The sequence below is a fragment of the Coturnix japonica genome, chromosome 3, assembly GCF_054131305.1.
Source record: "Coturnix japonica strain WE chromosome 3, WE-NBRP24, whole genome shotgun sequence".
NCBI classification, from domain to species: Eukaryota; Metazoa; Chordata; class Aves; order Galliformes; family Phasianidae; genus Coturnix; species Coturnix japonica.
Window position 1 is genome coordinate 46,168,270 of NC_140665.1, and position 109,303 is coordinate 46,277,572.

At 42.5% G+C, this 109,303-nt stretch overlaps 6 protein-coding genes and 1 non-coding gene across 35 annotated transcripts; 1 reads left to right on the forward strand and 6 right to left on the reverse strand.

Moving 5' to 3' along the window:
- Positions 1–8,310: 8,310 nt before the first annotated feature.
- ZC3H12D (zinc finger CCCH-type containing 12D) lies at positions 8,311–19,830 on the reverse strand. Of its 5 annotated transcripts, none has more exons than XM_015858184.3 (6): positions 19,691–19,830; positions 16,601–17,047; positions 12,666–12,805; positions 12,076–12,310; positions 11,114–11,220; positions 8,311–10,646 (listed from the first exon to the last, which is right to left on the reverse strand). In XM_015858184.3, the coding sequence occupies exons 2-6, from the start codon at positions 16,981–16,983 to the stop codon at positions 9,664–9,666; spliced, it is 1,848 nt and encodes a 615-aa protein (XP_015713670.2). In that variant the 5' UTR covers positions 16,984–17,047; positions 19,691–19,830; the 3' UTR covers positions 8,311–9,663. The 5 variants fall into 5 exon arrangements, with proteins under 5 accessions (XP_015713670.2, XP_015713672.2, XP_085399584.1 ...); XM_015858186.3 differs by having other exon boundaries at positions 19,681–19,811; XM_085543458.1 differs by lacking the exon at positions 19,691–19,830 and adding an exon at positions 17,574–17,694.
- A 4,835-nt stretch (positions 19,831–24,665) lies between these two features.
- On the reverse strand, positions 24,666–40,507 carry PPIL4 (peptidylprolyl isomerase like 4). 3 transcript variants are annotated; one of them, XR_001554147.2, is made up of 14 exons: positions 40,404–40,507; positions 39,708–39,775; positions 39,552–39,616; positions 38,016–38,133; positions 37,347–37,489; positions 36,520–36,616; positions 35,588–35,704; positions 34,715–34,839; positions 33,185–33,251; positions 31,944–32,055; positions 30,605–30,701; positions 29,857–29,995; positions 27,408–27,533; positions 24,666–25,090 (listed from the first exon to the last, which is right to left on the reverse strand). XR_001554147.2 is itself a non-coding variant. In XM_015858169.2 (13 exons), the coding sequence occupies exons 1-13, from the start codon at positions 40,471–40,473 to the stop codon at positions 24,872–24,874; spliced, it is 1,437 nt and encodes a 478-aa protein (XP_015713655.1). In that variant the 5' UTR covers positions 40,474–40,507; the 3' UTR covers positions 24,666–24,871. The 3 variants fall into 3 exon arrangements, 1 of the variants encoding a protein (XP_015713655.1); XR_014944781.1 differs by lacking the exon at positions 27,408–27,533 and having other exon boundaries at positions 30,585–30,701; XM_015858169.2 differs by lacking the exon at positions 27,408–27,533.
- Positions 40,508–42,193: 1,686 nt separating this feature from the next.
- On the forward strand, positions 42,194–57,230 carry GINM1 (glycosylated integral membrane protein 1). Its single transcript, XM_015858098.3, has 8 exons — positions 42,194–42,317; positions 48,713–48,772; positions 48,949–49,045; positions 50,881–51,032; positions 52,614–52,770; positions 53,501–53,631; positions 54,800–54,963; positions 56,331–57,230. Exons 1-8 carry the CDS (start codon positions 42,204–42,206, stop codon positions 56,437–56,439), a joined length of 984 nt encoding a protein of 327 aa, XP_015713584.2. The 5' UTR covers positions 42,194–42,203; the 3' UTR covers positions 56,440–57,230.
- A 1,436-nt stretch (positions 57,231–58,666) lies between these two features.
- On the reverse strand, positions 58,667–77,277 carry KATNA1 (katanin catalytic subunit A1). Of its 17 annotated transcripts, none has more exons than XR_014944782.1 (14): positions 77,105–77,277; positions 72,958–73,132; positions 72,114–72,271; positions 69,038–69,221; positions 68,025–68,146; positions 66,867–66,972; positions 66,377–66,535; positions 65,108–65,234; positions 63,949–64,083; positions 63,542–63,668; positions 60,063–60,318; positions 59,547–59,642; positions 59,047–59,131; positions 58,667–58,957 (listed from the first exon to the last, which is right to left on the reverse strand). XR_014944782.1 is itself a non-coding variant. In XM_085543462.1 (12 exons), the coding sequence occupies exons 2-12, from the start codon at positions 73,126–73,128 to the stop codon at positions 60,241–60,243; spliced, it is 1,395 nt and encodes a 464-aa protein (XP_085399588.1). In that variant the 5' UTR covers positions 73,129–73,132; positions 77,105–77,277; the 3' UTR covers positions 59,982–60,240. The 17 variants fall into 17 exon arrangements, 13 of the variants coding, with proteins under 13 accessions (XP_085399588.1, XP_085399590.1, XP_032299112.2 ...); XR_001554133.3 differs by having other exon boundaries at positions 58,828–58,957; positions 59,557–59,642; XR_014944784.1 differs by lacking the exons at positions 58,667–58,957; positions 59,047–59,131; positions 59,547–59,642 and adding an exon at positions 75,174–75,339 and having other exon boundaries at positions 59,982–60,318; positions 66,794–66,972.
- Positions 77,278–77,468: 191 nt separating this feature from the next.
- On the reverse strand, positions 77,469–77,539 carry TRNAG-GCC (transfer RNA glycine (anticodon GCC)). Its single transcript has one exon. It is a non-coding gene; the product is annotated as a tRNA-Gly (tRNA).
- A 924-nt stretch (positions 77,540–78,463) lies between these two features.
- Positions 78,464–98,909, reverse strand: LATS1 (large tumor suppressor kinase 1). 7 transcript variants are annotated; one of them, XR_014944780.1, is made up of 9 exons: positions 98,727–98,865; positions 95,866–96,375; positions 92,887–93,022; positions 90,450–91,975; positions 89,350–89,416; positions 85,232–85,814; positions 84,060–84,242; positions 83,743–83,849; positions 82,249–82,797 (listed from the first exon to the last, which is right to left on the reverse strand). XR_014944780.1 is itself a non-coding variant. In XM_015858091.3 (8 exons), exons 2-8 carry the CDS (start codon positions 96,214–96,216, stop codon positions 82,291–82,293), a joined length of 3,408 nt encoding a protein of 1,135 aa, XP_015713577.2. In that variant the 5' UTR covers positions 96,217–96,375; positions 98,727–98,909; the 3' UTR covers positions 78,464–82,290. The 7 variants fall into 7 exon arrangements, 4 of the variants coding, with proteins under 4 accessions (XP_015713577.2, XP_015713576.2, XP_015713579.2 ...); XM_015858091.3 differs by lacking the exon at positions 89,350–89,416 and having other exon boundaries at positions 78,464–82,797; positions 92,872–93,022; positions 98,727–98,909; XM_015858090.3 differs by lacking the exon at positions 89,350–89,416 and having other exon boundaries at positions 78,464–82,797; positions 90,450–91,978; positions 92,872–93,022; positions 98,727–98,909.
- A 689-nt stretch (positions 98,910–99,598) lies between these two features.
- NUP43 (nucleoporin 43) lies at positions 99,599–108,010 on the reverse strand. Its single transcript, XM_015858197.3, has 8 exons — positions 107,865–108,010; positions 107,624–107,746; positions 107,271–107,348; positions 106,339–106,516; positions 103,939–104,074; positions 102,933–103,084; positions 101,593–101,715; positions 99,599–100,698 (listed from the first exon to the last, which is right to left on the reverse strand). The coding sequence occupies exons 1-8, from the start codon at positions 107,982–107,984 to the stop codon at positions 100,484–100,486; spliced, it is 1,125 nt and encodes a 374-aa protein (XP_015713683.2). The 5' UTR covers positions 107,985–108,010; the 3' UTR covers positions 99,599–100,483.
- Between the last annotated feature and the right edge of the window lie 1,293 nt (positions 108,011–109,303).

The window sequence follows — 109,303 nt, forward strand, 5'->3', positions numbered from 1 at the left end:
GACTGAAATATTCATCGTTTGGGTCAAACTTCAGTGTTGGAATAACTTCAGGAATGCTGGCAGTGAAACTGAGTTGGGCTTCTCCTGTGTTGGTTCTGTAGGAGTGATTTCAGTTCGTGTTGTTGTGTCTTTCTAGGTAAGTCTGATGTTTCTGCAGTCACTAGTGAGTCCTGTTGCTTAGGAGTATGTTTATGTCTCGGATGAATTGTGAGATTTGATAATTTCTGTCCCACCTAATGATTTTAAAATTGATCAGTATTGCCACCCATCTGTTTGTTTTATCCCTGTGAATTTAGGAACCAGTTATATAGTCTTGAGATGTGCATCTTCACTGTAAATTGCAGGCGCCCAGGGTGAACTCATTTGCCATGTTAAGAGAAGCATCCTTGTAAGTGTTACATTTCTTGAATCATATCCCTCTACCTTTATGTATGTTGGAGCCCAGACACAGGGACGTGGCCCTGGACACGCTGCTCTGGGTGTCTGCTCGAGCAGGGGTTGGACCAGATGGATCCTGAGGTCTTCATCCACCTCAGCCCATCTGTGGTTCTGTTCACAGTGCATATCACGTGCAAGCTTATTTAAAACAATAACTCACTGTCATATTGAATGTGAGTGCAATTTTAGGAGCAAATATCAGTTTGTGTATGATTATTGTACTACATGGATGAGCAATTGGAGGTGATTGTATAAACCTAATTCTGTATTTTTTTTATGGATGCGTTGTGTAATAGTTTTAAACTGCCATGCTATCTTTCCTACGCTGTTTACAAGAGCACAGTGCCAATGCAATTTTGAGGTAGCTAAATTGGTAACAAGTTGAAGCATTTTAATGTGTTCTTTTTTGTTGTTTGTTCAGTAAGCGCATCCAGCTTGGGACTGGTAGGCTTTGCCTGAATTCGAGTTCCTCTTATTATTCAGACCCAGGGTTGAGAAAAGAGGTGGTGGCAATGTGGAAGAGATGTAATGAGGAATGCCATCCCTTTTGTTCTTGATATGCAAAGGCAGGTGGTGGTTGCACCCCACTGATTCACAGACTCTGATGTAGTGAGCATAAATCTACAACCTCAGAGTTGGAAATGATGTAAATAAGCACCTTAATATGTGTGACCGGGAAGACTTTCTTGTGTTCTTGGTCTGAAGTGGTGACCTTAGAAGTCCATTGGTACCAGTAAGTGGTTTTATCACATAGTGGAGCCAGTCATGTGTTGTTTCCGTGGTGGTTGATTGAATTGATAAGTGCGTTATGTTCCTTGGCAGTATGTGTCTGATAGAAACATAAAATAATTCTATTTCTTTGCAGACTCGTACAATGCAGCGTTAAATAAGGATAGTAGTATGGATAGGGAAAAGCAGCATCAGAATGCTTTGTGTTTTTATGATTTTTACGTGAGAAGCAATGGAAGCTTGAGCTGGTTGGGAGACACCCAAAACCTTTTTAATGCTGAACTCCTTTCCTGTTACCTAACAGATGTGCAGATGTCACTGTTACCTGTGTACACAAGGCATTTGGCCAAAGCAGTTTGTCTAAGGGGCTTGAAGAGGAGGCGGAAGCAAACAGTGCTGTAAGAAGAGCCTTCTTTTGGAGCAACTGAAGCAGTAACAGGTCCAGAGCTTCATTGTGCTGCAAGATTTATGACACCATTGTAAAGCCTGTGCCTCCACTGTAATCTGTGAAGACAACCTAAAAATAACGTGCTTTCTCATTATTTCTTTTTTGTCTTTATGTTACAGTGGCTTTTTCCTGCTGCCAGTCAAAGTGAAAACTTGCAGAAACAGTGAAACAGTCACAATAGGTGCTTAACAAAGATTGTGGGGATCCCTCAGGTAGCAGTGCCACCACAGCAGTCTGTGGCCAGGCATTTATCTCAGCAATATTAAGTCACTGGTCCCCTTCCTAGAAGATGCTCCTCTGCTGACAGGATGGCTTTGTTCTTCTCTGTTCCCCATCTTTGCCTCTCTTGTCTTCTCACCTTTCTCCCTGTTTAATTGGAAACTAGAATAGCCCCACAGGTAAGTACACTGTGTTTTGTTACCCAGGGCTCCCAGTGGGACTAAAGCTGCTATGTGTGTTCTGTTATCTCTCATGAGTATTTACCTTCCTTCTCGTTTAGGGCCAGAAGTCAGTAAATAAGACCTGAGGTTAGAAAATGCGGTCTTCTGACAGCTGCCTGACGCAGTTACAAAGTGATTGTCCTGTGCAGTGCTTTCTGTCTGCAACAATTATTTGTTGGTAGCCAGGCTCTACACATGACAGTTTATGACCGAGAGGCTGTTGGAATACCATCATCGGGGAGTGGGGCTGGAACTTGAAGCTTGGATGCGGTTCAGGGCAGTGCTGCAAACTTGGCGGTGTGCCTGGGGGAGGTTACCCAAGCTGCCTACTTCAGCTCCCAGTCCGACTGGTCAGCAGCCATAGGCTCACCTTCCTCATTTTTGCAGTTTCCAAAGGCCATTCCCCTATGACTGGGGAAGCATTTGGAGCCACATACCTCTTTCTCTGTCTTTCATGTTAATCACATCTGTAAGGATGTCATCCCTGTGCCTGAATTTTGAGGTTTGCAAGGACTGGGGCTGTGTGTTCCAGGTTTGTGCTGTGCCACTGTAACTAAGATGCTGCTGTACTTAATACACAAAAATAAAAGCCACAGCTTAGCGGTTGGCTTCAGGAACATTTCCTAATCCTTTGGCACAGATGTCATGTTGAGCATTTTTTTGCGATGGAGGACATGACAAATGCTTTCCTTCTTTAATAATGATTACTAACTTTTTTTCCTACTGAGCTTGGTATTTATAAATTGGATTGCTTTAGGCTGTTTGAACCTTCTAGGAAGCCAAGTGCTGCAGGGCACAGCGAGTTCTGTCTTCCCCCCACACACTCAAGTTCCACTTTCAGCCATGGGAGTTTGGGCTACGTGAAGCAGAGTTGTCAGCTACCCAGGGCTGACTTGAGATCGGCCCCCCTCAAGTGCAGCACCTTGCACTTGGCCTTGTTAAACCTCACTAGGTTCACATAGGCCCGCTTCTGAAAAACCTGTCCTGGTGTTGCCAAATGTTGTGTAAATAGATGAAAATCACATGAATTATTTTTATGATGGTTTCATTCGTTCAAGACAAATGCTTATATGTTATCTCCTGCATTTTGATTGTATGCATGGAGCCAGATGTCAGAATGGTGATGTAGCTCACTTTATGGTGCAGTTGGATTCTGCTGTTGCTACTGCAGCCTATTCCTTCTTTTGTTTCCTCCCTCCCTCCTTCATTCCTTCCCTCCCTCCTTTCTTAGCCAGTGCGTAAAACATACCACTATGGGAAGATGCTGTAGATAAAAATCTAGTAGGTGGTGTTAATCTGATGGCTCATTGTTCTGCCCATCATCAGTCAGCATCTTCTGTAGGGTCCTCTGAACCATCAGCTACCACTTGTGTTTAAAGGAAATTGTTTTTTCCTTCCCTTCCTTCCACTTGTTCTCACAGAATTGTTGTTCCCTGGGCAGTCAGGAGGCTTCGAAAGCTCCCTGCTGGATCTGAAGTTTAGGATTAAATGAATACCTCTATAGTTCTTGTGGCCAAGGCAAGATATTGGGCTGAAGGCCCAAGCTGCCAGCAGGGTTCAGGCAGAGCCTGTGCTGTGCTCCAGCCCCTGCTCAGCTGCTCCAGAGCTGACGTTTCAGTTATACAGAGACATGGGTGCTCAGCCAGCTTACCTAGTGTGCTCATGGAGCTGAGTAACCCTGGTTCTCAAGTATGCAGAAGGAATGCAGTAGAGAAATGCAATGGAAAATAGTGACGTTTTGAGCTGCTTTGGAAGAAGCAGGGTTTTTTGTGCCTCTACCCCACCCCCACCAAATGCTGCCTTACAGTTGCATACCTGGAATGCTTGTCAAATCCTTCTTAGCTCTTGATTCACATATGTGTAAGATGATAAGCCCAATTAGTTAAGATTCTCTGTACTCAAGCTGACCTGCAATGTCCCATGTCCACCTGGACAGGATTTGGAGGTACTGTTTGTAAGGTAATGCCCTCTGAACTCGAGTAGAAAATGTTTTCCTATTTAATTTCTAGGGGTTGGCCATGATACATTCCCTACTGGCAAACCTGGTCTCAAATTTCAGCTTTTAAAATATAATTGGCAGCTCAGCAAATTCATAAAATTGATCCCCATTCACACTTATTTTTGGCTTGCGTTAAGAATGTGCCAACCTGGAACTCTAAACTTAACCCGGCGTGACTCTCCCAGTGCTGCCCTAAGAGGGAAGCCTGGCAGCGGCACCTGGGTGCCCGCCAAGACAAACCCAACCCACGCAGTGGATGTCAGCGGGACAGCCAGCAGGGCCAGAGCAAAGCAGAGGGTGGATCGTGTGCCATACCCCGTTCCAGGGATGACCCCAAGTTTGGCTCTCTTCGTCGCAGCCCTACAGCAACCCTTCTGTGATTTCTAGCACTTGCCTGGAGTTAAAGGCAGTTAAGTATATGGGTCACTGAATTTAGTCTTGCCTATTGCAGGCTGACAATAAAGAACGGGTCTGTCAGTGGGACGGGTGCATGGATGAGGAGAACTGGTGGCAGTCGGCCCTGCAGCACAGACTCTGCTTTTCTGGTGCTTCCACATCGACACCTGGTGGTGGAGCCGTCTGTCGTGCTCTCAGAGCTGGTTTTATTGCAGGCTGGTTGGTGTGAGCCTTTCAGATGTCGGTTTCTAGAGGCATCCCCCTCCTGTTTGTGCTCTCAGCTCTGCAGGAGTTCCGTTGGACAAATACGAACACCAGAACATCCAACATGCTGCCCTAAGCAGCACATCTCGCAGATAGCACCCCCAGCTGTGTTTGCAACAGCATGAAAGGCAAACAGATGTAATCACTGCAGCATACTGCTCCCTTCTTTTAGTTAAACTCATGTAGAATGTTGATTCTCTGCCCTCTTTGTATTCTGTCCTATTACTTTGACTTTGGTTAAAACTGATGACCACAACTTTTTCCCTCCTCTACAAGGCTTAAATGTGCCCCTTCTAATTTAAGAAAGATGCTCCCAAGGCTGAAAGATCTTCCATCTGCTTTTTTAAATGAAGACAGGGCTCCAAACCCACCACGTGTCATGTATTACAGAGCCAGTCTTTATGAGCAAAGGGATGTTCAGATGCTGAAGTTCTTATCCGAGAATGTTTCCCTGCTGGAAATAACATTTTTACAAGCTTCTGTATTCCCTTCAGCCTCTTCCTAACAGGACCTCCTGCGGGGAGAACTTAGTATTTCTCATTCCGATGATAGTTTTAAGTAACATTTATAATTGTCTGCCAATGGCTGTGTATTTTTTGGCAGTAACGAATCACATTCAAGCTTGTTTCCCTGCTAAAAATCCCTTTAGCGCTGCTTTTGGAGCAGTGGTGGGATGGGCTGCAGCTTCTGCCCAGCTATCATGGCGCTTATGTGTTTGGTTTCCATGAGGTTGCAGAATGTGGTATTAGTTATGAAGTACATCTTGCCATTTACAATTTAAAGTGGTAAAAGCCTCTGCATTCCCCCTGCATTTCTCCTCAAAGCAAATGTTGGTTGGTCCTTAGTTCTCCTAAGCTGTTCTTATCTATCTGCAGGCAAAGGATAGGTGGGTTTGGGGATTTATTGTAGCTAAATGTAGGATGGCTGAGGTTCTGCTACCACCCCATTCGTCCTCAGAGAAAGCTGTGTAAGGTCAGCATAAGCAAATGTGGGTTGAATGGGGCCTCTGTCTCTATGCATGAGAAGTTTTTTGCTGATAGGATTGTTGTAAGGCAGGATGGGAAAACAGCTTGAGCACATTGTGCCTCTGCCAGGGTGAAGATATCCACGCCAAGTTTAATGAAGAAAACAAAAAAGCCAAACTCTATATAAACTAGGGGGAGAAAGATGAAAATCTGGTGAAGGTACAGCAGTGGTGAGGTCTCACTTTGAATACTATGGAGGCCCTAGAGTGTGTCCAGAGAAGGGCAATGAAGCTCTCAAGCACCTGGAGCACAACTGTTATGGGGAGCAGCTGAGGGAACTGGGATTGTTCTGCAGCTGCCTGAAAGGAGGCTGTGGCAAGGTGGGAGTCGGCCTCTTCTCCCACATAACAACTGGTGATAGAACTAGAGGAAACAGCCTGAAGTTGCACCAGGGGATGTTCAGATTGGATTTGGGGGGAAAAAAATGTTCCCTAAAGACTGGTCAGGCACCTCCCAGGGAGGTGGGAGAGTTACCATCCCTGGAGGTGTATAAGGAAAAGGTAAACGTAGCACTGAGGGATGTGGTTTAGAAGGTGGTATTGGTGGTAAGTGGATGGTTGGACTAGATGATCTTTTTAATTCTACGAGTCAGCCGTGGTAGGTGTCTATTTGTCAAAGGCTTTCACCACAAATCATTTTTCTAGCTTGCAGAGGTGGTCTGTTGCACTCAGATACAGGACTTGCCCTTTCCTTCCCAGCAGTCCAGTGTAGTCAAGTAGGAGAGAAGATATGACTCACATAATCCTCTATTTATATGCTTATGAACCTTTTTAGTGTTTGCTTACGAATTGTGCCAGTTTTTACGAGGAGCTAAAATTGTTATAAAACTCTTCAGAATATCTTCGTATGACAGGAATTGTTTTGGCACCCAGCTCACCAGTTTGTTAGTAAACTCACTTTCCATGTGCCACAAGGGAAGAACACTGTGCAAAGGGGATGCTGAGGGAGGAACAGCAGCACTGGGCAGGACTGTGTCTCATTCCTTTTCATACTGTGGACGTGCCCACAGTTCTTCAGGGGGACACTCATAACCAGTTAACCTGGCCACTCTCAGAGGGGTGTGTCCATGGCTTCCCAGCTGTTTAGAAAGGGGTGAGGGTAAAGAAGGGAAGAGTCTTCCCTTCTATGTTGTTGGGTTGTTGGTGGTTTTTTTTTGTTTTTTTTAATAGTCTTAAAATAAATTCAGCAACTTTGTAAATGTTTCTTAGGAAAGCAGCCCATCTCCTGGAGGATCGCTCCCACTGCTTCAGTCCTTTTTGTCTTGACAACAGAAAAGCCAAGGACTTAGAGGCTCTCAGCCTCTGGGGGTTTATGGATTCATTCTCAACTTGGCAGTGAGGGCCGCCCTCGAATGCATCTCAACAAGGACACCAAATGGCAACAGCTGTCCATAACGTCTGTGCAAGAGCTACCTATTCCTTCCTGTTAGCAGTTCCTTCCCTTAACTCTCAAGCCAGAAAGCAATCCTACCGTCTTGGAGAGTATAAAAGGCTGCAGCAGAAGGCCCCTCGTCCCAGATCTTACTCAGTGGTGAAATAATAAAATGGTTTGTGCTTGCCGTGGGCCTTTTGCCAAGGGCAGAGTTTCTCTACAGCACTCAATGACATAACGCTGCTGCTGCGCTGCCCTTGAAACAAAAACTTCATGAGAAAAATCTCTCTGAGCAGATGAGCCAAGAGAAGTCAAGTTCTGTTTAGCACCAAGGTCTGATTTATTTTCTCAGACTCTTTCTTAACAGAATGCGTGTTCTGGGTGTTTTACTGAGAGACTTCACAGTAAATAAGGCAGAAATGAAAGCAAAAGAAAAGTTATTAAACATGAGAGAGTGTTGAATGAGCACTAAATTCCTGAGTGTTCCTGAGGAAAAAGGAGAGAAATCTTAAGCACTTGTAGCCAGCAAGCCCAGGGCATGGTGTAAAGGCACCGTGCCATTTTTCCTATGTCTTAAATGTTCTCCTTATTGAAATATGTAACCTACATTCCAGACATACAGCTACTAAATGATGACATGTATGGCTATAGCCTGTTCTACTGCTTTGTGTGTATTTTCTGAACGCTGTCCTTTGGGTCTTGCTGTTTGTACAGGGAAGGAGCTTTTCCACTCCACAGGGCACTCTGAGTGTGCAGATGTGCACGGGCACAATGGAAAGCTCTGGTGCAGGATGTTGGACTGTCCAGTGAGCCCGTCCTTGAGTGGTCACAATGCCCACATTTGATCCATGAAACATCTCTGTTTAATTTATTGTGCTAAAGGGGAGTGTGATGTATTTCAGGGGAACTAACACTGGCTATGGAACTCAAATTACTTTCCAAAGCAATTCACATATCCTGTGATTTTAGTTTAATCTAATCTTTGTGTATTTTCTAGTGGATATTGCAAACTGTTCTGATGAGCCAAAATGTAGCGGTCTGAATGAGGTGATATATGTAAAAAACAAAAATACGGAACCTTACAACAGCTACAAACAATGGGAAAGTCATGAAATATGGAAAAAGTTGTCATTTTTGTGGTCACGCTTCCGCCTTCTTTCAGAACACCTTCTTAGTCAGCCACCACATGACTAACAGAGATTCAGCTGATACGGTTTATTTCCTGAAGAATCTTCATACAAATACAAAAACGCATCATGTGATGGTGACACTAAAGGTAAATTACCTCTGCTTGGTCGCCTTTCCAAACCAAGAGCATTCAGTGCGAGCTAGGTTTAGTTATTGCCTGACTGTACTTCTGAGAAGAACCCAGTAGAGGTTCTCTGATGCATGTGAGACTTTGTAAAGGCCACCTGAGTGCTGGACTTAATTCATTATCCACCAGTGCTAAAAGGAATAGAATAAAATAACAGAAAATATTCAAAGCAAAGTGTTGTAGGTGATTGTTTTATAACATGCTGAATAATTCCTAAGAAGATCTGTCATACTGACATACTCGAACTTTGGTAAAATGCCAAAAACGTTCAGGATCAACCTCAATATTTGAATTTTAACTCAAAAATAAAACCCAACAAAGTTCAGTGGAATGGCACAAAGATTTACAGCTTTACAGCTTACTGAAAATCAAACGTGTCCCAGCAGAATAGAGCTCAAATGTTTGTAATCATAATCATCATCTGGCATTATGGGACCACATTTGGTAATTAAGGGTTAATTCAACAATGTTTTTTCTTGTTTACTAGGACAGAAGCAGTTCAGAGCTACTATTATTATCATTTTCCTTTGCAATCAGCTGTGTTAACTCAAATAAGAACATCCTGAGCTTTCAGTCTGCAATAGGAGTGATTTCATTTACTTATATTACAGAGGGCTTCCCTCACTTGACTTATATTGTACATGAGCTCTGAGAAACGTACCTGCAATTGTTTCCAAGTGCTCTGGGCTCTTTCTCTGCTGCCTCCACTAGTAATCTTGTGGGTTCACAGCATTGGTTCATAAACACTAGTTGAGTCTTTTAAAAGTCTGGGACATGGTTGCCTTGTGATTAAAGCCATCGTGTAATTACATGGGCCCAAAGACACCTTCCAGCAGTAAGTACAGCTAAGTGTTAGGGGGAAATATGCCAAATTATTTTCTGCTAGCTCAGCAGGCTAGTCATGATAAGTCTTATGAGGAGAGCTCTCTCATGGGGCCCGTGGAGAACGGCTCCTTGGTGGTATTTAAACAGCACATTAGGACATTAAAAACACGTGAGGTTCACATGCTGGCAGCTCATTAATTAAACCCAAGCCCTCCTACTTACTCCCAAGTAAAGTAGACAAGATTCTACTGCTGTGAACCACAACTTAATGCCCCACGCACCATAATTGGTTGATGCTTAGACGCATGCTACTTGAACAGCTGTAACTCAGCTCCTAAAGCCCTTTAATAACACTCAGATAAACCTGAGAATAGCAGCTCTGCACTTGGTGGGAAAGGTTTAACCTTGAGGCATCACAAGTTTCTATGTCTTTGAATCAGTAAGGTCAAGCTAGTGATATCCTTGATCTCTGGGTACAGCGCCATGACTCGATTCACTTCGGCACAGGGGAAAATAGTGCACAGCTCCCTGTGGGCGCTTGCTTGCTGGACAGAAGGAGGTGTTGCAGCATGGGGTGGCCAGTAATCACAGTAAGCAGCACTGGGCTGAACAGTGGCTTTCTGGAAGAAATCAGGCCTGCTGCTGGCATCCAGCAGAAAGGGCTGGCTGGAGAAACAGCACTGGGGCCGCTCTCTGTACACTTGCAGTGGCTCAGCCAGAGGCATCACAGAGGATGGAGGGAGGTGCTGCTGCTGCTGTGCTTCCAGGGCTGGGCTGGGCTGGACCCTGTCAGACCAGCACTTCTGGGGCCAGTGGTGTTCCAGGTGCCTGCCTGGAGCAGGTGGGAGCACTGAGTGCTGGAAGGGGCTCCCTGATAAGCAGGTGCAGTCCAAGCAGTGGTGATGGTGCAGCAGAAAGGGGTTGTGCCTCAGGCTACAACAGCAATGAGGGCTGTCAGACAGCTCTCTGTCCTGTGAGGTGCAGGTCATTCTGGTTCCAGAGTACACCTTGTCACTTATGGAGAGTGCTGCCATGTCTCCCACAAGGGGTTGATCTCTGAGGGCTTCTGGTGGTTTTCGGTCCAGCTCCAGGCCAGAGTTGGTGCTGATGGCCCAGGCATCAGCTGGCTGTGGATGGAAGCTGCCTGAGGACCATGCTGCATAGCAAGGGTCCCTCATGCCCCTGCTGGCTCCCTGTGGCATTTCTGTGACAGTGTCATGAGGGATGGACTCTCTGCCAGTCCAATATGGAGAGCAGTTGCACGTCTCTTCCTCCCTCCCCAGGCTCATGGGTACTTTTGTTCTGGCTCTGAGCTCATCAGCAACTGACAGCTGAGCTTGATGCAGCCTCTCTGGGTGGTAAAACTTGCATTTGTTACCGTAAGTGCATTTTTTACCTGAAAGAATAAAAAAACATCCAACAGGAGGTCATCCCTCAGGACCATGCAGCCAGGAGCATCTGATGAGCACAAACAACACTGCTTCCCCCCTAGCACTTTCGACCTCATATTTACATGTTGCTAACTGAAATAGCAGGGTGCAACCACAGCAGAGGGAAACTTCTACGTAAAGATTTAGGTCTTTTTTGGCAATGTCTGAAGTTCACATGTCTTCTGGTTACAGTGCTCAATGGACCGGGAAACCCGCTGCTGAAAAGGGTGGCTTTCAAACATGGGGCAGATGTTCATCTCTGAATTACATTAAAGCTATTTTGGGATGGGAGCACCACATGGTTGAGCAGCCCTGGCCCCATCCTCTACCACACCAAATGTGAAGGAGGATGGCATGCGGGACCAGGGCTGTCCCCCCACTGAAGACTACACAGCAAGGAAGTGAGGACCAGGAGGGACAGAGAGGAACCCACCGTAGGGGCAAGGCTGCCATGTTGATTCGGGAAGCGCTGGCTTTTTGCTGAGGAAATTATTAAGAGTGGGTCCATGCCGGCCTAGTGGATCATCAGGAGGCATAAACCTGAAAAAGGAGAAGTGGCAGGAGTAGCAGAAGTACTCTGAGCATTGCCACAACTTGCTGCACAGGCTTAGAGCAGGGAAGATGTGTGATGTCCTCGCAGCCTGGCTTCTGGAAGCTGCGTTATCCCTCCTGCTCACCAAGCCAACTGTGTTTCGTGTTCATGTAGCTGTCCTTCTCCCTTCCTAAAAGCTTCAACCAACTGGAAAGGTGCTAAGGCTTGGCACAGCCCTGGTCTGTCAGCACCCCTGTTATCGCAGTATCACTTCCTTTTTCCCCGAAGCAGCAGGAAATACCTCTGTGGTCCCTGCACTCATCTGCTCCCTTGCACACCAATCTCACTTTCCACCTGTTTTTAGGAAAACATGGTCTAAAGCCACCACTTAGTTCAGAGCTGATCACCTCCCTGGTGCAATGAAGTGGCCTAGCTTTTTCAAGTGGATAGTCAAGGGGCCAGAGAGATCAACATCTCCTTTCTCCTCTTCTATATGGTCACAATAATAAATGCACAGGAAAAAGTGCTGTTCTGCCTTGTAGGGGAATTAGGAATTAACTCAGCCAGCATCCCCTCGCTAATTTAATTCAGTTACACCACTACAGAATAGAACAGAATACATGCTAGGTATTGGGCAAACGTCCCAGTTTGGAATGGTAAGAAGGAAAATTGCGCACCACTGTTACCATTCAAACAGAGCAGTTCATTGAGGAGTGGAATGGGGCTTGAAGACCAAAGCTGAATAAGAAAGAACTACAGAAATGAGATAGGAAAATTGTGGCAGCCAGAGGTATACTCATGACTGAGCTGTCTTAACCCATATACTTCAAGTTACAGATTGCTCACCAGCCAAGTTCTCTTACCTATTACTGACAAAAGAGTACATGAGTAGTCGCTGCTCTATAAACCATTTCCACTCAGGATTTTCATTCTGGAGATCTCGGTAATGGTCATTGGAAACAATGACCCCATCTTTTTCATAAGCGACCTTCACAATATAGCGATCGTCGTAGCAAACTACTCTCTTGCCTTTCACCTTCCGAGATGGGGTGTACACAAGAATTGATTGCTTTTCAAGCTCTTCAAGAATGTGCTGATCTGGTGAGGTGGTTGGCAGAAATAGAGGGGAAAAAATATGCAAAGGAAGAATCAGTTAATGATGACCTGATCACCGTGCTACAAACTTCAGGCAACTTAAATGCAGCTTGTTCTTTTTTAATAAGGCAGAAACTAGTGCTTTTGAAACAGAGTGATCCTAAGCACAGTAATAAAGCCTTATTTGCAATTTTCCTTGCTAGCCTGCATGTGGAAATGAATTAATGACTAATTTAAGCAACAGAGAGCTTATACACAGTTTGCATCTTAGAGGACAAAATCAAACTGTACTCTTCATGCCCCCTGCCTGCAATCTGCACCTAATGGCTGCCAAATTATGCCCAGGATGGTGACCTACCCGCAATGGGACTGTCTTGTCGGGGGGGCTCCTTCCTCCAGAGGGGGACAAAAACCTTGATGTAGGTGTGCCCCCTTTTTTGGAACCAGTCCACTGCCAGGCGGATCCCCCAGCAGGAGAAGACTTCTTTGTTTCCATGGCTATGAAAGAAATAGGAAGAGGAAGCTGAGGCAGTTTTCAGGAAGCATGTAGAGCATATGATCTAACTGGATCAGTAATGGAAAGGCAGAACATAGTGCTTGCGTATCATTTATCACTTTCCATGGAAACAACGCTCCAATCCTGAGCAAAGTGTCCTGGTTGGTTAGATTCAAATACCTCTTCCAGCAGAACCAGGCACTCACCATTTGAAGAAGTTTGGATAGCCAAAGTCAGATGTATTCTGTCTCCAATTCCTACAACCTGTTTGCTACCCAAGAGTGTTGTTTCCATCTATGTCTAGTTGGACACAGGTCCAAAAGTGTCAGCAAAACCCTAGGCTGTGTCTGATCCTTTGCCTTCTGATAATGATTTGAGGATGGAGGGTTTCTTCCAGCACATGCAGAAACTCCTGAGGCTCTGCTGTTTAAAATAAACCACGGGGATTTTCTTTCTGTGCTAACAGTGACATGGATTTTGATGTCTGAAATGGCTGTAAATGCAACTGCAGGTCAGTTTGGTGCTGACCTCCTCTGGAAATAGCTGTCAAATAAAAGGGGGAAAAGGACTGCAAAAGTAAGGAAGGGAATTATGGAGAATCTAACCCAGGTCACCAGAAAAGGGACAAGACCTCTGTGAGAGGGACACAGATGCTCCAGGCCCATGATTACCTTGCCCAGGTTTATGGATTTCATCTTTGTTGCACAGAGAGGTAGGAAAACCTCAAGATGTGCACTGTAACACATGCACACAAGGTGAATTCTGGATAATTATCAGTACTTAGAACAAAACACTGAAAATATCCCCAGAGGAAACAATTAAAGTGAACAAACGCTTTGACAATGACTATTCATCCATATGTATATAGCCCTGACAGCTTTAGAGAAGTACTTTTGTATGTACTTCCAGTGTGAGAAGTAAAACACTCACTCAGGCACAAACACTTGATCAAAAGGGCAGGCAGAACAAGCAAGAGGCACCTGGCACTGATTCTCAGTGTTATCACTGAATCTGTTTGGCATATCACCACAGACAAAGCTGGGGAATGCATAGCCACAGTAATAGATATAAATATGGTGCACTGCCATGTCAGGCATCACTGAACACCAGCACCTGCCATTCAATACCACAGGGTCCTTAAAATGCCTCGTCTCCTGTGTGTTGAATTAATCTTGACCAACAGAACCTTTTTAACCCACCCCATGCCCATGGACCTTAACTGATCTGTCACAGCTCTCTCCTTCCTGCCAGCAGTGCAGTGCATCACTTGGTTACAGGTCACCAAGACCCAAAAGAATCCTCTGACCAGGGCACAGAGAACAAGGCAACCATTCCAGAAATTACTCCATCATTAGCAGGAAGTGGTTCCTTTTTCAGTTGTGCAATTCCAAACTCTTTGAGATGAACTTTAGTTAAAACAGCTCCTTCAAGAGCATTTATTCACGAAAAGCAATGGTTCACAGGACACTGGCCCAAGAGGACTCTTGGGCTATATCCTAATTTTGTTAAAATAAGAAATTGCACCCTTACTTCCTCTATCTCTAGTTTTATTGTTCCACCTTCATAGATGTTTTAGGCCTGTTGGCTAGGAAACATCAAGTTCCAACACTAATTCCCTCTGATAACCCTGCATTGCCAATGTAAGGAAACTTAAGAGCAAGAAGCAGGGCTCAGCTGGCCCAGGAAAAGGCTCCTATATGCGTCACAGCTTAAAAACAGGACTTAAAAGTGCAAGCTCTAGAGTAGATAGTCCCTTCAGTGTTACCAGGTTACACCTGTTCCTCTTTCACAATACCAATACTTGATTGATTTCCCCCACTGGCCTAGTTAAACTGTTGTGTGTACCTCCCATAGGCTGGCAGCTGGCTTCTAACTACACCTGATGGAAATGCAAAGCATACTGCGGTGCTGGTTAGTGGAACTGGCTGAAGGCAAGGGTGTTTGCCATTCAGTCTCAGTGGATGGGCTTGGGGCATAGGATTTGTTTCAAAACCTTGCACCATGCAATAGGCCCTCAGTGCTAACAGTGAAGTGATCCAGAAGCACCGGTCCCAAGACAGAAATACAAATGCCTGAGATATTTTTTCCCTCCAAAGCATCTCTCTAAGCTTCAAGATTTTGACAGCTCTGCCCTAAACTGTTGCATCTCCTAAACTTTTGTAGCTGAACATGTTGATGATGTGTTGTTTTTTTCCTATCAAGAAAATCCAAAAAACAACTCTATTCCCTGATTATGCTGCAAACAGCTCTTTTCCACCTGACAGTAACAAATCAGAAAAATTAAAAGGAGGATCCCATCCCATTAGCCAAAGGGCAAATGTCAGCCAGCACCACTTAGGCTAGATATCCTGGACTGGAAAGAAGCTCCTTCCAGGCTGCTTTGGGTCTATATACCCTGACAGGATCAGTAGTCTCCTCCATTGTGCCAAGCAGCCCTTAACTTATCAAGGCAGATGGAGATGTCTGAGTGGAGCTGTAAAACCTTTGTCTTTTTGAAGCTGGAAATCACATTCTTCTAATTCTACTTAGGTAAAACAAGGAATCCACAGCAAAACACTTGCATTCAAGAATCACCTCTCTGCTTTCCATATGGAGAAGTAGAAGAACACTCTGAGGAGGTTCTAGGGTGGAAGTACAGGAGACCCTAGCAGCCAACTACCCAGCCAATGGCTTGACTAAGGCTAACTCTGCTCCGCTGTGCTTTTCTTACTAGTTGTGAGCTTCCCTGAGGATCCCCTCACTTTTAGGAGGAATTTCTTCCTTCTTCCAGAAGATGGCACAACTTGCTTAGTCTCCAGGATCACCTGCTCTGTATGCACTAACCTCTTTTGCCCTCTAACCAGAAGGGATGTGGTATTATCTCACCTCATACCAAAGGAGGAAACCCTTCTCCACTCTATTCCAAAGTGCAAAGATGGGCCTGGCCCTGCAGAAGAAAGCAGGAATCCTAGGGAGAAATGGTGGATACAAAGGGTGCCCTGGACTCTGGCGGAGCCTTTGACAGTTCTCATTGCTCAGTGGAATGGAGGCCAAGCTGGTGCTGCTCTTGGATTTCTCATCTGCATGAGAATGCCAGGCTCTGCATCCCAGAGTGCTTTTACAGTGTCAGGACACTGCTTAGGAAGTATAATTGGTCAAGATGAGTTGCTATAACATTTCCCAGAATCAGAAGTAATAAAGAAAGAAATGAGAATATCGAAGATAAATTCCAACGACCAATTTCCTGATGTTTCTATAAAATAAACCAACAAACAGCCGTCAGCTCCCAGTGCACTACATGATGTTATGATGTGGAATACCAACAACCAAAAATCATAAAACCATGACAAAAACATACAAGCCAAGAACCGCAGTGGGATTTACTTGCAAGTCAAGACAACACAGCTGTGATTTTCTTAGGAACCACAGGCACCTGTCTTTATTTTCCCTCTCCTTCTTGTGTTAGCGGGGCTTTCCTGCTCAATTGGGATTCCTAGGTAACTACATGAAAAGGCAGCGAGACATCAGTGGTGAGCAAAAAGAGAAAGGGCTGCTGAATCATCCTACCATAAACAGTGCACGTTAACTGCTATGAGCTTGTAAAAGGTCAAATGCAGAGCAAGGTAGTGACTGTGTTTGGTGTATGTATTTCTGGGCATAGACACAAAAGGTCCCCAGCCAAATAACAGGCATAAGCAGTGTTTCATCTACCATACGTCAGATAGACATCTCACCTGGAGAAAAGCACAATTCAACCCATCATCTTTAAAATTCAAAAACAACCGAGAAAGAGAAATGGCTTAAAAAGCAAAGCTTACCTCATTGCTACGTTGCTGCCGTCAATCACAATGGCTCTCAAGTGACTGGAGGAATCACCTTCCTCTTCTGCAAGCCATTTTGGCACTGGTGAAGTGCTGCACGTCCCACGGGCAACAAGTTTTAGTGGGGGAGGCTGAGCCTGATTCTCCAGAGCTTGAGGTTTTCTCCCCATCCGAATCAGCTCTTTGAGCACGTCGTCCTCCAGGGCCTCCTGGCCCAGGCTTTCCAGCACTTTGCAGATGTCCTGCTTCCCATAGCCTAGCTTGCAGAAAAAATCCAGCTTGCTCTGGTGCACTTCTCTCCCTGCTGTAGAAACTCCTCCAGAGCCTGGTTGTACCGGCTTGCTGGAAAATGAACTGGTCAGGGCCATCCTAGCGGGCATCTGTCTCCCTTTCAAATGCGGTGCTTCTGTCTTCCTGCCCTTGTCCAGCTGGCATCAGCTTTAGCTGAGGGAAAGATTAGACATAACAGAATGCAAGTGTTAGGGCAGAATGTGCAAGCTCAGTTAGTCGCCTTGTGCACTGTCCCAGTCTTCTCTTACCATTCAAGTGTTTTCCTGATCCCCTCTTATTTATGAAAGCAGCCAAGTGGACCAGGTGACGTTTGTCTGGGCGTTATGTCAGACAGGTGTCATCCTACTTCACGAGCTATGCAAGCCTGTCTTCACCCAGGTTCGCTGTATGCGTAAGTTTGTTCTTCGGACTTATCTCACAGGAAATGATATAAAAGGCGGTGTAACCGGGGATTTTCAGTTTGCTCAGTGTGGTTAATGAGGCACAGATAATATCTGTTGAATGCTGTTGGATGATCTCAGATGCCGTAGCAACTTAACATGTACAACGAATCTCACCAAGTAATTTAGGGAAACATCATTTAGCGGTGAACTCTGAACTCTTCTTAATAGAGTTGTGTTTCCGAGTATGTGCCTGTGTGTGTATGTACAGGCACATCTTATGAAATTCTACCACTCACCTGTTCCACTGATGCCTGAGTTAATATTTTCCTGCTGTTTTTGTATTCAGAGAAGCAGGTTGTTTTCTGAAGGCTGTCATGGGTAGTGGTTGGAAGCAAACAATCTGAAAAGTGGTTTCAGTTTCACTTAGATTCATTGTCAAAAGACACTGGTAATTCAGAAATGACTGTGCTGAAGTAGCAGGACGCTACCTCAAGTTTCTCCATAATATGACTATTTACATTTCTGGGCTACCTAGTAACTGACTGTGATGGACAGTGTAAGGTTCAGAATTGCTTCACTCTACCAAGCATGGCAGCAGAAGGACATAAGCAGTGACTACTCAACATTCAAGCCACATTTCTTCAGATATGTTTGGCATACTTGCACTGACGCTTACCTCACTAGATCTCTGCAGTTATTGATAACACCAGTATTAGAGCTATGGCTGCATCACCTACTCATGTATAAGAAACAAGTCTGGCTGTCTTCCCTTCCCTGTAAATCTCTCATCACCCTCAGTGACTGGAGACCACACTGCAAACCACTCAGGGAAGATGCTACAAGCCCTGGACCTCTGCTAGACTGAGACATTCAGCCCTAAATCTCGATGTTCCTTTGCCTATAAGACTTGAGATCATATAAAAAGACACCTTGCAGACAGCTCCCTGGGAAGAAGAGGGCTGTTGGGGCCACTGTAGCCCATCCATTGGCAGGTGACTTCATGGGGGCTGCTCTTCTGCAATGCTGCTGGCCAGATCTGTTTTTCTGTGAAGTTATCCACTGGGTAACTTCGGTTATCCAGTAGCTACTGTACAGTACCCATTAGCTACTGTTTGGCCAGGCAGTAGCAATGGGTAACGAGGCAACTGCAGGGCTTTCACCACAGAAAGAGCACGTGTGGAACCCTGAGATGGAAAGCATGCTCACAGCTAGCACTGAGGTGACTCTTAAGAAGGGAAACTTGAAGAGTGATCATAGAATCATAGAACATCCCAAGTTAGAATGAACTCACAGGGATCATTGAGTCCAAGCCCTGGCTCCACACAGCAGCAGCCAAAATCAAACCCTATGTCTGAAAGCATTGTCCAGACATTCCATGAACTCCAGCACATGGGGCTGTGCCCACTGCCATGTGTAGCCCATTCCATGCCCACCGCCCTGTGGTGCAGCCCCTTTCCCTGACCCCCAGCTGCCCCTCCCCTGACACAGCTCCATGCTGTTCCCTCGGGTCCTGTCGCTGTCACACAGAGCAGAGCTCAGCGCTGCCCCTCTGCTCCCTGCGAGGAGCTGCAGCTGCCATGAGGCCTCCCCTCAGCTCCTCTGCTCTGGGCTGAACAAACATAGGGAGTGACAGTCACCGGCTAATACTTTGATGAGCGATCAGCAGCATGCCCAAGTCCAACAGGTCAGCTGGTTGCTACAATCAGTGCAAAAACACAACAAAAGCAGCAGTGCACCACAGAGTCCACCTTTTGCTATCAGACACAAGCAGGTTGTAAAATCCAACTTATAAAATTTACAACCTTCATATGCAAACTACTTGGATTTCCTCCTGCCTCTTCCCCTGCCCTCACAGACTCGTTGGGCAGCCACTCTGGCTTTGTGCTCCACCAGCACTCAGCCTTTTCCCCAAGCCCACAAAGCCTTGGTGTTCTGCCCCCTTCCATGCACCCACACAGCTGGAAGGAACAATTTCAGTGTCGTTTCAAAATTATTTTATAATCTTCATGTTTTAGCCAGAAATAAGGAAAATAAAATGCGTTTGGCCACACATGCAGGCACAGCAGCAACTTCACACCACGGCAGCACTCCCCCTACCCAGTCTTGGTTACCTTTTCCTCCTCCCCTGACCCTAAGAACTACCCTATAATTCACTCATCCTGCACCAGGCAGCACTCCTGGGCCCTTCCAGGAGCTCTTTATTCTCAGAAAGAATATGGGCTGCTGCACTTCCAGATAGATCAGAGTGCTTTAGATTCCCCAATGAAGGATGCACATAAACCCCTATAACAAGACTACAGAATGATCTGCATCTTTCCTCCTCGACCCTCTGCGACGCACTCCCCAGAAGCCCCAGCAATAAGCAGCGCCAGGAGCCGTGCCCACCAGCAGCCCCCCACTCACCCCGTGTTACCTGCCCGATCCACACGGTGCCATCCCCGTGGGCAGCTGGGAGCCGCTCGGGGCAGGCACAAGGAAGCTGCCTGTTATGGAGAGCCTTAAGGCAGGGCTGGAGTCAGCAGAGAGCAAACAAGTGCTTTGAGCAGGTTAGAGCTCATTCTAAAGGAAGGGTTTACTTCCTCATTTGGCTCGCTGGTGTTTCATTTAACTGTACAGGTTGATAAACTTTCACTTCATTTTTCAAAAGGGGAAAAAAAAAGAAAGAAAAGAAGGTTCCCAATACATCTCTCTTCTGAGTCATGGCAAAGATGAGTCAAATGCTTGTGGGCAGGGATCCACAGCACTCAGCAGTCAGAGCCGGGCACATGAATTTGGGGATGAATGGGCAACTTTCCACCAGGGACACTTCACCAAGTTATTCTCTCCTCCTTGCATGTGGCAAATCCCTGACTTCCAGGGACATAAAAAAAAAATAGGTAATTACAATTAAAGAAGCACAGAAAGAAGGGCAGCGTGCAACCGACCTGCATGCAGTACAGATCCCTCTGGGAGCTGGGTGGGACTGACAGGGTAGGTCAGCCACTTTCTAAGGCCACAACCACACCAACTTGCCAGCTTTGTGCTACCCAGAATACCCGTAACACAGCCAAACACACAGAGATCAGCAGAACATCCAGAGCCTGAGACCCCACAGCCTGGGAAAGGAGACGGGCAGAGCTCCTCACAAGGGCATCCTCATAACAGCACCACTACAAAGTGCTACCACAGAGGAACAAGAAAGCTGCCAAGCTGCTAACAACAAAGGGATGCAATGGAGTGGAGCATATGACATCACAGAGTTATCATTTTAACTCCCGCTCCTCAGCAAAGCACTCTGCTAATATGGGAATAAGGCTGTGGAGAGCGTCCATAGAACAGTAACAAACCTAGTGAGGATACTGGAGCACAAGTCTTATGAGGAGAAGCTGAGGGAACTGGGATTGTTCAGACCTTATTGCTCACTGCAACTACCCAAAAGGAGGTTGTGTCAAGGTGGGGGTTGGCCTCTCCTCCAGAGTGATTGCGATAGAATGAGAAGGAATTGCTTTAAATTTCACCAGGGGAGGTTCAGGTAGGACATTAGGAAAAATTCAGTCTCCAGAAAGTGGTTAGGTGCTGGCACAGACCCTTACCTTCCTTGCTAAAGCTGGGCAGAGCACACTGAGGCAATTGCTGGTGTGTGGCAGCAGACCACACAAAGTAGATGATTGTACAGAACTTTAGAATGGTCTCAAGCCCTTTTGTTCATCAGAACAGATAAATGCTTGCCAGCCCAGGGCCGTGGTTTCATAGACACTTCCTCTTTCTGCTTCTTCCTTGTGCCGATAAACACATTGGGTGCTCCCAGTGCAATCTGTCTTTTCTCCATGGTGTTGTGGAAATTAAGGAAATAGATACAGTGGGTGAGGCCTTCTCTGGGGAACAACCCGAACTCATGGATGTTCCCATGCTGAGCTGAAGTCTGAGAGCTTGCTGCACTGTGAAACAACCAGGCTGCCACTGGAAAGAATTATATCAACCTCCAAGCAGAACAGCCTTGCTGCAGCAGCTCCTGGAGACCAGGCCTGCCATGTCAGTAGCATCTGTGCAGCCCCACCTTCCTGATGGTGATGGTTAAGAAGTTGTGCCAAGCACAGGAAAACAATCTCTTGAACCTGTAGTAGGGAATGCTGCAGGTGCTCTGGTCTACACACCCCAGTGAGTTATTTGCTTTGTTAAAGGAAACATTCATTTGTTGCATCAGGAACACAGAAAAGCATTATTACCATCTTCCTCGTGTGAAAAAGTTCACCTGCTGGGAAAACCAAACAAACATGTGTGGTCACAGTATCACAGTGAGAGTTCTCCAGCCCATGACCAGAGCTGGGATAAGGCACACAGATAAATGCAATCCTATCACAGAATCACAGAATGACCCCGGTTGGAAGGGACCTCAAGGATCATGTAGTTCCAACCCCCCTGCCTGGCAGGGCCACCAAACATACACCTTTACTAGATCAGGTTGCCCAGGGCCCCGTCCAACCTGGTCTTGAACACCTCCAAGGACGGGGCATCCACAACCTCCCTGGGCAGCCTGTTCCAGGGTCTAACCACTCTCCTAGTAAAGAACTTCCCCCAAACATCCAACCTAAATCTTCCCTCTTTTAACTTAAAACCATTTCCCCTAGTCCCCTATCGGCAGGAGCACCTTAATCCACATGGGCAGGGACTTCTCCCTGCTGCCTCACACCGTGAAACCAAAACCTGGGCTCTTGGTCAACCCTCACCAAGATGTCATTGTTACACAGTACAAGGTGAGCTCTCCATTTTAAATCCTGTTGGAGTGCTGCATGAAGCTGTTGAAAGGCAACCTCGTGTTCAGGCTGATAAACAGCCAGTGTCTTTAGAACAGATATTTTCATCTGCTTGCCAAACCTTCCCCCCAACAGAACAGGCAGCAGTAGTGAGGTCTGTGTCTGACCACAGAGCAGGGACAGGCATTTATTCCAACACAACAGGCAATGGACAACTTCTTTTACTTCTTGGAAAATTACAATCCCATTTTAAGATCTGACACAGCAGGAACCCGACTTGTTTTTGCCATCAAAAATAACTATTTTTGGTCTCTCTTTTACTTAAAAACAATAAAATTTAAAAAAAAAAAATCCTGCTATTAGTCAAGTGTTTTCCACTGAGCTTATATAAAAAGTACCTTTAAAAACCAGAAAGCCCCAAACAAGTTTCAAGTTCAAGAGTCTACCACTCTTTAGCTTAAGATTTCAACTTCTGAAAGCTCCTAGCACAGCCTTCCTTGTTTCAGTGATTTAGTAAATGCTTGGTAGACCTAAGCCCTCATACAGCTCACTGAAGCCTTTTAAGATCCACACCACCTTGAACACGGCCATTGGCTCGTTGACTGACTAAAAGCATATCTTCATAGCAGCCAGACACCAAGCAACACAGAAATGCTAACATAAACTTACATAACACACAGATAAACTTGACCATTTGTATATTATTTATAGTATTCTTACATATGTAACAGGTGATTGGCAGAAGGGATGTTACAGGAAAGGGATTCTTGGGTGTCCAGCAAGAATCCGGCTTTTTCCTCAGAGTGGAAACTCTCTTTTCTATGACTGTCCCTTCCAGATAACAGCAAGATCCTCACTGTTCAGCACTTCCACCTCCCTGTCAACCTTGGTCACTGTTTTACATATATTGAAAATGTGCCACCGAAAAGAAGAACCAAGGACAACATGCCAGCACACACGTCATTTCTTTAACAAAGCAGGAAGAACATGAGAAAAACAGCACCTCAGCAGCACTACTGCAAATGCATCACGTCTTGGCCTTGTGGGGTGCTCTGCAAACCTTATTTTGAAGGCAGAAATCTCAATGAGAACAGTGTGCAGCTCTCAGCCCCAAGCTCCAACACTCCCAAGAGCGGGCTTCCTTGCAAGCCCCCAGTAACTTAGACGCAGCAATGGAAACTGAATTTCTAGTTCTGTGCTTTGGAATATATACAAGCTAGAAAGGAGAGACTGAGTAAAGGCAGCCTCTTAGCCAAATACACTCCATCTTTACAAACCAAAGAGAATGCAGCTGTTTTTGGAAAGCACATTCCTATCTGTACATGATACCCTTCAGTATCCTTGCTCAGTTTGGGTCTGGGTAGGCATCTAGCCCGGCCTGCTTAGTCCGAATCTTCTGCCATGGAGTAATTTTCTTCCTTCAGCGACAGCCTTCCCTTCCCATAGGGGTTTGCTGGTTTGAAGTCCACTTTCTGCATGCAGTGCATTCAAACGTACTCACCAAGCAGAGCAGAACTGCTCTCGGCCCTCCAGGGCAGAGCAACATGTTGCAATTCTTCATGGCCACCAAGTATTTTAGATCTTGGTTTTGTACTTCAGATCAAGTTCCAATGAGAGGTACCTATAAAAACTTTACACGCCTACTACAGAATCAGACTCTACAGCAAAACCACAACCACAAAGTTAAACTTATTCACCAGACCAGACTCCTCCGAGTCATCACATTTCATGGAGGAAGAAATGATGAACGCTGCACCCATAGCCGCTCTTTCCCTCTTATCAGCACAAGATCTTTCTCTGGAAAGAAAGAGGCGAACACTCATGTTCTTAAACTGTATGCAAATTGAATAACACTATTTAAACGTCCAGGTCTTATATATCAGAGCAAACTGGAAATTTAAGAGCCTGTTGACTTTCAGTAAGACCCAGACTCTGATAACATTACCTGCATTCCTTTGTAAATGAAGATTTATTAACAGACCCACTTCTGCCACCAGACCTGAAAATCCCATCTTGGCTTTGGCAAGTGCAGTGCAAGTTACAGATTCTGCCTTCCTGCCAATGACCACTTTCTTCTTTCTTATCCCTTCAGCACAACTTGCCTGATGTCACAACAGCTGGATGTCCTGACACTACAGAGCTCAAGATCTTCAACAGTGACTGCAGCTGTGTCAAGTAGCAAGTGAAGCTGACATTTTGAGAGGCATCCTCTAGTAATGCTACACAGGCAAGGGATCTATGCAACAACTGAGCAACTTAGTGCAAACGATTTAGTACAGCGTAGCACTTCCAATAGCCTTGCAAGCAGCAGTGCAGCACTTCAATGCCTTTAAGCACCGCTGCACAGTTCTCAGCAAATGAGAGCTGTCAGGACTAAAGCAACCTGTAGCTCATTTTAAAAGAAGGAAATAGCCCTCTGAGTGCTCACACAAATGGTATCAGGTCACTTTTTAAAGGGAGAGTGCACATAACATTTCTGACTCCCAGGCCCTCTATCATTCTCCTCTACCACAGCATCTGAGAGTGCAGAAAGACAAATACATTCTCCTTGCAGAAAGGAAGTACATCCTGCAGTCCTTTCAGTAGGCAATTCACTTGATAGCACGTTTACATTTCCAACAAGCTTTAGACAACATTCCTTATTGGAGACTCAAATCATTCCACGAATGTTAAACATTTTATTAAAAAAACCTTCTGGGAATCAAGCCTTACTGCATGTCATACACCAGGAATTCAAAGAATTGTAAAGTCAAACAGCTGACAGAACGTAGCTGCTTTGAATTTGCACGGTTGTATGACAGCATGTTGTAAATGCAGGAAGAAAACACTACTTTAGCTCCCTCACATCTCCTGCTCCTCCATCATCTGTACTTGGACCTCTCTTTGTCTTTTGATTTCTTAGGACTTCTGCTTCTGTCTCTCTTTTTATCCCAGTCCCTTACTCGGACATCTTCTCTGTATTTGTCTTTATGTTTGCTGTAACTTCTCTCTTGAGATCGGCTGCGACTCCGATGCCTGTCTTTCTTCTCACTCTTCGTCTTTTCTCTACAGCGTTCTCCTTCATGTTTTCGATCGGAATCCTGTTAAAGACATTGGATGGACATTCTGTTACAGACAGAAGTGGAAAACAATGCAAAGGCACGAGAAGAACTTGAAAGAGTCAAGAATGGTTGGTTCCGTAACTGTATAAAACTGAGTCCCACCTGACACAGATTCACACATACACACGCCTGCTTTGCTTGCAGCAGTAGGTGGATGGTACAGAATCACTGACACAGCATATTAAACGAAGGAGAAACAGACTGTCAGATTGTGAAATGCCACACTAAGAGATTTATGACACAGAACATGCTGGAATGACTATGTGGTAACACCAACACCCACATGGGCCCCAACCTCACAGCAGTTTAAAACAACAAGATCCTTCTGAAAGTTACCATTTCACCTGGAAAGTGACAGAACTCAAAACAATTTCTTAATAAAAACACTGAGTTTTAACATGTGAATGCCTGACATTTTTAAGTACTGCTAGAAACTATTTTGTTCTTACTATTCAATTAAGATAAGCCTCCTCGAAGCAGGCTTTTATCCAGAAAGGTGGCGACCAGCACCATCCCCAGAGCACACTCCCAAGAGCAAACACTGCCTCCAGGATTATGCAGATAATGCTGAAATTCTACAGTCGCAATAAGAAATACAAAACCCCAGGAACCAACACACACGCAGTCACAGATCTGATCTTTATCTACATAACCAAAAATTTCTGCCGCTGCTGAATACAGTGATCTCACTGGCAGCGAAATGCTTATTCTACATCTTCACTGTTAAGCTCTATTGCAGTACAGATTTTAGAATCTGAACCAAAAAACTAGATGTTGCTTCCAGTTACTTATAAGAGATTTGCCCATTCATCTTCAGAATTACATATCACTTCTCTTTAATTATTTTACCCAATACTGATGAACCCCAAGCCCTTGGTTTCCATGTTTGAACAGAAAATGGGGTTCCATGCCTCCTTGTGTCAGGGACTGAGTGAACATCAGAAGGTGAACCCCGCAGCTGTGGAACGGAGTGGAACAAGACAAAAATACTGGCCAGTAAAGCCAGTGGGGGGCACGGTGCTCTACCATCTTCAGGGTGCTTTGTTGCTGAGGAAGAACACAAGGGGAAGTCAAGGAAATAAACCAGAACAACTCTCCGTACAGAATCTAGAAAGCCAGCACCAGAGAGAGGTTGCTGGCCCAGCTAGAAGCAGAAGTCCTCATTTACAAGGGGAAAGGCTAGTGTAGACTTGAATGTAATGACAAATAGCCTGCCTAGAATGTCATGGAAAAGGGCAACTTGCTGAAAGGATTAAAGAAGTCACGTGAGCATGGAGCCAGATAAGCACAACGATCTTTAAAAAAACATTTAAGGCAAAGGTGTACAGGGCATGTCTGAAGCTGCAAGTGCCACAAAAAGGTTGGCATGGCAGATAATACCACCACAGACTAAAGAACCCATATAGAAATTTGAATTAACAGGGTGAATTGCATCTTAGTTCTCAAATAAAATAAATAAATAAATAAATAAATAAAGTTCTACTTCTTCTTAAGTAAGATTCTACCTTTTTCAATTCTTCGGCACAGAAAAATGTTAAAGTTTCAAAACACAACACAACCAGAAGTAATAATAATATTTGAAATCAAACCCTTTATGCACGATCCAAGTCAGAAAAATGTTGTTTTCCTGTTAAAGGAGAAGACTACTACTTAGATTCTTTTCTTACTGCTGAAATCCAGATTTCCCAGCACAGCATCACTGCCTCTGATCAGCCAACAAATAAGCCATGATCCTGTGCTGTGTCAGCGAACGCATGAGGAAGGGGTTATTAAAAGAGGGGAAGAAACTTCCCTGGAAGTCATGACTGACTTTGCCAGCAGTAGTAATGTGCCAAACAACTGTTGAAAGTAAACCAGTCTTAAATACCATGACTATGAGCACAGAATAAAACTACGCTGCCTCTGTGTACATAAAGCACACTAATTAAAGGTTAAAAGGATCAAACAAATAGAGACGGCCTTTTGGTAAGGAGATTATGATCAAACCTAATCAAACACTGTCCAATAAGCAGTAAGAGCAGGAGATTAAAAACAGAAAGATCAATATATTTTTTGCTAAAATGACAAGCTGCAATAATCTGAAATTCAGAGCCTATGTCAAACAGAAATCCAGCAGATACACTATCCTCCTCCACAGACCCAGAAAGCTGCTAAGGGTGCACAGTCATAATGTGGATCTCAAGCAGAAGCAATCAAAATACTCTGCCCAATCCTATTCTCAAACCCACACACTGATGCAGCCTCTTGCTCCAGACCCACATCCTGTTGCCTACTAAAAGCAGCCACAAGACCCTACCTCTTCAGCCCTCTGGAATCCAATCAAACAGCACAAGGTTCAAAAATATCTTCTTAACATTCACCTACGAGGCTGAAGATTCAGGAAACTGGTGTCAAACTAAGAAAAGGGATGAGTCAAAATACACTACAGAAAAAAAGAAAAAAAAAAAAAAGAAAAGCAAGAGAACAGAAAAACAATTCAACATCATGGAAACTATTCAGAAAACAAAAGTCCCTTTTCTTCAGTCATAGCTGGAGCTGGTAGCGCCAACTTCAATTTCAGTTGCCAGAACTTTCTATTACTGGACTCTGTTCTGTGTCATCTAAAATCTCTGCCATACCAGGGATTAAGGATAGAAGTTTGTATGTGATGCACAGTCATTGTGATCTTTGGCAATTGACTGTGCTAGGTTAGCTGCTGCTTTGTTTCCAAGTTTTTACCTCAAATGTTTCCCCTGCTTCTAAGACAGGCTGAAGGGAAAACTGCTTGCTTATACTAAACATGCCACCATTGATCCAAAAAGTTCTGTACTGTTTTGTGCTAAGCTGCCAGCAAAGTTTATCTGGAAAGGGCCACATTCAAATCGCTCATAGATATTCTATGTGGAACTAAGTACACCGTGCCCATCTGAGGGATGAAGTACAAGAAGAGTAAAATTTCATCCCAAACCTCTGATGAACACCTTGAGACCTCACTTACTGAATGTTTGTAGAGACAAACAGGGAACGTGAGCACAGTGAAGAGACATCTGAATGACTTTTAGGATCACAGAATCACTCCGGTTGGAAAAGACCTTAAAGATCATTGAGTCCATCCATGACCTAACCATCCTACCCTAACTAACTCTAACTAACAACCCTTCGCTAAACCATGTTCCTGAGCACCACACCCACATTTTTAAGTGCCCTCTGCTGATAACGCATGACCAGTCAGTTCTATATGTGTATTTTCTGAACTTCAAGTGCAGCTTTTACATCAAGAAATGTCTGTTGAAAGAATGTTGAATACATACTGTCAATCAGCCAAAAGGAATGGAGGAAGTCCAAACAAACATGAAGGCAGACCCCTTGCAAACATTCTATGTTCCAGACATATCTGACCAGATCCTTCCCTCCATCCAAAGGATCCCAGTCCAGTTAGTACACAAGCAGTAATTAGAAGACTGGCATCACCACTGAGCAACAGACCAAAAGAGCGGCAACAAAAAATGACAAAACATTGCCAGTGTTTGTGAGAAAGGTTATTTTTAGAATGACAGCAAGAAGTGATGCAACAATAGAATGACATATGCCCCATGCACACAGCACTTACTCAAAATACATGCCAGGATGATTCTATTTACTGTAGCTGGAACCTTATCACTTTCTGCAAAGCTGCTTGAAAACACCTTTGTTCTCACTCAAAACTTGCACTGTTAAAATACTGGATGCTTATAATTTCTCCTTAGCTTACCTCTTCCTAGTGCTCAGACTTCAAGAGTAGTTGACCCTCCGCTTAACCATTGCAAGCATTCAGTTCCCATGAAACATCAGCATCTTGACTATGTCAGGTTCAGAAAAATGTGAAAATGCTAACCCCATAGAGACTGCAGTGAAATGAATGAACGGCAGAACCACTGCCTTCTCATAGCCTTCCCCACAGCCTGCCTTACAGCACAGAATCATACACACAGAATCACAGAATGACCCGGGTTGGAAGGGACCTCAAGGATCATGTAGTTCCAACCCCCCTGCCTGGCAGGGCCACCAAACATACACATTTACTAGATCAGGTTGCCCAGGGCCCCGTCCAACCTGGTCTTGAACACCTCCAAGGACGGGGCATCCACAACCTCCCTGGGCAGCCTGTTCCAGGGCCTAACCACTCTCCTAGTCAAGAACTTCCCCCTAACATCCGACCTAAATCTTCCCTCTTTCAACTTGGATCATTTTCCCCTAGTCCTGTTATTGTCAGTCTTATTTATGCCAGCACAATCTGGATCGAAGCAAACAGGCACACACATTTTATACAAACACTTCCAAAACAACTTAAAAAAATAAATAAATAAGCAGGCAATGCAAAGAGACTGTGTTTCTGATTCCACACGGGAGAAAGCCAACACACAAAGCCTTGGCAAGAACATCGGAAACAGTTTGCATTCATGAAATGTCATGAACTTCTGGTTTATGACTGGGAATGGCAGGTTCAAAATGCTGAAGATCTTCTACCCTATGGGAGGCTACACTGCCTCTTAGGATGCTTTGTCAAAATCAGACATGCCTCACTTCCGAAGTCCAGAAAGACCCAGGAAACCTCCTTCATAACTGTACACTGACATTAGCCTTCAGTACATTTACAGCTGCTGTACTTCATGGGACTTTGCACAAAGGGTCTTCAGTTGAAAATCAGACTACTTCTTCCTGGATCCTCTTACTAGAGCAACAGACTGATATAAGGTTAAATCATTAATTCAACAGGAGCTAAGTACCTTGTATTTTTTGGTCCTCTTGTCATCTTCTTCATCTTCAGAGTGGTAGTGCTTTTTCTTCTTCTGTTTTTTAGCCAAGTGTGACTGACTTGATTGAGATTCTTCTTCTTCCTCATCTAGCACAAGGTCATACTTGGCACTGATAGTTTTGGTTAAGAATGGATTTGTTACTTAATAAATATAGGAACAGAGAAGTTCAAACAGGAAACAAACCCCAGTTTACCAGACAGGGTTAACCAAGACATACAGGTATTGAAAAACTCACCTGTTCCAAAACAACTGAATCTTATCCTGACAAACTGTACAGCCTGATCTCATTCTTTAATTTTTTTCCTATCTGTGGATCTCTGAACAAGTTACAGTTTTCTGTTTTCTGTTTCCACCACAAGGAAAACAGGATCGCAAAACATTGTCTAGTTATTACTGTTCTTTCATTGTGGATACAGTAGGTCCCATGCAAAACCAAAAAACTCTGTTATGCCTTTTGCCACTCAATGGCTCTAAATAGGAAACAATAATTACTTGAATAAAACACAAAAGTGAAACAGCATATTCTGATGTCATTAAATTCACAGAAGACATCATAAGAATTAAGCATTTTGCCTTTTTCAATCTCAAACATGAGAAGGTTATACAAAGTGGTAGCAAAAACATCCACTTGGCAAGCTTTAATAATATGAAATCTTTCCCAGTCGGCTTTCATAAGCTCTCCTTGGCACAAAAAGTACCTTTGATTGAAAAAGGATACTCCTGCTTTGGTTTCACCTTCTCTTTTAGAGCAAATTTTGAAGTTTTATCACGTCCCTTTTCATACTCTTTGAAATCATCCTTGGTGTACTGCCCACCTGTTGGTAGAAAAAAAAACAGTTGGCAGAACTAAAACAAAGCATAAACAAGAGCCACATGTACCACTGTGTTCCGTTTATGAGTTAGAGGTCTCTCCCTAGCCCTGTACAGATTCATAGTTCCAGAAGCAATACTGACACCTGGATGACAGAGTACAAGTGTGTAGTACAAGTAATGACTCCATGCTTCTCTTGCTTGCAGATCTCATTAAAAAGCATATGGCTTTCTCCACACTCACGTGCAGTGGAGATTAATATGAACATTATCACTAAGCAGGATTTAAAAACTGCTTCAGTCCCTTCTTCTCTACAGGACCTACGTTACACTACTTAGAATTCTGTTTTCTAAAGACTACCCTCATTATTAAATGACTTTCTACTCTCAGGTGCAAAAGGGAAATGTCTGAGACAGCTGCAGGTCTCCATCTGAATTTACAAGCTGTCCAAAAAGTGTTATGACTTCATTTAAGAGGGACAGTACAGACTGCAGTTTCTGTCCATTCACTTGGCAATAGCAGCTCACAAGACACTATTTCATAGCAATGTACTGCCATCTCCCGGTCACACCTGAAACCACACTACTGCCCGGCTAGGTCAGAAACAGCAACCGAAGGGAAATGAGAGAACTTTACCTAGGTCATTCTATGGGTACCAGATAAGCCTAAGAAAGTGACAGCATAGTTAGATCTCCGATATTTAGGAAAATTTAGATCTACGATGCCACACATAAAGAAAAAAATTCCATGTCATTCAGTTAATACAGGCTAACACAAACTAAACAATAGAGTTGGCCTACGGAGGTGATAATCCTAGCCTAAATATTCACTTTTTGTCCTGTACCTTCAATTGATACACACTGAATAATGAAAAGTACCCAGAAAACAATATACTGCTATACTATGTTGCTAGAAAGTATCTCCAAAGGCATCACTTTCCAAGTTTGAGACCAGGTGCTCATAATTTACTGGCAAAAATCCATCTGGTAAAAGACAATCTATGGTACCATAATTTTTACTTTCAGACCTACCCAGTTAATGTAACACTAGGAAACCCTTCTACTCTTCCTTTTGGAAGAAGTAAAGTGCTAGAAATTTTGTTGCTCTATTCCTATGCTGCCGGGAAATCCATGTCCCACCAAATGAGATGATTTAAGCTCTTAATTGCTTCTCCTTACATCATTATTTATAATTCAGAAGTCACAGCTTATTAAATTATGAGTCAAAGAATCACGAGTGCACCTACCTTTTCCTTTCCACTTAATCTTTGCAACAGACTGGCTAAAATCCACATGTATCCGTCTGTCATCTATCAGCACATTGTCCATTTTGAAGTAGGCTTTCTCACAGTCTTCCTCCTGATATTAACAGTTCCAGAAAACACGCACTCGTGACTATTTCATAAGAGTATTCACTGGAGAGCTCCAACACAAACTCAACTGCTCACTGGCACCCATTTCCCAAACAACATTCCACAGAGCACTTTGCCCAAACCACAGCAGTTTTTGCATTGTGCCATTTCAAAGGAAATAATTATGCTTCGTCCCAATGTAAGCATTCCAAATAACATCTTTCTTTTTTTAATTTTATTTCAGCACTTTAAAAAGTACAGGTAACACTTAGAAAAAAAACAGGCAAAAAAGGACAACAACAACATAGGTAATGGAAGTTCTATTTAAAGCACACAGGCTAAAAAGTCTTCTGACTTCTCCAGTGTTGTCTAGTTTTCCTCAAAGATTAGAGACTATCAGAAAGCCTCTGTAAATAAGTTATACACCAATAATCACTGTAAAAGCAGCTTAAAGCTGACACAATTTACAAATTGAATATAGGGTAGAGCACTGCAGACATTCATCTACCATCTTCAATTATTTCTCCTTTATGCAGCACTCCTCCATTTTCTCCTAGAATTCCCTTCTTTTACTCCTCAAAACTGTTAGAAAGTGTGCTCTGGGAAATAATAGGACCTACTCCAAACCCACTGGCTTCAAGATAGGCTAAGTACATACTGGTATTGCTAGGCTGAATCAAGACTTCACAGTGTGGTTTAGGGCCTACAATGTCTGTAACTAAGCCAGTAAGAGAAAATATTAACTACCCCACACTTGAAGATTTTACTGTTCTTCTTTAATGGAAGTATACTGAAAATGAACTTTCATAAGCAAAATCTACACACAGCACAATGAAAAACTGGTAATCACAGCCTGAACCTCTGATTAATCAGCTGAGGCAAGTGTCGGGTCAGCTGTGGGAGCACAGGTGAAGGTGATTCAGTTGTGCTCCCAGAAGGGGTGGAGCTTGACTCCACCTCCTCTAGACCTCATTTAAGGGCTGACCAGCATTAAGGTAGCATCTCTTGGAGACTGCTCCTTGGTGGAGACTGCCTCAGCATTTCCCAGTGAAGGCATCCATATTGGTGGATTTTTCCCTATAAATAAGCTTTTGAATATCTGCTACCATCTTTGTATTATTCCACCTTACACATACCTTTTCAAACTCAATGAAAGCATAACAAAGAGATTCACCAGTCTTCCAGTCTCGAATCACTTCGCAGCTGAAAAAGTGACATGAAATTAAAACATCAGTGCTTCTGGAGCAAGAAGCGTAGGACAAGCAAGCATTGATTAAAAGGAAGAGTAACATTTAAAATATAAAAGAAAAAAAAAAAAAGCCAATTTCTCACATACATTCTACAGTGTCTAGTGAAGGATCTGGTAGTCTGCAGGTCTGTATACCTGCTGCCAGTCCTGCACAAACAAGCAGAAAAAGAACTCAAGACTTAGTGAGCATCTGAATAAACAGAACCTACTCAAAGCCACCTCAAGACACCCAACTAAAGCTCCTTAAAGGCATAGTGATACACTTCTGAAATGCATCTGGAAATTCTAATAAATTCCCGCATTTGGGGGAAACTAAGCAATAACAGTATATGAGATCATTGTACTAATAAACAAGTGCAAGGCATAGTAAATACTCATTCTCTCTTAGGGAAAGTAAGGTCATTCATGGAGTTTGCTGATAGTATTAAATAGTTAAAGACTGAAAAAAATCGCAGAGTTCTAGGAGTCTAATGAACAACTAAGTAGAACATGACAATCAGTGCAGATAAATACAGTCAGATGAGCATGGGGGAAAAAATCCTAATCGTGCCTTGTGAAAAAAGATAAAATCTGAGCTGGCAATTACCATTAAAGAGAAAGACACTATAATTTGTGTGATTTTTGTGTGTGTGTGTGAAATCAACACTGTGAAAACAGCCCTGGTTTTAAAGCATTCACAGCCCCAGGAGTAATTAGAAAAGGTACTGGAAGCAAAGTGGAGAACATCCCTGTGCTGCTATAACTGCAATTTCTTTAGTGCCATAAGCAGCACGTCCTTTCATCTTGAGGTGAAAACAGAAGGATTGAAAAAAGCTGTGAAAAAGGAAAACAAGGTAAGGAAAACTCCTCTACAAAGTACATAGAGCTGTACACTTAACCAGAAAACAACAGATGATTTGGGATTATATACGTAAGAGAGCCGCAAGGTTTCACTGCCCATCTTTTAACTCCAACTTAAGAGGGAATCAACTGCAATTACTAGGAGCCAAGCTCAGAACTGAAAAGGACAACAGGTATAGGGAACACCTCAACAAACAACATAGTGGTTACTACAAATGTGTACTGCTTTATGCAAAACCCTACAAATTCTCACAAAAAAAAATACAACAACCCACCCAGAGACTGTTTCTGGCTTATGTAATAGATGAGATGTAAACTACTGAAAGGAGGGAGAGGGTGGGGGACTGGGGAAAGTACCATATCTGTCTCACTTGCTCCTGTATTTCCCCTTAAAGCTACTGTAGGGACAGGATGTTCAGCTGGTGAGATGTGACTTTGTATCACCATTGCTGTGGTCTGACAGAGGGTACATTACTAGACACATCAGAACAACTACTTAACAGCTAGACCTAAATAAGACTGATGTGTATCATGCTCAGTTTTAAGAAAGCTATCTGTTTCACATTACAATCATTACCTTTTAATCGGACCAAATCGGGAAAATATTATCTCTAGGTCTTCATCTGTGGTCACGGGATTCAGTTTACAAACAAACAGCACATTTTCTGGTGGCTTGACTTCTGCATCTGGTAAATCTCCCACCTGTGGGGTTAAGGAATAGACTTTTATCATTTCTGCCCATAAATTTTAGTTCACCCTACCTTAGTTAGGATGAGAAACTAAAATCATACAACTTTACTCAGAAAGACAGAAGTGCACACTACCCAACAGTACCCATTATCACACCAGTTCACACCCCCCTTGTCTTTTCATTGTAATTGTTTATTTTAAGACAGCTTTATCCAGAAAACAGATCAGTGGCCCGATGCTGATGCAAAACAAGAACACACAGCTGTACATCTTCTGCAACACTGTGGCTAATGTTAAAATTCAGATAATCCCACAGAAAGAAGCCAGCTATCACACACAGGATTAATGTAAACTCAGTGCTACTGCTGTGAAGGGCTTATTTCAAGATTGCTCAGCTCTCTTCCATGCAGGCTAAACCTTTTTGGGGGATTAAAAGACATTCAGCAGCCCATTATGTATGTTAAGTTTCAAAATTGGATGTATTCCTCATGAGTTATTATAAAGCCTCCTCCTGGCCTTGAAAATGACACAGCGCTGGTTTTACCAGAAAACCACTTCCTACAAGTCACAAAGATCAAGTGCTCATCCTTACTTCTTTTCATTGTACCACAGACAGGTAATAGCACAGATTCTGAGCCATGGCATCATATCAGCTATCTCAAGATAAATTGTACACATCTTTCTAGACATAATACAACAAGCACATGCAAATACAGAAGCAGAAGTAACACCAGAAAGGTAAACAGAAAATTATGCTCACCATTTCCAGAAGAATGGCACGAGTTTTTGCCTCTTTTTCTGCCTGAACTTCTTCTATTTCATCTGCAGACCGTCCTTTCATGTCATCAATTTCTTCATCTGCTCCAATTCTTCCACTCTGAAAAAATTAAGGAAAAAAAACTTAATTAAACTCCTGGCCAAAAATTCTCAATTTCCAAATATTACATGGATAACATTATTTCCCCTCAAGACAAGAGAAATGCTCCAGCGATCTATCTCTGTAGAAATGGTCTTTCCTTCTGTTCCCTCCACTCAGGTTAAAAAAGAAAAGGTGCTATCCTCATGAGCTTCAGGCACCATAAACTATATATGAACTTTTAGGCCCAATTTGAACTGAACACAGTTTGGTCTTCTGAACTCTTTTACACCCCCATCTCATACTCAACAACTCACCACAAGTATCAGCTCATTTCTAATCTAGATAGATATAACTCAAAAGAATGACCAAGAATGCTTACACTGAAATATAAACAGAACATTTATCATACAAAAGAGAACCAACAACAAGCAATTTCGTATGAAAAACCTTTAGTAATATTTGTGTTCTACCAGAGGTGAACATTCTGAATGTTGTGCTTCAATAGTCTTTAATTAGAAGTCTGAAATACGGCTTTCCAAACTTGTTCCCACCACAGGACAACAAGTCACCCAAGTCAATTCCTTTTATCATTTTCTTGATAGATTAAACAGGCATTTGATTAAGCCCAGCAATATCCCCAAACAGAAGACAAGTATTTGAGGTATCGGAACTCAAGCTGGCAGAGAAGAGCATCTCTTATCCTCCTACGCCAAATAATTTACAAAGTATTAAAGCTAAAGATTTTGACAAAGTCTGTGTTGGTGTCTAACAGGGATCTATTCAGTAAGTTTTTTCTCCCAACTTTTCTCCAAGAAGCCATCATAAGGACTCACATCTAGCTGCTCCTTAGTAGGCTCTGGTGAGCGATCAGGAATAGGCAAGTCAGGTGGATCATCAAATGGATCATCCAGAATAACTGTATGATTTATCCTAAAAGGAAGCAACATCAAGATCAGCACAGTCACAAGCAAATAAAAGTATCTTTAAAAATAAACCAGGCCTGGTGATTCCCAGCTATCTCTCAAAAAGTCAAACATACTATATGCTTGAAAATACTAAAACTGATGCTTCTGTAAAGGCAACGGATGCACATTTTCATATATGTCTTCTTATTTCAGTACCTGTTTGTTTTCTTAGAGAGCTACTTCCAGTCTATAGTCTAGCACAGTCCAATATCAAGGAATATTTTAACCTTTTGCTGCTTCTGAATTCCTTGAACTACACAAAGAATTCACAAAAGAATCAAAAGGAACAATACTGCTTAGAACGACCACCAATTATTCTGGTGTCCACCACCAGTTCAGTGTCTTACAGTTTAGTCTGGACACTTTCCATGCCTGTTCTGCAAGTTCACAGAGGTCTTAAACAACTCTATATAAATTGCAAAGTCCACATGAGAACACGTCTACTCTAATATACATATTTATGGCTCACAACTCATATTAACTCATGACGTACTTCCATAATAAATACTAAGTTCCTTTTAGAAGAAATTCCTATTAAGACGTGATTATGAAGCATTTTACCAATAATACAAAGATAAAAGAATATTTTAGATACCACAAACAAGTCACTTTCTATTGCCATATTCATTTCCAAAAAGATTAATTTCTTAGATTATAACACATTCCTCAAAAAGTGAGCTTGAATGCAATCACACCTGATATCTTGATACGGGATAAAGTCCTTATCCACAAAGGTCTCATTAATTGTCTTCAATACATCCATGCCTTCAGTCACTTCTCCAAATACTGTATGCACACCATCCAGATAATCCAGGTTTTCCCCTGTCGTAATAAGAAACTACAAGGAAAAAAAAAAAAAGATACAAAATCATCCACAGCTAAATAATATAACATTATTAACAAAAGTGAATAAATAGAAGGGGAAAAAAAAATAAAGGACTGAATTCTAACATCATTTATCAAATCTTTCTAGGACAGGATTTGAGTCTGAGCATTTCAACCTCTTCTCAGTAATCAAACAACTATTGGTACCTGGAACACAATGAAAAATACTCATCTATGATCTTCTGATGTACAGGCCTTTTGACCACATTATGTCCCTGCCCTGGAAGTATTCAAGGCCAGGCTGGATGAGGCTTTGAGCAACCTGGTCTAGAGGGAGGTGTCCCTGCCTGTAGCAGGGGGTTGGAACCAGGTGATCTTAAAGGACCCTTCTGACCCAAACCATCCCATGATCCTGTGATTCTATGATAATATGATGCTGCTGAGATGACAATGTTGTAGGCAATGTTGCAAATTCAATGCATTTTCATTTTTCTTACTTAGATGTGTACCAAGACTTACTCCCAGCCCTGTATGCTGACCTGTGATCCATGCAGATCGCTGCCATTGTTCACCATTGACACTGTTCCTTTTTTCTTGTGCTTAATTCTTGGCACTTTTTCTGCCTCAAAAAATCTAGCTTGATCACCATACAGTTTACTGAAAATATAGAATAAACATGTTACAAAGATTATTAATTTTTAAAAGTCAGATAAACAAACATTGTAAAACAAAAAATAAAGCTTTTTTGATGTTGTTTTTAATACTGACCTTTGCAGTAACGGAGATTTAGGTTGGACATTAGGAAATACTTCTCTACGAGATTGGTCAGACACTGGAACAGGCTGCTCAGGGAGATGGAGGAATCACCATCCCTGGAGCTGCTCATGAAACACTTAGTTGTTGTAAGATGGTTTAGTGGGGAAATAGTGGTGAAAGGTGGATGGTTGAACTGGATGAACTTGGAGGTCTTTTCCAACCCTGTATCCACCACTGCGTTATCACACAGTCCTTTCCCACCTGCTGTACTAATGGCCCCAAACCAACCTTCTTTGAACAACATCACAACAAACTTCATCTACCCACAGGCAGAACTGAAACAGCTTATGTCTAGTAAGCATACACACCCAGACTTGCATTGGCTTAGCACAATTAAACTGCTTCCAAGCTCATGACAGATTCACAAACTCAAAGTTTTCTATTTAAAAGCTCTGACAGGTCAGACAGAGAAGCCAACACTAATCTAGCAACACCAGCTGTGTTCAAACAGAGCTATTTATCTCAGCACACTGTGTTCTCCACCGCTTTAGGTTTTTAGTTCAGCTCTGCAATTTTCATTCTATTTTTAACAGCAATTTCAAATGAATCCTTTAAAATCCTGAAGGAATCCTTGGTAACTCTGCCTACAGCAGAGGATTGGAGCTCAATGATCTTTAATGTCCCTATCAACCTAAGATATTCTATGATTCTAGGATGAAACATACAGAACACACATGTTTTGCCAAGTTCCACCATAGCTCTGCAAACTTCTTCAGCCTTTACATTCATGACCACTAACGTTTTTAACAAGGAAACTGACTTCCCAGGACACATTCAGCATGATTAAAGTGAACTCAGGTAGGTTTTCAGGATAGCAGGATTGCTTAGGGTGTAAGAACGCACAGTGGAAATGAAGCACAGCCTCTGTGTTCTCCTCCTGCCCAGCTAAATACAATTTGTTATGAAAAAATACATATATATAAACAAGCTGACAATGATTATGCCTTCTATAGAGCATCTAGTTATGGTACTCATCTTACAAAACCAAACCTACTTATCTGCTCACTCAGAAATGAATAGAAATGTATATACAGCCTGTTGTAACTTCGTTTCTAAGGTTGGAGATAGAACGCTGCCCATAAAACATTTCTGAATGGTCCAAAGCAGTGTAGGAACTAAAGAAGCACTCAGCTATAACAGCCAAAGGAGCTTATGCATCAGCAATTTTACTTCCAAGCAACAGTTCCACTGAAAACAAAGCGCAACCCTTTGCTCCCTCATGACTTCTCTGCTGATTAAACACCAGACGTTTTACTTACCAAAATATGGATTCACCTCCACGGCCAGTTCCCATGGGGTCGCCCGTCTGTATGATAAAGTCTCTCTGTCACAAAGCAGAATACATAAGACACCATCACGTTTGTGAATTTAAACAAACAAACAAAACACCACACAATAAAACTGAGAATACTCACCTGCACATTGTAAATAAGGCAGTAGTTGTAGTACTTGATTTTGCAGAGCTTCAGAAAATTCAGGCAAGCTGCAAGAAATGATACTCACATTTAGTGAAGAAAACCGTGGGTCTAAGAAGAACAGATGCAATAGATTTATGACTCGGTGTGTATAAAACTGCTTTTGGGACAGGTGTGTGAAGACGTGGCAGCACAGGCCTTACAAGCACTATCAGAGACGTTGTAAGGTCCCCTTAATAGAGCTGCACACGCAGGAATGCATTTCCCGTCCCTAGTTCCTTCAGAGCAGCCAGGAAAGAAGGCCGCTGCTGCTTTTCAGTGCCAAACATTGTCACTGATGGATATTTTCAGTGCGTGTTACACGTATAAACACACCGTTACAGGGACAAACAAGCTTTCCACCAGCAGTCGGTGTTTGTGAATGCTTCAGAGACCCACGGACACCACAGAACCTCTGACCCTCCAAAGCACCTGGTTCCAGGACCAGGTCTAGAGCCCGGTCTGGGCACACTAGAAGAAGCCACCAGGCCCCGGCCCCTTCCCCACAGGGAATACACCCAGCCGATGAGCGGCTACAGCCTCGGGCTCCAAACGGCGCCGTCCCACGCCCCGTCCCACGCCCCGTCCCGGCCCCACAACCCGCCCCGCCGCCACCCAACGCCCGGCTCCCCCCGGCCCGGCCCTCCGCGCCCCTACCGCGGGGCCGCTCCTCCGTGTAGAGGTCGATGACCATGTCTCCCAGCGTGGTTTCCAGCAGCACGGCCATGGCCGCCTCCCGTTCCGCCGGCCCGGCCCGATCCGGCCCTACCCGCTGCGGGGGCTCCCCCTGGCGGCGCGGAGGAGGCCGCGCTCCGCGGGCTGTGCAGGGAGACTGGGGCAGGCGGCGAGCTGGGCCCCGAGGCGGTACTGCGGCACTGGGCACCGAGCGAGCTTTGATGGCTGCTTTTGAGACACCCTGTACGGCACTTAGGGAGCACTTATCACCCTGAGGCCATAAGTGCATGTCTAATCTAAACCTCCTCTGGTACAACTTGCGCCCATTTCCTCGGGTCCTGTTTGTTGCCTGGGAGAGGAGGCCAAACCCCTCCTCATCACAGCCTCCCTTCAGGAAGTTATAGAGAGCAATAAGGTCTCCCCTGAGCCTCCTCTTCTCCAGGCTGAACATTCCCAGCTCCTTCAGCCTCTCCTCATAAGGCCTGTGCTCCAGACCCCTCACCAGCTTCGTTGTCCTCTGGACACATTCCAGGGCCTCAGTGTCTTTCTTGCAGTGAGGGGCCCAAAACTGAACACAGTACTTGAGATGCAGCCTCACCAGTGCTGAGTACAGGGGATGATCACCTCCCTGCTCCTACTGGCAACACTGTTTCCAATGCAGTCCAGGAGAGGACAGAAGGAGGTGCAGAAGACTGGAAGAAACTGGAGTCCCCCACAGACTCCTACACTGCTCAATGTCTGGCTGATGAGTTGTATCATGGGGATTTCTGCCAGGAGCCTGAACACAAAACAAATCCTTTGCCTGTTGGCTTTACACAAAACACAATAGACTCAAATGAGCAAACTGAAATCTAGATCTCAGGGCAGATTCAGGCTGGACATCAGGAAGTATTACTTCTCATAAAGGGTAGTCAGGCATTGGAATGCACTGCCCAGGGAGGTGGTGGAGTCACCGACCATGGGAGTGTTCAAGAAACGTTTGGATGTTGTGTTGATGAATATGATTTAGCTGGGAAGTATTGATGATGGTTTGACTGGATGATCTTCTAGGTCTTTTCCAACCTTGATAATTCTGTGATTCTGTGATCTGAGAGAAACTGAACAATGATGAATAGAGGCTGTGGAAATTACAACATCAGTGCTTCTATTCCTTCACCCAGTGCTGACTTGTGTGTTGATGGGAGTCAGTTAATCAGCTTTGTGTTTTCTAATCCCTGAAACAGTACAAGCTGTTTATAATAAACATATTTTGGAATTAAATATCTAAGGTTTTCATTTAGCGTGTATTTCTTAATCAAGATATTAATCAGGATATTCAAGACACTCAAGGCCAGGCTGGATGTGGCAGCCTGGTCTACTGGTTGGCTACCCTGCACATAGCAGGGGGGTTGAAACTACATCATTATTGTGGTTCTTTTCAACCCAAGCCGTTCTATGACTCCATGACCTCCCTGCTCACCGAGTACCCGCAGATCTCGGCCGTTTCCCTTCTCTTTGCCTGAGACACCTGCACTGTTGCTCTGTTACAAAGTTTCCGCCCGCTTCCACACCCGGTGCTGCCGCAGCCCCGCGCTGCCGGATGGCTGCAGGCGCCCTCGGGGTGCGGGCGGATGGCGTTAGCGGGCACCCGTCATCTCGGGCGGGGCGGCCAAGCCCCTGCGTAACCCGCAGCCGTTTCCGAGCAGCGGGACGGCCCTTCTGCATCCCGGCCCCGCCTCCGCCGCCCGGCCCCGCCCCGCCGCTTGTTGATGTTTCACTTTGTTTTAATTCCCGGGTCGCAAGATGGAGGCGGCGCTGGGACGGCGCGGGCGGCGGCGGTGGCCGCTGCTGCCGCTGCTATTGCTGCTGCTGGCCGCGCTGCTGCTGGGTCCGTCCGTGGCGCTGCCGCTGGGACAGGTACCGGGAGGGAGGGGGGCATCGCTGGGAGCCGCGGGTGGAGGAGGAGGGAGAGGCCGGCGGGGCGGTGCGGGCTGCGGGGGCTGCGGGCTCTGCCAGTGCTGCCAGTGCTACCAGCCCGAGGGCTCAGGTGCCGGTGTGTGGGAATAGGAGCAGAAGGCGTGACGCGTCTGCCGCTAACTTGGTCACTGCGTGCCCGCTGCTTCCTGCCGCCCTGCTGTGATGTGTCCCTATAGCGTTTGGTGGCTGAAAAATATCTGGCAGGCGGAGGGCGAAGAATGTTATGGCTATCAGTATTGCTGGGCACAGCCACCTCGTGCTGTGTGTGTGTGTGCATCGCACTGTGACAGGCTGGTGCTGCACACATAGATGGTGTGTTATGGCCATGTCTCCTCCTGGTGATGTCTGTGCTTCTGAACTGAACTCATGGCAGGTTCCCAATGCAGCAGCGTGTTCATAGAATCATAGAATGGCCTGGGTTGAAAAGGACCACAATAATCATGTAGTTTCAACCCCTCTGCTATGTGCAGGGTCACCAACTACCAGACCAGGTTGCCCAGAACCACATCCAGCCTGGCCTTGAATGCCTCCAGGGATGGGGCACCCACAACCTCCTTGGGCAACCTGTTCCAGTACAGGGCATTGTGCTGTCTGCTTCCACTGCCTGCGCAGTCCATTGTATAGTCACTTTCCCATGGAAGGATTCGTTAGGGCCCCTTTTCCCCATGGTACTGGTTGAATTAGAGCTCTCTTGAGGGCCTGGCACTGGCCCTGCACTGGAACATCCTGAGCTTGCTTCCTTGTCTCCACTTCCCTTTGCAACCATTAGAAGCGAGTTGAGCTTAGCTATTCAGGGTGGAGATCTAGATCTTCAGACATCAGTGCTCCACGTCAGGTGCAGAAAAGTGTGGAAGCACAGAGATAGCTCCGTCAGTCCTCCACTTTGCTTTGTGTATAGGGTACATTTCAGAGCCCTCATAAAAGCCTGACAGTGTGAGCAGGAGCTGGTGGGAGAAGAAGGGCCTGGGCAGGATGGGATTTCGGTGCTGTAAGTTTGGCAGCAGCAGCCAGGAGCTGAGCAACACATGGCGTGTGTTCAGAAGGCTCTTTCCTCAGGAGGGTTTGGGCTGCAGGCTGGCTGCAGCTTCCCTTTGGCTGCACACTCCAGCATCCTGAAAGCACGGTGGCAGAGTGCTACTGATAGCTTCACGTTTTGTCAGTCCTGTACATGGCAGTAAGTTCACCTCCAAGATATTACGGGACCCGTAACGGAAGCGCTGAGGAAAGACCTGAGAATGTCGGAGAACGTCGGTGCAATTTCATTTTCTAAGTTGGAAATGCTTTTGTTCAGCTCAGGAATGTGAACGCCTCCATTGTTGTGCAACACTTGTCGTTTCTTAAATAAGCTGTTTTGAAATCTGGGCCGGTTTTTAGTTGTTGTTGGGTTTTGTTTTGTTGTTTTTAAAGAACGTTAGCATGTGTGCTTTAGTTTTGCTTTCTCCTCCTGAAATTTGGACAAGCAAATGTGGATTACAGACTGGGAAGGAAAAAAAAAACAAACAAACCCAAACAAACAGGGGCAAGGAGTGCTGCAACAACAGCATCACTCATCTTTGCATCAAAGCAACGTGTTTTTCTAGTGCTAGGTCAAGAATTAGATTTAATGCCTTGGAGTATTTTTGATGTGCTGTCAGATCTCAGTGTGGGATGAATGCTCTGATGTTTGTTTACTCCATTTGCCACTGAACGTTTAGATTGAACTGTTCTCTTTCCAAAAGGCTCACTTGCCCACCAGACCTTACGTTCATGCAGTTGTTTGACAAATATTTTTCAGGCTATTTGTTGGCTGCCTCTATGAAGACAGATTGTTTCGTAACAGGAAAAAGTGATCTTCACTACGTCAGCCACCAGTACATGTGCAGTGGGTGTCATGGATTTTAATCAAAGAAACTTGTTTCTAGTGGCACACTGGCATCTTTCTTTCTTAGCTTCATGCCAATTTCTCTATTAACATCTTGGCATACGTTCTGAGTTTTATACTTACAATATACCGCAGCATCTTTCCGTATGTATATGATGAAATGAAAGCAGTGTGATGCAGCTGTGTAGATGTGAGATGAAGTGTTCAGCTCCAAAGTTCTGGATGAAGTATTTGTATTGTGAGTTGATTTAACAGGGAGAGAGCAAAGGCAACACACATAGGGCAGCAGAAAGGATGAGCAATGTTATTCCATGAACAGCACAAAGCAAGGAAGGAATATGTGTGGTTATTCAGAAAAGTAAAGCAAAGCAAATGCATCACCGTGTTAGATTTATATGTTAACATGGTAGTTGAGTTGTAGTTACCTAAGCAAGTACTGGATTTCATTGTCTTATCCTTAGTATTATCATGCTGTTTAACAACACCAGGCCTTCTTTGAGAAGATTTTGTACTGAAGTTTGGTGAGATATGAGGGGCTAAACATAGTCCTTCAGTCTTGCCAGGGACTGTACCAAGACTGTTTCTTACCTCAGCTGTTCCTGGTGGCCAGCTATAGCCCTACAGCATAGCTTTGTTTTGAGTCTGATGAAGGAATAAGAACGGAACCTGAGACCCTGTGGGGCCAGTTTTCCATGTGAGAGCCAGGACTCAGAAGCGGTGAAGTTGGACGGCTGGTACTTTTTGGCTTGTTTGAACATTCTTTCCCACCATCTCCGTTCAGATTTAGAAACAGATACTATTTCTGTCCATTTCTTACCTGCATGGCAACTTGTGTTGATTTCCCATTTCCATACTATACAGAAGATATCCCTGCACAGCTGCTACAGGGGCTGCCTGTCCCCCTGCTGCCCATGCAGCTGCCTGTGCTGCCAGGAGCTGCACCATCTGCTCCCTGCAGCAGCAGGAGCCTTGTTTGGGAGCATGGGGAGAGGCATGGGACTGTGTGAGCCTTGGAGGCACTTGGGTGCCACTGAGTGCCTCTCAGGGCAGGGTAACTGTGTCAGGCACGTGCCAAAGAGGTTCTTCAGTAATTCTGCAATCAGATCTGATAGAAGTCCCTGCCTTATTAGACCTACAGCTTTGTCTTGCGTGGCATTTTTCATAAACGGCTACAGGTGGGTGAAGGTGTGTGCAGAACCAGTGTGGGGGCTCTTTAAGAAGTAACAAATATTCCCTTTCAAGTGATGTCGGATGCTTTTTGCACTGTCCCAATTGAGCTCTCCTGGGTTCCATTGCAGCACATGCTGAAAGGATTAGAATATAATCACTGTCTGCTTATTGCTGTTGTTTCAGGTTTATCAAAATTCACTAGTTTACATAAAACCTGTCGTGCACCTTTCCACACTATTACTGCCCCAGCCCTGCTTTCCTCTAACAGAAAAGCATGAATCTGTGGTGGAGGTGCTATACTCTTAGCAGGTACTATGGCCATTACTGCTGTGAGTATCGCTGCCAGAGTGCTAAAACAGTGATAAGAAGTTTTAGGAAAACTCAGGAGATGCATCTGCACCCGATAGCAGCATTGAGCTGTACAAACTAGACTTACACTCATGGTTCAGGCTTCTCCAGAAAGTAACAGGACAAGATTGAGGATTGCTGTGCATGGCCTATGTTCTGGATTCAGTAGGTTCACTGCCACAGGACTGGCTTGTTTTCCCTTCCTCCCAGCACAGCAAACATTAACATATCACTCTCAAGCACTTACTCTTGATCAGATATCAATGGGATATAGTAACAGGGGGAATCTTGTGCACCACACGCTTCTGTCCTGCTCCTTGTTGTGGTGCATGTGTGTCTTCTGGCTCCTCGTGTAGACTGGTGTGGAGTGTGTAGAGTCAGGGAGATTGGCCACAGCAGTTGGGTTACAGAGGGGCCCTATTGGATTTTGGGTGCAGTACTTCAGAAAGGACCAGTGGGAAGACAGCTGTGAGGAACTGATCTCCAAGGAAGGATGAAGTGAGCTGGGAGCATCAATATAAAATCAGGAAAGCTGAACTGGAGAGCTGTTGTTTTCCCTGGGAAGGTGCTGTCAAGAGTAATGAATGACCTGCTCCTAAGGTGCAGCAAGGAAGTTTCAGGTAGGGCATCAGAAAAGCTTTTAACATTAAAGATAGAAGAAGAGAGCACTAAAGTAAATAGTTGAGGACAGCGTTTGTTCTTTTGGACATCACCAGAAAGCTTTAAGAATTGGTTAAATGAACACCTGTTGTCAGTATGAGTTAATTCTTACTCTGGAAAAGGTGGCCTTGACATGTTTCTGTATCAGTTTGGGAACACTGGAACAAGAGCAGTTGATACCTGCCTATTTGCTCACACCAAAACTTGGAGATCTACTTGCAGTGTTTCATAGCAAGTCCGGCACTGACACTGGTTAAGACTGCTTAGGCAAAACAAGAACATACAAGAGGTCAGGAAATATTCAGATACAAGCGAGTCCCGCACCTCTCCCAGCTGTCAGCCCGTGTCTCCACTGCTTGTCTGCCTCTTGCTTATGGAGAGGGAAATAAGCTGGCATCAAAGTGGCCATTCTCCTGCCAGCTTAATGAGCTGCTCACTGACTTGGCAGAAATGGGAGGGAAGGAAGATGTGCCAGGGAGAGAGCTGCAGTCAGTCAGTCAGTGGCAGAGGCAGCAAGCTGTTAGAGCAGCTCAGCTGTCTTACTTGCCTGATTGCAACCATCAATTGTAATTTTGACAGCAGGGATGTGTTCACCTAAATATTTTAATTTCTTAAGTGCATAATGTGCTCTTCAAGTGCAAGATCTATGTATGCAACAGAATTCATGACTGTGCCTTTGGGTACCAAGTCAACAGAACCGACAACATGAAGATGCACGTTTCACTTGGTGCATACATTGCTTGTTTGCTGAGCACATTTATTTTGCCTTAGGCCCTTCGTTTTCAATTACAGCATTTGATTAAAAGAGGAGGTGGGGACTTTCCCTCTTCCTAGCAGTATCTGGCTGTCCCTTTTCTTTTCCTGGCAATCTCTCCACGTCATCTCATAGATGTTGGCAAAAGATTGCAAAATACTTTCTGCACATAGGAGCTCAGGCTTGGTTCTGAAGCTTAAAACTGAAGTGTTACTAAGACTGCTTGGAAGATCCATCCTCCAGGCCCTTTGAATTCCCATAAGAGAGAAAATACTAGGAAGTGAGGACACAAAATCTCAGTCATCAAGGGCAGGGAAAAAGAGTTTTCTTTTTGATCTTGGTGGCCAGAGAATTTTGCTATTGACAAACGCCTCTGAAACATCAAGGACAAGGAATTTCCGACCAAAAGGGAATTACCTTCCTTTCAAAATACTGTACTTAGTGAAATAATGAGTGTAAATCTGTGTTGGATTTTAAACCACACTTCCCCTATGAAGCCAGATTTCTGCTGAATCATACTGGGATGCTGTTTTTCAGTCCATGGTAGTTCTGGCTACTTATGCATACCCGCTGTTTTAAGGGAATTTTTATCTTACAGTTGTACTCAGGAAAGTTTCTGCTCATGAACCGGGATGACACATTGTAGTAGGTAAAAACACAGCAAAAAAAAAGTTAAAACATCATTTGTGCTCCATGTACTTCCCACCTATAAGAGCTTCTATTCATTTGTTCCTTCATTCATTCTGAATTCTGAGTTCTCCTTTCTTTGGAGACGTGCCTCACTTCTCAGTTGTTTGAGGTGAAACTGTCTCAAACACAACAGTATAAAGATGCTGAAGGGCAGAGAAGAGTATTCCAGGGGGAAGTGAAACACAATTTAAGGCTCCCAAAAGGCAAATAGAGAATCTAACATTATTTGTGAGGAGATGACTCAGGAAAGTACATGCGGTGATATACAAAAAACATCCTCTCTTGGACATGGGCCTCGTCACAGGGCAGTTAGGAGATCTCAGGTCCCATCTGCCAAAGAACCCTTCAGATTACAAGGATGAAATGAGAGGACAGAATGAAGGAATCAAGAAATCACAGCAACTGAGGTTTGAAAGAAGGAAATAAATCCCCGGGTCTTGGAGGAAGCTTGTGTAGCATAACTCGGAAATGATAACCAGAGAAAAACAAAACAGGATCATTGCTGGTGCTGATAAAGCCAGGTGTTCTTTATCACAACGGGCTGACAGCTTGAAGGCTTAATGGAGCTCTTAGCAAACTCAGCAGAGATGGAGAATCTGATTGTATCATGCATTGTCTGTTCTGTTTCAGTGAATGCGAGTGTCTTCTGTTCCATTTACATCCACGTGTAATGAATTATTCCAATAATTTTGATGATTATTTTGTCTGTATTTAAGAAATAAACCTGAGAATGTGCTTTAGGACCTGCATGGGGCTGTTCTGCAGCAGAGCGTGTGAAAGTCACTTATGGCCTGTAGGGCTTTGCATGTTTTCTCACAGAAACGTACATCTCTTTTCTTTGTTGTTTTCCAGGAAACAATCAGAGTCGATGTGATGATGATGAAAAGCAATGGAGAATTTCACAGAGGACAGGTTTGTCAGGTTTTTCTATTTATTCAGTGAATTAATATGCAACAAAACAAAGCCAGCATGTGGATAAGAATATATAGTTTGGTCTGACTTCAGACAGCGTTAATTGTGTTCCTCTGAGAACAGAACTGCAGCACAGGGGCAGGACTGCACATTCATTCCGTCTGTCTGTCTTTCAGGTTGTGTTTAACATCACCTATGTTAACGGGCAGGTGTATCTAAATGATTTTCCTATGAGAAGCGGAGTTGCCCACATAACGTGTCAAACAGTAATACGTGAGTATTCTCTCTTTAGTTTTTGTCCTGCAGTATTTTCTTTTCCCGTTATCTAGTAACAAAAGCTTACAGTCTGTGCGTGTACTCTGCAAACTTCAGCACAGCAGAAGCAAATTACCCAAATCAGGAAAGTTTTCCTGCTGAAGTACGTGGAAAAAATCTTGATGCCTTGTACTCAAGTCACATTGATACACTTGGATCTAAATGGTTGAATCCGGACTCAAGACCCTGCCTGTCTTTCCAGAAGAATGTTTTGCAGGACAAGCGAGACAATGTAAACAGAAGGATGCAGCTCCACCCTGCTAGTGGCCACGGCCCTTGGCTCGCTGGAAGGTGTCCAAGCAGAGGCTCAACAGCAAAAAATATGATGATCTTTTGGGAAGATCTCTTTAATTATCTCATTTCTGTCTTCAGTAGACAAAGAATGTTCTCATGGACAGGATATCAAGGCACTAGTACTGCAGTTTTGCTGTGTTTTGTAGTAGTTAATGTTTTCAATTGGTCTTGAAAATGCTGTTGGTTTTTTTTTTCCACCAGTTCAATGCAACACCTTTGTGGAAATCAGAAAGCTCTGTGATTTTTGAGATGCTCAGAGACCACTGTAATAATTGAGGCCCACCGTATTACTTACTTTAAGCTTCTGCTGTTTTCAGAACAATCTCTCAATGGATCAGGTGCAGTCATTCTGCTGCTTCATTTCTGAGGTCATCCCCCCCTTACATCCAGTCGTTTACTTAGAAAATACTAATGCTTTTCTAAATGGCTTCTCTGAGCCATGACCTTGTCTCTTGAACCCTTCCTTCTTAACTATTATCAATTATTAATTTGACATTAGTTCTTCTCTGAAGTGGAAGAGCAGTAATTTACTTCTCTGTCTCTGGGGTAGCTACATTCCTATTGCTTCTGTGCTTTTTATCCTAGGATAGAAAAGTGTGGCAAGATGTCATTTACCTACAAGATAACTGACTGGAAAAACAGATACGATTTTATTGACTAATTTTAAGAGAAGCTGAGCACTCTACTGTAGCGGTTCCTAGGAATTTCTAAAACCATAGCTGTATAGCTTGCAGTGGCTACAGGACATCTGAAACAAGGAGAAAAATACTGATTTGAGCTGGGAACCTGGAATTGTCCATTCCCACACTTGGGTCTGGGTCCTCAATGTTCACAATCTTGAATATTAGAGACTAAGAGCAGTGCTGACTTGACATTACTGTTACATTATTCCTGGACCTATTTACCCACTTCAAGTTTCCACAAAGTCTCTTTCAGTTCAGTGAACATCTTTAGCCCCAGCCCGACATGTGAAAGGGTGGGACTGCAGAGAGTTTCATTATCTTGGCATCTTTGGTCTTTTAATATCTGCCTGCTGCTGTAGTTCAGAAAGTATTCAGCAAGCACATTACTGCTTACACCCATGGGGAACAGTCCCTCTTTCTTTCCTTCTTCCACTTATTTTCCCAAAGGAAGACACTCCTAGATGGTTCTAGAAAGGTTTTTTTTCCTATATTTAAAAGTGCTAAATAGCTTTATGAGGAAAATGGTTGCAGATGGAGTTGTGTAACTGAGGGACACAAGTGGAGCATTCTCCCTGGGTGCCTCTTAAGCAAGCACTGCAGCTGACACACAGTGCTGGGGGCTTAGAAACTGGGGCAGCTCAGCTCCTGCACTGTGTGGTAGATAAATCTCCCTGATTTCCATTACTGGCCTCCAGCTCCAGTATGGCCTCACCTGCAGGGATACCACACTGTTCACATCTGTGTGCTCCATGGAGAATTCCATCATACCATTTGGGATGGTTTCTCTTTGAAAACTATGCCATTATGTTTTAACAGTGGAGAATGGAAGCGTGGATGACACAGTAGAGCAGCAGCGCCTGGGAACTGTCAGCGTTCGCATCATGGTTCACGAGTGGCCTTTGGCATCCAGTTCTGATTTGCAGCTGATCGTCATTCAGGAAGAAGTGACAGAAATTGATGGAAGACAGGTAAGGAAAAATAACACTCTGCTTGTTCTGAGTTCAGGAGAGGCAAATAGGAACTACAAGCTAAAAGGTTTACACGTGTGTGGATGGTGGTCAAGGTCCAAAGTATATAATCTAATGCTGGCTAGCACGGTGCTGAGGGAGATAAAACCAACCTGGGTCAGCAGAGGTGTTTCACGAGGAGAATTTAAGCTTTAACGTTTACATTCTTATCTCAGTAGTTAGCAGTTGGATGACTTTCCATTAAGCTTGTTAGAATATCATGAACTTTTCCAAAACGCAAGGAAAGTCAAACTCACCAGCAATATTTCATTATCAAAGTAATGCCCATTTATTAATTTTGTACACGTGCTCATTCTGAGGCTCGAGATTTTGACCATTATTTATTCCAAGCTAATAAAACATTTCAACCACACAGTTTGCAGCAGCATTCTCTTAAGAGGGCTCACTAAGGGAAGATCATCTGAGGGCTTAGCCTTAGGCTGTTTTGTATTCAAGCTAATTATCTGAATAATAATATTTGTTTATTTCTTTTGAGATGAACCGCAAAATAAAAACTAGAAAACTTCTAACTGTATTTGCACACACAGCAGTGAGTGTGAGGGGCTACAACTGAACTGAGATCAAAATGTGCTGTCATATTCACCTATAGGTCATAATTTTCCAACCAGACAGGTTACAGTTAGAAGACAGAGCTACTGTCCTATATTAATAGTGTTGTAGCAGTTTAGATCTTAAACTAGACATCAAAATGCATATTGGGTTTGCACAGACACCTGGTAAGAACACATAGAAACCTCATTCTGTTTCCCAAATTGTTCTTCTAAGTCAGAAGCTTTCAATCTTTCTAATTTGATATCAGCTGACAGTAAGTCATCTTTTTAGTTGTATTGTTCTGCACATGTTAAAAGCAAAAGGATAATGGCTCTGAAAGCATGAGTGAAACCACATCATCTCCTGCATTCCTTTTTGAAGACATGTATCTGCTGACAAACTGCTTTACATCAACCTGTAGTAGGAGAGTTGAATACGTGAGCACATAGTTAATCCATACTTCATTTTTGTCTGCTCTGAATGAAATCATTTTACCTTATATTTCTTTTAAAGCTAAACAAAAGCAGCAATGAGTATCTCAGCAGGATTTTTTCCACTTGTTAGGGAAACAAAAAAATAAAAGCAATGACTACAAAAGCATCAGTGTCAGTCTCATCTGAGCAACACACTAAATGTTTCCACGTGCCCTTTAATATATATTTGAGTTTTTCATGCTTTAAAGTGCTTTCCTGACAAGAGGAGCTCTGTAAGACCTTGATGAAAGCCCGCAGATTGACTGTGATGTGTTATTGCAGGGAGAGGAAGATGTGGTCTATTCAGCACACATACAAATACAGCATTATTATTATATTATTATTATAATCCAGCTGTGGAAGTGTGTTAAGTAAAGCTAAGAGTAATGATTCACGTTACAACATCCATCTAAATCTTACTGGCTTGGAGTTTACAAGCACATACTGGTTCTCTTTGCCAGCCTACTTTGTCTTCACTTTAAACTCAACATTATCAATCTGTTTGCATCTCTTGCAGGTTCAGCAGGAAGAAGTAACAGAAATAGATATCTTAGTGAAGGACCTGAGGGTACTGAGACATTCAAACTACACTGTCCCTTTGAAAGAGAGCATGCTGTATTCCATCCCGAGGGACAACGACGTGCTATTTACACTTCCCAACCTCTCAGGAAAAGGTATCTTAGCTGTTGCATAATATTTTTGAGCATAAATTTACATGCTGATTTACAAGGACAAAATAACTGTTATTGCTATTCCAGTGTCATTGTGCACAGCTAAACAGTTGTCAGATTAACCATTAAGTTTTTTGTGTTTTCTTTTAATATATTTACACCTGAATTCCACTTTTCTATATTCTAGTTATTTCTTTTGTTTTGTTTCCAAATCTGTTCTCCTTTGAATTATTTGGTGCTTGTAAAATCATAGCCCAGACATTTACATGAATTTCTCTCGTGCTGTCACAGAGATTTCCCTAAAGCTCCCCCTTTTTCCTGAGATCAAAAGGGAAAACTGTGGAGGAAATACCTGTCTGGGTCACTTCCAAATCAGAGACAGTTATTAAACTTGAATATCTTTAAAGACAGAGAAGTTATTGGATACTTTAATCTTATTTCAATTTAGTTCAATCAAAAATTCGCAGATTTCTTAGGAGATAAATATTTTTATCTAGTTTATCACTTTTAAAACCTGCTGACAGCTGAAATTCATAGCTAAGGGCTGCATGGTAATAAGAATACTAAGAATACTGCTGCTTCTTATCAAGTGGAAAAAAATTGTTGGCTTTCTTTGACCTTAATGAAATGCAACATGATTTTGCTTCCTAGCTTAGAGTATAATAATAATAATAATAATAATACCCACCCCTCCGCAACAACCCTCCCACTACATCCACTTTTTCTTCTTTAGATATTCAAGATCCACTGCAAACTACCAGTCAGTATCTGATCTGGCAGGTAGAAACCACAGTGGATGAAGAGACATTACCTGGCAAGTTACCAGAAACACCTCTTAGGATAGAACCTCAGTCCTCCTACAAGGTACGGTCCCATTGTTGTTTTTCCTTTGTTGGTTTTTTTCCCCTCCTCTTTTTTTCTCCTCTGTCTCCAGAGAAATGGGAAGATGACTTGGTGACATTCCTAGGAAGACAAATGTAGCAACATGTTGCTGATAAAGCAAAATGTTACAGTTCAAGAGAATGAGACAAATAGACTTCCTCTGTGTTTTTAGTGTTGACTATAGAAACATGTGCAAATACAGGGTTACTTCCTTCCTGAATGGTTACAGAAGGAATCAAATAAAAGCACTGTTAGGATTCAGATGGTGCGTTTTCCTTGTTTGGCCAGAACATTATTTAAAGATGGTAAGAAAGTATGTACCATCCTAGACCTTTCTTTGGTTCTCTGTTTTTTATTTGAGTCAAACAAATAGCGTATAATAGATTTCTCAAGAGAGAACTGCTATCCCACTTACTTGTGTAAAGTACGTGACATCATGAAATCATGGAAATCCCCACAGCCAACCACTGTGAATGTAAGATTGTGTGTAAATCCTGCAATGCTGTGTCACAGATACGCCATGAAAATGAGCTGTGATAGTTACATTACAACTGACTAAGTATTTACAGCAGCTCTACCTTTTTTTTAAGCTTTAAATTACACTTTTTTTGTTTTCCCTGACATTGCTTAGAGGCAGGTGCTGGCTACTGGTTGATGAGCCATGAGTTTCACCAGCTGTAAGAAACACAGCAGCAGCTTGAAAAGCTTCAGTCCCAGATGAGTTTTAGGGATAGGCTTCCACAGCCTACTTTGTGGTGGAGAGAGGATGGCAAGAACGGTATGTGGCAAGTTATAGATAGGTTAGAGAACATGCTATCCCTCTCCTGCATTTCAGTGACCCTTCCCTGCTGTATTCAGCAATGCAATCATTGCTACTCCGAGTATAGGTCAAGAAGCCCACCCTTCTCCTGCTCTGTTGGAGTGTTCTTTGTTTTCCCAAGTGGCCTTTCCTTTCAGGGAACTCTTTGAGGATGAGTCACTTCTGCACAAATTAAACCTTTACATAGGAATAGTTCAGTTAAAAGGTTCCAAACATTAGAAAAGAAACAAGTCTGAGTCACCAATCGATTACATCCTGCTTCTACCAGCAGCTACAAAACTACACCTGCTGTGTTTTGCAACCAGATTATTTCTACCTGTTTGATTGCAGGTGATGTGCCAGTGGGTGGAAGACTTGAGGAAATGGCTCTGCAGATTCTGGTTTAAATCTTTACCCATTTTCTTTAATTTGATGGAAGTCATTGTGGTTGGAGTCATCGGAGCAGCACTCATCCTAAAAGTCCTAAAGGTGATTTTCCCTTCCTGTGAGCCCAAGTAAGTAACTTGTGCTTTTTTCTTTTCTTCTTTTCCCATGAAGACAAAGCATTACTGAAAAATCTTTCAAGTCAGAAGCAGCTCTGTTCTTTAGGCAGATGGTGGCAATAATTTAGTAAGAAGGATGTGGCAAATTATCACTTCAAGTGACCTTTTGATGTATAGGCAAGTCTTTCATTAGAAGCATCTTTAGCTTTGCTGTGATAATACCAAATTGATGAAGTCTTACACTGGCTACATTCTGAGACACCATTAACACACCTCCAACAGAGGAGGGCAGAAGCTAGAGCTAAGCTGTTCCAGCAATTCCACATCTTTTCATAGCATTGCAGTCACTACTGCAGTTATGGAAGGCCTCAAATTTGGCTTTGCAAATTCAAATGGAATTTCTTTAAAGGGTTACCTATCTAGGCAGCTTGTAAGCTGCAGGGAGTGTGGAAGTATGAAATGGCAACTGCAGATAAGATTCAGAGCCGAAATAGGAAAGCATGAATGTTTTTATGGAACCCAAGTCAACTCAGGAAGCCTTAACCCTTGGAACCAATTGGTTTTTTTTAGGAGAAATGACTGACAGCAAATCATGCTTCCTCACTTGGAGCAAGCACAGCTGATGTTCTCAAATACTGCAGACCAGCTGTGCTTCTGAAAGCATGGCTGATTCATGCATTCACCCAGGGATAAGAGCTGGCCACAGTGCTTCTGACAGAGCTAGGAAAATGGAAGGCTGGTAAACTGAGAAGGCTGGAAACTGCAGTGACGGAAGATGCCAATGCTTCCCCCCGACACTCCACAAAGCTTGGCAGAGTACTGAGAACTTTTTGGAACTAGCTTGTTAGAGTAGGAAAAGTGAAGAAATGGTTTGTAACAGCTGCTCTTCCACAACCCTAAGGAGCTTAATGCTGTGAAGCTTTGAAATAAGCAGAACTAGGGAAAAATATATCTTACCATCATAAACCATTCAGCAAAGTGATGAGCAATCCATGGCAGATGTCAGTACAGAACAAAGGATCCAGACTGCAGTAACTTCTTGTCCAACTAGAGAACATAGAACTTGTGTGCGTCTTGTCAGAGCATTCTGAGGAACTGAAAGGCTCAACAGCTTTAAGCTGTGTTGAAACGGAGCCCACTCTGCTGATAGTTCAGATGTACAAACTGAACTGGGGGCCTTCTCTGAAACAAGAGCCACTACATTTTGGAACCAGTTTTTTCTTAAGATGTCTATTTTACTTTCAAAGAGGTATTGTTAGGATAACACTTGACGCTTTAACTTCAATGATAGTTTAGGGTGCTTTTAAGAATGTCTTATTTTTAGAACACAGGATTGTTTCGAGTATTATTTTCTAATGCCAGCTCATCTTACCTTTCAGAGGCATCCTTCTCCTGGATCAAGTGAGCTTTTTACCTGTGGTTACCATCAGCTTGCCTTCAGATGTTCCAGACAGGAAAAATAATTTAGATGAGAGAACATGTACTTAACATTGTATTTACTTCAGAGTTGCTCTTTTTTGTTGTTGTTGTTTGTTTGATTTTAATGAATTTTTAGTTGACTTGAAATTTGGCACTTGATCTTAATATTTTGTTTCCTACTGAGAAAACTAAGTGAGTTGATTAACTGGTAATGCGATAGTCAGGATGAGGCTCAAAGCTGACTTCCCCGTACCCCTTCATAAACATGCAGCCTTTTTCAGAAGCTTCAAAATACAACAGCTACCATTGGTTTTAACTTCTGTGAAGTCACTTCTCTGCAGCTCAGACAGGATGCTGGCTGCCTGCACACCTACAGACAAACCATCTCTCCTGAGTAGCCAGCTGATGAAATTCAGGGTGTCCTGAAGTCCCTAAATGCCTCTTTACAGAAAAGGACAAAGGAGTATCACAAACATTACGTGTGCCTGCAAGCCAAAACAGAGCAGCCCAACCTGGGTTCAGGTCTCTTAGGGCTGAGTGTGCCTTGCAAGGAAAGCATCACTACCAAACATTTGTATTGCTCAAGTAATTTGACATATATGCAAAACAGAAATCAAAAAGGTGGATTTGTATTTCAAGCACTTTATACGTCTATGACCCCTAATGCTCATAAAAAACTGCTAGCACTTGTAACTTGGCTTGTTCACAAGGTTCTTTTTGTATTTGTGACAGTGCTACGCAACATTTCAAAATAAAGGAAAAAAAAACATCTACTATATGGGCTTACTAAGTAGGCCCAGTCTTCCCATGCTGATTTGTACTGTTCATGTTTTTCAAATAAACATTTAAATTGTTTATTAGACTGTGTTGAAGCATACATTTATTTTGCTGCATAAACTAGCAGAGTTTGTGGTACATGTTAGATACATGGAGCTATTTGTTTTTTTTAAGCTATTCACTGTTCTAACTTAAGAGTTGCTTTTAGGAATGATGGGGGGAAAAAGAGAATCCAGACTACCTGCCATTAGACTGAGCAGCTGTCATTTGGGAGATCAAAATTATCTGTGCTTTTTGTTCTGGCACTTCATGCATTTGTACTTCACAGTTCCTTCCCCAGTGTCACCAGAGAGCAGGATCCCAACTGTTCCCAGATCACCTGCCCCCTCAGCTGGCCATGATGCTTCAAGTGGGTGTGGAGCATGAAATGTCCAAGTAGGGCAGATGCTCTGCAGTGAGCAGAGTCACAAGCAGTGCTTCTCAAGGACTCTGTCCCAAGAGAGCTCCCACAATGATACCATGACTGGTCAAGACATAGAGCTTAAGGCATCTGAATTAAGAATGAAATTGGGTAAAAGAAAACATGGCAGAGATAGCTGTCATCCACAACTAATAAGGAAATCACACAGACTCTAGCACTAAGGAGGTGACTGCACGGACAAGAACTGCTGAAGCAAGTCTCCCACAGACAGATAAAGCCTTCTTCCACGCATGTGGAAATGAATGCCCCTTCATAAAATCATTAAGGTTGTAAAAGACTGCTAAGACCACCCAGCCCAACTGCCAACCTGTCACCAGCACACCCACGATCCATGTCTCTCAGTGCCACATGTACATGTCTCTTGAATATCTCCTGGAATGGTGACTCTACCACCTCCCAAGGCAGCCTGTTCCAGTGCATCACCACTCTTTCCGAGAAGAAATTTTTCCTAACACCCAACCCAAACACCCCCTGGTACAACTTAAAGCCATTACCTCTCAGCCTATTGCTGTTACTGACCTCCACATGACATGACCACAACCTCTTTATTTCAGGCAGTTGTAAGGAGCGATGAGGTCTCCCAAAGCCTTCCCTTCTCCAGACTAAACAATCTCAGTTCCTTCAGCAACACCACATAAGACTTGTGCTACAGACCCTTCACAGTTTCAGCGCCTTTCTCTGGACCCACTCCAGGGCCTCAATGTCTCTCTTATAGTGAGGGGCCCACAACTCAGCACAGTACTCAAGATACAGCCTCAGCAGTGCCAAGTACTAATTTAAGGCTGAAATTTAATGAAGAAAAAATGGGGGAGGGGGCAGACAACATACAAGAGTTTTACCTTACTGCACAAGTATGTTATGAATTGCAATGCAGATGGAAATTGAGCAGCTGTTAGTATGTGCTCTTTGCATCCCGACTTATGAAACTATAAACCAAGCACCTGCACCACACCAAGAAGTTTTAACTGCGCTAAACAGCTGCAGCATAAATGAGTGGTTGAGCCTGAGGGCATTGGTGCTGCTTCACAAGTTGGCCTATTTCTTGGACAGAAACATAGCAGTTATCAAACAACAATGCTATGCTATCGAGCTATCAAATCTTACAAACTTCTAGCAGAGGATTTCTGTTTCAGCATGTGCATGTTTTTCCTGATTCAAGAAATCTCCTACCTTTCAGAGGAGGGCCAAGTTGAGCTGGAACAAATCTGAACCATTTTGCAAAATAGTTATGAAGACTCCTTGCCACAGATAACAAGGGAAACTGTCCTGCATGCCAGTTGCTTCAGGTCTCGTTTTCCATACATGAGTTGAGAAGGATACAGGTGCAATCTGAAAGAAAAAAAATAACAAAGATAAGTCACTTTGTAAGACTAGGAAAGGCACATTCCTCTCCTGTTCTTATGAACTGTGGCTCTCACCATAGCTGCCCTGTTGTCTCAGCCTCCGAAGCATCTGTTCCTTTGAACACGTAGAACTCCACTGGATAGGGGCAGGCATCACATTCTGCTTTCCAAAACAAAATGAACTTCTGAGCTATGAATTCAGTATCAATTCCTTTTTCCCATGTACCATATATTACATAGGTGTTCGTTTTGTTAATGTAGCATCAGTTGAGCTAGAAAAACTAAGCTGCTTTTAAAACAAAGTTTACTTTAGAAGTTCCCAAAATAAAGTTTAATTAATTATCACATCTTTAAGTGGCCCTTTGCTGGATTGCTTCCAAGGATTGAAGCTTAAACATTTCCATTTTAACTCAGATGAGACCGAATAGTTTGGTTTGCTTGCAATAAAATGATTTCCAAGAAGAAATTCCCTCCTGTAACACAACTGACAGCTGCATCTTCATTCTCACGTCTAAAAAGGAAGAAGTATTAAGAGAACCTACTCCAAAACAATGCAGCTTTGTCTATATTCTTACCTGAACTTACCAAGATATCACAACTATCCTGGCTTATCAGAACAGCGCTAGCAGAACAAACGTGTAGTGAATGCACCAGTTCTTAAGCTCACAGTACTGTACAATGAAGGAAGGAAAATATGTTAGAAATAACACCAAGAAAGAGTTCATTTTCCCCTCAGACTTACAAGGAGACTACATACGACTGCACCTCCGCTGGCTGCACAGTTAATTTACACTAACTGCATGTATTTAATAGCTTAACTTAATAGCTGAATTGACTAGTAGCATTAAGGGCTGCTGCTTTAAATCTCAGTCTTTGTGCAGGTTCTGTATTTATAGCTTAGACGTCATTTAGTTCCCCCTCATTTATAAACTTTAATCCCATCGATGGCTTTTCACATTTGAGAAAATAACAGGTAACTTTTGAGCAAGCTCAAAGAAAGCTACAGAGAATTTGCATTTTAAAAAAATATTTATTTAGGTATCTGTTGCTCTTAAATTACAAAAGTTAAAAAGAGCACGCAGTGCACTGACACACTGATCACTTCTGAAGGTGTTTTAAGATGTTAGACGGCTTCAAGATAAGACAACTCAGCAGGATCCAAATTCAACTATCCATTTCTCATATTTCTCAATGTCCGCAGCAGATACAGACTTAGAAACCTTCTTTAAAGCTATTTCAAAGTCTTCCATCGTTGTTGGCATGTGCATTTCATCTCGAGAAAGATTTCTTATCTCTTCTGGTGTCAAGCCTTCGATACGCCTTCTCATAGCCATCAACGATGCATCTCTATTAGGTACAAGAAGAGGGGAAGGAAAAGAAGAAAGAAGTTATCCAGTAAGGGACGATGAGTTCACTTGCATAAACAGCTAAGCTGCTGCATTCAAAAAAATGATACAAATAATTCTAAACTTTTATAGGAAGCTCTCTTAGTGCTTGGACAGCCTGCAATACTATGCCATCTGTATTTTTCAACCACTGATATATTATTGCTGGATCTTCCAATAGCTGTTATACTAAATATACAGGCTGGGCAGAAGAGGTGAAGATTAACCTAAGGCCACTGTGTGCCTTCCATGCAGCTGCTGCATACAGCTCTTTTAAACAGGAAAGAGGTGACAGAATGCTTCACTGCTACCATGTACAGAAGAGATACCTGGGAAATTTTCAGTGCTTCAAACATCTCTGACTCCAGCCTATACTTTCAAAACAAAACATCCATCTACAAAACCTTCAGTCTTTGGCCCCTCTAACTTCTGGCCTCAATAAGCATCAAATGCATCATTTCTGTACTGCATTGACTGTGTGTCAATTTCCAACATTAATACAAGAAGTAGCAGATGATGAGCTGAACGCTATCATAAACGGATAATGCTGAAAGAACAGTTCTTGCTGATTCCTTATGATAAAGCTTATTTTAAAAATAAAATACTTAATTTTGTCTAGCAGTGAAAAAAGAAGGGTAAATTCAGGCCAATTCAGGCAATTAAGGCACAGCCTTATCATATCATAGTAGTAAGTCAGGATCCAGGAAGAAAAAAGTCTTACAGGGCATTTTAGAAAGATTCTGTAAGATGGTAACAGCATTTTCTGTTTCAATTTCATCCCGCCAAAGGAAACAATAATTGACAGACTTCTGCATTCTAATTGTGAAGAACTATTTATCAAGTTCATGAATAATACACTAACTAGAACTTTAGAGCAGCAGCAACAACAACAAAGAGCTGCCTTGTTAAATTCCATCTTAGTTAAATGTCACCGTGCTTTGCTGTTGTCATCATTTATGAACTACAAACCAGCCTTACACAATCTGCAATGGAGCAGGGGGGAGTACACTGCGCATCTGATTTAATTCCAGAGCAGCTGCCACCACTTTCTCACATGAAGTCATTTTTCTGACAGTCATTCTAGCTTCAGTACTCAGCACTTCCTCAAACACACTCTTAGTGGCTGGAGAAGCACCAAAGCTATCCTCAAAAAAATGGGAAACCACCCACCAGAATATGCAGTGAGTCTTTTCTATTCCACATGCCTTTCAAGCTGCACTTTGCTCAACAAAACAATTCCAACTCAGTTCCAGCTGCTACCCAATACACAATTGAGATGTAATTTCACATTTCCTGAATATTTTTGCTGTTTTCCTTCCCTCCCTCCCCCCCCCCCCCTTTTTTTTTTTTGTTTTTTAAATGAAGTTCCATCTTAACTCTGTGCTGACTGTTAGGAACCACCCTGGACAGCTCTGACTGCTTTTCACCCTGGCTCAGAAAACACTGGATTTTACTTTAAGTTCTTTAAGGTTGGAGAACAATTTGAACAATCCAGAGTTCTTGGCTCTCTTTTTCCTAAGTTTGGCTTATGTCACTAGCAAGAACTTACATTCCAGATGTTTGAACTTTACCTGTGTTTGTACACTGTGTCTGAACAATATAAAAACCCTGTTAAATTAGCCATACGTCTTCTGTTTCAGTGTAAACAAAGCAATCATGACTAAAAACCCATTTTCCCCAATGCCAACAACAAAGTGTAAATACACAGACTAATTTGAATACTTCCTTATTTATTTCCAATCACAGACATCCAGGCTCCAGCTTCTCTAGATTTCTATTTGCTGTCACCTCATTCTAGAGATAACCACAAATGAAAGACCTGGACGTGTCTGTATTTCCTTTCCTGTACTATTTGTCTAAATGAATTTTGATTAAAATTATAAAAGCAACAGTATAATTAGAAGTCACAAATATTGTAATGATTTTAAACAAGCCTATTAGTATCCAGTGCAGTATGAATTACAAGTAACAAACACTGTATCAGGAAGAGCAAACAGGCAAGAGAAAAAGCAAACTGCAGCTAAACCGCTCAAAGTAGCAGATTAAATAGAGTCTTGTATTACACACAAACCTCTATTAGCACAAACTACTTTTAAAGTACAACCAATGCCAAAACTCTGCAGAGCATCACCACAAATTCTACTCTTAGATCTACACATGAAGCAAATCTGTACCATACTGACTCAGAGCACCTAATGCATTATTTTCCCAGATGCTATGCAAGGATTTTTCGGGATATAATATCAAGCCTCCAGACTCTTCAGTAACCCTCCTGAGAGCACCTTCGGTGTCAGCTTTGCCTACAGGCCACATAGTATGACATACTGTCCTCTCATTTGCACTTGTATTCCTTATACACTTGCAGAGCTGTATAAGGAATCAAGACAAGATGTGGATTTGGTTTTGAGGAGAGTGATGTTCCTAACCTGGAACAGTTATTTCTTTTAGCCTGCTCAAAGTACCGCCCCACAACAGTTGTGTTAGCATGCAATTGGAGGCCTAGGCTTTCAATGCCACTCTTTAGTGCTACCTCCAAATCCTGAACACACAGTTACACAAGCGTTTATAAGATGACAAAAGAATCTGGACAAGTTGCAGTTGTTTGTCACCTGTTGCTGGTTCCATAGTTTGTCATCTCTGCATGAGGGGGAAAAGGATAACTGGGATTAGGCGTAGAAGGTATTTGTATGATAAGAATGCTAACAGAATTCTTGGTTGCATTAGGCAAAGTATTGTCAGCAGGTCAAGAGAGATGATCCTTCCCCCCTTCTCAGGGCTGGTGAGGCCAAACCTGGAGTGCTATGTCCAGTTCTGGGATGCTCAACTTCTATTATCCGTTACTTCAACAGAATATCTGTTTTTATGACCTCAGTGGAATGAATGTAACCCTGAAGGGTTGAAGTCTATCATCCTGTGGATATTCTCCACACAAGGAATTTTATGTACATAAAGGAATGTAGAGTTTTACCTAAATCATACTATGTTGCAACTGCTCTTCATCATTACCTTATGAAAATACCAAACATATGCAAAGATTAATGTAGCTTTTCACCTTTTAGCTGTACGTAGATAGAAGACAAGTTACAATCTGCTCTTATCCAACAACTTAAATTAGTTTTGTTACTTTAAAAACAGCTTTCTCAGTCTGTAGCAGTGGTAACACAAGTGATGTTACGTTAACATACCTGCACACGTTGGTAATGTCTGCACCTGAATAACCCTCCATTTTCTCAGCTATATTTGCAAGGTCAACATCATCAGCCAGTTCCAGCTCCCGCAGATTTATTCTTAGGAGTTCCTCTCTACCTTTTGCTAATTAAAGAACAGAAATCAAGGCTATACAATCTGTTTTGTGAATACAAATAGTAAATTGAGAGCTAAGGAGGAAGGATGACCAAAGGATACTGCACTTGCTATAAAAGTAACAACATTCAAAGCTTAGATTTAACCCTATTCTGAATTCATAAATAACTGTGCATACATGTATCAACAGGATTATTTATTTAAACAAACAAGCGATCAAAACAAAAGAAAGATTGACACAGCTTTGATTTCAGTCTTTTCAGCCCCTCCTCTCCACAAATCTTTATACCTGATGGTAACGGAATGTAAATTCTCTTTTCTAGTCTTCTTCTCAGGGCTTCATCAATATCCCAAGGAAAATTAGTAGCTGCAAGTACCATGACCATTTTAGAAGGGTCATCATTTTCTGTGGCTCCTCCAACACCTGCATTTGAGAAAAGGAGAAGTAAAATGTACATACGCTTATATTAAGTTTGGCACACATAATAATACCCACGTTCTATAATATTAAAGCAGCAGACCAAGTGCAAAAGAAAGGATATAGTGCAATAAAATTCCAGTTCTTACAGTTCTTATCATACTGTAAGTAAACACAGAGACTCAGTTCAGTTAGAACTGAGTTTGGCTGTATGGGGTCAGGACACAACTGACCCCACAAGTCACAACTACAACACTTCTACAGTAGTTATTCCCATTTCCCATTACAGCATTTGGAATTTTCACACCAATGTCATGTAATGTCTTGCAGGGAGAAAGGGACCAGCCACAAATACAAACCAACTAAGCACCAGAATCACCTCACCTCGACAGTATTCATTAAGAGCCATGTTAAACCAGCACTAATCCCCTACAAAAGTTTCTTCATTTCTGAATTCAGGCCAAATGTTTTACATACTTGGGTGGATTCTTACAAACTGCTGCTGAAGTGACTGTTCAAATTTGTTGAATTAAATCACAATTTCTTCAAGACCGAGAGACCACTTCAATCTCCAAAGCACTACAAAACTGCAGCTTAATTAAGAAGTATAATGATTGTCTTTGTTGAAGTTTAAATTGAAACAGCTGACAGTTATTTTGAACCACTTCTTCAAAACCAAGTAAAAAGCAGATAATATTCTAGGTAACAACTCAAATGCCGTCCTGGCTGCTACATTTAAATATGAGGAAGATACTTTCTTCCTTCTGCAGCGTTGAAATCTTGCATTCTCTACTGAATCTTTCTTATTGTGGGTTAATATCTGAGGTCCTTGCTCAGATGATGAAAGACAGTTACATAATAGGTTGTTATTTTCTTTCTTCCATACTGGCAGTTGGAATGGCATACTGGTATGTTTTTACTCCAATTTTATGTAAGCCTCTCAATTAAACTGCTTCTGGAGAAAGAAGTTTGGATTTATTTATTTTCCTCCCTCAAGTTTCCTCCAGCCCTGAGGGATTAGGTTATTTACCATCCATCTGAACTAGCAGTTCTGCTTTCACACGTCGGCTGGCCTCATGCTCTTCTGAAGTTCCCCGTCGACTACAGATAGAGTCTATTTCATCAATAAATATGGTTGTTGGGGCATAAAATCGAGCCTAAAGGAAACAAAAGATAAAGGAGAAAGTGAAAAGGCAGCCTACTCACATTTAATAAACAGCAACACAAGTCAGACCAGAGTAACGAAACATTTATCCCAATAAATCAGCTCCTAAGTATCAAACAGTACCCAACCTCCTGCCTCTGACCATTGTACACAGTCATGAAGCTGTATATCCATTAGTGACATTTGAGCAGAGTAGATTTTGGCAGTTATAATTGCTAGGACTAGAACAAACATTTGATAAGGCTAAATTTTCACACAATAGGAATATAATTTCTAATTTTGTGAAAGATGTCACAGAATATCTGAATAAGAACTCTGGTAAAGTTAGACACACCATTAGTCCTAAGACACCTTGACATGGAACCTGCCCAAGAAACAGATCAGCTACAAAGTAACCTTCACCTTTCTGAGAATGAAGGAAGTTAAACAAGAGTTTCTGATAGTAAAGTCACTGTCCTACAGCAGTTACACTATATGTCCTTGTTTACACTCATTTCTGACTGATGGTCATTATATTAATTTATTTAATATGGTCACACTGTATTGCAAAATCTCTTTCCTGACTACTGTAACTGCAGCTTTGCTGCCCCTTTCAGCACTGGACATGCTGGCAAACACTGCATACAAGCCTGGTAACACAGAGAAAATAGCATGTGTTCCAAGCTGTTTTCAAGTGTTACGAGCTCTGAAGCCAACTACATACTTCATACAGTTTAAATGTCAGCTTATTTTAAAGTACAACAACAAAAAAGCCACCCACAACAAAACATGCATAGTTTAAGTAGGCTTCCCATCCAGAAAGCAATTATATTCAATTTCCAGATTTACCTTCATGTTTGTTCTGCAGTACTCATCAGCTCAGATAGTAACTCTACTCTCTACCATAACAAGATAACCCTGAAAATAAAACGATCCATTTTTTTCAGTTAAGAAGCTGTACACTAACAACTAGATTTTCAATGTACGAAGCCAATTCATAAGGTTCCAAAGCATCTGAAGTTTGGAGTGCTTTTTTTGTTGTTTTGTTTTTCTAATTTATATACGCTACAAATTCTAAACCTTGCCAAGGTTTTACTGTTCCAGAAGTAATTCTGCTTCATCATTTCACTACTTATGTTAAGAAATTTCACTCACCATTTCAAAGAGCAAACGAACAAGTTTCTCAGATTCTCCCCTGTATTTTGAGGTAAGTGTGGAAGAAGAAACATTGAAAAAAGTAGTCTTGCATTCAGTTGCTACAGCTTTTGCCAGAAGGGTCTTTCCAGTACCAGGAGGACCAACCATCAGCACACCCTATCAAAATAAGAGAAGAACCATAGTTAGGACAAGAATCTAAACAGACAATTCCACAGTTTGATTAACAGCACAATAATAGGAATGCCAGATGTAAAATTTCTATATAAAAGTTACTCAAAGGTAAGTAATTATTATTGCTTACTTGCAACAAAACAGCTGAAGATAGGAAATATCTGACACCATTATTTTGTTAGTAATATTTGCCATAATTTTATTATTAAAAAGTTGAAAGAATTTATATAAACTGTAAGACACCTGTAATTTCTTGTTGCTCCAAGATCCAATCCCAGAATCCTACTTATGATCACAGGATCAGATTTTTTCATACCTTCCATGGTCTTCTAATTCCCTTAAAAAACTCCGGCATCCACATTGGTAAAACTACAGCTTCCTTGAGCAGTTTTTTAGCTTCTACTAAATCAGCAATGTCATCCCTGACAAGAAACAGAAAGTTGTTTCACAGATTCAGACAGGCTGCAAAAGAATCAGTCCACAGTTCAAATTGATGCACAACTGAACTTGTTATTTGCCTGATTTATAGAAGAATCATTATATGAATATAACGATTTAATGAAGTTTTAGTGGTAAAACCCAGTGACTACTGCCAAGAACCAGTTGATGGACTCCAGCTGGTTGCAAAAATCAAAAAACAGACATTCACTATTTCACTCAAACATCACTAATGATATTCACAGAAAGAATAAGCAAAATAAAGCATTTTGGGTAAACTTATATAAGCCAAATTATGCTTTTCTCTTTTGCTGACAGGTTGGCTGATTCTGAAACTTAAATAGCATCTTCTATCAATAAGAAAACCAGGCACTAAAGGCTCGTAAACGGAGAAGTTGTAATTTAAGATTTAGTATACAAATAGCACGATATATTCACACACTGAGCTGAGAGACGTGTCAGTTGTCCTACACACACACAGTTCTTAGGGTCTGTGGGAGTGTTCAGGTTTTTTAAGCCTACTTTATTTGCCAGATTTTTGCTCATTTAATCCCCACAAAATCACTTAAGCTTGGAAACATTCAGAACACAAAACAACCTTTGTATAAGGTTTAATATTTAACACATTTATGTAAAGGCGTTGACACGTGGTTATATTTCATACTGGCAGTCACGTCACATCCAGTGAGACCTCAAAGGGTTCCTATATTGACACAATTTCTTTGTAAATCCGTTTTCTTTCTTGGTATGTCCCTGGGTAGCAAAACTGGTTTTTTAAAAATGAATCTTTTACATTGCAAAATATTATCCCCTACATTGGTTTCAGGACTCTTAGAAAAGACTGTGAAGCTTTGCTTGGGTGACTGAAAAGTGCTAAAAATATTCAACTACTCAAGAGGCTTAGCTGACCACTTAATGAGTAAGAAAGGCTTGTATGTACCTCTTATATGTAAAGAATTAAGTACTTAGCTTATTCTACCATATCACAAAGAGCAAAAAGATACAATTAAGATCTGGCAGCAGTATTCAAACTTACCATCGAATGTTGGGATTTTGAGAAATTATATCTCTTTCCAAAGCTTCTACTAAATCTTTATCGTATCCAGTACTATCAAATTTCTTTGGTTCAGACTCTGAAATTTCAGATGTGGGTTTGTTCTACATAGAAGGAATACAGCAGCGTAAATACATAACAAATGTTATAAAAATCTATTAGTAGCATCACTAAGTCCATGAGTTTTTCAGAGGTGACACAGAACAGCACGGAAGCTGTGAGGTGCCCATACACTGTACTATCTGTTTGGTTTACCCACACTTCTGCACTACCCTAGTTCAGCTTCCTTCTCCCCAGAGACACACACCGCACTGATGCAATTTCTTTGCTTCAGTTAATTATACATTCAAAGAGCAAGCACTGACAGAACAGGGAAAAAGAAAAGAAACAAAACAAAGAAAATCCCACACCATCCTGTCTCAGCATGTGTATTTTCTTCTGAGTGATGATCACTCAGAGAATGCGATATAACTCCTACTAACTAAAATCAGGGAACTTCAGAGGTAAACCTTCCTGTCCTGGTAGTTTACGCTGTTTCCATGGGTCACCACATAAGATTGCTGGATGTGAGAGAAACTCCAGCATATGGGAAGTTGACTTATTCCAATTGTGAAAAACAATGTACTTAGTGTTAGATGTCTTACTTCAATCATCAGCTAAATTTATGGAAATCAGACCATAAGCAAAAATCAAAAAGAATGGATCTTGGGTCTTTCTCTTTCATGATATATGCCAGATTTGTTTGCTTTAAACTGAGAAGAGTCTGGAGCCAGTAACAGACCTCAACATAAAACAATCAAAAAATTCTGCCTCTAAGATTAAATAAATTCTGAAATGCTTTTCAACAAGTATGTCAACTTCAGCCTAAAATATACATGAGCAATACAGACTCACCAAGACATTACATTTGAACAAGCTCCATGGACAATGGTTTCAGTAATGCAGTGATATAATCTCTTACAATTAACTTAAAATGAAGCTGTCTACAAACTCACCTTCTCCTCTTTTCCTTTATTCTGCTGATCCTTTTTCTCCCGGCCACGGACTGCCTTTCCTTTATCATTGGGATTTCGAGAAGATGGACGGTGAGGGCCTCTAACAGCTGCACTTATGCGATTATTGTGACCTCTGCAATCGCTGTATTGAGCAGACTGACGTTTTCTGGGTCCTGGTGAAGATCTAATTAGTTGTAACACATGCAAAAAGCCTCAGTGTAAAGCCATCAGTGAGCACTAAACATTGTTTTGCTCAAGATAAGAATCCATGTACGTTAATATATTTCACTCACATCAATTAAAGGTACCAACAATGTTACTGAACTATGATGGCCAGAAACAAGACAAACATTTTTACATAGTCACTAAAAATTCACTTTCCTTTTGCCATAATCTCCAAGGCTCATTATATACTTAAAGCAAAGTCTTTTCATATTTCACAAATAAAAGCAATTCTGCCATTCTGCCTAGAAAAATGTAAACAAACACAATATATTTTATCCTTATTACAACTGTCCTCATTTTCCCACCCACAGAAACAAAAGTTTCTTGGGAATGACAGCATTATTTTTACATCCTTAACAGGGGAAAAGAAAGGAAGAAAAAAAAATCCAATCTCTCCCATTACTGTCCATCGTTCTATTGATGGAATAGCTTAGGACTACATAAAAGAGAAGACAACTCGCAACGTTACAACCATTTTTGCTTTAAAGAGAAATGCAGAGAAACACAAAATGACATCAAAAGCATTTCTGAACACAATCAAGATCTCTTATCAAGATTGTCCAAAGGAAAAGTGCTCACTAATTTGTCCTTATCTCTCAAAGTGCACTTCTCAGAACCAGCAGCTTAGAAGAGGAAAATGAATGTAGTCTAGATATTCCTGTTGTAATTCAAGGAAACACGATTATTTAGGTTGGATGGGGCTTCTTGAAATCACCTAGTCCAATGTCCTTGACCAACCAGGGTTAGCTACAGCAGGTTGCTGAGGGCTGCGTCCAGTCAGATTTTGATTCTAACTACAGAGACTACAGCCTCTGTGGGCGACCTGTTTTTAGTCTGTTCCCACAACAAAAAAGCATTTTGTTACGCTGTGGTGGAATTTTTTGCACTTTTTACATCTTACTTTACATCTTACTTTCTGTCCTGTTACTGACTAGACACTACTGAGAAGAGTCTGGCTTCCTATTTTCACTCCCTCTCATTAGTTATTTATACACATTAACAAGACTCCCCCAAGCTTTCTCTTCCCCAAGTAGAAGACTCCCAGCTCCTTCAGCCTCTCCTCGTAAGAAGTATGTAACTATCTTTGCTGGTCTGTGCTGAACTTGCTCCACAAACTCCACCTCTCTTATACTGGGAGACCCAGAACTAGGCAAAGTGCTCCAGGTATAGTGACTTGCTTCTAGGTAGGCTTCCTACCACTGATTACAACCCTCTGAGCTCAGTCATTCAGCAAGTTTTTAAATCCATTTATACTGTTCACTTATTTAACTCATATTTTGTCAGCCTGAGATGATGCTGTGGAGACAGTATCAAAGGCTCTACTGAAGTTGAGGTAAATGGCATCTACTGCTCAGCCATTATCCACCAAGTTAGTCACCTCATTATAAAGGATAATGAGGTTGGTCAAGTATCATTTCCTCTTTGTAAATCCATGCTGATGACTCCTGATAACCTGATTGTCCTTCATGTATTTGGAAATGTCTTCCACAAGGACTCTCCCTACCATCTTCCCAAGGATTATTTGCCTATGTCCAAAGCACTCTTCCTTGTTCACTCCTTAACTACCTGCGTCAGGAAGCCACCATCAGTGCACTCAAGAACTCTCCCAGATTACTTGAGCTCTGCTGTGCTGTCTTGATAGTGGGTGTCAGGCCCTGATATGCGTGAGACTTCCTGTTTGAAATTAGACTGCTCCGAGATTCAAACATCCATTAAGCACATACAAATAAACCAGTATCATAATGGACTTCATTTTTCTATATCCAGGTACTTTCCGATATCCAGTACATTCACAGATACACTTTTTCCATAGGAGTTCCTAAAATTCCAGCATCAATGAGCTACCAGCCAAGTTTAAGTTTAGGGATGTTTCTATAGAACAGAAAATGGAAAAGTGATTTGGAAAGCATTTATCCAAATCAGAAGATGTGTTTTGACATTTCATTTAAGATTAATCAGGATAAATTACCTTCATAATAGTTGAATTTAACTTATTCACAGGAGAAGGTTTGTCAAAAGCATACAATCGCTTCAAGTGAAATGCAAGTTAGGTACCAAGAATATGCTAATGATAAGATTATAAGCATTAAAGTCTTTTCACTCTCCAAATGAAGTATTTACCAACCTACACTTGTGTTTATGAATATTTAGCCACCTCTGGATTCCATCACAAAGCTCAAAGTAAAGGAATAATCTGTTCTGACACCTCAGTTCCATCAAAATTAGTGTGTTCTGCTATCTCAGTATAGAAACCTACAGAAAGTATTCCAACACAACATGACCAGTTTTCACTGTGGCTTTTTCATATTTACAACAACCCACCACCTAACCAGCTGGCACAGTAAACGGAACAGAAAGAGTTCTGTCCACCAAGACTTTTCCTTTTTAGAGGTGTTCCAAAGTTATTAAATGAGATAAACAGAAACAATGTGAACAAAAGACCCATTTCTTTCAGAAAGCAGGCTTAAAATAAATCTGTGAGAAATAGCCTGTAAGCACAGAGCCTCAAAGAACAATCTGACCATACAGCTATGTAGGTCTAACAGTTACATTCTGTCAAAACACACAGTTCCACACCTGTCTTGCATGCTCTCCTGTCCTGTCCTTCATGCTATCTCTACCAGTTGTTACAAACTCCAGCTAAGTAGTGCAGAAAGCCACCCTCAGGCAAAACAAAACAGAACAAGCAAACGAGATTTTGTTGGTTTGGGTTTTTGTTTTGCTTAACAAAAAACTATGCAGCTGGTGCGTTATATAACTCACATAAACTCTGGAACAAAATCTTCACAGGAACAGGCTGAAGTCAAAGTACACTTTGCACCGATAAGTGTTAATACAAGTTACTTCTTACCTCCGCTCAGCAGGTACTGGCAAAGACCAGACTTCTGCATCATTAGCTGGTAGTTCTTGTTGTGAAGCTTTCAGTGGAGTACTGTCTAGTTTAAAACTCTCTAGTGTTTTCATGATATCTTTCACGTGCTTAGCTTCCACGCTTATCTCCTGCCAAACCTGATAAATAGGGAAAAAACAACAAAAAAAGTGGATTAAACACAGTGGAACTAAGTAAGTTTGAAGCAGACTTCTGCTTAAGACTAAGTAATGCCTGGATGGTCTTCACAAAGTTTTGTAAACTACCTGATCCTACTTTGCTAAACCATTAAAAACGTCCTTCTGTTTTTCCCAGGATTAAGGAAAAGATTTTGAATTAAATACTAATGAGACATTTGACAAACTTTGTTTAATAAACATTATACATGAAAAGAGAACGCAACTTTATAGAGGGAACGTCAATGAAGAATTAACGTCTTGTGATAAGGATAAATTAATATGGAAGCCACAGGTCAGTTTCAATTAAGGATCTGTAAGTCACACTACTGAAACAGGGATTACGTGAAATATGATTGCTGAGAACAGTACTAGCTAGAAAAAAACCCAAAACTTCAGCACAGCAGGGGCACAGATCAGCAAGAAGAAGACAAGGCAGACAGTGCAATGGCTCCTCACGGATGTGTTTCATAGTCTACTTCATCAGTATCAGAGCATAACAAAGCCTTAAATATATACATACTACAATACTACAGTTTATCAGAGAATTATATAAATCTTTTTATACTTCTGTTCACCACCAACAAAGCACTTTTCTGCTAGTTTAATGCTTTACCCTCAGAATGATGTCCCAGAAATGGATTATTTACCTGTTGCCACTTCTGCTGCAGGTACGTATCTCTGACAGAGTAGAGGTATTTATTCATCTGGTCAAGAACTCCCTGATAGTAGACCATTGCAGAGTCATAGTTTCCCAGTAAGGCATATTCACGGGCCAGCTTTACATTCTCACTGATCATAACAAGGCTCATGTTCAACATGAAGCTGAAAAAGACAGCAAACACTTACATTAATGAAAAAATCCAGGAGGAAAAAACATTTTCGCAACTATTTTTACATTATTGTTACCCTAACAATCATATCTAAATATAGAAGTGGGAAATACTTTGTTAATAAAAGAGTTCTAGAATGTATGTCGTCCATACAGAAAGTTAATTGTTTCTCTATTGAAAGAAGTGGAACTTCTCATTTCACGCAAGACAGACTCTGTTGAAAAGTATATGCAAAACATGCAGATTTAATGCATGTTCACAAGCCAAAACTGCACACTCTCCTTCCCTCTTTGCACTACTGTAAGATAATTCGGTATCTTACTGTTAGTGCTAAAACATCCTCTGTTCTATAACCATACTCGATAAGAAAAAAAAGAAGAAAAAAACAAACAAAAAAACACCCACAGCCAAAAAGCCCCAAACTTTCCTCCAGATGTGTTAGTGCTACAACTATTACCACAAGTACAGCAACAACTGGACTAGAATAGAATATCAAGCAAAAACAGGAGTAACTCAGACTCAGTCTTCCCAATTCAGCCTTTGTTCATACAGCAGTTCTCCTCTGTTTTACATTTCATTTACATATCTCATTCCACACCTGCACCATCTCTATCCTTCCCATTGCTTACTCACCAAGAACTGACCTGCTCTCCTCCAAATTGCCTAGAACCAAGCACAGAAAACACCAAAATAAGCAAATAAAGAAGCCTGTGAGAGTTGTCTTGCTCTCATTTCAGTACCTTTACCCAGGACCAGTAAGGAGCAATTGCAGACAAGCAATTACTGCTAAGCCCTGGGATGAAGCATACTTGATACAGATCAACTATTTAAAGAATGTAAGAGGCACTGAATTCACACGCACAATAAAAGGACTTAAAACCAAACATATTTCAAGACCAGGTCATGGTCAAAATTGGACACATTAGCAGAGGTGTCAGAAGTCGTACTGCACACCAGATAATCCACAGCTAAAATGTGATGTTCCCTCCGTAAGGAGGAATCACAGAATTATCAATGTTGGAAAAGACCTAGAAGATCATCTAGTCCAACCATCACCAATACTTCCCAGTTAAACCATATCCCCCAACACAACATCCAAACGTTTCTTGAACACCTCCATGGTCGGTGACTCCACCACCTCCCTGGGCAGTGCATTCCAGTGCCTAAAGGAGGAGCTGCTAAGTACAAATCAAACATTTTAAGGTTTCCGCTCCTCCTTTTTCTTTTCTCCTCCCACGTAACTTTATGCATGGATAAATAAATGCTGATCCGTTTTTAAGCCAACACAACTTTCTCCTTCCTTTCTCCACCTGCCTGGTTCCCCTCAAAGCAGGAAGCTGCTGAGAAAAGCTTCAGCCCTAGCAGCAAAATTTGGCAGCAGTGGAGTTGGCGAGCAGCCCCACTAGCCCATGTGTACCCACGTGCAGGGCCATGCAGGAGGGATGGCACCTGCAGGGCTGGGCCTGGAAGCTCACTACTAGAGCCTGCACCACACAGCTCATTCTGCCCAGAGACCTGCTGAGCCTGCCACAGCCGCATCTGCAAACTGGGATGGTTCCCGTGACCAGCAACTACAAAGCCTGCCATGTCCCTGTGTGATTAAGCTCTGGAGACACAACTTGACTTGGGAGTATTGCTGCGTTTTTTAACCTCAGGAGAAAGAGCCTGAAGATATTTGTCAACACCTGCCTGGATCATCACGCAGATGTTACCAAAGTTGTACTACTATATTTAGGAGCAAGCTTTTCCACCCGTGCTCATCCTACCAGATACACCTGTTTGCCTGTCCTGAGAATTCAAACCCATGACTAACACCTCTGAAATCACAAGTTGAGCAAGATGCTAATAAACATTCTAAAAATCAAGTAACAGCAAGTTACCAGAGCCAAAACAGCCTTTCAAACACAGTGAGAAGCAGTACGCAAACAGAATACTGCAGAACGATCAGAGCAGAACAGCAATTCTGCTTGAATATCAGAGATGGGACACAGAGCGTAATAAAACAATGCATGAGTTGGTTCATGTTGACTCACAAGAAGAGCAGAGGTTGGAGCAGCTCCCAGACACGTGCCTCCCGTGCAGGACAGCTGCTGGCTCAGCCCATGTCTGGACACGCTGTTGTGGCTTGCAGACAGCAGCACCAGAGTGGGTCCACTAATGCAAGCTCACAGCTTGCTGCAACTGCAGATGCTGAAGCGGCTTCAAGACAGGCAGGAGACGGAGTTAGAGCACTAATCTGAAAGCTGATTAAGGTTCGCAGCATGAAGCAGGCTGTGGCAGCTCACAGTACCATAGAAGATTCATGTGAGAGAGGTGTGAGCACACACAGACCCAGAGCTAAGCCAGACCTGAAGAAATTCAGGAAACAATTTGAGAAAAATAATCTAATTTGTAACCACTTAATTTGCAGAGTGTTTACAAATACCTGGTGCTGTCACGTAGCCGGATGTCAGAGCAGCAGGAACACACTTATCAGCTACAACCTTCCCGTGAATCACCCCCTGCAAAATTATCTACGTTCCAACAGCCACTGGAGGAGCAATGGGCTTGTAAAGCTCACCACACAACCAGCCTAAGAACTCGGACTTGTAGCTTAATTCCACGCATGTACACACACCACTCGCCCTCTCTGAACTGGCTGTAAACATTTTCGGTTCCCATAGACCGATACAAATGAAACTCGTCACGCCTTAACCCACCTCCAGCAACAAAACACATCCATACATTTTATCATCTGCTCTAAGCACCTGAAATGTTCCTAAGGTCTGAAACTGTCAAGAGCGGTGTGGGAGGAATCATTTCCAGCAATAACTTTATGAAATTATCAAGAAGTACACAAAGTTCTTCACACTGGTGCACAAGGATTTAGGGAGTCCAACATGATTTCAACAATGTTTCACAAAGAAATCCCACCGTACACGCACAAAGAGGAAAAAAAAAGATCCAGAGCTGCCAGGAAGGAAGCACAAAGCCAAAGGCTGTCAGCTGCCGTGGGTCTCCCAACCCTCTGTTGATGCAGAACAGCACAAGCCACACAAGGACTGTATTCCTGCAGAACCCTCTGGTCAGACTTATGCATCTGGCCTACACCAGCAGCAGGGTTGTGGCAGAGCTCACACTCCTGTTAGGCAGGCTCTGACACCACAGCAGCCATGTGAGACTCACAAAGTTCCCTCCATAAACGCAGGAAGGGGAAACCAGCAGTAAGAGCTCTCGGGAGCCAATTTATGTTCCTAGCACACCGTCCCATAGGTGGGCCCACACACCTCTGAGATCCCTTCCAGATCTACTACCCCACTCCACAACACACACTGTGAGCAGCTTCTGCTATCAACAAGTGCTCCTGCTGATTGCTTGAGAAACACGACTCTCGCTGGGTTTACCCACACTGACTGCTCCTCAAACACTGCGTTTAACGGTAGTGAGAGACAGCCGGCTGAAACACTGCACACTCCACATAGGCAAAACTTCCTCGCGTACACGGACAACGCTGTGTTTTCAATACTGAGCTTTTCATAAGACTCTGAAACAACCACGATACTTGCTCCCGTTTCACGAGACCAGCACTCCGAGACAACCAGAACCACGACAACGAACTTCTCAGCAAGAAGGAAACTTCTCAGCTGAAAGGAAAAGGCAACATGGAAATCTAAAATATAGGCAAAAATAAATAAAGAAATAAATAAAAGGCAGGAGGTGGGGAGAAGCGAGCACAAAGCCAAATCCAGCTCCTCAGGCAGCCCCGGCCAGGAGCCCCGCGGGACACGCAGCGCCCCTCGGCCGCCCAAGGCACGGCAGCGAGGGGGAGCGGGGAGCACTTCGGGGTGCTCGCAGACGTCGCGACAACAACGACCGCGTTCTCCGCCGGTCCTTAGGCCGGAGGGCACAGCCGAAGCCCCGGCCCGACCCTCCGGCCCTACGCGCAGCCCCGGCCACGCGGCGGCAGGTGCCGGGCAGCCCTCACCTCGGGAAGGCGGCCCCGCGCGACGGCCGCCAGCGGAGGACGGGGACGGGGACGCTCCACGTTGGAGTGAACGCCGCGGGTCTCACCCGCACGGCCCACAGCCCGGCAGCAGCTCCCTCGTCCCTCCGCCTTCCTTCTCTCCTCCGGCTCGGTAACCCCGCCCAGCTCCGCCCGCCTCCTGCCGCCGCCGCCGGTTTGAAGGCAAATCCGCTGCGTCACTTCCAGGCGGTGCTACTCATCGGTATCGCGTTGGCACCCGATGAACATCGCTGTTTCAGAGTTACTGCTGGCTGAGAGGAGATTGCGGTGCTTTAAAAGGGAAAAAAAAGGGAATTTAAAGTATAGAGAACTTTAAAAGCTTATGTGCATTGGCCGGGAATCGAACCCGGGCCTCCCGCGTGGCAGGCGAGAATTCTACCACTGAACCACCAATGCTTACGGGCTAAAAGACTCCGCGCTACCTCAGTTGAACAGCGCGAGAGCGGCGGGGCTGAGTGCGCGAGCTCTGACATGGCGCCGCCCCGCCGCGGCCGTTGGGGAACTCGCGCCGGCCGTTGTGGACCGCGGCTGAGGATTGCAGGGTCCATCCCACACACACCGCGTTCAACCTGGGACACAGCTGCCCCCCCATGAGCTGTTTACTTCAGCTTCAGTCCCTATTTCTTACTTGATTGTGCTGATTTATAAACGGACTGTTTATGTGAGCACAGAGCATACCTATTAATTGCATTGTGACAGCCTACAGCTCTTCAGATTGTATTAAACGTGAAAGGAACAAAACATAAAAGCTGAAGTAGGGTGCATCACTTCAGAGTAGGAATATCTATGCATAATAAATAACGTTTTAATGATCATGATGGAAGTGGCAGCAGAATGCAGGGAAAGCACCAGTGAATTCAGCTCTTGAACAGCAAATTGGATGCTTTCATGAACAGGTTACAAACACTTCTTTTATTCATCAGTAAATCTGTTGTAGTAGGGGGGGATTCTGGGGAGAGAAAATGGAAAGAAAGCAACAAAACAAACAACTGCATTTGGATGACTGCTGTGTACATTTCATCTGATTAACCAAAACGGAAAGCTGGTCTTCAGTTACTGTATTCTTGTACTTTTCACTACCCCAGCAGGTGTCACGCTACAGTAACTGCTTCTGAGAACAGAACCAGTTTCTAAACTCTGAATGAGTGTAATTGATTACTATAAGCTGACAGTTATACTGCTCACACGTTCTAGAAGTCTCCTGTTCTGCTGTAACTTTACATGAAGCGTCGTGTTGTGTCAATGCAACCCCCTGCTCACAGTGCCCAGACTGGGGCTAGCAAGGTTCACTCATATAATAAATAATATGCTTGAGCAGAATTGTGCAGTGGTCTATGTATTTAATTGAAGATCCAAAGGAACTGTGACAATCAGAAGAATGTTTATAATACAAAAAAAGACATTATTTATATACACATATACACACAATATATCTATATATGTGCCTATATAGATATATATAAATCAGTAAACTTGAATAGTGCCTTTATCAAGAGCATCTTAAGGCATTCAAATGTTTTACTATCACATTGACTCAATTTAACATCTTTTTGCTTTGGCTAAACTAAAGCAAACATTAAAAGGTCTGATCTGAAATGCCAAAGACATCTGAAACCAATGCCTAACTGTATCTTCAGTGACAGCAGCAACTTCTAAGAACCCACCCACTGCACCGCCTATCAGCTAAACAATATTAAATGAGACTAAATCATTCCCGCTCACAGCTTAGAGCTTTGCAACAGCAGAAGGCAAGTCAGCCTCAGTGATGTCCTAGCCATATATTCTATAGAGTCCATTACAAACTGAGGATAGAAAAGATACAGCAAGAGGGCCTGCCCTAGGATAGAATGCCACTGAATATCAAATAGTATTTACAATACAGTATACGATTATAGAATATCTTATAAATACAATTTATATGTATACAAGGACACACATGAGAAATTTATTTTCATGCTTTACAGAGAAAAAAGTAATCTGAACTAAAACTCACTGCATAATTCCACAGCTGCTGGTTTCTCTACTGCCAGTATAAACCAATCCCCATGATGAGTAGCCAGTGAAACACCCATGTTTTAAGCAGCAGCCAGAAGAATCTCAATAGACTCAAAGTGTGTGAAACGTGACGTTTCAAACATGGGTAAGGCATAGTATGTTGGAGTTGCACCATCATTACATAAGCAACTTTTTCTTCTCAGAGAAGAACGTGGACTGAAACACACTGCATTTTTGCAAAGAAACATTCAGCATACAGATGGCAAAATTCAGACAAGGAACACTACAACTTCTAACACAAGAGAACAGAAAATGCCAAAAGCATCTACCAAAGTCTAAAAATGTGAGCTCTATGTTTGTTTTGAAATGGTAAAACAATATTCAGTATTTCACTATTTGCATGTCCTCAAAACACTCCATTTCTTTTAACAAAAGCCATCATTTTTGCTCATACAGAATGGTGGTGCCTTGCACAACCCTTTTGGGTTTTTGTAATTGGGGGCTTGTTTTTGTATTTTAAACTCCCTAGCTAGAGACCAGTTACAACATTAAATAGGAATATAACAACATAATATAAAGCAAGCAAAAGAGTATACTCAGATTAAAAAAAAAAAAAAAAAAAAAGCAATTTTAACAGTCAATTTAATAATGAAGAACTGACATTATTTTCTCTGCAAACCACAAATGGTAGGTTTCATTAAGTTACCTTTAACTAGTAATATATTATACTTTACTCCAAGCAAAGTAGACCAGTTTTACTGGGATACTTACTATGAAAGAGGATAACCTTTAAAAGTTTATTTACACTGAAAACCATCTTTTTTACATAAAATGGAGTAGCTACACGCTGCAGCCATTTTATAATAATCAAACTAAAAGAAATCAATCTTCAAAGCTGTTCCGTTTCCAACAGTTGCAGAACAGCTGAACAAAACGTGATTTGTTTTATTAAGCTACAGCCCATTTTCACTGTAGAGAATAACTACTCGGTTATGAAAAGCACTGGTTTTTCTGATTTTTCAAGCATCTTCTAATTCTAGGCACTTCTAAGGAGATGGGTGAATTTAAAAGAATCCCTTCTCATATGACAAAGCCTGTTTATGAAGTTTCCATGCTGCCATCCCTGCAATTCACTCCTCCCTCAGTTATATCAACATAAGCCATTTTTTGGACCACGCTGGTTCACTTCAATGAACATGCACTACAACAACCCTCCAGATGCTAAAGACTGTTTTTATGCCAAGCAAACAATTAACATTGTAAATGTTAATTTACAATGCACTGACACAAAACCATGTACTGAATTGGAGCACAGAAAGGCAACAAGTGGCTGAAAGCGCACGAGAATTTCTTAGACCAACTTAGTGAGAAAACTGAATTAGTAACTGAAGTTTGCTGCAAGAATAGTCACAAGGACAATGCAGTGGCACAAAATAATAACTTAAGAGAGCACCAACACTACACAGGTACACTTTAACAAGTTATTGGAATTCAATTCCAAGAAGGATGGACTTAAAAAGGAATGAAGTTTACTAAAATAGTGCATTTTCTTTACTGCTGTGTTAAATTCATAGAATAGAGCAAGATGGAGAGAAATAGGTAATATAGGTAATAGTCTCGTGCGGGTTGGAAGGGACCTTAGAGATCATCGAGTCCAACCCCCGGGATTCGAGCCTCTGTGTAGCAGAGCGGCACTTCTACCACTTGCGCCACAGGGGGATTCGAACCCGGACCCCGGTGTTGCAACGCGGCATTCCTACCACTGCGCCACCAGGGCACACGATAAAAATAAGATAAAAGCGTAATTCTTTCTGCCTCTCACCTCAAACTCCAGGTGTTGTCTCAGGGAATTTTTTTCACAGGGTTGCCTGGCTTCCTGCTCCTGGCAACCTCAGCAGGCTCACTGCCCTCCCAGCACGAGGCCAAAGGGACACCTGCTCATCCACTGTAGGAAGTTGTGAAATAGGAATGCAGAACATACAGCAGACAGACACAGGTTACTAGTCCTTATCTGAACCGGGCTGTGAAAAGATGAACCGCTGATAACGTACCGAGGAAAACTAACAGCTCAGATAGATGGGTGCATGGTATTTCTCACTGCCAGCGTCACTAGGAGGAAACCCGTTAAAAGCAAATGCAACTAACCTCTACAAGAACTCTGAAAAACCATACTTTCTGCTCTTCTCTCATTACTATTTCAAACCTATAATAAATAAACTATTCTAAAATGTAGTTTTCAAACTAGAAATTCCAACTAAGGCCATATTTTTAAAATGCACTTTACAGTTTGTTGGAAAATTTAAACTAGATTTCAAAAAGTATTTTTCCCAAAGCTTGCTTCCTCTCAAAACCTTAAGAGAACTGATGACATGAGACAATCAAGTTGTTTCTGAGTGAGGACCCCTGCTCCGAGCGCCACTCACATACTAAAAGCATCACTAATGTCAAATTCAATTAAGTATTTAATAAAAGACCAGTTTTAATGCTTTATCACTTCATAATGATAGTATAGCCAAGACTCTTTCCTGTTTGAAAGCTGAGAACTACGCCACTGCCACAGCAGCTAGAAATGTTTCACTAGATAAGATGGCTCAGTTTTCCCCAGCACTGAATAAATACACTAACTACAGTGAGCAGTGAGGGTACAGGGAAGGGGAGGAGGGGGCTGCCAAACTCATCAGATAGCTTTATTAGTGTCAAGTTACTTTTATATTTGGTCAATGCGAAGGAAGAGCTGTCATTAAAAAAAAAATTGAAACAAAGACTCGTTTTTTAAAAATTATTTAGTATATGTACAAATAGATATCAGGCATCATTTCAGGGTGGAAAAAAATAAATCACTACTTCCTATTTTAAGTACTTAGAGTACAGAGATCAATGATAAAATTCAAGTGATAGTTTTTTTCACCTAACATCAAATCTCTTCTAAATTAAACAATTAACAATGTTGGAATAAATTAATTTTTGAAAAGGAATTTCCTGGATTTTGGGGGAAACAAAATGTACAGAGATGGAAAAATGAAGACAACTTAGTGTTTAAAATAACATGCATATATCCACCCTAGCGATCTTCTCTCAATTCTGTTCAGAGAAAACACTTCTCAAAAACATCAGCTGCAAAATAAACTGTTTATTTAGTGTTCACTCCTCTACTAAACATAAACTAGGTCACGATTTTGAACCCCTCTACCTGCTTGTTCTTCATCATCAGACTGCTGGTCTAAGTTCTGTGAACTACTATACTCATACTCAATGGGCTTTGGATTGTTGTATGGGTAGCCATTGTCATCAAAAAACCTTCGGAATGTGAACTCATAAAAAGCATGTTCAGGATGTTTTCCATTTTTGTACCATCCGTTAAGCGTATCATTCACGTTTCCTTCCTTATCATCATCACTCCACAATTTATCTGGGTCGACTGGATCAAAGTTTGACGTGTCCGTAGGATGAGCGATTTTGGGAATGTAGAAAGCTGACTGCCGCCGCAGGTCGCTCGAAAAATCAATAGTTTTAAAAAATGGATGAGCTTTTATTTCATCTGCACCGTTTTTGCCTAAACGATCTTCTGGCCCTCGGCATAGCTTAATAATAAGGTCAGAGGCCTCCGGAGTCAGCTTAGCTTGAGGTGGAATATGAAGGGAAGTTTGCCAGTTGATAACCTTTAAATTAAGAAGATGCGTTATTTTATTTACAACTCCAGAAAAAAGAAAATCCCCTGTGGAAATTAAAAAAGTCACTCAACAGAAGTAATGCCTTCAGACTAATGGGGGCAAATGTGAAGCTGCTTTTCCAGAAGCAGAAAGAACACTTTGTGTGAAAATTTGGCACAATTTAGATAAAGTTTGTTCACAGCCCAGATCTGAGCTAGAGTCTGGCATGGAATATGCCTGCCATAAACACACAAGATATCATAAAAAAAAACAACCGGTGCTTAACAGGGCCTACAATCTTAAAAGAAAGTGAGATTAATGAATTATTTTACCTATTGTAAAGACCAACAAGTTTGAAGTTACACATCAATACAGAAGTACATTCAGGCCAACTATGGGAGTTGAATGCTGTTACATTAAAATGGCACTGCAGAATAACGCATTAGCCTCGTAGTCTCTCAACCAGGTGAGGTTGGAAAGGGAAAAACCAACAGCTCTGAGCTGCCAGCAACCCTAAGCACACTCCTCCATCCTCACATGCTGAGCACCTGCAGATACTGCAAAAAAGAAATCTGCAGATAAGTGAGCATGGAAGTTCAGTGGTAGAAGAACACCACTCAGATTGCTGGAAAATGCGAAGAAAGTGGAATTAATAACTTGCACACACTTCTAGTTATACAGGATGGCTGAGAAATGAAACGTGATTTTACTTGGTACAACTGCAGCATAACTAGATAAAATACACAAATGTGATTCTTGAAGTCCCCTTACAAAATAAGCAGAGCACCACTATAACATTTAGAATCCTGCTAGCTCTTAACATCCTTAAAAAGAGCAGCACTCTCAAAAAACAAAAATCCCCTTTGATTCCATTATAAATTAAAAGCATCATGTCCACTTCAACTCTGTTTTTTCAGCTTTTTCTACCTGCTACCATGAGATGTTTAAAATTACCTTCATTTGTGTTTCCAGAGGTGTTTGTGCCAGGAAAGGAGGCTGGCCCACTAACATTTCAAAGAGAATGACTCCAACACTCCACCAGTCACACAGCTGTGTGTAACCTGAAGGAAAAAGAAGTACTCAAAGCTTCAGCATGCATTTAATCCTGCAAGTTCACAAGATAATTCTATTCAATACATTTAAGATTTCCATATTAATACTCAAGATACACACTTGGGAAAAGCACTCATGTAAGAAAGGTGAAGCTGCTACCTGAATGCCAGTTACTTTGCAGAAAGTTTGTGATAAAAAAATAAAAATAAACGCATTACCTGTTCGTAGCAGCACTTCTGGTGCAATATAATTAGGTGTGCCAACAAGGGAATGGGCCAGACAGCGCTGGTGCTGACGTGCAGCCCTACGTTCCAGTGGCTTCAGCCGATCTCCACACCTGCAGTTCGCTGGGTCACCCCATTCATTGCTGAAATCCATGCTGTCCTGACGTGCGTGATCACCTGCAAGTGTGTGAGAATAATGCCAAAATTGAGAAAGGCGATTTCAGAGCTCAACTAGAATGAAATTCTCTTCATTTATTATATTTTTATTACAAAATAGAAACTATTTCACTACTCAAGAAAAATATCTGAAATGTTTTAAAACATCAGGATTTTGACTTTTTGCTTATAATACAATCCACATCTGAGAAGTTAATTTTTAGCATAATTATGAGAAAGTTTGATTCTTAAGTTTTTTCTTAACATAACCATACTGACTGTACAACATGTATATTGTTTTTGCTCTTACACAGAGAGAAAAACAACATTTAAAGCATCAATTGATGCTAATTACCAAAAGATAAAAATCAATCAGGTTTTAAGCCTTCCAAGACATCAGTTTAAATCTCTCATCTGGAATAACACAAACACTTCTGCTTTCTCTTGAGAGACTCCGAAGTAGCCTGGTCTAACAGTAACTCAAAGGTTCTTTTTCAAATAAAAAGAAGCCTCCAGGAATCAAAAAGTTAATTTTAAATTAATATATAATCTATATTTTATCACTCATGGAATTGTTTTTCTTTCCTCTAACTTTTTTCAAACCACTGTTTTAAGTCATCAAGAAGGGTTTCAAAAGAAATCAACAGTTGCAAAGACATCTAGCAGATTTTCCAAGAACGATCAATCTAAAACATCAGCCCTACCTTCCAAATAGAGTTAGAGTTGTTATCTATGCAATTATGCCACTACATCTTTTCTCTCCAAGTTTCAGGAGGTAGTAATGGAACAAACTTTCAGCACCACAGTTTATTGCTTCTCTCTTAAGGAATCAGTGCCTACCTACACTCAGGCTCCCTAAACATTGTGCTCTGCAATTTGAATGGTGTGTAGAAACATTGTTAGATGCTTCAACGTTTATGTTGGTAATGCTGCAGCCATCTTTTAACTTATTATTTAATTTCTTCAAAAGAATAATATTCCAACAACAACAAGTTTTATATTTCTCTTACCACTCTGGTAGTATTTTGAATCATGGGTCCATCGAAAACCTGTACAAAGTCCAAAGTCAGTCAATTTAATATGACCATCACGGTCTATCAAAATATTGTCAGGTTTAATATCTCTGTGGATGAAGCCCATTTTATGAACACTTTCAACTGCACAGGTCAGTTCTGCTGTGTAGAACCGTGCCAGATTTTCCGGAAAGACACCCATTCTAATTAGGAGACTCATCATATCACCTCCAGGAATGTAGTCCATTACAAAGTACAAATTGTCCTTATCTTGGAATGAATAGTACAGACGAACCACCCATTCATTATCAGCTTCTGCAAGGATATCCCGCTCAGCTTTAACGTGGGCAACTTGATTTCTAAGCAACACATCTTTTTTTCTCAGAGTTTTTGTTGCATATAAAGCCTTAGTATCCACTTTTCTTGCTAGGCAAACTTCTCCAAACGCACCAACTCCCAGGGTTTTAATTTTTACAAACATGGACTTGTCCATTTTAGCTCTTCTTAGCCGAATGTAATTAGACTCCTTCTGGCACAACATTTTCCTCATTTGATCTCGGGCTTCTGGTGACAATCCAACCTGTGCAGCAAAACAGAATTACGTTTGAAGAGTGAACAGTACTCTTGGTTCTAGGTGAGCTTCATACCATGACAAGACTCAAGCAAAATAAACTAAATACTTATATATGTGAGACTAAGAAGATCCTTTTAATCTTACTTCATGTCTTTGTTCCTCAGCTCCTCCTCCTAAAAAATAGGAATAATTATCTCCTTTGTGAAATGTTTTACAAAATACTGTTAAGTATTACCTGCCCCGGTTTTTATTAATCGGAATAACAATGTGCACTAACTGTCTCCCTGATTCTTCATGCAGAGCAAAAACCAGTCAAGACATGCAGAGAAGCAGTAACCCACCAAGAGCTAACTAAGGAGCTGCAGTGGTAAGGCTTCTACACTCTACTCTAGCTGAAGCAGTGTTACCAATCGTCCTGGCCACATCAGCATAATCTCAGTTACAGGAGGGGATACAGCGCTCCCACGCTCATGTCTATCTACACCAGGTAGAACCTTAAACCTTGGCACTGTTTCCTATTGCCCGCCCAACCCCCAGGGCACACCTCCACCACAATCCCAGGCCTTCCCTCCCTACCACAAGTTCCACCTGTCTCTAACAGGGCCTCCATCACATTCCCTCTGCTACAAGCTGGACAGAGCAGTTTCTTGGAAGTGGCTCACTCCTCCACCCACTGTCATTTCCCAGCAAGTATCGCTATCTTGAATGAACATACCTGGCGTTCGGTCAATACCACTCACACTCTGACAGCTGAAATACTCACAAACCACGTGAAACTCACTGCCTAAAGCACAGAAACCCTTATCTACTATAACCACACTAAGCATTCTCATCGTATTCCAACCCAGGTTCCTCCTACTGGTGTTTTTCTGGCTTCAATTCCTTTGAAGCGTTCCAATAGCTCCTACTGAGGAGAATTTCAGGCCCTGCTATCAGAATATCTCTTCGTTTTGGTTTCAACACGAGAAAACTTATTCTTCAAATTGTTACGTTATTTCCTTTGTGATGTTACTGCCACAGGGCTTTATGCTCATTCTCTCTTTTGTTTTCTGTAAACACTTTCAACATTTTTTATGTTCCTTTTTTTATAGTATTTCAATTGTTTTTCTGCCCATCTGGTTTGAGACTGCCAGCCAACAGCACTGATCTGCCAGCGCAACCTACAGATTACTTCCTCCTTTTTTAGTTCCTGGACGCTTCAATCACAAAATGGAACATGGCATAAATTGGAACCCCGTAAACATAACAACAGTAACTCAGCACAAGTTTTCAGTTTCTTAGTGTTACAATATTTTACAGATGCTTGATACCAGATGTTGCAACTTCTATCCCCTAACGCTACAATGCTTAAGTTACTATCTGTGCCACACTACTGCACGGCCACCACCAGGATTAGATAACCACCAGTCGAGGCGTGTATGAACTGCCTGTTAACAGCTCACTCCTACGCTTTGCCCAACTGTAAATTCAACTTGTGACAAAACATTATATGTGATTGAGGAGAAAAAAAAGGAGTGGTTAAAAGACCCATTAGGTATCACTCAGTATCTTATAATGCCTTCAGAATATCAGATATCAATCATGAAAACAAAAACAAAACAAAAATCCCACAGTGAGAATCACAGACATTTTCTTACAAGCACAAAAAAGACCACCACAGTTTTACCATGAATAGCAATAAGATGTAAATAGGGAAGGTTGTCTCAAATCTGAGACAAATTTTTTCATCAACATCAGAAAAGCGGTAGTTAGAGCTACATGGAGCTGGCTTCTGATTAGATATGGGAAATATGTTCAACTCCCTACCACAAGCACAGCCAAAGCGCACAACTGACCTCTGTGTTACTGTAGGAATACCAATACAGTGGCCTTGAAAAGAGAGAGAGTATCTCAAGCTTTCTGTGAATGAATGTGCTTAAGGTACAGTTCAATGCAGAAGAAAGCATCTCTGAGGAACTCAAAACATCAAGAAGACATTTTTTAAAGTTCAGACAACACAGTGTCAGCTTCTCAAGTGTCCCCTGCACCATTAAGTCTGCTTCAGGGCAGCTCCACTTGTACACAAACAGAATGCCACTGGTCAGTTAGGAAACTAGCAAAGAAAATGGCCCGGAAGGGAACAGAACACTAGGAGGGAGTTAATCACTGTGAGACATACAAAAAACAGTCTCCAAAATTCCTGTTGCTTTGTCATTGTTGCATTCTAACAATTTTCTTGCAAAATCCAAATTACGTAGCCTAATTTGACAACTGTTCACCCAAACGCAGCCTTTACTTTTTCCTATGCCATTCATTAATGTCAACGTTCATCACAAACTGACCTCCCCCTGCATTGCAGTCATCTCCTACAAGTTTTCTCAGCTATGGCATTTACCAACAATTAACTACTTTTGTCATGTGCACAAACACAGACATACTCACACCTCCTGTAACTTCTATTCGGCATCAGGCACAAGTCTTTTGAACTGCTATACAATATCACACCACTTACTCTCATTTTACTTCCTTCTCATCCATGCCTTAGATCACAACTACTTAAGCTCCTTTCTACGGCAGAGATATCCAGCATAATACTTGAGCACAAGTGTAAGGGAAGTAAATTTACCCATTTAAATTATTTCTGACAGACCTCCACTCAGTTCCCCAAAAGGGCCGAGAGAATACAAACGCATCACCTATCCTAGAAACACAGCATCTACTGAAGGCAGATTCTTCTGCTGAGACACATTCTGTCCTCTTTTTTGATTTTCAAAATTCCTACCAAGGAGAAGAAAATAGGGGGATTGATACCTGTTTAACCCTCTTAAACTTACTAACTTTCTCTTCACTAGGAGAGTGGTTAGGCCCTGGAACAGGCTGCCCAGGGAGGTTGTGGATGCCTCGTCCTTGGAGGTGTTCAAGGCCAGGTTGGACGGGGCCCTGGGCAACCTGATCTAGTAAATGTGTATGTTTGGTGGCCCTGCCAGGCAGGGGGGTTGGAACTACATGATCCTTGAGGTCCCTTCCAACCCGGGTCATTCTGTGATCCTAACAACATGCAGTGAACTAACTACCCTTTCCCCTTCTCACAAAGACCTCAAATATACTTCACTATTGTGGAAATTCTGTCCTTTAACCTGATGAAAGAGGAGAGTCTTGCCGCAGTGTAATACTGCATTTCCCCTGCTTCAGTCTGCAATCAAACATCCCAACTTTTAATCTAGCATCAATATTATAAATATTGATCAAAATTATAAATATGTCACATAAAAAAAAAAAGACATTCACTTATGTGCTTTAAATGTACACAGAAAACATTCAAGAAAGCTTACAATCAGTGTCTTCGCTTAAGTAAGACATGATTCTGATACTACGGAACAACACAGGAAGGAGGGAAAGTGAAGTTTGCAAATCAACATGAGTTATAATCTTACTTTTCAGTACTCAAAAATAGTCAAAATAAAATACATGCTTAATTTTGATGCAGGATTGCATGCAAAGACCTCTAAAAAAGGATCATGCTACTCTTTAATAATAAATACTGTTGCTCCAAAAATCTTACTTGCCTACACAGGGATGGAGGCTACAGAGTTCAGGAAAGCTTCCCACACCTTAACAGTTTAAATCAGCTGTTAGTGGAAGTGAAAAGGAAAGAGAGAAAACTAAGAATAAAGATCTAGAAAGAACTTCAGGAAATGTTGCTAACATTCACATGTCTTATGATTAACCAAACATAAAACACTATAGCTTACAGAAGGAACTTTCAAAGAGTAAACACTTCAATAAAATAAAGCAGCATTTCAAGAAAGCATTAGCCAAGTATGTTTGTAAAAGGCACATCACAATTACGTCCAATTTTCAACTACAGCTGCTAAGAATATATAAAATGCATCTCAAGTCTTCATTTCTGCAGGTCTCGATAATCTACTTCTCATGATTTTCACTTCTGAAATTACACATACACACATCACCTGCTTCTTTAACACTTTAGTTTTAGTTTCACAGAACATGAAATCTCAGGAACAGAACTGACTTCAAGTAAGTGCAAAGAAATTGCTTCTATATATTCTTGCAGGTATGTGTTTGATATTACCCCACTGAGTTACACCTTGTTTGAACAGACACCCTTAGAGTCTGAATTATAGAAGATATTTTAGAAATATACACTTTTTTATGTTTTTTCTTTTTTTAAGGTAGGAATGTCAAAAACCATCTTAGTGGGAACAAGCTGTAAAAGATACCACTGTTCAAGTGACTATATAAAAAGCAAACCAACTCGCCCCTGCAATGTTTGCTTATACACATATATACAAACCATTAAAACATTGCACAGAGCTCACTCAAAAAAATCAGGATTAAACAGAATCCATAAAATAAGCGATAAGCCAAGTAGTTAAATCTCAGTTCATACAGAAATTATGCTGCTTCTGCTTTACCAATTATGAGCTGTGTTTAGACACACAGAAACCATATGTCACTAAACTGATTTCTAAGAAGACAATGAAGTATGTAAGCAAAGTAATAAAGAAACTGCCACATCTGAAATACAAAAAACTAAAGCCAGCCCTCAGCACCATGCTGTACCACCGTATTCTGTGCATCCGTACTACGTATCCTACCATAAAGACAATTCTAGTCAAAAGCTTAGGAGAAAGGGTTTACCCGCATCATTTCATTCTCCAGTTGTTTCTTCCGATGTAAACGCTGCTGATGTGACTTCAGTATATTCTCCACATGCTGCTCCATGAAGAACTTAAAAGCCTGAGGGGAGTAGCTTTGAATACGAGACTCTCGCCGTTCTTCATCTTTCTTATTTTTTCTAACAGGAACAGGCGATGTTGTAATTTGTTTCTTTTCTTTGTCTGCTGAATCAACACATTCATAATTCTTTTCATTCTCTTCCTCCTTAGATGAAATGGGTGGTTCCTCTTTGTTAAGCTTGGGTCCAGTCTCGTAAGGATGGACAGATGGACTCTGGTGTAATAAGTGTTTGGGATAAGGTGGGGGTGGACCCTGGTAATTTGGAGCCTCTGCCACAGGTGGCATAACAGCCATGTTTGAAGATGGACCCTCAGAGAAGGGAATGGGCGGAATGGTTTGTACTGGTTGCGGCATCCAGGAAGGGTGAGTTGGTGCTAATGCAGTCTGCAGCTCTGGCTTTAACACACGCATACTTTTCACTGGCTGCTGAATAGGAGCTGGCGTGATAGCCGTTACCGTAGTGGCTGAAGGTTGAGAGCTGCTAGCGTGACCCTGTCTATTTCCATGATGGTTGTTGAAAGAATTTGACCGTGCTGGAAGGTTGGGTTGCCATGCAGGGATTTCATGCCCATTGCCAGGTGATGACTGCGGCTGCACGGGTGGAGGCTGTGACCAGGATGCAGGTATTCCAGCTACATTCGTATTATAAAGTTCCATGTTGTGACTATTTCTATTCGGCACCAACATTGTTGGAGGAAGATTCCCATTGGTGTATGCTGAAGGGGGAGCAGATCCCCCTGCCTGCATCTGTAGTGCCGTCGGACTCTGCCTATTAGCTGAGTTCATGGGGTATGGAGGTGGCTGGCGACTGACTGAGTTCCCAGACACAACGTTCTGGTGAACTATGAAGTCTGCTGGACAATTACCATTTTGCATTCCAGCCCTTCCTGAGGGAAAGCTAAACTTGCTGTTGGCAGAACTCTGCATGATTATTGGTTGCCTTCCAATGGGGACAGCACTCATGGCTCTCTGACCCTGAGTGGAAGAATTCATGGGTGGCGGATTCATCGGCGGAGGTGGGTAACTGTCCTGCCATGCACCTGGTGGCACTGGAGAAATACGGGTGATGACATATTCCATGTTCCCAGAGTAACGCTTTGTCTGAGCATTCGGTTCCCAGGAAGGTGGTGGTGGCGTGGTTCCTCTGGGAGGGGGTGTCTGCCCTCGAGGAGGTGGAGGAGGTGGCGTGACGCTCCTGATCTGGGGGAGTGGTGGGGGGTTCACTCTTTGTCCATTGCCAGGGTGAGCCTGAGCAAATGCTGCAATGCCAGATCCAGATAGCGGCCTTCCTACATCAGGCTGAGAGCTGGGACTTTCCGAGCGATAAACTACTCCATCCGCCAGGGAAGGGCCGTGCCTCTGAGGAACTAAGGATTCCTTAGAACCCTTCCAGCTCTGCTTGCGGTTAACCGACTGCTGCACAGTCCCTGCTTTTACAAAAGATAAAAGAGCATTTCTATCAGTTCAGAAAAAGAACATGCTAACTATGATAACTTTGCGAGTAATAATGAAAATTATAGCTCAGTAATAGCATTTAGCTAGCTGCTTCAGACAAGCACCAACTAGTTCTGCATCACACGCTGAGAATAAATGCTGTATGTTGCTGCTCTTGATTTACCATTTTTTCCCCCTCACACCTATACTGTGGATTTAAAACATCTTCAGAGACGACTGTTGAATAAAGTTGAGCATTCAACTTTAAGTCAACAAAAGTTCACTGATTCCTAAATGGCACATGACAGAAAAAATACAAGTATCACAACAACTAGGGGTAAAAATGACTGAGATCCGAGTATCACTCCTTGGATATAATACACAGAATCACAGAATGACCCAGGTTGGAAGGGATCTCAAGGATCATGTAGTTCCAACCCACCTGCCTGGCAGGGCCACCAAACATACACATTTACTAGATCAGGCTGCCCAGGGCCCCATCCAACTTGGCCTTGAAAAAGGATATTCAAGGATATTGTTTAGGCATTGTACTGAGGGACACAGGTTAGAAGGAAATATTGGTGATGGGTGGACTGGATGATCTTGGAGATCTTTTCCAACCTTGGTGATTCCACACTTCTAATACTTAGACAAAAAGCAATCAGATATTTTAAAAAGAAGTCTTAAATTCACACCAAAGACACTCATGTTTCAGAAGAATTCTATTATACACTTCACAAATAATCTTCAAAGCAAAATCCTGTATCTCAGCACCTCCTCTCTTCTACTCTGAGCACGTGAAAGAGAGTGCTAGGTTCTAATTTGCTATTTTGTATTTTTTACCAGTAAGAACACAGTTAATGAGCTGAAGTGCCACAGATGCACCTACCTGGTGGTTTCATACCTGCATTTACAGGTCTTGCTGCAGCTGCAACCATCTGCTCCCGACGAGGATCCTGGTAGCTCATTTTACTAATAAATTCGATGGCTGCTTCTATACTACGGTTGTTAGTTTGTCTGAGGGCTTGTATAACCATGTCCTACAGGGAAAATTAAATACAAAAAGTTACTCAAAATGGCAAGAATAATAAAAATCACAAGAATTTAGCCAAATATCCTCCAGTAATTTTACAAAAGTACATAATGACTTCTCTCGATCATCTTAAAAATGACAATGTTTTCTCCACAACAGATCCTCCAAAGAAATTAACAGCCTGCATCTTCTGAAAAAACAACTATATTCTGATATTAACTGTGTCACCATGCTATTCTTATAGTTTGTCTATCTAGGTATTTATTAGCTATATGCATTACTCAGATAACAGCTAGAGGTCCCACCTAACTTAATTTATTCTATAAAAGATATTCAGATGTGATTCAGTATTTTGGCATTTGCTCATTTTTCTTCAACCTGGAATATCAACAAATATCCTTTAGCTTCTCCTCAAGTATTTTTTAATAGTAAATATCACAGTATCATCAGAAATCCTGATACTTTTGTGGTGGGGATTTGCTGCGTCCTCAAGAGATCCAAAGAGAAGCTTTGATCAGATGAGCAATCCCAGGTTTGTCAATGGAAAATGCATTATAGATACGTGGTGTTTCTCTGGACTTGAATGAGACTGAGGTCAAGAAACAGGCGATCAAAACAGTCAGGCACTCCTCTCTCATTTTTATTGAATGGTATTTTGCAGTTGACTTAGAATGTGAAAAAAATATACAGAGTGACTCCCTTTAATTAACCACTCTGCCTTCCAGTGATCTGTTATGGCCATACTTTGTCATACCAAAGCCATCATTTCAGTTCACATTATTTTCGAACAAGTCACCAAATTACAGCAGTATATGGCAGGAGGGCTGGAACTGGATGATCTTTATGGTCCCCTCCCAAGCCAAGCCATTCTATGATTCATCTGCCAGTGAAATCAATGGGAAATCCAAAAGGGCTCGGAAGGGAGGAGGGCTCAGAAGGGAGGAGGTCAGTATCAATTTCAAATTCAAACCCACATTTATACTTCCATTACATCTGTATGTTTTTGGCACTGCAAATGTACAAAATACGCAGCCTTCAGAAATAATAACAAAATGAACAAAACAGAAAAGTATACATACACACACACACATATATATATATAAAACAAGATAGCCCTGATGCTTACAGATCAGGTGTACATTGCTAGATCAAGAAGTTACAACATTTGATCTCACAGCTTCTTCATGAGACACTTACACCTGCAACATTTCAACTTGATTGCATCCAAGAACAAAAGGTTGGAGAGCAAAAGGCTTCAAGACACAAAGGCTCCAACAGAAATACCAACTTGAGATGGTTTTCTAGTTTACTATCCAGCCACAAACCATCCCACAGCTTGTGAAACTGACTGGAGACCCATTCTGTAAAAATTGATACGAGAGCTAATCTATTGTAAAAACCAAAACCACTCCAGCAGCAAACCACAGATAAGGAACAAATCATTATAAAATCATTTGTCATTATAAAACCCTTCCATTCTTACTGCAAATCCAGCTTAATCTTTGCATTTGGGCAAGCCGGAGGAAAGTGCATTTTTTTCCACAAGCAGCACCTGATTCTGGGACATTACTGAGGAAATGCCAATTGACAGAATTACCCGGGTTGGAAAAGATCATCAAGTCCAACCGCAGCCTAACCAGTACCCTAACTCTAAAAATGCTCCACTAAATCATATCCCCGGGTACCACATCCAAACGGCTCTTAAACACATCCAGGGATGGCGATTCAACCACCTCTCTGGGGAGCCCATTCCAGTACCTAACCACCCTTTCTGTAAAGAAGTTCTTCCTAATATCCAACCTAAACTTGCCCTGGCGCAACTTGAGGCCATGATAGTAGAATTATGAATTTACCTTCTTGTAAACTTCAAAGTCACGGCTGGAGAACTGTTCCTGAATGAAACCAGATCCCTTCGTGTTGTGTGGGATTTTAGTTGATGATATGATACTGACTTAATAGTTACATTTCACACTCATAAAGACTGCTTGATTGTTTGTAACTTCTAATTGTAAACAGTGGAGAAATGTTCCCCTTCTTTATAAACTGATCTGCCTGTCTTCCCTATTTTCTTTCTTTTAGGAGGAAGAAGTACTGCCTATCTTTCCCACAGCACCATTAACCAGTCTGTAGTAAGTGCCTGGCTAAGCAACGATCCAACCAAAGACCGAATGGAAATCACCAACCTCATTCCAAATCAGACTTTGTCTGTGAATACTTTAGATGTTTTGGGACCGTGCCTAGTGTACGGTACTGATGCAGAGGCTATTTATGTGAATAGACAACTTTTTGCATGAAATTCTTCCAGTATCCCTTTCAAGTGCTGATTAACTACAGAGAAATGTTGTCCGTAGCTTTGGAGATATTCGCTCCCCTTAACCTAACCTCCCTGTGAATACCAAAGCATCACAGAACATTTTCCCCTCACTGGCTTTCTAATAACAGATGTGAGAAGGCCATTAAAATTTGTTCCTAAAATACGTGCTATTGCCTATCACTTTAGGATGGCCATACTATCAGCGTATTTTAGTTGTGCACAATTTAAAATCCTGTTGAGTATCAAAGGCAAAATCCATGTTCTGAAGTGTCCACCTCTCTCTAAAACGATTTACAGAATTAAAACAACCCCTACCATGTAAGAACACACAGAAAATGGTGCAAAAAAATGAAAAATGCCTCTTTAAATCTGTTCCCCTTCTTCATCCCAGCTTCATTAAGTTCTAATTAGAACTCTGCCAGATTTCAAAGCTATTTTGCCCATCATATGCTGTTTAAACATTCCATGACCAACACCTCATCCAACACACTCTGACAGTTTTTAGAACACTAAAGCCTGAACATTAAATACTTCACCTCATCAAAGCCAGCAGCTTGTAAGTCTTGCAGCATTTGTCGATTAACTTCTGATGTTCCTTTGACAGCTGAAGTAGCTTCATTTGCAAAGGGCAGCAGCGAGTTTCTTATCTCTTGCAAAACTTTATGATATGTTACAAATTTGGGGGGATTTCGACCTTGTCGAGGATCTTCAGATGACATCTTCCCCATGCTGAGATCAGCTTTAGCAGCATCTGAGGGTTTTGGTAAATTCCTGAGGCTCTCTCGTATTTCCTGTAGCATCTGCTGGCTGCTGCCAGTATAGTTACTGGCAGGAAAAGTCTTAGGCCTCATCTGTCTATAACCTTCTGGTTTCTCACTTCTCTTCATGAAAACATGTATATATGCAACCTTCACCAAGGATTCGTGCTAATGCAAAACTCCAAGAAGTCTGGTTGGTGGTTTCAGAACACGTGAAGGCAGTGACTGTTCGCTGCTGAACCGTGATTCTTGTAGTGCTGACACGTGCCACAATCCAAAGCAGATATCCTGTGAAGGAAACAAAACAAAAATCCCATTACACATCCATTGGCAAAAAAGCTCAAAGAGCAGCACTAGCGGCAATAAAACATTGACATGCGGTGCTGCCTTCACAGTTAGAAAGATATGTTACCCAAAATCTACAGGGAGTCTTTATATAACCCAAACTAGAAGCTTTGCTGGGTTCCTAACAGTCCTTTAATAAAATATATTATTTATTTTATTTAATTTAATATAGAGATGAGTGCAAGAGGATAAAAGAACACCAAAACTTTCTTACTGCAATATTGTCTAACAACTCAAGCATTAAATTCACTGCGAACATAACTGTGACATTTGGTAAGGAAAAGAGAAAATCCTGCCAAAAACAAATAACTCCTGCGTTTTGAAGGGCCTGACTCATCAGGGAAAGAACTCTGTGCTCTGAAATGGACTAAAGTTTCTGCCTTTGTGCTGTTCATCACAACCACTATGCTAGAGCTATAGAAATTAACGTGATACTCTGTGAGGTTACACAGCTTCTGCCTCTTTGGAGTATCCTGGAATAAACCTTCCGCAGTCTGTACCGCTCTGCAGAGGCAGATCACAAACTAAAGACAGTATAAGACATAAAAATTACATGTTTTAGCACTGTCATTGCAGGCAACTGTAAGAATGATAGAGCTTAACTGATTCTGCTCCTATACCACAGTGCGATACCCAACAGAAGCAACATGAAAATGTTCTTATTTTTCTCGTTTGCGTTTCTTAACAAGCTCAAATTTTGCCTTCCCAGTTTCCTGCAGGATTCTTTTTGAGGTTCCAGATGCTCGCAAATGTCATTTTTCTCGAGGTACAATGTAGGTGTTTCTCATGACAGACATCCGAATTAAACACGTCTAAGGAGTTCCATACAGCCCACATAAAAGCCGCTCTTTCTTTACCCTGGTTTCACTTCTGTGATATTTGCACTGCCATAAACCAATTAGCGATTCAACAACTGAGGAAGATATACGACAAGTCGCTAATAGGAAAAAGAGCCTTCTGATACCCATACAAACTACACGGGTGGCATACGCATGCTACCCATACATGAATGAAACTTGAAAGCTTATAGAAAGACGCAAGCCAGCCTTGCAAGAAGAAACAAGAAGGGCCACCACCCAATGCCATTCGCCTTGACAAATCACCTTACACTGTAATTCCTTGAATGAAACTGCTTAAACCTTCAGCGCTACAACTGCACCCAAACTTCCCTTGCTCTATGGCAGGTACAGAACTTTGAATGAAGCCAGTTTGGTGTTGATATTGAAGTTTTCTCCTGCAGTCTGAGAGCACACAGTCACTTTTTGATGGGTTCTTTCTTTTGACAGCAGTACTGAGTAATGTTAGATTTCCTATGCGAAACAGCAGACTTAATTGCTTATAAAGCCAACTAAACCCGTCCCCCAGTTTCACAAAAATCAGAGAAAGCAAGCGTTACATTGGCTACACCTGAACTTCAAGTCACCTGGTGGAGACATCTGTATACACTTTAAAACAAGAACGTTTTAACTTCTCAGTAAGAGATCGATCAGAGTCATTCACCTCTAACCAGAAAGAGCTGACTGCACCCAAGGGAAATGACACGTGCCTACAGAATCACAGCGCTGCAGTGCTTGGTAGGGACCTCTGGACACTGTGCAACCCTGCTGCTAACCCTACAGCAGGGATTCCCCTCTGCCCTCGTGTGTCCCTAAACCTAAACGATACACCTGTTTGTTACTACTACTTTCACTACTGAAGCTCCCTAATTCCCTAAACCAGCTCAAAAACAAAAAAAAGCAACACACAGCTTTCCAGCAAACCTGTCACACTGTATATCTAACAGACTTTGAACCAAGCTGTAAGCCGACTTTGGTTCCAGCTCCATCCCCTGGATGCAGTAACTTATTTGTGATCTCAATCAAGACTCGGCCGCTTGGAAAACCAAACCAACGCAAGAATTTGGGGGCCATCAACTTCAGTTTGCAGGCGCTCGATTCAAACCAACAAAAGGCAGCGATTCTTACATCCATCGAGCCGCCCGCCCAAGGACGCGCTGCCAGCGCCGTGTGCCCGCAGCCGAGCAGAGCCCCGCGCACAGGGCGCTCGGCACAGCCGGGCACACGGCGCTCCCAGCCCGCCCCGTTATCTCCTCCAGCGGGACGCGGCTCTTCCCGCGGGCGGGCGGACGCTCCCCGGGCGCTCCTGGCGGCGGCCGGCAGTCACCCCGCCGCCTCCAGGAGAACGGAGGTGAAGAGCGGCCCGGCGGAGCCGTGTGGGCGGAGAGCGGAGAGCTCGCGGCCGTCCCCGCGCCGAAGCCAGGCCTCGGCTTCCCGCTCCCTCCTCCACCGACCTACCTGCGGCCAGAGGGCGGCGGCGGCAGCGTCCCGGCCCCGCCCTCGCGGCGACGACCGCCGCGTCCCTCCGCGCTGCCCGCCGCGGCCGCTCGCTCCGTCCGGCACGGCCCTCTCAGTTCGGCGCCGCCATTTTGTCGGTGTCTCCGCCGCGGACGGCTTCCCGGATATGGGCAGCTCCCGGCCGCCCTTGCGCGCCCGGCGCTCCCCCCCCCCGCCGGCGGCCACAGGCGGGATCCGGGCCGACCCGGCGGGCGGCTGTGTGGGACCGAGGGAGGCACAAGTTGGCGCCGGGGGATGCGGTTCTGTGCTACGGCAGCACGCTGCACTGCCACACGGCGCGGGAACGAAACTGAGGACTGTCGGGTGTGTTGGCAGCAGCCCCGCTGCCATGCCGGATTGTACGAGAGATTCACATCGGGAGATCCTTACAACAGGACGCCAAGAATACCTCCAAAGTAACATACGTTCTACTGCTCGTTTAATGGAAAATGCCTTTCAAAGTCCTGTAATGTCATCTGCTGCTGCCCCAGGACCAGCACTGCCCTCCATAGCATAGAATCATAGAATCACCAAGGCTGGAAAAGACCTAAAAGATCATCCAGTCCAACCGCTTACCTATTGCCAATAGCTCCCACTAAACCACGTCCCTCAACACAGCATCCAGTCATTCCTTGAACACCCCCAGGGTCGGTGACTCCACCACCTCCCTGGGCAGTGCATTCCAGTGCCTGACCACCCGTTCTGACAAGTAATGTTTCCTAATGTCCAGCCTGAACCTACTCCCAGAGTCTGTCCCAGTGACTCATTTACCTTCCCATGCAGATGGCTACAGGTACATCTATTTGAACTGATGTATAAAAGTCACATCACCATCCTTGTGCAAAACATTTATTAAAAAGAGAAACTGTTCTCTGCAACAAAAGGTAGACGTGACATTATCCATAAAGTCAACCTTCCAAAGATTACAACAGACCAGATGCAAAATGTCGACTGACAGGACTATGTTCTAAGTTGAGGAGGTCTCAGTCTCATACCCAAAAACACAGTCAACAAATCTTATGAACTCTCTTATGAACCACATAACTACATTAGTGGTCTTCTGTTGAGAGAGTAACTGACAGGTTATCACGATCAAGTTTTAACATGGGACATTTTAACATTCATTTCAGAGCTCTAAGAGCCTTCCTCTCTAATCCTCAAGCCTTCGGATAAAAAGTCATGTTCCCAAAATACATTAAAAAAACCCCTTCAGATTAAAAAACCCAATCTGTATCAGATGGCATAAAAAGGATGCCAAAAAACCCTACCGTTTGGCCTTGAATTAATACTTGAGAAAAATGCCTTCATGCTAAAAAAAATTAACAAAAAAAGAAAAAGAAGAGGAAACGAGAGGAAACAAGGAAAACTAAAAAAAAATCTTGTGTTGCCTTTACTTCACCTTGGGTGTATTATGGGAATAATCTTACAACATAGATTTTTGCCCTGGCAACTACCGTGTCTGCTTAGCAAAAGCAGACATCAGGTTAGAAACCAGAGGGAGCTGACATGTAAATTTGCTCAGCTACTCATGCTGGAATATCAGCAGTGAGTGAGAGCTTTCAGAATCTGGAATAACTTGCAGTCTTGCAATGGCAGGACCAAGCTGAAAGCCTCTCATCCACATGTGCTGATAATACTCAGTGTAGTTAAGAACCCAAATCAAATGGACAACATTTCTCTGTAGTTAATCAGCACTTGAAAGGGATACTGGAAGAATTTCATGCAAAAAGTTGTCTATTCACATAAATAGCCTCTGCATCAGTACCGTACACTAGGCACGGTCCCAAAACATCTAAAGTATTCACAGACAAAGTCTGATTTGGAATGAGGTTGGTGATTTCCATTCGGTCTTTGGTTGGGTCGTTGCTTAGCCAGGCACTTACTACAGACTGGTTAATGGTGCTGTGGGAAAGATAGGCAGTACTTCTTCCTCCTAAAAGAAAATAGGGAAGACAGGGAGATCAGTTTATAAAGAAGGGGAACATTTCTCCACTGTTTACAATTAGAAGTTACAAACAATCAAGCAGTCCTTATGAGTGTGAAATGTATCTATTACGTCAGTATCATATCATCAACTAAAATCCCACACAACACGAAGGGATCTGGTTTCATTCAGGAACAGTTCTCCAGCCATGACTTTGAAGTTTACAAGAAGGTAAATTCATAATTCTACTATCATGGCCTCAAGTTGCGCCAGGGCAAATTTAGGTTGGATATTAGGAAGAACTTTTTTACAGAAAGGGTAGTTAGGTAGTGGAATGGGCTCTCCATGGATGTGGTTGAATCGCCATCCCTGGTTGTGTTTAAGAGCCGTTTGGATGTGGTGCTCAGGGATATGATTTAGTGGAGGGTTGTTAGAGTTAGGGTTCTGGTTAGGCTGCGGTTGGACTTGATGATCTTCAAGGTCTTTTCCAACCCGGGTAATTCTATGACTCTATGATTCTATCTTAATAACTTACCATCTATTTTGGCATTATAATATGTTATACATCTCCCTCGGAGACTGAGGTCATTTAGACTGCCTTCATGTCTTTTCTATGTATGTACGAGTTTGAACTGAACTCAGCCTATCTTTGAAACACCAGATGTGCCTCTTTATGTACAGGACATGGTATGGAAAGGACAAACTAATAACACAGAAGAACCTGGTCAAGTGTTTGCCTTTTAAGCAAAAGTGCCTATCAGTGCTTACTTTTTAAGAACGTAAAGCATTTAAATTTTCTGAATTCAGACTGTATTAGTGAATAGATAATATGAATAAGCACACTGGCTTTAATGACACTGCCACCTGACAAATTAAATGTGATCCAGCTTCAGACGCCCTTACCCTGATGAAGGAAAGATGGTTTTTCAGATACGTCTGTGGAAGTGTCCCAGTGCCAAAGAGATCCATCTTCAGAACATGTAAATAAGTGATCCGGGTTGGATGGGTGGAAGTGAACTTCCCACACTATAAATATTAAAAAAAAAAAAGCATACTTAAAAAGCTTAACCATGCTCCTAAACATTTCTACATTGCAATGATCCTAACAGCAGTTTGGTTTCTCCATTACTGAAATCCAATTAGTGATTATGAAACAGTTAAGAGCTCACTTTGGTCTTAAAATAACCGATATGTTATTAGTGAAAGGAGAAAGACAGCTTTGCAACTGTAAACCAGGATGGCTTCTTTCAGTAACGATAGTGGTATGGATAATAAAGCCACCACCATGTCCAGCCATTTCAAATGCATTTCACTTATCCACCCAGCCTGGAAGAGCCTCAAAGTCCAGTGTGGTCCTACTGTCTCCACAGCAATGTAGGATATATAATTTAAAACTACAGTGTTTGCACAAATAAAAAGGAGTGTACTTAATAGTAATATACACCAGTGGGAGCAGCATTATTTAGCTCGGCTGTATGCAGAATGGAGTTACTCAGCAAGTGCCTCCTACAGGTTTGCTTGCAAGAAGGGTGGTGAGAAAGTACTGTCAGCTACAGGAAATGAAAAGCGAGCTCCAGTTAAGCAGAAGGATGCTATTGCTTTAGGAGAACTTCACACTATTTTTTTTTAACGTTACGGACTAGTGAAGACAGCCTGGACCCTCAGGGTCCAGAAAGGAACAAAACCAATTCAGAAGTATCAGATATGCAGCTCAATGTCCTCTTGTTAATATGATATGGACATGCACCCCAGCTCCCACCATTCTCAGCTGGTGTGGTGGATAGGTGGGGAGAAAGGCCCCAAGCCCCACCTTTAGTTATCACTGCAGTTTTCCCTCCACAGGAGAGGGGAAAAATATATCAAATACCCTATTTTCAATACTGTGTATGTTGCTAGAATTTACAATCTTCTGTAAACTCAGGCATTCTGAATGATTTCTTATGCCACCTTCTCGACTATTAGTTTAAATCTGCACACAACACATACTCCTTCCCAGAATGAGATCGTATGTCTCTAATGACTAACAAAGAGCTGCTTCTAATTCTAGCTTTAATTTAAACAGAGTTGCCTTTTAGATGAGAACAGTTTCACATACAGAGAGGGAACAAAACAAAACCAACTGGATAAAGGCACTTTATGCAGCAAATGTAATTGTTTACTACTAAACATATCCAAGATTTTATCCAGGATTTACAGAACCTTTTCCTAAGACAACCTCTCTTTTCCTTAACTCGGATACTTACTTTCTGCTTCATGAGCATTTAGCAAGGACACTGGCATAGTACCCTGCCTGATGTCCCAGATACTCAGCATCCCATCCTGGCCCCCTGTGGCCACAATGTGTTGCTGATTGGGGTGTCTGTCCACACAGTGCAGTGGAACTCTGTCACCAGTCCTGTAAAGGAGAAGAAGAAAAATAAATGTGTAAATTATATCTTCATTCAATTTACACTTTCTCTTTTTTACAGTCCATAAGCATTGACCGACAGGGCAACTGTGTCAACTGCAGCCACATGACACCTACTGGAGTGAAGACCTATATCGGTAACAGGCTGCTATGACTGGAGGGCAGCAGGTTCTGTGTGCTTGGGCACAAGGCACCTACACAACATGCAACAGCTTTGCAAGGATGAGAAAGCCTTGTGTACAAATATTTCAAGTATGCCTACAAGGAGGTAATTCTGATATTCAAGTTATAATTACAGTTGCAATATACGCAGCCAGCTACAGATGGAGACCTGAGTTAGAGAGGGAGATAAGGCGCTAACCAGGTACCAAACCCTAAGCCTATTAACAGCAATGGGAACTATTCCATAAACAACAGGATTTGAATCCAGCTTTGTTTTCTCACAATACCTTAAAAGGCATAAAGTTATCCTTCAGAAACATTTCAAATCGCAGCATTTTTTTTTAGGCCTTTTGGAAAAAAACAGATGTATAATTAATCAGCTAAACAGGAAGAAGTGCTGTGCTTTGCTTTGCTCTTAAAGAACGAACATGCAGATACAATAGTCCTTCAGAGTTAAATCACAAAGCAGACCATTACAGCGTTCAGTCACAACTGCAATTAAGCAGACTCTGTTTTTGGTACTGAAATACAGTAAAGCAAAGCAGTAGAAATATTCTGGGGGGGAAAAAAAAGGTTATTTATCATCCCATAGCCAAGAATGAGGTGGTAACAGGAGAGACTTAAATCAGATATGAAGTAGCATGTGCTTCTCAGTAAGTAGACAAAAATTAAGGTCTTACAAAGAAAATATCTGAGCTGGCTCATTTCTTTGCTGTCTGAAGTCCCATATTTTCAACTGTCCAATTGAATTTACCGTCAAGATCTCAGTCGTGCGAAGGAAAGTCACAGCATGGAGCGTACTGCTATCTGCATTGTCTGCAAGAGAGGTTAGCAAAGCATTAAACTACAAGTTCAGGTAAACCTACAGAACACTTAACTCCATTTAATGAACACTAAACAGCTCTTCTAAAACCAGACTACATTCTCAGGGTCAGAGATGGCCCAGCGTTATGTGAAATTTTAAGTGTTGCAAGAATAACCTTGCTTCCTATAGAAATATTATTTAGACAAACCTGTAAGAAGCTGTGTTTAATTAGATCCAGTTCTTACTGACTCACTTCCTAATCCGTAAGTTTTCTTTCTGGAGTACCTAAGAATAATCAATTTAGCCGAGCCTGTGACTTTCCTGAGAGTTCTCTTTACAAGCTCTCAATCCACAAATACAAGAAAGGCTGCGGAGTTTTTAAGAATGCTCTTCTCCTTTCTGTTTCTCCTACAAGAAGTTGTAACTCTTGCTGAGAACACAGAACAGTGGAACACAGAAGCACTTATTTCAGCAATCGGTGTTTAAAACACTTTCTTCAGGCACTTTCCAAGAGCAGTCATCAATATTATATTCATCCTTAAAGACAAACAGAAACAATGCTTTGTCTGTTAATCTGAACAAATGAGAAAGCCATTTTCCAGGTCCTTTTCTACAGTGCTCCTTCTGATCACAGTTTTCTACAAGAGCCAAGAACAGGTCACAGAACTGACTTGAAACAAGAGGCTTTAGGAAAGACTAAAACAAGCACTGCATCCATATAGAATCACTCTGTGTTATATAACTCTTTAATCTTGATTATGATGGGGTAACATAAACCTATTTCCACTCCAGCTATTTAAAAACTAACTAAACTAACCCCATCCCAGGCAACTTTAAAGCATCTTCCAACATTCCCTCTTCTCTCCCATTCCAACTTTTAGTGTTAAACCACCTCTAATCAATGAGCTTCTGCTAGTCCTTTCCACTTAAGTCCAAGTAAGATCCACTCACCAAGTCACACACTTGACTGAATTATTTCTGTTTATATTTTATTATTTCTGTTTCCAAAAGGATATTTCTCAGTTAATTCACATCTGATTTATTTTATGCATATGTTCCTGCTAAGCTCAGCACCTCAGTGCAGTCTCAGTTTATGTTACCAGTACAAAGTAATCCTTTTTACATAATACCACCAATGAGCACTAAGAAAACTAATGATTGCATCCTGCACATTATTACATCTGAATACAATCATTTGAGCAACTGCTCAGAGAAAAACAGAGATCTGTGAGGACATTTCCCTCCTGAGTCAGCAAAACATTCTGTTCCATTAAACCTGTACCAAAACATTCTGTGTTGGTATCCATTTATAAATGAAAACTTGAAATTAAAATAAACCTTTTTAACTAATTACTTTTTTCCCCTCAGTGCTGAAGAGTTGAAGAGTTACAGGGTTGTTTTTTTTGAGTGTTACTGATAAAACTCTGCCTTGTGCAACTTCTGTGTTTCTTCCTATGTTTTAAAATGACTACTTGCAGTTCTCAGAGAGCTTCAGTAAAGAACTGTATGCAATTAATAGGATTTGCTTTGTGTGTGCATGTATACAGCCCTGCACACACAAATACCCCCCTCCAGAAATCCCAGGGAGCTTCATTCCTTAATTGGCTTATCACTGTCTAAGTTCCTTCATCTGTTCAATCTGAAGCAAGATTTCACTTGAGGAGAAACACAGGCAACGTGTCAAACTGAGGTTTCAGGGAGAAAGTTCCATTATCAATAATGCTGTTACTGCGCTTCATATCATTTCTGCTTTTAAGTTTGTTTTCCACATGCTACTCCATGAAGGCAGCAAGATGGAAATGCTGAGAATAAATTCAGCACAAATTGATGGTTTTGAGTATGGATAACACAAGGCTTAAGCTTACTATAAATAATGAATTGAAATGACAGTAGTTACCGACCCCTGCTTATAAACAATTGATGACACGATGCTTCTGGAAATAGAACTATCTCATGCATTCTATCAGAGCATTTAATGACTCCAGATCAAACAGAAGCATACTGGGAATGTTAAATCTTAAAACATCCCCATCAGTTAAAACATAACTTACAAACTGAATGCATATAGAAACATATCTGAAACATACTTCAAATACTTGGAAGTCTGGAGGAATGTAGGAATGAATGGAGAAATACATTCACCTTGTGATATTGAATTCAGTTCTCAATTGCTTTCCTTTCTGTCACACAATATTTTGGCTAAAATAAATATTCTATTCTATACACCAACCGAGATGTTCCAAACCAAAACATGCTGAGCATTGACTTGACATACCTATAGTCCTTACTGCATCCTTTTGGTCAGCTCTGAAGAGATTAATTCTACCATCTTCTCCGACAGTGACAATTTCTGGGTTGTTGCAGATGACTCCGGTACACGCTGCTCCACCACAAGCTGTGTATTGGTCTGCATGATAATGGGCATTCTCCCACCGGTGACTGGCAGATAGAGTCTAAGTAGCAACCAGACATGAGAGTCTGCTGGTAAATAACGATCCCGATTGAGTAAAGCTTTCGGAATACTCACAAATACTCATACAACTGGAAAGAAGCTCCAGGAAAGCCATAGTACCTCACTGCAATAGGAATCTTCTACATAAATAAGAACCAGAAATCTGAACTTCCTTGGTCTCCCTTCAGTGAGGCGCTGTCTGCTCTGAACCATCTCTTTCACACAAGAGAGAGAACTTGGAATTAATAGGATCTATGTCTGAATATGAAGTATCTCTCACTAGACTTAGCCTCCAATCTTTTCCTAGGACAAAGAAATAGAACTTGAGCCTTTACAAAGTGTAAGATTTAGATTCTGATTGAAGGAAACTCGGTTTATCCTAAGTACCACATAAAACTATTAACAGATGTTAGTCTTTGTTGTGCCATGCAAATAAATAAAAGTACAAGTTCATTCATTCCCACCCCCTGAAATTATTTATTCTCATATATATAACCACATAAAAACTCAAGTACATTTTTAGTGAGTGGTCTATTGCTTACAACATATTAACAGAACCCTATCTGTCTGGCTCTGGAATCTGATTTATGCTGTGTGTGTTGAAGATGTTTTTCTCCCTGTGCAGGTACAAAACCAAATCTACTTCTAAAATGCTTTGAATGAATTTATTGCTGACTCTGGATGCCTCCTGCTTTTCATTTGAGAAATCTCACGCTGAGATCCAAGTGACCCGTACTGCAGCTGCAGGCGCCTACCTGGTTGTTCTGATGATGCCGGAACACAGTCACGCTTCCTGTTGATGAGGCAACAACAATTCTCTCTTGATCCAAAAACTAAAGAGATTAACAAGCATGTTATGAGTTGATATCAACACCAGGATGGTGATTTTCAATTCAGAGTATTCAGATGTGTGGGTAAGAGCAGTAAAACACCCACAAACCGATACTCATTTAATTTGCCACTCTTCATAACTTTCTTTGTTAAAAGTCACAGAATCACAGAATGACCCGGGTTGGACCTCAAGGCTCATGTAGTTCCAACCCCCAAGTCAGCTCCTTGTCACCCCGTTTGCCTCAGATGCCGAGCCCTTACAGAGCAGCTCCCTCACCTGCATGTCCATCACGTCTCCGTTGTGCCGGATGTCACACAGCAGCTGAGGCTCTCCTTGATATTCCCCATTGAGGTCCGCGCTTCCCGCATCTCCCACAGACCACACGGAGATGCGGTTGTCCTGCAGGGAATCGACACGGCCGCTTTTACCTGTGGGCTGCGGACAAGGGCTCCCAGGCGCCTGCGGGGCCCGAGGCGGGGGAGGCAGCGACCCGCCCGGTAAGGCCGTGCCGCGTTACCTCGTTGTCCCAGGAGCCGGTGGCGAAGAGCTCCGGGGGCTGCAGCGCGGCGGCGGGCAGGGGCCGCCATCGGGCCTTGCTGATCTTCTGCGACACGAACCGCGCGCACACCTCCTCCATGGCGCCGCACGGCTCCCGCCGCTGCCACGAGCCGCCTGATTGGCTGCGGGCCGACGGCGAGCGCCGAGGGACAGCGCCGGGAGCGGCGGAGAGCGCTGGCGGGCGGGCGTTCTTTTTCCCCTCCAAATAGTACGCGGCCGCACGTTTGTGTATCACAAGCAGGATCCCCAGCGCAGCACTGACAGCCCCGAGGCAGCCGGAGCTCAAGGAGCGTCTGCATGACACGGTCAGACCGAGCTAGGGCGTGAATCCGGGTGGTGCTGCGCAGCGCCAGGCGCTGGGCTCTACGATCCCTTTGGGCTCCTTCCAGCGACTCATCACCAGAGCCATGAACAACTGCTGTGCACAAAGTTCAGGGGTCAGCTGTAAAGCGAGCTCCGCGATGACACGGCCGGGCCCATAGGCCATTCCCACAGGCACCTTCCCGCTTCTTGCTGTGTTTTCTCACAGCTCGCACTGCCACTGGTTCTTCTCTTTGCTCAGGAGCGCTTGATGGAAAGCATTTGAAGGGAACTTACTCCCAGGAGGGAGTAAACTCTTTGAAAGGGCTGACAATAGCAGGACACGGGGAAATGGTTTTAAGTTGAAAGAGGGAAGATTTAGGTTGGATGTTAGGGGGAAGTTCTTCACTAGGAGAGTGGTTCGGCCCTGGAACAGGCTGCCCAGGGAGGTTGTGGATGCCCCGTCCTTGGAGGTGTTCAAGGCCAGGTTGGACGGGGCCCTGGGCAACCTGATCTAGTAAATGTGTATGTTTGGTGGCCCTGCCAGGCAGGGGGGTTGGAACTACATGATCCTTGAGGTCCCTTCCAACCCAGGTCATTCTATGATTCTGTGATTTGGGAAGCACTAAATCGAGTAGGAGGGACACAGACTGTTTACACTGGGATGGGAAAAAGAAGCAATTTTTCTTCCCTGTCTCGTTTTTTTTTAAGTTTCTTTTGGCAGCACGTTCTGTGTTGGATTTAGGGCTGCTTTGTAGGCCTTTAATCTCCACATTTGATCATTATAAAAGATGGGTACTGTGTTAGCACGTTATTTCAGTATAAGATCAAATTCAATTAAACAAGTGAAAGAGAGAAACAAAGACCACAAGACAAAATGCCTCATCAAGTATTGCTCAGGTTGTCAATAAGGACTTTAAGAGCAGACAAAGCTGGTTCTGGGCGCTGGGCCCAAACATGCAGCAGAGGCAGAAATGAGTTTGTATGGGTTCACAGAATCACGGAATTATCAAGGTTGGAAAAGACCTAGAAGATCATCCAGTCCAACTATCACCAATACTTCCCAGCTAAATCATATCCCTCAACACAACATCCAGA

Bases quoted from the DNA above. Each gene is read 5' to 3' on its own strand.
- ZC3H12D (XM_015858184.3), bottom strand. From the start codon at position 16,983: ATGCCCGCTAGGATGGCCCTGACCAGTTCATTTTCCAGCAAGCCGGTA. The intron at 12,806-16,600 runs GTAAGCTTTGCT...TTTCTTTCATAG, and splicing joins GGCAGCAACGTAGCAATGAG to CCATGGAAACAAAGAAGTCT. The intron at 11,221-12,075 runs GTAAGAGAACTT...CTCCTTTTTCAG, and splicing joins TACTCTTTTGTCAGTAATAG to GTTTATGCCTCCTGATGATC.
- PPIL4 (XM_015858169.2), bottom strand. From the start codon at position 40,473: ATGGCCGTGCTGCTGGAAACCACGCTGGGAGACATGGTCATCGACCTC. The intron at 39,776-40,403 runs GTAGGGGCGCGG...CATTTCTTGCAG, and splicing joins CACGGAGGAGCGGCCCCGCG to CTTGCCTGAATTTTCTGAAG. The intron at 34,840-35,587 runs GTGAGCATAATT...TTAACCCCACAG, and splicing joins GTGCCATTCTTCTGGAAATG to GTGGGAGATTTACCAGATGC.
- GINM1 (XM_015858098.3), top strand. From the start codon at position 42,204: ATGGAGGCGGCGCTGGGACGGCGCGGGCGGCGGCGGTGGCCGCTGCTG. The intron at 49,046-50,880 runs GTGAGTATTCTC...ATGTTTTAACAG, and splicing joins AACGTGTCAAACAGTAATAC to TGGAGAATGGAAGCGTGGAT. The intron at 54,964-56,330 runs GTAAGTAACTTG...CTTACCTTTCAG, and splicing joins TTCCCTTCCTGTGAGCCCAA to AGGCATCCTTCTCCTGGATC.
- KATNA1 (XM_015858097.2), bottom strand. From the start codon at position 73,128: ATGTTGAACATGAGCCTTGTTATGATCAGTGAGAATGTAAAGCTGGCC. The intron at 72,272-72,957 runs GTAAATAATCCA...CCTATTTATCAG, and splicing joins TGCAGCAGAAGTGGCAACAG to GTTTGGCAGGAGATAAGCGT. The intron at 60,319-63,541 runs GTATGTTAACGT...TGTACCTAATAG, and splicing joins GACATTACCAACGTGTGCAG to AGATGCATCGTTGATGGCTA.
- LATS1 (XM_015858090.3), bottom strand. From the start codon at position 96,216: ATGAAGAGAAGTGAGAAACCAGAAGGTTATAGACAGATGAGGCCTAAG. The intron at 93,023-95,865 runs GTGAAGTATTTA...TTTTCCCTGTAG, and splicing joins AAGCTGCTGGCTTTGATGAG to GACATGGTTATACAAGCCCT. The intron at 83,850-84,059 runs GTAATGCGTTTA...TTTTTCCTTCAG, and splicing joins AGAAGTGCTGCTACGAACAG to GTTACACACAGCTGTGTGAC.
- NUP43 (XM_015858197.3), bottom strand. From the start codon at position 107,984: ATGGAGGAGGTGTGCGCGCGGTTCGTGTCGCAGAAGATCAGCAAGGCC. The intron at 104,075-106,338 runs GTATGTCAAGTC...CCTCTCTTGCAG, and splicing joins GGATGCAGTAAGGACTATAG to ACAATGCAGATAGCAGTACG. The intron at 100,699-101,592 runs GTAAGGGCGTCT...ATTTTCTTTTAG, and splicing joins ACCATCTTTCCTTCATCAGG to GAGGAAGAAGTACTGCCTAT.